At 47.9% G+C, this 143,030-nt stretch overlaps 1 protein-coding gene across 1 annotated transcript; it reads left to right on the top strand.

Moving 5' to 3' along the window:
• The first annotated feature begins 44,872 nt into the window (after window positions 1-44,872).
• On the top strand, window positions 44,873-137,995 carry COL6A3 (collagen type VI alpha 3 chain). The gene is made up of 46 exons (XM_068965725.1): window positions 44,873-44,971; window positions 62,170-62,287; window positions 63,778-64,395; window positions 69,339-69,941; window positions 73,855-74,439; window positions 76,498-77,097; window positions 78,421-78,993; window positions 81,070-81,678; window positions 84,194-84,799; window positions 87,041-87,655; window positions 89,918-90,517; window positions 91,151-91,488; window positions 92,518-92,596; window positions 94,031-94,176; window positions 95,491-95,583; window positions 98,642-98,695; window positions 99,702-99,773; window positions 100,533-100,559; window positions 100,650-100,694; window positions 100,815-100,868; window positions 101,317-101,379; window positions 102,013-102,078; window positions 102,509-102,562; window positions 104,865-104,900; window positions 105,504-105,566; window positions 106,290-106,352; window positions 107,628-107,690; window positions 108,544-108,606; window positions 110,500-110,550; window positions 110,746-110,781; window positions 111,481-111,543; window positions 112,565-112,627; window positions 113,856-113,888; window positions 113,972-114,008; window positions 114,105-114,116; window positions 114,219-114,712; window positions 116,500-116,596; window positions 117,354-118,052; window positions 119,266-119,368; window positions 122,364-122,497; window positions 122,618-122,673; window positions 122,851-123,013; window positions 124,722-124,985; window positions 126,043-126,141; window positions 135,552-135,716; window positions 137,278-137,995. The coding sequence occupies exons 2-46, from the start codon at window positions 62,200-62,202 to the stop codon at window positions 137,319-137,321; spliced, it is 9,489 nt and encodes a 3,162-aa protein (XP_068821826.1). The 5' UTR covers window positions 44,873-44,971; window positions 62,170-62,199; the 3' UTR covers window positions 137,322-137,995.
• The last annotated feature ends 5,035 nt before the right edge of the window (window positions 137,996-143,030 follow it).

Here is a 143,030-nt window from a genome sequence, read left to right as displayed (position 1 = left end):
TCACTGGCCTATTGTGCGGTGAGCAGAGTGAGCCTGGACTCGATAACAGTTCTTGACAAAAGAGTCAGAGCAGTCCAGCAGAGTACAGACTCTCTCCAGGCGGCCGCGGCGCAGCTGGATGTCATGGACAGAGACCTAAGTGGACACGTCCTCAGACCTCATGCAAGATTCAGCTCAAAATAGGCTGTGATCACGCTTCCCTGGTGGCTTAGTGGAGGCCTGATCAGAACCTGCAGGGCGGGCTTCTAGGTGGTGCTACTGGCAAAGAACTCGCCTGCCCATGCAGAAGACGTAAGAGATACAGGTTCACTCCCTGGGTCGTGAAGCTCCCCTGGAGGAGGGCATGACAACCCCCTCCAGTGTCCTTGCCTGGAAGATCCCACGGACTGAGGAGCCTGGCGGGCTACGGCCCATAGGGTCACAAACAGTCAGACCTGACTGAGCGACTTAGCACGCATGTCAGTGTCAGGGACAAAAGTTCAATCCTCGGTCCAGGAATGTTCTACAAGCTGTGGAGCAGCTAAGCCCGTGAACCACGGCTACTGAACGTGTGCTCGACAGCGTGGGAGCCGCGACTGCTGAAACCCGAGTGCCCCAGAGCTCACGCTCAGCCAAGAGTGCCTGCACAGCGCAGCTAGGGAGTGGCCCCTGCTCGCCACAACTAGAGAGAAGACTGCCACAACAGAGCCTCAGCGCAGCCGAGAATAAGGAACTCAGAATTAAAAGAGCAGGCTGCAATCTTCCAGGTAAAAGCACAGACCCACAGCGCTGTTAGAAAGCCCAGGGGAGGAGCTCTTTGGGACTCCTCAGACTTGGTGGCAAGTTATTAGACTTGGCATCAGAAAGTATGATCCAGGAAAAAAAAATGGATAACTTGGACCTCATCAGAATTAAAACCTTCGGCTCTGCGCAAGACCCTGTTAGGATGAAAAGACCAACTACGGAGAGGGAGAAAGCATCTGCAGGGGTCAGACCTGACACAGGACTAGCGGCAGGACTGGGGAAGAACTCTGCCTGAAGGTCAGCAGAGGGAAAGCCCCAGAGACGGGTCTGTGGGCCCTGCTCTGTCCATAGAACAGTCTTCTGTCCCGCCCGGGAGCCACAGTCACAGGGACCTCCCTGCCCATTGGTCTGAGGGTGGGGTCCTAGCCCGGGGTTTTGACCTGAGACGAGAGCCTGCTGGCTGAGGGGCCTTTGGACGGGAGCTGAGCAAGGTGCCCTGTGATCGTAGGACTGTGCGAGCTGGAAGCCGGGGCACCCTGACTTTACAGTGGGCGGGGTCAGGGGGCAACCCTCGAGGAGAGGTGGGGGCTCAGCCTCGGCCCACCAGAGCAGCCGCATGAGCCTGTCGGAGCAGAGGCGAGCTGGCGGGGGGCCTGCTCTGTGCCGCTACCATCTCTGTGCAGTCGAAGTGGACAGAGGTCTGGCTTAGGAAGGGGAGGGGTCTGATGGGCGCTGGGGAGACTTAGTCCTGCTTTGCCGCAGCTCACCAGTCTCTGATGTCAGTCTCATCAGCCTCGCTCAGAGATGGGGAACAGGGCTCCCCAGCTGGTCAGCCCTTGGCCATTCTGAAGCACCTCCTTGCACCTGTTTGGTGGTCAACCTTATGGTTTCCCCAGGGCTGCGATGCCAGCTTCAAGGAACATTTTTAGGAGGAAAGCATCAACTATTCACGTGGTATGAGAATGGCCTGAGTTTCTCTCACTCTGGGATTTAAAAGGTTACAAGTTGATGGTGCCCCGGAGCCCAGGGCTCAGATGGTGACCGTCCCTCCTCGTGCGCCTGGTCCAGGAAGGTCCTACTCCCCGACTCTGGCCTGGTCCTGGCCGTTTCCCTTCCCGGCAGCCAATGTGATCCCCCAGGGCGGAGCTGGACCCCAAGCTTTCTCTGTCATGAGTCTCGAGGCCTCTCCCCTCACTGAGTCACGGCTGGGCCTCCAAGAGTCTCAGGGCTGTGCTCCTTCCTGCCTCCCCCTTCTGGAACTTTCCACGTCATTACTTCAGCCAGGCCCCGGACCCTCACAGTCCTCACGCCCGGCTCCTCCTGGATGGAACCTCCTCGAGGGCGGGAGTCCCAGGCTGGCCTCGTCGTCGTCCGGGGAGGGGTTATAGAGCAGCACTTGATGCTGGGAAGGGCCTGGGCTCAGGGAACACGTGGGTGAGGGCCTGGTGAGCAGACCCGGGGCCAAGCTTGGGACATGACATGCCATTTCTGTCACAAGGGGAGCCCACCCGACGGCCTCGGATGGAGGCAGGCGGCCTGGGCCCCTGGCAGGAGCTCAGGGAACCATCTGGGGTCATAACCTGTGATCTTTCAGGCCAGCCGGGGCCGGGGTCACTTTTGGAGAAAGCAGCCGCGGTCAAAGAACAGAGGGGATCGCGGCCATGCCAACCGACTTGAGCCTCCCCAGGGCTGCGCCTCCTCCCAAGGCGACTTCCAGGAACGCGAGCCTCCATCCCGCCGGGCTCCTCTCCCAGGGGACGTTTCAGCACAGCCCGCGCCAAACAGGAAACACTCGGGTTTCCTGAGAAAGTTTCTTAGTCTTTGGCCAAAGCGCTAAACTGGAGGATCTTGACGTGGATGTTGGAAAACGGGGGTGAGAAGTCCCCGGGACTCCACAGGGGGCGGGGGGTGGGCCGCAGGCACACACAGTGTTTCTCCGGGATCACGTGTGTCACGTATGACATGTTCCTTAGCTGAGATCTGGGCTGCGGGATGCAGCCAGCATGCCAGGGCTCTCCTGGAGGCAGAGACGGACAGACAGACGGAGAGACAGAGGGCGCGAGGGAGGGCACGGGGAGAGGAGGAGAGAAGGGACGGAGGCTTCCAGAGGCACTGCTGAGACCAGGGCCAGGACCCCACCCTTCTCTCCAGCCCAGAAGCCCGCGACTCTGAGGGCCCCACAGTCAGACTGGCCCCCACCCCGCCAGGGCAGGAAGACAACAAGGGTCAGTAGAAGAAATACAGCTTCCCAGTTGAAAATGGGCCTCAGACATTTGTTATTCCCATTTTTTTAAGTACAAAGATAATTCTCCCCATCTTGGCATTCTGAAGGGGACTTTTGTTTTCCCTCTCTTCTGAGTGTTCTTTTCCAAGCCTGGTAAATGTCTGCTCAGATGACGGATAAGACGGACCATGTGACTGAGGAAACTTCCCGACTCGGGGGTGGCGCCTGGCGGCCTCCTCCTCCCCCCACCTCAACCGGGCGAGGCCTGGCCCAGCCTCCCTGTCTCGTTCCAGCCTCCCTGCCTTGGGCCCAGCCGGGGTCTGGGGGTGGGTGGGGGCCCAGGGATGCTGCCGCAGCCCCGTCAATCCGAGCCTCTCCACTGTGCCTGCCCTCGGGCTTACGATGGGGCATGATCACCACAGCCCTGTGTCTAGGTCTCCACTGCGACTCTGACGTCCTGGGAAACTGGGGGTCGCAGGTCATCTGCGCCCTGAGCATGCTGCACCCCCCTCAAGTTCCTCAAGCAGCCCCTCCCGATTCAGTCGAGTCCGACTTGACTGCCGCCCGCCAGGCTCCTCTGTCCATGGGATTTTCCAGGCAAGAATACTGGCGTGGGTTGCCATTTCCTCTTCCAGGGGATCTTCCCGGCTCAGGGATCGAACCTGCATCCCTTGTGCCTCTTGTGTTGGCAGGCAGGTTCTTTACGGCTGAGCCACCTGGGAAGCCCAGCCCCTCCCATGGGCAGGCCTAAAATAAAACCCTGTACTGAGATGGCGTGCTCGCCAGCCCAGAGAAGCCCCTGCCCACATCCAGGCTTGGGAGGGTGATGGGAGGGCCATGAGGGTCTGAGTCCCATGGTCTGCCCCTCCCTGAGGGCTGGACACTCTGAAGGTCACAGTCATGTGGTCCCTGTCCCCCTGAAGTACTGGGACGAGTGTGGCCAGGAGCAGTTGGGGACCGTCCCTCCTGAGAGCAGCCTGCCTGCTCATCCGGAGGGACCTGCCCCGTCCAGCGGCAGGAGTCGCCCCATTCAGCGTTGTCACCGGCTCGGGCAGATGGCCGCAGGACAGGGCGGCTCAGTCATGCAGGCAAAACCAGACCACCGGTGACCGCGAGCTGGGGGAGAGTCACCTCTTGAGAAGCCGGGGTGCAGGGGAGGGCCCCTGCCTGGCTCCCTGGTGGGATGCTGTTTGCTGGTGGGGTGGGGCAGGGAACTTAACTGCATTTTGTTCTCCTCTGTGTCCTCAGGACCCAGAACAGTTCAAGACTCATGGGCTGGACATGCGAACAGTGTCCCAGCACCCCCACTTCAAAGCTAGTCTAGACTGACAGCAAGGTGCGGGTTAAAAGGTGGATTGAAGGAAAATCCCCTGGAGCCTCCAGGCCCAAGCTGGAGTCTGGCACTGCCTCCCACTGGTCACTGTCTCAGGCCTCCTGCTTGACCTTTCTGGGCCTCAGTTTCCCTGTTGGGAGACGTGGGAGCAACAGTTGGTGGTGCTAACTTTGTTGGAAGGCGTGGGTGCAGGGGCCGTGGGGAAGCAGCCACTAGGCCTGATTATCACGGTGATTTGTTGTTCACCAGGGAAGCGGTGACTCAGACGGTAAAGGATCTGCCTGCAATGTGGGAGACGTGCGTTCGATCCCCAGGTTGGGAAGAAGATCCCCTGGAGGAGGGCATGACCACCCGCTCCAGTACACTTGCCTGAAGAATCTCCATGGACGGGGGAGGCTGGCGGGCTATAGTCCACGGGGTCGCAAAGAGTCGGATGTGCTGAGCAACTGAGCATAGTGAAGCAGGAGCTGGGCTGGGTCTCGTCACATCTCATTGTCCAGTCAGTCACCCAGGGCTGCCGGCGGTTCGCCAGGCTGATGGAGCTGGGACACGGTCTCCCAGGACGCACCCGGGAGGCGCAGGCAGAGCCCACCTGAAGCCAGAGAAAGGAGCGGAGGTGCAGGGCTCCTGGAGGAGGCGGGTCGTCAGGGGGACCAGGCGGCTCTGCCAGGGGTTTTCAAATTACCAGCCACGTCAGCGTCGGGAAGAGCAAGTCTGACTCCACATCGGATTCGTCCTTTTACTCACCTTTCTGTTCTGCTGCTTTGGCTGGAGTTAAAAATGTTGCCTGGAGCCAGTTTTGATGGCTAAATCAAAGGTCTCTCTTGGTGAATGTCACATTGCCCTTGAAAATATGTGGGTTATTTTCGAGTATCTTTTGATACTGAATTCTGACGAACATAATCCCACAGTGATCCGAGAACAGACCCCGAAAATTTGCACCTTGTTTTATGCCCCGGATACGTTCCACTGGCCCCTGGTTTACAGTCTGTGGGAACTTGAATTTGTACCCTGCTCTTGTGTGGAAATTGTATTAATCTTAATTATGTTGAATTGGTTCACGGTGCTTTTCAGATCTGCTGAATCCTTCTATTCTTCTGTCTACACATTCTATTAATTTTTGAGAGTTTGAAACTCTAACTAAAAATCTTAATTTATCTGCTTAAAAAATAGTTGTAATATATAGTAGAACCGTATGTAACTTTGTTTTGTATTTTCCAAGTCTCCTGTAAATGTGTTATCATACTTTCATAATTTAGAAATTAAAAATTTAAAGTTTAATTTTTTGAAACAAAAAATTTTACGTTATGAGGAGTTCTGATTCTTTGAGTGCCAGCTGCCTGTTTTCATTGTTTTGTAACTGCAATAAACGCTGTATCTTCCTTTACCACACAGACACAGACACAGACACAGACACACACACACACACACACACACACACACACACGGGGATGTTGCCTATAGCCTGAAATATACAGGACACCCCAATCTCAAGGCTCTGACCTTTAAGAGTATAACACTCTTCCATTCGCATAAAAATAATAAAAAGTTGTGGGACAGAGAATAACAGTGGTCCTGTTAGAGGTTTACAGGAACACTGTGATCTGATCTACCATGGCCCTCCCTCACCTGGCCTTTAAAAATGCTCTGCTGAAACCTTTGGGGAGTTTAGGGTTTGGGGCATGAGCCACCATTCTCCTTGCCTGGCCCTGCACTAAACCTTTTTCTGCTCCAAACTTCAACATTCCGGTATTGTTTAGACTCTCCGTGTATCAGGTACACAAACTTGCGTTTGATAACACAAATAATCAAAGTCATTTACTTCCAAGCATAATCAACTGTCTGCTCAGTAATATGGATTTTTCCCAGGTTGTTTGCATTTCCAGAACTCTATGTCCCCTTTGGAATAATTAATATAATGAGATGTCATGAAAACGTCTCTGAACTTTGATAGAATGAGTAACACACATATTTGGATATTTTTTTTCTTAGTTGAAAAAATAAAACTTATTAGGAAAATCCATAATGTAACGCTGTCGGAAAATTAAGCACTTCCTGGCGCTGTTTCTGATTGCAATGATTTCAGCTTTTCCTAATTATTCTGCCCCAAACGTTCATCTTTGTCTTTTGTTCTGGTGTGAAGACGCTCTGTTCATAAAACATCACGAGGCAAAATGGCTTTATGTGTAGGTTCATCACTCCTTGGTAACTGAGGCAATTAACACACACTGATATTAAAGTTTTACGTGTATGAATTCTATATCATTAGCGAAACATTAGCCCGCTTGGCTTGACATAAAATCTCTTTTTCCTCCTCCCTGATGAAGGAATTTTTTATTTGGAAAGCCTAACAGAGGCCTGAAAACAAAACCACATGCAGTTTTGTGTATCACAAACTCTCTGCTGAAAGCAACAAAGTTGAGAACATCCCTGGTGCTAGGGGTTACGAAGGCTGCACGCATCACGAGTGCAGAGGGGCATTTATTTTTTGAACAAACAAATGACTTTTTGTACTCTCAATCAAGAAAAAAATCTGAATATTTACTTACGCTAATCTGGTGAGTTAATCCTCCACAGCTTCAAAATCCCCATTTGAATCAATAATTTGTCAAGCCCAGAGCTCCCCCCACACACTCTTTTGCTCCACAAATACTTGAATACCTACTAAGTGTGTGTGTTGGGGCTACCCTGGTGGCTCAGAAGTGAAGGATTTGCTTGCTGACACAGGTTGGATCCCTGGGTCGGGAAGATCCCCTGGAGGAGGAAATGGCAACCCACTCCAGTACTCCTGCCTGGAGAATCCTGTGGACAGAGGAGCCTGGCGGGCTACTGTCTAAGGGGTAGCAAAGAGCCGGACAAAACTTAGCAGCTAAATAACAGCCACAGTATGTGTGTCTGGAGGTATACACAACAGAGGAAGTCCCTGCAGTGGGCGGGAGAGCTGATATTCTGGTGGAGGAGAAAGAAGAACCGAGAAGCTAACTGCATTGTTACTGAATCCAGACAACAGGCTAATAAATTGGGGAATGAGTTGGGCAAGGAATAATGACTTTATTAGCAAAGCCAGGAGACTGAGAAGACGGCAGTATAGTGTCTCAAAGAACCATCTTACCACAGTCAGAACTCAGGCTTCCTTTATACTAAAAAGAGGAGGTGAGGTGTGTGTGTGTGTGTGTGTGTGTGTGTGTGTGTGTGTGTGTGGCGGGGGGAGGCGGGCGGGGGGTTGTGGTGGAGGTGGTGATTTTGGAGCAGAAATCCTTCCTTTTGCAGCTGCCCACAGAGGTCAGCTTGCAGATGCTCCTGTAAACCTCCAAGAAGACAGGTGTTCTGGATTCTGCAACTTACTATCTCCATATGAATGGGAGAGCCTTACACTCTTAAAGGCCAGAGCCTTGAGAACAGGCTATCCTGTGTAATTCAGGCTGTAGCAACATTCTTCTACAAAAGAGCCAGCCTGACTACCTGCTGGCAACAGAGCTTAGGGTTAAAGTAAAAGGAACAGATGTGACACAGTCAGGTTGGTTCTTCCTTATCACAGCATCAGGAAGACAATTTCTGATAGTGGGAGCTCCTCCAAGGTTAACATGCTGGCAGTTGGGATGGGGGCTCCCTCCTACGGGGGGATGATCTCACTCACTACGGTCACACCGTGGGCTACTCCCAGGCAGCGGCCGAGCATGGGGAGTCCTGACCCAGGCCCCTTCCAGGAGCGGAGGGGCGCTCTCCAGTGGAGACTGCCTCTCGGATGTCTCGATGGCCTGGGTGAAACTTTCCTGAAGCTGCGGTGGACTCGGAGACTCTTGCATCCTCTTCTCCTTTCGCAGGTGTCAGACCAGCATCCTGCCTGCAGGCTGGCCCCGCCCCCACTGCCCCTCCCCGTCCTCCTGCACAGGGTCCCCACACCACGCCGTGACTCCTGCACATCCAATCTCTTCTTGGCCCCAACTTCTTAGTAGGACTGAACCCATGGAACCTATTGGAATAAAATATGAGTATTGAAAACGTGTGTTGTGGCAGGAACATAAGGACGACGCTTGGCTGGAAACATCTGACCCCATCCATGTCCAAGGTTGCTCAAGGCCGCTTGCGTGTTGCATCTTATTACCAAGCTGCCGCCGTGACAGCATTTCTTTCCCTCCTTCCCTCCGTCCTTCCTTTCTCCCTCCCTCTCTCTTCCCGCAGAGAACAGGGTCCTGGCCACGCTTGCCTCTCTGTGATTTGTATCGCGCTTTCTCAGAGGGTCCCCAGGCTCTGCCAACCCCTGAATAGCTTCCTTCCATTTCAGTGGCCTCTGCAACATTGTAACAACCCAGCCTGAAGGAACATGTGTGGAAATCTTAGCTGGAGAATCAGAACTGGGTGTTGCTCAGGATGTGGAAAAAATGCAGGGTGTTTCCTCTGCTAGGCACTTGATCCACGCCGCGGTCTGTCCCGCAGCAGCGCTGAGGCCCTGGCCAGGGAAGCTGCTGGAAGACCCACCCGGATCTGCCCACCCTGCCCCCTGACCTCAGCTGTGGGTCACCCCACGCTTCCCTGGGGATGACACCAATGCCCCAAACCAGAGCACCCCCTCCTGGGGGGCTGCTGTGTCCCATGGCGGGTAATGGAGCCAAAAAGTCCTCCCCTCCTTGGGGTCCACAGCTTCTCCTACCAACAGCACAAACTTTTCTCGGAGAAGGAAGGGAAGCCCCGGCAGCCGGTGCTAAGTGTGATGCGCTGGGTCTGTGGGAGGGTGAACGTGATGGGCCACAGCCGAGCCACCAGTGGTGCTAGGAAACACTTCCCTCCTCATCATGGATCTGGTGGTGCTCCCCAAATGGCAGCTGAAGTCTCACCTCCTGTGATGGAATGAACTCTATGCTGTATAACTGTGTGCATAATTTAATGCAAATTTCAGAGTTTAGAAAGGTGTCAGGGTGAAACACTTTCAAGCCTGGCATAAAAAGTCTGATGGGTTGAACTTTTAATGTGTGTGCATCTTACCTCTGCCCAGACTGACCGTGGGCCCTGTCGGGGGGGACGTCATGTGGGATGGAAGACGGTGCCAAGGGTGGGTGTCTCTGACCCCTTTGGTCTGTTCTCCCAGGCTCTGCGTCCAAGTGGGTTTTGAGGCGTCTCCTGGACACTGTTCCCTCCTCCAGTGGCACAGCCCTCTCTTCTGGACGCTGGTCACTTGTCTTCACTGCATGCCTCTGGCTTGAGACCCGTAGAGGTCAGAACAGTTCTACTGTGTCTGGTGTCCCCGAGGTGCCCCACCCAAGGGCTGCCTTCTGGGGACAAGTGCAATGATGCTGGCTTTTGTGTCTACACGTGGTCAGTGGGTGACCAGCTGCTGAGCCACGGGGTGTGGTGACCTGGCTAGAGGCCAGCCCTGAGGTGGGGGTCTAGAGGGAACCTGCAAGGACAGGGTGTCCAGGAGACCCCAGGATGGCCCTGCAGAGGGGTCCGGCTGAGCCACTGCTGCAGGGAGTTTCGTGGAGATGTGACTTCTTCGCTGAGCAGTTCGGAGAGACACGGAGGGGACTGTCGCTGCTGAGGAGTCTCTTTGGATGGGACTGTGTGTGGAATGGGATGCATGGCCTCCCTTCCCACCAGCCTCTGCAGCTGACCTTTCCACTCCCCAAATGAGCTCACGTCCTCACTGGGCAAGGGGGCCAGACAGACCCCTTCCAAGGGCAGCTCCCTTTATTGATTTCCTGTGGCTGCTGCAAGTCATCACAAACTTGGTGGCTTCAAACAATAGAAACTGATTTCCTTGCAGTTCTAGAGGCCAGAATCCACCTGCAATGCAGGAGACCTGGGATCGATCCCAGGGTTGGGAAGTCCCCTGAAGAAGGGAATGGCAATCCACTCCAGTATTCTGGCCTGGAGAATTCCATGGACAGAGGAGCCTGGTGGGCTACAGTCTATGGGGTCTCAAAGAGTTGGACATGACTGAGCGACTTCTGCTTTCACTTTCCGCTTTCTAGAGGCCAGAAGACCAAAATCCAGGGGTTGGCAGGGCTGTGCTCCTTCCAGAGGCTCTCGGCGGGGAGATGTCCTCATTTCTTGGAGCTTCTGGGGATCCCAGGTGATGCTTTGCTTGTGGTCACGTCACCTGTCCTCTGCACCATTCTCTCCTCCTCTCCTCTATCTCTCTCTAGCCTCTTATAAGGGCACTGCTCATGGCATTTAGGGCCCATGCAGGAAATCCAGGATGTTATCCTTGTGAAACCCTTAATTACATCTGCAAAGACCTTTTCCCGAATAAGTTCAAATTCTGAGGTCCACGGGGGTTAGGACAGATCTTCTGGGGGAGCGGCCAGTCAATCTGGGCTTCTTGGGTGGCTCAGTGGTAAACAATCCTCCTGTGAATCAGGAGACATAGGAGAATGTGGGTTTGCTCCCTGAGTCAGAGAGATCCCCTGAAGGAGGAAATGGCAACCCACTCCAGTATTCTCGCCTGGAGAATCCCATGGACAGAAGAGCCTGGTGGGCTACAATCCATGGGGTTACAAAGAGTTGGACATGACTGAGTAACTGAACATGCACACACACACGCTGTTCAAAACACAGTAACTAAGCATCCGACACATCCCCTTTTCCAGGCTTGATCCCTGTAAGACTCTGCAGAGGCTTACAAAGGAAGACACGGGACACAGCTACGTGTTGATCTCCAGGGGCCTCTCTGCCACGTGACAATAAACGGTGAGAAGGAGAGACGTCTTTTAATTTCTATTTGTTTAGCGCGGGTTTGCATTCTGTGGGCACAGAGCAGGTAGAGGGGCAGACCAGCTTCTCCCGGATATACAGCTACTGCCTCTTCGTGTCATGCTGGTGCCCGACTCCTTCTCCAGGCTTGCAGACCCTGTCAAGGTTACACCTTAACACTGGCCTTGCTCCCTCCTGGGTTGGCCTTCCTCTGGGGTTGACCAGTTGTTTGGCCACCAACCAATGCCTTGATATCCCCCATGGGTCACTCCTCGAACACCCAGACCCCAGTGAGGGAGCATGGGTTCACTGCGGCTCCAAGGGGGCATTTCAAGAGCAGAGCCTTCCTCCAGAGAAGGGGCTCCGTTCATTCCAGCTCAGTTCAGTCACTCAGTCGTGTCTGACTCTTTGTGACCCCATGGACTGCAGCACGCCAGGCTTCTCTGTCCATCACCAACTCCTGGAGTTTACTCAAACTCATGTCCATTGAGTCAGTGATGCCATCCAAACATCTCATCCTCTGAGAAGGGGCTGGCATGATAATTTTAGGCTGGGTAGTATGTCAGAAAGAGTCCGTTTAAGGAGGTAGTGAAGTTGCTCAGTCATGTCTGACTCTTTGTGACCCCATGGACACCAGGCTCCTCCGTCCATGGGATTTTCTAGGCAAGAGTACTGGAGTGGGTTGCCATTTCCTTCTCCATTTAAGGAGGTAAGTACTCCTCAAATTATAGTAATAAAAACATACGTGAACATTTAAAAGCAATGGTAGAAATAAAAGAGCAGAAACAGGATAAAGAGAAGGAGTGGGTGAGAGTGGGCCAGGAACACTGCATTATTCCTCAGAAGTGCTGACACTTTCTGTTTGGGGCCTGTTGCTTAGTGAAATTCCACAACTGGGGCGTCATTCCTACTGGATTCAGGCTTGTTCAGAAACCTCATGAGACCAACGGTTTCTACTATTTTAATATATGGGTCAGTGGAAAACGGTTGGAAATCTGGTAGCTGGTTAAAATTTCACAGGCCAGACCCTGTTTGAATAGACACATTTATACTTGAGTTGATGCTCAAATAAATCACACTGAGAAGGGTAGAAAGTTTGTCAGAAAAAAGTTTTGGAGGCTGGGAGGAGTGGGACTCTCAGAGACAGGTTGCTGCGTGGGCGGGCCACTGGAAGACCACCGCCCCGCGCTCCCTCCCCTGCCAGACGCAGCCTCAGGTCTCAGGACCCCAGCTGTCTCCCTGCTGTGACAGAGGTCACGACCTAAGCCCTGCAGCGAGTGTTTTGTTTCCAAGAAAACTTGCCCCAAGCTTGAAAACTCCAGATGGACACAGGGTGAGATCCCCAGCTTGTCCCGAAGGGCCAGGAGTCCTGGCCACTAGGGGCTGGCATGCCTGCAGGGCAGAGGCCCCTTTGGCCCCTGGGTCCCACCTCGCCTAAACCACACGGGACTGTAGAAATGGGTGGTGAGAGAGCATTTTGGAGGGCAGTGCCAGAAGGGGGGCGGCATCTAGGAACCCCAGACTGGTCTCTGGGAGGTTTGTGCATGGAGGTGGACATTCATATGGACACACAAGCATACGTGCACACACACACACGTATGTGTGTTCATGTTTACGTGTGTGTGTGTCATTCTATCACTGGTCTATCTATCTGTCCATCTATCCCACAGGTATAACTGATAAACCTGGAGCCAGCCTGGGAGCCTGGGCTCTGGTGTGTGGCCCCCTTCGGGGGAGCAGAGCAGAGACTGATATCCTTTACCTGCTGGTGGGCCAGAAGGAACCTCTGGGGAAGGGAGGATAGGGCCAGTTCCCAGCAGCTGGGCCTTGGCCCGAAATCCTTCAGGGCTCCAGAGAGCCATGGATTCCTTCATCAGCACCTCCAGAGGGGAAACAGCCCAGTAAAGATTCTATAGAACTGGCTTCTGAGAACTATGCACTATGTTTAATTAAACAGTAAGTTGATTAACATAATATATAACATATTTAAATATATTCAGCTGTATAGTATAATTAGGTTATATATATTCTGTTGTGTGTTAATGTGTATAATACATAGCATAATATAATCACCAATCACTTATATTCTGATTTTACCCAAAAGATATTGAAAGGGTATTCCTTACTATGCACACACACATACCCTCTTATAGAAAGTATATAAAATAAGAGAAAAGGCCAAATCAGCTGGAAAAAAGGGTTCTAAGATAAAGATTGGGAGAGGGAAATTTCTTTTCAAAATTAGTGATAGAAGGAAGTGAGCGCATAGCTTCTGAGACAAAATTCTTGAAATGTAGGATCTCTGGAGAAGGCAACTGCACCCCACTCCAGTACTCTTGCCTGGAAAATCCCATGGATGGAGGAGCCTGGAAGGCTGCAGTCCATGGGATCGCTAAGAGTCGGACACGACTGAGCGACTTCACTTTCACTTTTCACTTTCATGCATTGGAGAAGGAAATGGCAACCCACTCCAGTGTTCTTGCCTGGAGAATCCCAGGAATAGGGGAGCCTGGTGGGCTGCTGTCTCTGGGGTTGCACAGAGTCGGACACGACTGAAGCGACTTAGCAGCAGCAGCAGAGGATCTCAGTGATGCCTTTCTGCAGCTGGGCTCTGAAGATGCTGAGAACGCGGTAAAGAAGGCTTTCGGTGGGGTCAGGCTGATGGAGTCCAGGAAGCTGGCTTCTGCCCCTTGGATCTGAGATGATGGTGGGCTTCAGACTGGAGAAGGAACCACATTTCTGTCACCCCTCAGAGAAAGTGAAACCAAAAGTGTTAGTTGTTCAGTCCTGTCTGACTCTTTGCGACCCCGTGGACTGTAGCCCACCAGGCTCCTCTGTCCGTGGGAGTCTCCAGGCAAGAATACTGGAGTGGGTAGTCATGCCCTTCTCCAGGGGTTGAACATGAGTCTTCTGCATTGCAGGCGGATTCTTTATCGTCTGAGTCACCAAAGAAGCCCACCCCTCAGAGGGGACCTCTGAAATCACCTAATCTCAGGTAGCTTGCAAAATCAGAAAGGAAATAGCTTATTACAACGCTGTAAATTCCTTTTATCAATTGGATACTGAAAATGAGTTTTAAAGACTTGTATACATTTCATTGCATTTTGCCATAACTCGTAGCAGAATTAATGGAATAACATAGGTTAAGGTTTCACCGTTGACCTTGTTTGGTTTGGATCCAATAATTCTTCACCTTAGTGGACATGAGTTTGAACAAACTCTGGGAAGAGTGAAGGACAGGGAAGACTGGTGTGCTGCAGTCCCTGGGGTTGCAGAGAGTCAGACACGACTTAGCAGCTGAACAGCAACAGCATACTTCTTTCTGATGCATTTTGGCAAAACAACTTATATAAAAAAATTTCTCTTCCTAGTAGAACTGACAGGAAGATGGATCATTTCATAAAGGAAGAGCTGTGAGCTTTTGAGGAGGTGAGCTCTTTGTACCACGGGGACTGTAATGAGGAGGAGGTCCTCAATCAGCAGAATAGCTGATGCCGAAAGTGATTCTTGAAGTTTCAAAGTTCTTTCTTCTGCTGGACTTCCGGCTCCTCTCTGACCAAGGGCGAGGGCCCCCCCAGGCAGGGTCGCAGAAGAGCTCTGCCTGGATGAGGGCTTCCCACCTTCTCTCTTCTTTCCTCTTTTCTGCCCTCCCTTTTCTAAGGCTGCTGTGGTATTTTTATTTAAATATCACCATTACAGGCCCAAAGCGTTTCATCATGCAGATCAATTCTAATCACTTTAGACATCTCTAACCTAAAGCAGAAATGTGTGACAGAAATAACCCAACTTATAGATTCATTCTGGGGGCCTTTTCCTGTGTTTTACTGTATATTAAGTTCTGCCAGGGCTGGGGCCGTCATCAGCTCCTAGCATCTGCTGTCAGATAGGAAATGCTTGGCAAATCCTTAAGGATCAACAATATAGCATTCAGATGCTCTCGCCTGAAATTCCTGCTTTCTGGGATTCCTTCTGTGGATGATCTCAGTGGCTCTGGTGTCTGGAGGAGGTTCCAGCTCTCCTCACTCCTTCTGAGGGTCTGGGGAGGGCAGGACACACCCACCTTGGGATGCGAATCCAGCCTTCTTGGGAGGGAAGCAGCGCCCACCTTGGTCCAGCAGATATCAGGGTCCTAACAGGATGAGGGAGGGTGGTGAGGGAGGCCTCTAGAAGACACTCTGAGGTCATTGGAAAAGACCCTGATGCTGGGAAAGCCTGACAGGAGGGGAAGAGGGCAGCAGAGGATGAGAGGGTTGGATGGCATCACTGACATAATGGACATGAGTTTGAGCAAACTCCAGGAGACAGTGAAGGACAGGGTGGCCAGGCGTGCTGCAGTCCACGGGGTCACAGGGAGTCAGACTGAACCCCAACAAGCACCGAGGTCTTTGGAGTCACTGTTAGGTTCTAGTGGCCTGATGGAGATGACTGTTCAAGCTTGGTCCCCCTACAGGGCTTCATTCATTACTTCCTGGGTGATGTGGGGACAGAATGCGTGAGGACAGACAGACAGGGGGCTGGGAACATCCACAGGGGCCATGAGAGTCTTCAAGTGCCTCTGTTGCAGAGACTAGTACTCGAGAACGCAAGCACCACTCTCAGAGAGCTGGAGAACTCAGGCTTATGACGCCGGCAGGCCCGGAGGAGTTACCACTCCAAGCTCTGAGCCCCCAACAAAGGGGCTACAGAGCTGCTATACACAGACAGGCATGATTAAGCGGGTTTGCGGGTTTGCAGGGGCTGGGCGATTGCAAAGAGCAGGACAAGGGTGAGTGAGATAAGCTCCAGTTCCCAGTATTGTGAGTCCCCGCTTTCTGAGACTGATGTGATCCAGTCTTTTCAAGGAGCAAGCAGAGTCACAGAGGAAGAAGGAGCAGGAGGTTATGTAAAAGTTTAACTTCTCCTCTTCACAGCCAGGACAGCAGCACGGCTGTCCTGGGCACCGAGTCACTCACCCCAGGTCCAGCTCATCCCAAGACCTGCCCCTCCCTCACGTTCCTGCCTCGCAGGAACGCTCGTAGTTCTGGGCACGCAGCTCTGGGCTTCCCCTCTGCTGTCACTGTCCCTTTTCCCTGGGATGCCTTCTCCCCGCCGCCTCCACACTCAGAAAACTCCTATACATCCTTCCAGACGGGTTTGGGCATCCTCTCCAGGAAAGCTTTCCTGACCCTGCCACCTGGGGTGCTCAAGGAGGCAGGTCCCAGAAATGACTGAAGTAGGGGTGGCGAGGGGCATTGGTGGGGAGCTCGGCTTTGTAAATAAGTTCTGGATGATTCTGAGAGGCAGCCTGGCTTATAATCGCTGCTCTGCTCCAAGTGTTGAAAGCGAAACTCGCTCTGCTGTGTCCGACTCTTCACGATCCCATGGACTACAGCCCACCAGGTTCCTCTGTCTACGGAATTTTCCAGGCAAGAATACTGGAGTGGGTTGCCATGCCCTTCTCCAGGGGATCTTCCAGACTCAGGGTTTGAACCTGGATCTTGTGCATTGCAGGCCAGTTCTTTACTGTCTGAGCCACCTGGGAAGCCCAGTTGCTCGCAAAGCCCATGCTATTTATATGCTTATTTTGGGGGTAAGCTTCATCAGTTCTTCAAACTTTCTTCCTGGAAATGAACTTTCAACCTCAGATGCTGGATAAGACACCGCCAAATGAAAATGCCAGGCATGAAAAATCGGTGCCTGGCTGGTTTGACTATGATGTTCTCGGGGAGGTGAATGGATGGGTGTCAGGTGCCTGCCTCGTGGCTCAGAGCAGCTGCTATACGCAGAGTGAGCAATGGACACCACAGGGGTTTTCTACAGGCAGGGAGTGTCCCACCCGTGGGCATGTTAATGTACACACACAGTCTGCATGACACCCCTGTGGGCAAGTATTCCCCACCCCTACCTTACAGAGGCAGACCTGAGACTTGGGAAGAGCAGGGCCTGGCTCTAGGTGACTTGGTCCAGCTGGGATTTGGTGCAGACATTCTGGAGCACAGCTGGCTCAGGTCTGACTTCCGGAAGCAGAGGCTGAGATGGATTCTCCCCTGAGCGACGGACTGAGGGATGCCCCCGGGGACACAGGCAGGTCTGGAGGATGGGAGCAGGGGATGGGGGGAAAGGGAAGCCATGTGCAGCCATGCGGGCTCTCACCGCGGCTCTGGGGCACACGTGGAGTCTGTCCCGCACCATTTGCACCCCCGCCTATGCCAGTCTTGTGCTTTGGGCCTCGCTCAGGAGCGGGGGCGGTGGGGGCACAACTTCCTGGCACTTCTGGAGAGGTGGCTCCCATTAATCAAGGACGATCCTGCAGAGAAGGCTGCCGGGGAACGAGCCTTTCTCAGCCACACCTGCAGCTGTTTGGGGCTGGGCTCCCCTGACACGACAAGGGGCCCCAGGGGCTGGACAGGGAGCCCCAGGTGTGGCAGTAAGGGCCCTACCCCTAAACAGGGTGCAGAAGTGTCATCCTCCCCACCAGGCCCAAGCCTGGTCAGTGCTGTTCTTGAGAGTGGCCTGTTTCTGGGGTCTTCCCTGGGCTCACGCATCGTGAGCTTGGCAGCCATCAGTAGGTCTGATCCCTCGGCATCTCTTTACTGCTGCCGGGGCACATCCGTCCCTGGAGGGAATAAGGAGGTGACAAAGGGATGTCCTGAGGTTGTTCAAGTCCTTCCTCTGTGTGTGCTGAGGCCCACTTGGTCTGTGTTTTGTGTTTGTAGCCCTTGGCAGGTCCTGGCATGAGCAAGCCCTTGGTAACAGCTTGCTTGTATGAGTGAATGAATGAATGACTGGCTGAGTGAGTGAATGAATGAGTGAATGAGTGAATAAGTCGGTAGTGAGTGAATGAGTGAATGAATGATGAGTGAATGAATGAGTGAGTGAATGAGTGAATAAGACAGTAGTGAGTGAGTGAATGAGTCGGTGAATGAATGATAAGTGAATAAATGAGTGAATGAATGAGTGAGTGAGTGAATGATAAGTGAATGAATGAATGAGTGAGTGAGTGAGTGAATGATAGTGAATGGATGACTAGAACTAATGATAAGTGAATGAATGAGAGTGAGTGAGCAAATGAATGAGTGAGAGAGCGAATGATAGTGAATGAATGAGTGAATGAATGCCTAGAGCGAATGATAAGCAAATGAATGAGTGAGTGAGTGAATGAATGAGTGAGTGAGTGAATGAATGAGTGAATGAATGAGTGAGTGAGTGAATGGATAAGTGAGCAAATGATTGTGAATGAATGAGTGAATGAATGACTAGAGTGAATGAAAAGTGATTGAATGAGTGAGTGAGTGAATGAATGAGAGTGAATGGATGAGTGAATGAATGAGTGAATGAGTGAGTGAGTGAATGATAGTGAATGAATGACTAGAGTGAATGATAAGTGAATGAATGAGTGAGTGAATGAATGAGTGAGTAAGTGAGTGAATGAATGAGTGAGTGAGTGAGCGAATGAAGCAATGAGCCTCCAGCCTCATTGCTATCAAGTTCCAGCCAGGAGGCTGCGGGGGAGACAAGGTCTTGCTTTCCGCCCCTTCTCAGTCTCTGGGGAGGACTGCAGCCCGCCCCCCACCCCCCTGCCCGCCCCCCGCCACTCTCAGAACTTGGGTGGCAGAGTTCACGTGTGTCTGTCTTTTCAAGTGTTCCCTGTGCTTCCTCAGGATGCTCGGCTGCTGGGGGTGAGGAGTGATGGGGAGCTTTGGCATGCCCAGGGCTCAGGGCTGGAGGGGTGAGGCGAGGCGAGGGCGGGGTGGAGACCCGCGGGCACGGCCATGGTTACCGTTTACAGCGGCCAGGCTGCAGCAGCCAGTGGAAAAAGGACTTCACCGGTGCCTGTAAACCGTGAATCAGGGGCCGCCCTTGCTCGCGGCTTCCTCGGTGAGTGTCCCATTCATTCTGCCTCTGCAGGGAGGGCTGAGGGGCACCGAGAAGGGTGTGCTCCTGCCACCCTTCCTACGACCGGCTGCCGGGCAGTCTGTCTGCTCCGCCCGAGATGCCTCATCGAGCCTAGCCCGCCGGCCCCTCCCGGTCCGTGGCTGCGGCGGGCGGGCCGGAGGGGAGCTGGCCCTCCTTTGCCGGCCTCCACCCTTATTCACTGCCAGGTCATCTTCCGCTGTCTGCACCCACCTGCCGATCGCCTCCCGGTCCTGGGCGGGGCCAGGGAGCCCACCCTCCTCCCTGCGGTCCTCCCATCTCCACCCACCCTCCTCTCAAAGGGTGCCTGGCTTTCCCCTCTCTCACTGCTGGCAGCAAGGTGCTGGGTGTGGAGGGTGAACCGCCTGGGTCCAGGACACAGAAGTGACCCCCCACAGCCCCGGGTCTGAAACGGCAAAGCTTCTTACTTGTTAGATGTAAGAAGCTACTTGTTAGATGCTAGAACATCCTGCAGCCTTTGAAACACTTTCACTTAACTCCTCTCAACCACGCTCCACTACAACCCTGTTGGACCAGAAAGATGGGAGAATCCTCCTGATTTTACCAGAGAGAAAACTGGAGCTCGGCTGGAGTAACTGGTTCAAGGTCCTACAGCCAGTCGGTGCAGAGCTGTGTCCGCACTGCAAGCCCCTGGGCAAGCCAGACGTGCCCCCACCCTGCGCTCTGCCCCTGCTTGTCCGTGCGCAGGATGTGTTAGTCTGTTCTGTTCCACTCTCCCCCGCCTCCCCGCAGCCTGCAGCTCTAAGCAAACACCAATATTCTTGTTTCTGTTGATTCTCCTATTTGGACAACACGTATAAATGGAATTATGCAGTGTGTGGCCTTGTGTGACTGGCTTCTTTCCCTTAGTGTAATGGTTTCAGGCTTAATACAGACCGTAGCATTTCTCAGTACTCCATCTTTTTTAATGCTGAATAACACTCCAGTGTATCAATATGGCACATTTTATCCATCCACTCAGCCGCAGGTGGACAGTTGTGTTCTTTCCACTACTGGATATTCTGAATAACGCTGCCTGTAACATTTTGTGCACGTTGTGGGTGTGGGTATGTATGTTTTTCCTTCTCTGGTATATACTTAGGAGTGGAATTGCTGGCTTCTGTGGTGACTCTATGTTTACCCTTTTGAGGAACTGCCAGGCTATTTGCCCAGGTGTTCACCAAACTGGTGGACTTTCACAACCCCACAAGTAGTGTGTGAGGATCCCACTTTCCTCATATTCCCACCAGTACTTACATCTACGCTGCCCCGGCAGATGTGAAGTGGTATCTGGTTGTGGTTTTGATTTGCATTTCCCTGAAGGCTGTGATGTTGGGTGTCTTTTTATATTCTTATTGGCCCTTTGTATACCTTCTTTGGAGAAATGCCTGTGAAGATAGCTTACCCATTTGAAAATACTGGATTGTCTTTTTATTAATGAATTGTAAGAGCTCATTATACATTCTAGGTACAAATTCCTTACCAGACAAATTACTTGCAAATATTTTCTCCCATTCTGTCTTTTGACTTTCTTGAAGACAGATTTTGAAGCACAATAATTAAAAATTTTGATGAATTCAGCTTATCTATTTTTTCCCTTTGAATCCTTGTTCTTTTGGTTATATCTAAGGAACAACTACCTAATCCAAAGTCATGAAAATTTAGCCCTAGTTTTTTTTTTTTTTAATCATTATAGCTTTTAGATTCATTTTGAGTTAATTTGTATATATGATGTATATGATGTAAGATAGGGATCAAGTTTAATTCTTTTGAATTAAATATTCAGTTGTCCTAATGCCAATGATTGAAAAGACTATTCTTTCTCTTTGGAGTTATTTTGGCGCCTTTGTTGAAAATCAATTGAACATGAATGTGAGGGTTGATTTTGGACCCCATTCTATCCCGTTTATCTTTATGTCTATCCTTATGCAAGGCTCACGCCGTCTTGATTACTGTTGCTTTGTATCAATAATAAGCTTTAAAATCGGAAAGAGTGAATCCTCCAGCTTTATCCTCCCTTTTCAAGCTGGTTTTGGCTACTCTGGGTCCCTTGAAAATTTATATGAATTTTAGAAGCAGCTTGTCAATTTCTACAAAGAAGTCAGCTGGAATTCTGATAAGAATTGCACTAGATTGGTTTGGAGAGCAGTACCACGTCAGTATATCAACTCTTCGAATCCACGAATGCAACATGTCTTTCCATTTATTTAATTTTCCTTAATTTCTCTCAATAATGTATTGAAGTTTCCAGAGTATAACTTTTGCACTCCTTTTGTTCATTTTTTCTAGGTAATTTGTTCTTTCCAATGCTGCTGTTAGGTTGTTTGGTATTTTCTGCTTAGATGGTCATGTCATCCGTGAACCACGGCAGTTTCGTTTCTTCCATCTCAATCCGTGCATTTATTTCCTTTTCTTGTCTTATTAGACTATGACTTCCAGTGTGATGTTATTAGGAATGGCGAGAGAAGACATCTTGATTTTAGGGGCAAATTGTCCAGTTTTTCATCACTAATTATGACAGCAATACACTTTCTGTAGCTTCCTTCTATTTCAGATTCGCCAAGAGTTTTTCCTTCATGAATGGGTGCTGGATTTTACTGAATACTTTTTCTGCATCAGTTGATATGATCATATGATATTTCTTCTTCAGCCTATGGATTTTCAAATGTTGAACAGACTTGCATTCCTAAAATAAATCTCACTTGATTATAGTGTATAATTCTTTCTATAAATTGTTAGATTCAATTTGCTAATGTTTTATTGGTGACTTTTGCCTGTATATTCATGAGAGATATTGGTCTCCAGTTTCCCTTTCTTGTAGTGTCTTTATCTAGTTTTGGTAATAGGGTCAAGCTGGCTTAATGGAATTAGTTCTGAAGTGTTTTCTCTGCCTCTATTTTCTGGAAGAGACTGTGCAGAATTGGTATCATTTCTCCTTAAATATTTGATAGAATTGATCAGTAAAGCCATCTGGAACTTTTGTTTTCCTTTCTTTTTTTGTGAAGTTGTCAGCTATTGATTCTATTTCCTTATTAGATATTCGGATGATATCTTATTCAGATGATCTGTTTCTCCTTGTGTAAACTTTTGTTCTTTGTTTTTCAAGGTTGGTGCATTTTATCTAAGTTATCAAATTTGTGGGTAGTGGGAAAGAAGTTGTTCAAAGTATCTTTCGTTACTCTTTTAATGTTAATGGGATCAGTACTGATGACATCTCTTTCACTTCTGAGAGTGGCAATTTGTGTATTCTCCCCTTTTTCCCGATTTCCAGCTTCTAACTGGCTAGAAGTTTATTAATTGAATTTATCCTTTTTAAGAAACAGGTTTCTGTTTTGACTTGCTCTATTATTTTCCTATTTTCAATTTCCTCAAATTCTGCTAATTTTTATTCTTTCTTTTCAACTTAAGAAGAAAATTAAATTGCTTTTCTTTCTACAGTTTTTCAAGGTGGAAATTTAGATTACTGATTTTAGATCTTTTTTTCTTTTCTAATATATGCATTTAACGATACAAATCTTCCTCTAAGCATTGCTTTTCACTGCATTGCACAACTTTTTAAGAATTATATTTGAATTTTCATTGAGTTTGAAATGTTTTTAATTTCCTTTGATGCTTCTTTGACCCACCTGTTATTTACAACAGAAATGTGTGCTGTCTCTAAATATTTGGAGGTTTCCCAGCTAGTTTTCTGTCACTTTAACTTCTGGTAAAGTTCACTTGTATACTTTACTTGATATGATCTCTGTTCTTTTAAATTTGCTAGGCTGTGCTTTAAGGCCCAAAGCGTGGTCTATCTTTGTGAATATTCCAGGTGAATACAGACATTGAGAAAAATGTCTCTTCTGTTGTTTTTTGATAGTTCAGTTCAGTTCAGTCGCTCAGGCATGTCTGACTCTTTGCGACCCCATGAATCGCAGCACGCCAGGCCTCCCTGTCCATCACCATCTCCCGGAGTTCACTCAGACTCACGTCCATCGAGTCCGTGATGCCATTCAGCCATTTCATCCTGGGTCGTCCCCTTCTCCTCCTGCCCCCAATCCCTCCCAGCATCAGAGTCTTTTCCAATGAGTCAACTCTTCACATGAGGTGGCCAAAGTACTGGAGTTTCAGCTATAGCATCAGTCCTTCCAAAGAAATCCCAGGGCTGATCTCCTTCAGAATGGACTGGTTGGATCGCCTTGCAGTCCAAGGGACTCTCAAGAGTCTTCTCCAACACCACAGTTCAAACGCATCAATTCTTCGGCGCTCAGCCTTCTTCACAGCCCAACTCTCACATCCATACATGACCACAGGAAAAACCATAGCCTTGACTCCTACTACTACTACTACTACTGCTAAGTCGCTGCAGTCGTGTCTGACTCTGTGTGACCCCATAGACGGCAGCCCACCAGGCTCCCCCGTCCCTGGGATTCTCCAGGCAAGAACACTGGAGTGGGTTGCCATTTCCTTCTCCAATGCATGAAAGTGAAAGTGAAGTCGCTCAGTTCTGTTTGACTCTTAGCGACCCCATGGACTGCAGCCTACCAGGCTCCTCCACCCATGGGATATTCCAGGCAAGAGTACTGGAGTGGGGTGCCATTGCCTTCTCCATAGCCTTGACTAGACGGACCTTAGTCGACAAAGTAATGTCTCTGCTTTTGAATATGCTATCTAGGTTGCTCATAACTTTTCTTCTAAGGAGTAAGCGTCTTTTAATTTCATGGCTGCAGTCACCATCTGCAGTGATTTTGGAGCCCCAAAAAATAAAGTCTGCCACTGTTTCCACTGTTTCCCCATCTATTTCCCATGATGTGATGGGACCAGATGCCATGATCTTCGTTTTCTGAATGTTGAGCTTTAAGACAACTTTTTCACTCTCCTCTTTCACTTTCATCAAGAGGCTTTTGAGTTCCTCTTCACTTTCTGCCATAAGGGTGGTGTCATCTGCATATCTGAGGTTCTTGATATCTCTCCCGGCAATCTTGATTCCAGCTTGTGTTTCTTCCAGTCCAGCGTTTCTCACGATGTACTCTGCATAGAAGTTAAATAAGCAGGGTGACAATATACAGCCTTGACGTACTCTTTTCCTATTTGGAATCAGTCTGTTGTTCCATGTCCATATTGTAAATGTTAATTAGATCACAGTTATTGATAGTGACATTCAGGTTCCCTATATCTTTATCACTTTGACTGATGTAATAATCCCTGACAGAGGCAATTGAAGCCTCCGAGTAGACTTGTCCGCTCCCCCCTGCAGTGCCGTCAGGTTTGCCTAGCGTGTTCTGATGCTCTGTTGTCAGTGCGTACATGTTAAGGACTGTTAACTCTTCCTGGAGAAATGACTCCTTATCATTATGTAGGAGACAGGGATCAAGACCATCCCCATGGACAAGAAATGCAAAAAAGCAAAATGGCTGTCTGGGGAGGCCTTACAAATAGCTGTGAAAAGAAGAGAGGTGAAAAGCAAAGGACAAAAGGAAAGATATAGGCGTCTCAACGCAGAGTTCCAAAGAATAGCAAGGAGAGATAAGAAAGCCTTCTTTAATGATCAGTGCAAAGAAAGAGAGGAAAACAGCAGAATGGGGAAGACTAGAGATCTCTTCAAGAAAATTAGAGATACCAAGGGAACATTTCATGCAAAGATCGGCTCAATAAAGGACAGAAATGGTATGGACCTAACAGAAGCAGAAGATATTAGGAAGAGGTGGCAAGAATACATGGAAGAACTATACAAAAAAGATCTTCACGACCCAGATAATCATGATGATGTGATCACTAATCTAGAGCCAGACATCTTGGAAAGTGAAGTCAAGTGGGCCTTAGAAAGCATCACTATGAACAAAGCTAGTGGAGGTGATGGAATTCCAGTTGAGCTATTTCAAATCCTGAAAGATGATGCTGTGAAAGTGCTGCACTCAATATGCCAGCAAATTTGGAAAACTCAGCAGTGGCCACAGGACTGGAAAAGTTCAGTTTTCATTCCACTTCCAAAGAAAGGCAATGCCAAAGAATGCTCAAACTACTGCACAATTGCACTCATCTCACATGCTAGTAAAGTAATGCTTAAAATTCTCCAAGCCAGGCTTCAGCAATACGTGAACCGTGAACTTCCTGATGTTCAAGCTGGATTTAGAAAAGGCAGAGGAACCAGGGACCAAACTGCCAACATCTGCTGGATCACGGAAAAAGCAAGAGAATTCCAGAAAAACATCTAATTCTGCTTTATTGACTATGCCAAAGCCTTTGACTGTGTGGATCACAATAAACTGTGGAAAATTCCTCAAGAGATGGGAATACCAGACCACCTGACCTGCCCCTTGAGAAATCTGTATGCAGGTCAGGAAGCAACAGTTAGAACTGGACATGGAACAACAGACTGGTTCCAAATAGGAAAAGGAGTACGTCAAGGCTGTATATTGTCACCCTGCTTATTTAACTTCTATGCAGAGTACATCGTGAGAAATGCTGGACTGGAAGAAACACAAGCTGGAATCAAGATTGCCGGGAGAGATATCAAGAACCTCAGATATGCAGATGACACCACCCTTATGGCAGAAAGTGAAGAGGAACTCAAAAGCCTCTTGATGAAAGTGAAAGAGGAGAGTGAAAAAGTTGTCTTAAAGCTCAACATTCAGAAAACGAAGATCATGGCATCTGGTCCCATCACTTCATGGGAAATAGATGGGGAAACAGTGGAAGCAGTGTCAGACTTTATTTTTTTGGGCTCCAAAATCACTGCAGATGGTGATTGCAACCATGAAATTAAAAGATGCTTACTCCTTGGAAGAAAAGTGATGACCAACCTAGATAGCATATTCAAAAGCAGAGACATTACTTTGTCGACTAAGGTCCGTCTAGTCAAGGGTATGGTTTTTCCTGTGGTCATGTATGGATGTGAGAGTTGGACTGTGAAGAAGGCTGAGTGCCGAAGAATTGATGCTTTTGAACTGTGGTGTTGGAAAAGACTCTTGAGAGTCCCTTGGACTGTAAGGAGATCCAACCAGTCCATTCTGAAGGAGATCAACCCTGGGATTTCTTTGGAAGGAATGATGCTGAAGCTGAAACTCCAGTACTTTGGCCACCTCATGTGAAGAGTTGACTCATTGGAGAAGACTCTGATGCTGGGAGGGGTTGGGGGCAGGAGGAGAAGGGGACGACAGAGGGTGAGATGGCTGGATGGCATCACGGACTCAATGGACGTGAGTCTGAGTGAACTCCCGGAGATGGTAATGGACAGGGAGGCCTGGCGTGCTGCGATTCATGGGGTCACAAAGAGTCTGACACGACTGAGCAGCTGAACTGAACTGAATGCCCCTCTTTATTTCTGATCATTTTACTTGCTCTAAAGTCTGCTTTGCCTGAAGTTAATATAGCTACTCCAACTTTCTCTTGATAAATGTTAGCATGGTGTGTCTTTCTCCTGTTACAGTCTATTTATCTCAGTCTTTAAATGTAAACTGAGGTTCTTATAGAAAATATGCAGTTGGGTCTTTTTAAACGATGCCCTCTGACAATCTCCGTCTTTACTTGGCATGTTAAGACTATCACCATCTTAAGTGACCACTCCCGTGGCTGGATCAGCATCTCCCATGTTTGTGACTGCTTCCTACTTACTGCACTTGGTCTTTATTTCTTCCCCCCCCGCCCACCCTTTAATTCATTCTCTGGTTTTCGTTGAGAATTTTATATGATTGAATTTACTTTCCTCCCTTGAAGCAAAGTTGCTCAGTCGTGCCCGACTCTTTGCGACCCCATGGACTGTAGCCTACCAGGCTCCTCGGTCCATGGGATTTTCCAGGCAAGGGTACTGGAGTGGGGTGGCATTGCCTTCTTCAGGGGATCTTCCCGACCCAGGGATTGAACCCAGGTCTCCCACACTGCAGGCAGAGGCTTTACTGTCTGAGCCACCAGGGATATCATTATACATTTTAAAAAGTACTTACTGGCTTTTCTGGAGCTCACTGTACACATTTACAAATAATCGGAGTCCGCTTTCAAGCAACACTCTCTTGTTTCACAGACAGTGAAGATATCTTACAACGGAGTATTCCCAATTTCTCTCCTCCATCCCTTATAACATTGCTGTTACTTAATTTATATCCATAAGCTATAATCACCTAATATGTTGCTTTTACTATTACTTTGAGCACTTAACTATTATATCAATTAAGAGGGAGAAGAATTGTTTTGTTTTGCTTATACATTTACTGTTTCTCTGATGATCTTCCCTTCTTTATGAATATATATGTTTTTTATCCCTGCCTTCTTAAACCCAAGGGATAATCACTGGCTGGTACTGGAAGAGCACTTAAGAAAGTCACAGTACCTTACCATATGTGAAACAGTCAGTCAGCGGAAGCTGCTGTGTTTAACACGGGGAGCTCAACCTGGTGCCCTGTGATGACCTGGAGGGGTAGGGTGAGGTGGGGGTGAGAGGGAGGTTCGAAAGGGAGGGGACATACGTCCGCTTATGGCTGAGGTTCGAAAGGGAGGGGACATACGTCCGCTTATGGCTGAGGTTCAAAAGGGAGGGGACATACGTCCGCTTACGGCTGAGGTTCGAAAGGGAGGGGACATACGTCCGCTTACGGCTGGTTCCTGGTGTCGCAGAGCAGAAGCCAATACAACACTGTAAACAATTATCCTCCAATTGAAAAAAAAAGCCCGGTACCATGGAGACCGGAAGGGGGAGCGCAGCCAGAGCGGACGCAGCAGAGCTTATGAGCTTCAGCGGGGCCATGGGGCCAGGCTTGCCTTGTTGGGTGCATCTGTCCTGGGACACGGGTGAACTAAGGGTTCTGACAACCCCCAGAGTCCAATGGAGCTATTCAGCAGTTTATGCTGAAAGTTCTTGCCAAGTTTGGGACAAACTCAGTTATTTTGGGTTAATGGAAGAAGAGAATTTTGCCCCCATCCCTGTACTTATTCCACTTTTAATTTGTGTACATTAAACTTGGGCTACCTACACGCTCATTATCTTGAATAATTGTGACCCCAAGTAATTTTTCTTAAAAGCTGTATCAAAACTTCAAATGCCTTAATTTTGGGTAGGAACGCAGGGCTAGAAAGCTAGGAAGGAACGCAGAGGAAATTCTTCTTTCCCTTTGAGGGTTGTGACTCAGAGTCACTGAGGTGTTTGGATGACTCAACACCTAAGTTGGGAAAAACCAGGGTTGAGTTTCGTGAAAGAAAAATCTCATCACAGTGTATCTTCTGACAAAGATTTAAACAGGGAAAAGCTGTCTCCATTTGGAGGCTAAAGATAGGCAGAATAGAGAAAAAACTCAGTGTTCTTTGCACGAAGCTCGTGGTGAAGGGTGAGAGAACGTAGCAGCCCACAGGGAGGCCTGCAGGAAAACGAGAAGGCCATCAAGACGGACCCTGTGACTTGCAGGGCTGGGGAACTGGGACGCCGAGTCCCCGATCCAGCTCTGTGGCCAGGTCTTCCAGTGGCCTGACAAGGCTTTTCCTGGCTCAGTTTCCTCATCAGTAAAATAATTTTTATTAGATGCTCCTTCAGGGGACCTTCCATTCTCAGCTCCCCTATTTCTATGGACTGACGCATTTTACAAAAGAATTTATTTCTTTAGGTTTGGCTGTGCTGGGTCTTCGTGGCTGCGGGGCTTTCCTCTAGCTGGGCTGAGGGGGCTCCTCTTGCTTGTGCTGCTCAGGCCTCTCACGGCGGTGGCTCCTCTTTTTGCAGAGCTCGGGCTCCAGGGCTTCAGTAGTTATGGCGCCCTGGCTTTAGTTGTCCGTAGCTTGTGGGGCCTTCCCAGGCCAGGGATCAAACCTGTGTCTCCTGCATTGGCAGGCAGATTCTTTGCCGCTGAGCCCCCAGGGAAGCCTTGGGACTGACCCGTTTTGACATGAGGTGAGGTTTTTTTCCTTTTTCTGTTGAACAGACTCTTGGGATTAGACTGAAGAGCGAGTTGAGAGCAAGGATTTGTCTCCTTTGCTGACCGACAACATTCAATTAAATTGTGAGAAGTGGTTTTGCTTGGCAGTGCATTTGTTTGCATGCTAGGAATTGAGGAAGCTTGATTTTCTGCCAGCTCCATTGCAGAACTAATCTCAGCAGACATCAAGATGTTTTAAGAGGACGGAGAAGTAAGAAGTTTTGAGAAAAAGCTATGAACGGAGGAAGAAGCAAAATGAGGGGCTGGGGTTGTGGGACTCTGTCTGAGCCTGTCTGACCCCCATGCATCTTTAGAACTAAACTCTGAGTCCAGCTGATGTCTTTCTTCCTCTCCCTCCTTGGAAGAATGTGCAGGGACCAACTGCTTGGGTTCAAATTTCTGCCCTGCCATTGATTAAGAAGGGTGAACTTGGGCAAATGTCTTAATGGTTCCAAGCTTCAGCTTTCTCATCTGTAGATGACAATTATGACAGCAACATCTTATGGGGTCTTGGTGAGGTTAGGGTGGCAGAGCACGTGATGCCCTTGGCATTGGCTCTGCTTGATCCTGGCCATTATCACCCGAGGGTGCAGACCTCCCTGCAAGTCACTCAGACCGTACGGCAGATGAGGTTTCCCGACCTTGGCCTCCACTGTTCAGAGCCTGGGCCTCCCAACAGAAACCCAAGAGCTAAGCATATGGTGATGAACCAGGCCAAGGACATAAAACTGGACATATTTAAGACAAAGAGAAGGCACAGACTGTCTTCCACCATCTTTGCAGTACGTAGTGGTTGCAATCAGACTTCTATGCTGGTCTATTAGTCAGCTTTGCTGTAATAACAGTCCCTAAATCTTAGGGCTTCTAACACTGAATGCTTATCTTTTCATCACGTTGCACAAAGTGGCTATGGGTTGGCTCTAAAAGTTCTAGTCCCTGCGTCCTCTAGCTTGGAGAAGCAGCTCCTGTCTTGGACACACTGGTTTTGCAGCAGATGGAGACAGAGTCACAGGACTGTAGAAATTGGGAGGCATGTCTTCCATATCGTGTTCTCACACACCCCACTGCCCTGAGCAAGTCACTCGGTCTAGCTTGACAGTGGGGTGAGAATTAGAATCTGCACGGCCTTTTGCTTCTCCAGGGGATCATCCCAACCCAGGGATCGAACCCAGGTCTCCCGTGCTGCAGGCGGATTCTTTACCAGCTGAGCCACCAGGGAAGCCCGTGCACACAGTTGGATGCTGTAAATCAATAACCACTGGACGGAATGCATAATTTTCCGGGGGAAGAGGATGGATATTAGGGGAACAATAATATACTCTACCACACCCAGCACACTTTCCTCTTTTTCTTGTAAATAAGGGAAAAGCAGAGAGTCCTGGGAATTTCAGATAGACTTTGCATGGTGGAGCAGGTTATTCATTAGATGGAATCCTTACATCAATGCAATGCCTACTGCTTGCTAAGTGTTTGCTGAATTAAAGAATGACACAATACAGGCATAGCTGAGAGGATCACGTCCTGTTCTTTAACAGCCGTTTTATGTGTGTTGTTTCAAATATTTTGAAACACAGAAGCTACAGTGAATTTCACTGACCAAACAAGGTACATTTGGGGAACATCTTTAAAAATTATCTTTTGACCTTCTTTTCTAAGCAGGAAAAATTCCTTGGAACACAGAAATGGCAGTTCATTTAGAATTAATGGAAACCAGATATTTATAGCAATGTTTAGAAGGATTCGGAACCCTTCCCTAAATAAGCCTTTTGTCTTAGAAGAAAGATTAAAAGCACTTTTTGAAGGCAAAATGGTATGGCACAGCTAAAACGTCTCAGTCCATGTAAATCTCAGACACGACTTGTAAACAGCACTGTTCTTTTTGGCGTGCAACCATGCTCCATACGGAGTGTTCCATGCCACGGCATAAACCTCCCCTTCGGATCACCAAGGAGGAGGTTTACTACTGGTTTGTGGAGAGATTGGACTCTGCTTGACAAAACAGAATCTGCTTTAATCATGACAGAGACTCAGTTGTAGAAAAATAGATGAGAGAAAGCTTTAGATGAATGTTCCCCTTGCTCCTGCCTCCTATAGTGTGAATCCTTAATGCTGAGACATCAAGACTCAGTGAAATGTCCTTTGGTTAAGTTCCGGTTAATACAATAACCTGCTGAGGCTGTGTTGAAGGGTGTTGAGATTTGGATTTTAAGAAAACATGTCAACACTTCTTTTCTTCAATGATGCAAGTATGTGTATACATTTATGCCTCAAAATTTTAAACTTTGAGCCAAAAAATCCACTTCTCCACATCAAAAAGTAGCACCTGGGGACACAGAAACTTGATGCTGTTGGGAACACCTCTCGAAGTTTTCTGTCCTTTAATCATCTTCAGAAACTTTGGAAACCAAGTATTAAGCCCACAGCTGAGTTACTTGATTTTCTTCCTGATTTTGTTTTTCTTTCTTTTTTTAAAAGGGACAATTAAAAAAATAAACTAAACCCAGAAACTCTCTGTCCTACCCTTTTTGAAATCATCTGAACTGTCTTCCTTTTTTTGGATATCTGTCTCCGTCTACGTGAAATGCTTATACCGTTATTCTCAGCTTTCTCAGCCACAAAGATCTTTTGACTTCCTTCTATGAAAATGAGTACTCTGCTTTCTTGTATCCACCATTTCCCTCGTCCTATTGATAACTTCATTATGTGTTTGGCTTAAACAGTTCTTCCGTGCTTACATTTTTAGCAGAAGTGCTAATGACCCCTTCTCTGCGCTAGTCTCTGCACCTAGGCATATGTCTTCCCCAAGCCTCTTTCGACAGTCACCAAGCACAACGTGAATCTATTATCAGTTTCCTAAGCTCCTGAGAACCCCCCTTTTGGACTCCTACCCCTCTTGTTCTGGTCCTGGCTCGCTGATTACCAGGCTGGCCGCACAGGTGGTTGTTGCATATCATCTACTTGCTTCCCAAGTGGCACTAGTGGTAAAGAACCTGCCTGCAAAGCAGGAGACTAAGAGACACGGGATTGATCCCTGGGTCAGGAAGATCCCCTGGAGGAAGGCATGGCAGCCCTCTCCAGTACTCTTGCCCGGGGAATCCCATGCCCAGAGGAGCCTGGCGGGCTATGGTCCATGGGGTCACAAAGAGTCAGAGATGAAATGCCCTTTTCATGCGTCTTCTGTTAGGGTCCTGTCTCTCAGAGCCCTTGTTTTCCACTTTCTGGTTTTCCTTGTCATTTTGGTGGAGCGCATTCTTTAGTAGTCTCCTGAGAAAAGGTACTGGAAAATAATTTTCTGGAATCTCGCCTAGTGGTGTCCTTACTCTGCCCTTTGTTATCGTTCAGCCTCTCAGTCTGACTCTTTGCGACCTCATGGACTGCAGCACGCCAGGCTTTCCTGTCCTTCACTGTCTCCTGGAGTTTGTTCAAACTCTTGTCCATTGAGTTGATAATGCCATCCGACCACTTCATCCTCTGTGGCCCCTGTGATTAATAGGTGGTTGGATGTGGCATTTTAGGATGGAAATATCTATTTTTAACAGACTTTTGAAGGCATGGCTCCATGGTCTCCTTGTTTCCAGTACTACTTCTGAGAACGTGTAATAGTTCTTCCGGTTCCTAATTCTTTGTTTAAAACTTCAATCCCCTTTTTCCCTTTTTGATGTTTTGTGAGCTTTCAGACTCTTCTCTTTGTTTGCAGTGCTTTGTGAAATGTGACAGAGATGCGCCTTGGCAGAGATCCCTCTTCATTCTTTGTTTCATTTATGGTCCAGAAACTCAGACCCTCCAATTCTGGGATTTATTTATTTTTGTATTCTTTGCTAATTTCATCCCTATTGTTTTCTGTTCCTTCACTCTGCACTTCTCTTTCTCAGACTTTGGACCTCTTGGGTGAGCCTGTAATTTTCTTGTCTTTCCTGTTTTATTTTTTTCTGTCTTTTTGATTTTTGTCATACTGGCTGAGGGATTTCCTCGAGTTAATTGTCCAAAAATTTCTATCAAATTTTTTAGGTTTCCTAAAATATATTTTTTTTTTTTTGCACATTACCACGATCAAGCTAATTAACACATCCATGACCTCACACAGTTCCTTTTGTGTGTGTGTGTGTCTGTGTGTGTGTGTGTGTGTGGTGAGGACACTTAAGATCTGTTCTCTCAGCAAATTTCAAGTGTCCAAAACAGGTTTATTAACTATTATTACCAGGTTGTGCATTAGAGCCCCCAGAACACATTTCTCTTATAACTGAATTCATGCCAGCATCTCCCCGTCTCTCCCAACACTCACTCTCTGGGCTTCCTTAGAATCCACATAGGAGTTGCATTTGCTATCTTATTTTTACCTACTACTGATAAATGCTTTCTTATCCACTAAATATTCTCATTTAAGAAGCAGCATCTTTTTCTTGTTCCTTGGTTTCTCTCTCCGTGAACTGATATGAATATCCATCCTTACTCTGCAGAAGAGTTTTCTCTGCTTCCTTCAGTGTCTCTCTCTCCTGTAAGTTGAATTTAATTTATCTGTGTTCAGGATGGGGCTCACTGAATGATGCTTTCCACAGTGGGGTGAAGATCTGCCTATTTTTCTGCAGGGCCTCCTATGTATCAGCATCTTCTCAGCTTTTTCTCTTTGTTCAGTGAGTTTTTCTTTGTGGAGGGAATTTCTGGTTTTCTGTGGGGAGAGTGTAATGGGTTGAACTGTCTTTCCCAAAAATGGTTCGTCCAAGTCCTAACCCCCTGGGCTTCAGAGGTGACCTTATTAGGAAACAGGGCTCAGTTCACTTCAGTTGCTCAGTCGTGTCCGACTCTTTGTGACCCCACAGACTGCAGCATGCCAGGCCTCCCTGTCCATCACCAACTCCCGGAGCTTGCTCAAACTCATGTCCATCGAGTCAGAGATGCCATCCAACCATCTCATCCTCTGTCATCCCCTTCTGCCTTCAATCTTCCCCAGCAGCAGGGTCTTTTCTAATGAGTCAGCTCTTCCCGTCAGATAGCCAAAGTATTGGAGTTTCAGCTTCAGCATCAGTCCTTCTAAAGAATATTTAGGACTGATCACCTTTAGGATGGCCTGATTGGATCCCCTTGCAGTCCAAGGGACTCTCAAACACCACAGCCCCAAAGCATCAATTCTTCGGTGCTCAGCTTTGACCTCATTAGGCAACAGGCCTGTTGCAGATGTAATTGGTGAAGATGAGGTCACAGAAGAGTATGGGGACGCTGATCTGGTCTGACGAGTTTCCTGGTAAGAAGACAGAGGCACGCGGGGAGAAGCCCTGTGACGCAGAGGCAGAGGTTGGGTGAGGAGTGCCGGGGGCACCATCAGCTGAAGGAAGAAAGGGGGTCCCTCTCCCAGGGGTCTCAGAGGGTGCACGGCCCTGCTGACACCTCGATTTTGCACTTTCAGCCTCTAGAACTGAGACACGAGACATCTCTGTTGTTTAAGCCTCCTGCTTGTGGCACTCTGTCACAGCAGTTCTAGGAAAGTATTCCAGAGGGCATGTGCCAGCTGCTGCTTGCTGTGGGGGCCGAGGGGGCAGGAGAGGGACAGGATGGGACAGTGAGCTGGGGAGGGGGAAGGGGGGCTGGTGGGGGCAGGGGACTGGGAGAGGGGAGGAGGTGGGAGGGGGCAGGGGTCCAGGAGAGGACCCATCCTCTACAAAGTGGGTTCAGGAGGCAGGCTTTATTTAGCCCCACATCCTTTCGGGCTAGTTGAGGGTCTCAGGCGTGCGTTGTGTGCCCAGTTGCTCAGTCTTGCCTGATCTTCGAGGCCCCGTGGACTGTAGCCTGCCAGGCTCCTCTGTCCATGGAATTCTCCAGACAAGAATACTGGAGTGGGGTAGCCATTCCCTTCTCCAGGGGATCTTCCCGCACCTGGGAAACGAACCTGGATCTGCACTGATAGGTGGATTCTTTACTACTGTACCACTTGGGAAGCCCAGCTGAGGGTCTGGCCCTTGCCCTGTGCTGTGTCCGCGGGTCCCTGGGCCTGGAGTTCATCGCTCTGGGAGTGAACCTCCTGGTACCTCTGGGGGTAAGAAAGGCGTGGCCCTCATGGGGCATGGCTGTGGAGCCTGTGTCCTCGTCACTCGGACTCCCAACGAATCCTCGTGCTTTCAGCCTCAGTTCACTCTTGAAAAGCAACGGGAATCTCCCAGTCCTGAAAGACCTGCCTCTGCACACCGGTGTCCAGTTCTCAAGGCCCGCAGCCAGAGGTCATGGCTTCCAGAAATCCCTGAGCCCTCGCGGAAGGAGGCGAGGGCGCCCTCTCCTGGCCTCGCCAGGAATTTGCGCCAGGCTTCCTGTACGTCCCTCCTGGCCTGGAAGGATGCGTTTCTATCTGATGCATCCCCCCCGCACAGCACTTTTCCACACAACAGTCCTCAGTGTGTGTTTGCTGGATAAGTGAATGGATTGAGAAGACATTGAAGCTAAAATGAGAAGACATTTGACTTTATGCCTAAGGCTAAGATTGTTAAAAAAAATCCCAACCCACCCATTCTTTACGGACGGAAATTTATATCTCAAAGCTTAAAAAAAAAAAAAGAGTCAAAATTGGGACTCTGGGAGTCTGATAATTATAAAACCAAACATCCATCTCCTTGCTGGAATTTTTGAATTCCAATCAACTGCAAAAAGTTTCTTGGCCACTCTCATAGTTGGGTTTGCCATCCTTAAAATGAATCGGCAGAGCATGGTTTATAGCTCACAAAATTCTAGGAAGAATGTTATAATTTTGACTGGGCTATTTACACAGATTTTCCTAGAGTCAGCTCAGTGCTGGCAGGCTACCTCTGCTCCATGCATCTTCTCATTCCCCCAAACGCAAGGCGCTCACATGTTCCCCCAAAGTTATTTAAGCAAGATAAATAGGAAATTCCTCTCGTTAGGCAATTCTTTGCAAGAGCGTGTACTGTCACGAGGTGTTTTCTGAACCCTTACAGTTGAAGACTTTCCTTAGGAAGCAAAGCCCTCCCCCATGCCTCGCTGGGTGGACGCTTTGGAGAGATCACTGGATGTCTAATTTCCATGGCAGGCGTTTGAGGCCATGTGACACCCTGTGACAATGCCTTCCTGTCTGTTTGATTAGAAAAAGTGGCTCTAAGAAAAGTCAAAGAATTAATGGAAAAGGATTTGAAAAAATATATATAAATTTATTCAGTGTATATCTGAATTGCTTTGCAGTAAACCCAAAACTCACAGAACATTTAAATCAACGATAATTTAAAAGAGAAATCAAGGAAAATCAAGACAGGGTCCATCTGTACTATAGCAGAAGTGATCATGGAATTGCCGTCGTCGTTATTGTGATGGCCTGACTGATGTGCTACCCTTGGACTTAAATTAGCAGGTTGCTATGTGAAGAGTTTTTATTAATGGATCAGGCAAGACTACTTTGATCACTGATCTTGAGATCCTAATGAGTAAGTTTCGGCTCACAAGATCAAAGGGAGACTGCCGGTAGGTAGGATGAGACCAGCCCCAGGACAGGCTCGGGGTCTGCACGTCGGGAACCAGAAAGCTGACGGTATTCTTTCTTCTCTCCTAGCGGCTTCCTTCTCTCTCCCAGCCTTCCTCCCCACGGCGGCAAACATGGCCGCTCCTGGGGTCTGGAGACGGCTCCAGGCCTGACCTGGAAACCCGGGGCCCGGCAGGGCGGACCCCTGTGTCCCGCAGCATCCCTGGGTCGACCAGCGGAGGCGGTGCCTGACGGTTCTGCGGGGAGATGGCGGCCCCTTTGAAGCACGTGGTGAGTAGGAAGGGCCTTTCCAGTACCCCATCTGGACGAATGGCAAAGCGGATGTCTGTCCACTCTCTGCGTATGTTTTCCTTCAGAGCTTGCTGTGCTTAATTTTTCTGATTTTATTTTTGTATGATTCTTATGAGAGTATAGTTGATTTACAATACTGTGTTAGTTTCAGGTGTACAGCGAAGTGAGTCACTCATGCATATATATACACTCTTTCTCAGATTCTTTTCCCATAGAGGTCATTAGAGAGTAATGAGTACAGTGCCCTGTGCTAACAGTAGGTCCTTATTAGTTCTCTGTTTTATGTATGCACATGTGTGGGAGTGCTGCGTCGCTTCAGTCCTGCCTGACTCTTTGTGACCCCATGGACTGTGGCCCTCCAGGCTCCTCTGCCCATGGGATTCTCCAGGCAAGAATACTGGAGTGGGTTGCCACGCCCTTCTCCAGGGGATCTTCCAGACCCAGGGATTTGAACCTGGGTCTCCTGCTTTGCAGGCAGATCCTTTACCACTAAGCCGCCAGGGTATCAGTCAGTTCAGTTCAGTCGCTCAGTCGTGTCCAACTCTGCGACCCCATGAATGGCGGCACACCAGGCCTCCCTGTCCATCACCAACTCCCGGAGTTCACTCAGACTCACGTCCATCGAGTCCGTGATGCCATCCAGCCATCTCATCCTCTGTCGTCCCCTTCTCCTCCTGCCCCCAATCCCTCCCAGCATCAGAGTCTTTTCAAATGAGTCAACTCTTCGCATGAGGTGCCCAAAGTACTGGAGTTTCAACTTCAGCATCAGTCCCTCCAAAGAAATCCCAGGGCTGATCTCCTTTAGAATGGAATGGTTGGATCGCCTTGCAGTCCAAGGGACTCTCAAGAGTCTTCTCCAACACCACAGTTCAAAAGCATAAATTCTTCGGCGCTCAGCTTTCTTTACAGTCCAACTCTCGCATCCATACATGACTACTGGAGAAACCGTAGCCTTGACTAGATGGACCTTTGTTGGCAAACTAATGTCTCTGCTTTTCAATATGATATCTAGGTTGGTCATAACTTTTCTTCCAAGCAGTAAGAGTCTTTTAATTTCATGGCTGCAGTCACCATCTGCAGTGATTTTGGAGCCCCAAAAAGTAAAGTCTGATACTGTTTCCCCATCTATTTCCCATGAAGTGATGGGACTGGATGCCATGATCTTCGTTTTCTGAATGTTGAGCTTTAAGCCAACTTTTTCACTCTCCTCTTTCACTTTCATCAAGAGGCTTTTTAGTTCCTCTTCACTTTCTGCCATAAGGGTGGTGTCATCTGCATATCTGAGGTTATTGATATTTCTCCTGGCAATCATGACTCCAGCTTGTGCTTCTTCCAGTCCAGCATTTCTCATGATGTACTCTGCATAGGAGTTAAATAAGCAGGGTGGCTATATACAGCCTTGACATACTCCTTTTCCTATTTGGAACCAGTCTGTTGTTCCATGTCCAGTTCTAACTGTTGCTTCTTGACCTGCGTATACGTTTCTCAAGAGGCAGGTCAGGTGTCTGGAATGCCCATCTCATTCAGAATTTTCCACAGTTTATTGTGATCCACACAGTCAAAGGCTTTGGCATAGTCAATAAAGCCACCAGGGTATAGCCGTGTGTATATCGCAGTCCCAGTCTTCCAATTCGTCCATCCCCCCACCCCCTGGTGACCATAAGTTTGGTTTTCACATCTGTGACTCTACTGTTCTATAAATAAGTTCATTTTTTTTTTTAAGATTCCACATGTAAGCGATATCCTGTGATAGTTGTCTTTCTGTGTCTGACTCACTTGACTCAGCGTGACTCTCCCTGGGTCGATCCGTGCTGCTGCGATGGCGTTGTTTTGTTCTTTTTTAATAGATGAATAATATCCTATTGTAGATATACCCCACATCTTCTTTAGGTAGCTTGCTCTGCTTTGGTAACTGAAGGTGAGACGTCATTTAGCTTTAGACCCCAAATTGCTACAACTGCGTTCTTTGAACAGCAGACTGAGTCGGCGTGAGGATTGTGCCAATATGCGCACGCCAAGTCCACACACAGGGAGCTGTGCAAAGGGGCAGCGAGCCCACTGGGTGTTTCTAACCTTGCTCCAGAGCCTGGGATTGGGTGGGGCTGACTGGGGGTGGAGAGTCTGCATTTGCAGCCTGGGGCAAGGGAGGAGGAAGTAAAGGCTGGAAACCAGGCTGAAGCAAGTGTGGCTGCTCCATCCCCAAGTGCCCGGCATTGATGCTGGGCCGTGCTGGACACCCCAGGCACGGCTGCACTTGGTCCGCAGAGGAGAAAGTGGAGCCTTACTGCCCCAGACCTGTGGCTCGTTACTAGCAGGGAAAGACTAGGGCCTCGTTCCTAGCCGGGCAGCTCACTTTCCACTAGGCTGCTCATGGAGGCCAAAAACCTGCACAGGGATGGAATGAGGACTCCCATGCACCCTCCAGCCACGGGGTCAGAGGAAACCTCAAGTCCTCCCCCTTGGTTGGACTAAAAATCCTTCTTCTCTTGAAATAGTTGAGTTACCTCCTGGGTTCTTTCTTTAAGCGGACTTTGGAATCTCGCATCTCCCCTGGGATGAAACTCCAACCTCACAACAAGCAAATCTATGAAGACAATCGCACAGGCAGATGCTTGCTGTGGGCTCTGAATGCGGGAACTCTGCAGGTGAGCAGAGAGCCCTCTAGAGTCTCTCCTCCCCTCCCTACCCCGGACTCTGGCTCTTCTAGGAATTTGATTTTTATCTTAAAGGCAGAAATGCCGGGTAACTTTTCTTCCCTGCTCAGTGCTTCCTACGCATCAGCAAGCGCAGGATTTAATGCCCAGGTTTGTCTGCACACATCCAGACAAATGAAGGGCCCCTCCAGGCTGCTGTGATGGGACAGCCTCCTTGACTGTGTGCCCTGACCTGAGACCCTACCCCTCCCCACTCTCACCCACGGAATATGGGACTATTCGTCTCTTTGGTGAATGCCTCAACTGGCGACAATGTGCTTTTCCTTTTATTTTAGGGTTATTACACTCTTTTAAGGTCAGGACGTAACTATGCAGAATTGAGATTCTTCCTTTCCCACAATGCTGTCTTCTCGATGTCTGCCGGTCATCTCCCAAGTCTATGGATTCCTGTTGAGACGAGGTCTTCGGTCTTGAGCAGTGTCCTGGGGCTGAAGTGTCGGGGTGCTGGCTCCAGTGTGGAGGCCAGCGAGGTGCCCCTTGACTTGTCAAGAGGCCCTGAGCTCAGAGGGTGAAGCCCTGGAGCACACAGCTCTGAACAGGAGGCTCTGGCCACCGTGGCAGGGGCTTCTGGCTCCCTTACACTCTGTTAGTGCTATCAGTGCCTGTTATGGGATGCTGGTTGCTATGGCAACCAACAGGGGATGGGCGTGGTAGTAGAGAACTGATCCAAGGGGATTACTGAGGACACCAAATGGAAAAGGGCTTAACTCACATGCACTTACAGAAGCTCATTCCTGTGAGCTGGTTGTGAATCATTCGACCCCTTGCTCCCAAGGCGTCTGTCAGGGTTATTTCTTAAGATTCTCATGAGCTCCCTGGGGCTCCATGTCAACTGTGATGCCAGTTACAGTTTCAGGGTCACGCGACTGGTGTTAGGTACATTCTCCTCCCCCTCAGCATGGACTTAAATGAAAAGGAAGAGACGGCATTGGAGGAGAAGACATTTCACATTTCTTCTAAAAATGAAATTGAAATCAATTTAAGTGTAGACTTCCACATGTATGGCTGAGACAGAGCAATTCATTGGAAGAGCTTGTGTCCCTGTGGGCCGACTCTGTGTGTTTGCTAGTGCAATGAAGTCTGCAAAGGGCAGAGAGACTTTATCAGAAAGAAGCGCCAAGAGAGAAGTGCAAGACGAACAACAGAGTCCGCATTCAAGGGAAGAGACTCACAGGCTGAGAGGCCACTGGATACAGGAAACTCTGTGCGTCACTGAGCCAGAGGCTGACGGCACACGTATTACATCTACAGTCCCGTTTGGGCACAGCGCTATTCCCTTTTTGTTCAGTCATATAAAATACATAAGCACAGGCTGCTGGAACTGCAGGAAGCTTCAGAGCTGATGTAATAATCTGTACCAGTCGGGGTTTCAGGCAGGAAACAGAAACCTCTCTCCTTGCTGTGAGCAGAAAGGGATCCATCGTGGGGAATGATCAGGAGGGGTCAGCGGCATGAGCCGGGGCGGGGCCTCCGGGAGTAATTCCCAGGGCCGCCCAGCATCGCCTTCCGCTCCATTCTGGGAGGTGGGAAAGTAGGGTGCTGCACTTTGGAGCCCGGGTTTAGGATCATGGCTTCGATCCAGGGTTACAGGAAGGAAGACGGGGCAGGGCAGTCCACAGCCTACTCCACGCCATGCTGGACTTTGGGGTCTGGCTGTCGCTACTGCCTTCACAGTATGGGGGCCTGTGTCCCTCACTTGTGTCTGACTCTGTGACCACAGGGACTAAAGACAGCCCTCCAGGCCCCTCTGTCCATGGGATTTTCCTGGCAAGAATACTGGAGTGGGTTGCCGTCCCCTTCTCCAGGGGACCGTTCTGCCCCAGGGATCGAACCTGGGTCTCCTGCACTGCAGGCAGAGTCTTTACCACTGAGCTGTCAGGGAGCCTGCTGCCTTCACCACCTCCCTGTAACTCCCCCTCGGCACCCAGGAAGCTGGGGTCTCCCTTAGACCCACCACACCCGCCCCAACACCTCCCGAAGAGGCAGCTTCCAGCAGCTGGGGGTAATCCTCCAAGGAGGGAGCTGCAGCTAGGGCAGCTGTCCTGGCCTGGGAAGGGGTCTGGGAGGGGCTAGAGCCCCGTTCTGTACTGGCTGCCAGGGAAAAGACCAGCCTAAGGAGCAGAGAAATCACCACCACCTCCCAACCCACCCCCACACCCCGCCCCCCGTGTCACTCCAGTGCGTCCTCACCCGGAGCTCTAGCTACAGTGGAGGCTGGGAAAGAGGGGTCGCAAGTTTCTAACTTGTGCAGAAGGGGAAGGGAGGAGGTACCAGTGTGGGTTCAACACAGCAGTTACGGGGAAACCAGACTGTAAGATTCAGTGACTTCTGAGTTCTCTTGGGGGGCTGCCAGGCCCAGACCCAGGACCGTCGATGTTGCGGTCAGAGCTGACTTCTGGGATGGTTTTGTCTTGGAACCAGGTGGCGGGAGGAACTGGTCATTTCACCGAGAATCCCGGATCCCAGTGATTCAGTGAGAAAACCATGGGAGCCACAGTGCTTTCTCTGCTGAGTGCCTGGGAGGATGTGGGAGGGTTTCCACCAAAGGCTGCCAGCTTCCAGAAGTTTCTGTGACCACGGGCTCTGTTGGCGAGAGTCTAGATTGTCAGTGATTAGTTACAGTTAAATATTACGGAGACCTGGTTCTGATTAAGCAAGGGTTTTAGTTTCTTTACCCTGGAGAAGGAAATGGCAACCCGCTCCAGTACTCTTGCCTTGAAAATCCCATGGACGGAGGAGCATGGTGCAGGCTACTATCCATGGGGTCGCAAAGAGTCAGGCACGACTGAGCGACTTCACTTCACTTCAGTTTCTTTAATGCTTGTTCTAAATGATGCATTGCCATTGCTGTTTAAATAATGTTGATAGTCATTCTTAATACCAAGGAATGTATATTCTCTGTGATTTTGAAAAGAAATAGCTGTATTGGTATTTGAAAAAAGGAACCGCTGAATAGAGATACAGAGGCCACACCTGTTCTGTGAACCTTTCTGGGTGGTGCTGCTTGGGACAGAAAGTGGTGAGCGAATGTTCCCTCATCTGCAGCCTGTGATGTGCCTCGTAGAGGTGGCTCCCGCAGACCCCCAGTGAAGTGGCAGGGTGTGTCCGGGCCCGTGGGTCCGAGTCCATGCCAGCCCCTCGGAGTGGGGACGCTGCTGGGACATGTGCTTTCCTGTGTGGGAACCCTGACTGCCCACACGTGACGCGGGCCGTGCTGCTCCTGCTCAGAGCCCCCGTTCATTTCTTCTTCCCCTGCAGGAGACGGGCGGGGAGGTACCTCAGTCCAGCTCTTCGTCCCCATCCTGACATTCTTCCAGCCGAGCCCCCGGGGTGTAGAGAAGGGGTGAGCCTTCCGGTGGGTGAGTAAGGGGGGCCCCTGAGCTGCAGGGGGACCGTGGGCACCGTCTCTCCTGTACCATTTTCCCTTCCTCCCTAAATGCAGGAAATCGTCTGGAAAGGAGTTAATGATACCTTGACTCCCCAGACTTGCTCTGGAAGGACCTCCAAGTGAAAAGTATCCTTCAGATGTCTCGCTTTCTCTTTTTAAAAGATTTTTTATTGAGGTGTGATTTAAAAAGCTGCGTTAGTCTCAAGTGTAGAGCAAAGTGGATCTGATATATATACATACACAGATAGCCACTCCTCTTTTTTTTTTAAGGAAAAGAGTTCTTTAAAAATTTTTAAAATTTTATTTTCAATTGGAGGACAATTGCTTTACAATATTGTGTTGGTTTCTGCCGTGCACCAACATGAATCAGCCTTAGTTATACATATGTCCCCTTGCTCTTGAAGCTGCCTCCCCATCCCGCCCCTCTAGGTTTGAGCTCCCCAAGTCAGACAGCGAATTCCCTTTGGCTATCTATTTTACATATGGAATATGTCTGTTTCCAAGCTACTCTCTCACATATCCCACCCTCTCCCTCCCCCACAGGGTCCAAAAGTCTGTTCTTCATGTCTTGTCTCCTTCGCTGCCCTGCGAGTACCATCCTTAGCGCCGTCTTTCTAGATTCCACACATATGAATTAATGGACAGTATTTGCTTTTCTCTTCCTGATTTCCTTCACTGTGAGTAAAAGCCTGTAGGTTCATCCACCGCATTAGAACTGACTCAAGTGCGTTCCTTCATACAGTCAGGTAACACTCCGCTGTGTGTGTGCACCACATCTTTCTCCTCTGTTGATGGGCATCGAGGTGGCTTCCATGTTCTAGCTATAAATAGTGCTGCGACGAACACTGGGGTGGAGGTGTCCTTTTCAATTATGCGTTTCTCAAGCGTTATGCCCGGTAGTGGGATTGCTGGGTCGCATGGTAGTCTTATTCTTAGTTTTTTAAAGGAATCTCCATACTGTTCTCCAGAGTCGCTGTATCAATTTGCATTCCCACCAACTGTGCAAGAGGGCTCTCTTCACTCTTTTTTTTAGATTCTTTTCCCATATAGATCATTACCGAGTACTGGGAAGAGTTCTCTCTGCGATACAGTAGGTCCTTATTCTCTGTTTTGTATATAATCACGTGTGTATGTCAGTCCCGGTCTCCCAACTTATCGCCTCCACCTCCACTCCCTGGTAACAATAAACTTGTTTCTGCAGATGTCTCTTGATATCTCACATGACTTTTCAGCAGGGTCACGTGATGGGTGGGCAGTGAGAAGTTTAAGGCGTCCACAGCCAGGATTCTGATCTGAGCTCTGCTACAAAGCCAGGTTCTTCCCATCTGTCAAATGGGACCATAATCTCACTTGAGAAAACATGACCTATATCTATTTCAAAGGTGGGGAGAGAGAGAACGCATATCAAAGCACTGTGAACTGTACCAGCTTTGCATAAACACAAGTTCTTTCTCAAGGGTCTTCCTGTAAATCTGAGCATGATAACCCTTCTTGTTCCCCTTGTGTGTGTCCTGGAGTTGGGACCTTTCGCTTCACAATCGGAATCATTATACACAGAATGACCAAAGGAAAAAAAAAAAAAAGGATGTAGCCTTTTTTTCTTGCCTTTTCACTGGCAAACAGAGCTTTGGTTAGCCGAACGCCAAGGCGATTTTAATGGCTGGTTTTTTAATATCTGAAAGGGGAGGTTATTAGGAGAAGTCTCAATTCAGAAACTTCAAGAAGTGGGAGGGTGTGGTAAGGGTGGGCGGGGGAGACTGCATTTCCTGTTTTCCTTTCAGATGGTGTTGGGAAACACTGCTGGAAAACCATGGAGACCCACGAAAAAAATTCCAGAATTCATTCTCCTTGTGGCCGCCGGGGGCCCAGCCCCAAAGGTGATGAGTAGAAGGGGTGGATTTTTTTTTTTTTTCAAGAGTTGGGGTTTGCAGGCGTCCAGCTCTGGGCTCGTGGGGTGAAGACAGCCTTCCGAGGTGACATCAGCTCGTGGTCCAGGCCAGAAGCGACAGAGCAGGAGTCTGGTTTTCATTTACAGTTGTGGGGCAGGCCCGCTGGGGAGGGGGAGAGGAGGGGGCAGAGGAGGGAGGAGGAGGAGCTGGAGGGAGCCTTGACTGTATCCCTGGACCCCGTCCAGTTTGCAGCTCAGTCCTCCACCAAAGGCCGCTCAGTTCTCCCGCGCGCCAGCCTCCTGCAAAGACCCCGAGAGCAGCTTTCCGCCCGCCCAGGGTCCCCTCTCCCCGCCCGGGGTCCCCCCTCTCCTGCAGAAGGGAAAGGAGACGCAGCCCGTGGGGGAAAACCATGCGTCAGAATCGCACATAATTGAATATCGAAGCCCAGGGACGCAGGCTTCTCCAGGTTTGCTCAGGGTAAGTGCCCCTTCGCCCCTGTTCCCCCAGTTTCGGGTTTGTGGCCAGAGGGAAGGGCTTCAAACCCCGCTGACCGCGTCTCGATGGCTCTCAGGTTCGTGCCCTGAGAGTCCCTTTTCAGTAGGAGCTGCGGTCTCTGGAAGCTCCAGCTGATTTTTTCTTTCTCCGTGTGTGCCACCTGGGTCTCCCCTGGTGGGGCTGAGGGCGGGAGCTCCCGAGTCCTGCAGTGCGGTCTGTCCTGTCCATCCTTCCCTGCTTTTTGGGCTCACGGTTTATTTTATTTGACGTTGCCTCCTCCTTCGAAAGCTCAGCTGGAATCTGAGAATCGGCTTTGTTTGCAGAAGTGCAGAAGTGCAGGGATCCCAGAGCCACTTTGGAGAGACTCTCTCCGAGGTGGCCGGTGTGGGGGGGCTGGCTGAGCACCTCTGTCGCCCACCGGGAGACGGGGGTGACTTTGCTGTCCGGGCAAGGGGCAGGTGGAGGCTCCTCAGCTCTCACCATCAGGGCTCCATCTTTTCAGGAATCTGAAGTCACTGCTGGTGCCTTGGTCCCCTCTGGGGTTGCCTAAAGGAGCTGCCAGGGTCAGAGGAGGAGAAGGAATTTGGTGTTTGGGCAGCAGGCCTGGTGTATAAGGCAGGGCCCCTGGGGCCACGAGTGGGCCTGCATTGCCCAGATGTGTGGCGCGTGCCAAGCCTGGAGTCCCTGGGGCTTGTTCCCTGGCTGGGAGGGTGGGGCCCCGGTCCTCTCGCCCAGGATGGAAAGTGTTCCCTGATAGTCACGAGTCTGCTCTGGGGACCTGTGTCAGGGGCTACTGTGTGCGGTGGGCTCCCTGGGAGGGCCCAGCGGAGCCCTGGGGGCTGTAAACAGAGATTGGCATTTCACAGCCAGCCCAAGGAGTGAGTTGAGAGGCTGGTCTGGACCCCAAGAACAAACTGCCCTAGACGCAGGGGAGTGTCCTCCACCCAGTGGGGACTCGGAGGAGCTGGCCCTTGCCAGCCGCTTCTCTTGCTGAACAGTTAACTCTGCACGAGAACCACTGGGTCCCATAGCTACAAGGGTGCTCGGACCCCAAAGGGAGAGACAGTTCTCACTCAGGGATCCCCCATCTCTGTGACTTCAAAAAACTGAACAGAAATGACTTTAAAATCAGGTTGTGGGTTTTTTTTTTTTTTGGTTCCTAAGCAAAATGTTATTGAAAACCAGCTGGTTGTTGGATGCTATTGGAACTCCTGAGCTCTTTGGCTGGGCTAAAGAGAAAGGAAGAGACTCTTGGTGGGAGCGCTGAGGTGCAGCTCCCTGGCTTTAAAGATGCTCCTGGGCTCTGAGACGCTCAGTTACTTGCAGAAGCCGTGGCACCAGTAGGCGGCTCAGAAAGCAATCCAGTCTTTACCATTTCAGGGAGGCAGACGGCCCAACCGTGGAGGCCCCCGAACTAGCTTGCATCGCGATTTGAAATGTGCCATTTGATTCTGTTCTCCCAGGAGAGAATGCCCTCCTGTCATATTCTATGAAAAGTGACGGGGGAACTGGTGTATGCTCCCCAGGGTTCTCCCAGCTAACAGGGAGAGGAGTGCCAGGCGAGAGAGCTGGTCCCCAGAAAAGACCTGGGTTTGCAACCAGAGCAGCTGAGCTGGCTTCCCGCATTCAGGCCACCTCTGGGGATGGGGCCCAGAGGGATGGGACCTGCATTCTGCCCCATTCCTGCATGGACTTTGCTGAGGGTGAAGGCAGAGGGGTGGGAAGGTGAGGGGTGTTTGTAGGAATTCAAGATCTAGGAATGATCACATGGTCTCGAGCTCTTCTTTGTTGAGGCAAAGGTTTTCCATTACCAGAAGGTGTATTATTATTATTATTTTTCTTTCTCCACTCAGGGCAGTGAGAAAATCATTAAGAAGATCCTGGGTGGAGAGGAGGCTTGGGGAAGAGTCTCATCACAGGGTGGTGAGGGTGGCTCTTCTTTTTCCAGTGGGGGAAATGGAGGGTGTGGCCACCCCCACCTTCCTGGGAGGTGGCTGGGGAAGCCTCTAGAATGTTAGCCCTTGGCCCCCGGCTCTTCCAGCACTTGGGAGGGTGTGTGCCCCACCCCACCATGCTTGTGCCCTTAGTGGGTGAGATATATGGTGAATATCCAAACTGGGGGTCTTAAGGATGCTTTTGATGCCAGATAAGCATCTTTCTGAATAGGAATTGTTCTTATTTCTGCACCTCCCTTCGTTTTCAAAGTGTTGAGGATTCACTGCTTCTCATTCGCTCATCGTAAGTGCCATCTGTGATTTTGTACCTTAGAACCTAATACATCACTGATGATAAAGTAGAAAGAAACTCCTCTATTCAACGGACAATTGATGGTGGGTTTGTGGCTCCAAGGAGGCTCCCCATCTGACTTTGATTTTAAAGCCAGCTTGAAATCAGACCTCCTGCCTTTTGAAAGTTAGCAGAGTTTCGCCCGGGAGGCTTCATCCATGCCCTCGCTCAACTGGTTAAAGTGATCTTTGTCATTATCCAGTTTTATGTGAAATTCTACATTTAGGATTTAAAATCCACTGGGAGGTCCTGAATTCGCAGGAGGCTGTCTTGCCCACATGCTAATCACTTTAGGCAAATGTTTCACTTGAAAAGTAGTGTCAGTTTCCTTTTTGGAAGAACCCAGGGATCGGTTATCTCTTGGGGAAGAATCTTGGGCGGGTTCCCATCTGAAGGGGACTTTCTGTCCCAGCAGCCTTTCCACCAAAACCTACAGGAGCGAAATTTTCACGGTGTCTTTGCTGTGGACAGCAGGCTGTAACACCACACCACTGCTATGTAAATAGCTGAAGACCCGAGGAGCTGGCATTTAAAAAAATCCCATTAGCAGCTCTCACTAAGGAAAGGAACGCTCAAAAATGATGCAGGTTTTCAAGCAGGGAAGCTTAAAAATGTTCCTGCTTCTTCAGACAGTCTTGGGCTGTCTTCATCCACTTTTCTAGATATGGATTCTCTCTTTCCAAACATCAGGGAGATGATCCTACCCTTTTAAGAAAAAAACCACTGTTTGTCCCCTCTGAACCAGGGGTGATGACCATCTGAAATTCAGGGAGCACCCGCCGCACCCCGATTTGCAAAGAGGAGTTCTTCTGGGGAATTCATTAATTTTTGAGAATGTAATTTGAATACCTTCTGGCCTCATTGGTCTGTTTCGGGAAGGACGGGAAAAGGTGAATTAAGTGTCTTCCTCCTGGGACAGCTTTTCCTGAACGTGCATTCTGCTTTCTGTCCTCTAGAGGGCGACGCATCCCTCTGAGCCCTGCGCGGTGCAGGGAGTCTGGGGGCTCACAGGCAATCTGTTGAGTTACGTCTCAGCAGAGCTCGTTGGGTCACGTTGGGACCCACCTAGAGACTGCTTCAATACCTAGTTTTTAAAAAAAATGTGACTAATATCTGAAGTAAATGTACCGTTAGGATTTCACTATTTTCTTTTGAGGTGAACGGCTGCTTGCGGTGAAGCAGGCTGTATTCTAAAGTACCTTCATGCAAGGGCGTTAACCAAGTAAGAACTTTTAGAGGAAGCATGTTACTGGTATCTACTGAGAAAGAGTTTAAATGAACACGACGCTTTTTCAGAACCCAGTCTGCTGTATCCGGGTAGGATTTCTGAATTTTAGAAATAGAAGGGATGTTAAGACGGGACTAACCCAGTAACTCCCAAACTTTGGCCCATGTGTCTCCTATTCCTTTAAGCTTAATAAACCTCATTGTGCTCCAGGGCGGGGAACTCTGGGGTGGGAGGAGGGGACAAAAATGACTAAGACTCCGGCCCTGCCCTCGCCTTAGGGCAAATTATTGACTTTGGCAGGCTATTGACTTCCGTTTGGCTACTTGAAATATCCCCAAATTACTACCTTGGTGGATGTTCTGCCCACACCCTTGACACCTCAGATGAAGAAATGGAACCCAGAGGGGTGAACTGCTTGTCTGAGGTCCCCAGAGTATTAGTTGCTCAGTCGTGTTCGACTCTTTGCGACCCCATGGGTTGCAGCCCGCCAGGCTCCTCTGTCTGTGGGATTCTCCAGGCCAGGATACTGAAGTGGGTTGCCATTCACTTCTCTAGGGCATCTTCCCGATCTGGGTCCCAAAGCAGAATCGGCATCTCCTGGACATGCCAGTGTGCTCTCACAGGTGGGTGTTGAGGACCAGGGTTATAACACGAGAACACATCTTCAGGAGTACATTTTGGAGCATCACGAGAAGAAAGGTGCTTTTTCTGGCCATCGACCAGTCTTTTATAGAGTATCATATTTTATTTAGCAGAGAGGTAATTGTTGCTTCAAAAAAAAAAAATCTGGAAAGAAAAGAAAAAAGCAGAAAAATAGGACAAGTATGAAAAGTTCTGCCAAGCCCTCTCCCGAAGGCTGTTAGTCTTTCGTTGGGGCCTGGCTGCATTTCACATAGTGTGATCCTGGTGTTCTCCTGAATTTTAAGATGTTTCATGAAGTACAGAGAAACATCTGCAAGGTAGGTGTGGCTAGGGGAAGGTCTGAAAGAAGTGCTTCTGTCCAGCCCCCCTGGTTCAGCCCATACCTTCGGTTTTCACGGACCCTGGGCATTGAGCATTGGCCACTGGAAGGGAGAGCTTGTGAACTGATTTAATTTCAAATGCAGAACTGAACAGCAGCTGGAGATGACTCAGGTCTCAAGAGAAGCCATTCCAGGAAACGGGCTTTCTCTTCTGCAATCCTCATCAGTTGATTCAGCAGCCCAGAGCCAGCTCAGCTAAGCCCAGAGACACCCCCCCCCAACCAGCACTTGGTGGGCTCTCTGTTTCTCATGGGCGCAGAAGGAAACCCACCAGCAGTCAGAGCCTAGGGCGACAGATGGAAAAGCAGCCGCAGGACCACTGCTGGTTAGAGCATCGGGAGTCAGCCTCATTCTACACGTAAAGCTGGGGCGGCTGGGAGAGATGGACTGACCTTTACTGACTGAGACGGGAATGCAGTAGATTTTTTTCCAAGCTATTATACTAAATCCATGGTGATATTTTATCAGCTACTTAAATTTAATTAAAATGAACTATTTAAAATAATTATCTGGACTTGAACATGAATCAAATTAGAAAGCAAACAAAAATGGTTAAGATTCCCTTACCATCTGAGGACATTTTAGCCGCTTTGTTTGAACAGTCCTACAGTGGAACCCCATGGTTTGGAGAGGCCAGTGGCCCCTAGTTCCTGGCTGGGGCAGGCAGGGAGGACATACTGGCATCTGCCCTGGAGCCGACAGCACCGTGTGTCACGTGGCAGGGATGGAACGGGACGTTCCTGCAATTCCTTTTGAAGCATCTTCTAAGGCATTCTCTTCCCTTACATTAAATCTGAACTAGTCTCTGCCTAATGCTTGTCACTAGCAAGAAAAACCTCACATTTAAAAGGGTAGAAAATTATTTACATGTGCATCGTGCTATCTAGTTTTTCCAACCACAGCAAACGTGGAACTTTCTGCTTCGTGTTTATGATCTTGGACCCTAGCAATATGTCTTTAAATAAATTTCCGAATATCTGGGTGGTTAATCTGGAGGTTCTTCAAGGTGCCTTTACGGGGAAAAGGAAGGTGGCCCCAGACGGTGCTTGGCAGAGCCTCATGGGCCCTCATTCTGGAATGAGGTTACCTGTGAGGGCACAGTCCCATCTTTCCTTTCTGGATTGCTCTATTCCAGTGTACGAGCTGCTGAACAGACTTTTTTTTTCTTTTTTTCTAACAGGCACTTAAAAATTGAAGTATACTGTTGATTTACATGTTGTGTTTCAGGTATACAGCAAAGTGATTCAGTTATACATGCATGTTCTTTTTCAGATTCTTTTCCATTATGTTACTACAAAATATTGAGTACAGTTCCCTGTGCATGCATGCGCAGACAGTCCTGTCTGACTCTTAGAGCAACCCGGTAGACTGTGGCCCACCTGGCTCCCCTGTCCAAAGGATCTTCCAGGCAGGAATACTGGAGTGGGTTTCCATTTCCTACTAAAATAGTTCCCCGTGCTATGCAGTGAGTCCTTCCTGGGTATCTATGTTATATGCAGTGGTGTGTATCTGTTCATCTTAAAGCTCCTAATTTACGCTTCTCTCCCTTGGTAACCATGTTTGTTTTCTATGTCTGTGAGCCTGTTTCTGTTTTGTAAATAAGTCCATTTGTATCATTTTTTAAGATTCCACATGTAAGTGATATCATGTTATTCCTCTTTCTCTGCCTGACTTACTTCACTTAATATGATAATCTGCAGGTCTGCAGATGACACGATTTCATTCTCTTTTATGACCAAGTAATATTCCACTGGGCATATATACCACATCTTTATCCATTTATCTGTCGATGGACACTAAAAGTCTACAGATAATAAACGCTGGAGAGGGTGTGGAGAAAGGGGAAGCCTCCTACACTGTTGGGAATATAAATTGGTGCAGCCACTATGGAGAACAGCATGGAATTTCCTTAAAAAACTAAAAATAGGTCGACTGTATGATCCAGCAATTCCATTCCTGGTGTATATCTGGAAAAGACAAAAACTCTAAATTGAAAAGATACATGTACCCCAGTGTTCATAGCAGCACTGTTTACAGTGGCTAAGACATGAACAGACATTGTTTTACATGACATTACCAGGAAGATCCAGAGGTCTTGAATCTGATACTCAGTGTCTGACAAGGACACCAGTAAGTGGCAGTGAGCCCAGGCTGACACTTAAGATCAGAAGAATTAAGTTTTGCTGTCATAGGACACACCTTCAGAGCCTGGGAGATGATTGCTTACAGATGTGAATGTGTGGCTAATATTTTCTTCTGTAGCATAATTTCATGGAATGGAAATGTGAGATTCAAATTGTAAAATAAATGGTACAAAAGAAGCTTCTGATGCATTTCTTTGGAGGGGGTCTTCTTACAGTTGTTCCAAATTGCTTGCTTTCGAAGTTTCCCCCAAAGCTCTTTCAGTAGCAGTAATACGTTAAATTCCCATGTCCTCCCTCCCTAACTGAAGGATCTAATAAACCCTCTTTTAGCTTCCTCTCTGGGACAAGAATTTTCCCCAAGATTCAGAAAATAAAGAGAAGAAGAAAGAGGAGAAGGACAAGAGAAAGAGAGAGAGAATAGGGTGCTGCAAGCTGGAAGCCCCTGGGGTTGAGAGAAATGTGACTTTTCATCTCACAGCAGATGGCAGGGCTCTCTGGCTGCGGTCTTCCACTATTTCTGCAGCTCCCACATAAAACAGGACAGTCAGGAGTTAACAGAGTGCTAGAACTTGATAGGAGGACCAGCCTGGTTTTAAAAAGCAGTGCTTGGAGAAGGCTAAATAAATGACTTCAAAATGGGAGCTCTGGATACATTTAAGTCTTTGTTGGAAAATGATTTCCTTGTGTGCATGTGTGTCTCTTTCTTAAAAAAGATTTCCAGACATGGAAAATGAAAAAGCTTTTGAGTAGACTTAATGAAAATTAATCTCATGAAATTGCAGAATAGCTTGGGAATGTCACTGGACTCTGAATGCAATTTTGAGTTGAAGGGCCATGGAGAGTAATCTTCATAATGAGAGGTGTCTTTTTAAGTTTCAAGTGGACAGCTATGAAAAGGAAAAAGGCATCTCAAATTCTTTTTAGAATGAGACCAGTTTAAAAAAAAAAAAAAAAGACTTACTAATGCTCAATAGAAAGATAAGAATTGAATGAAGTCCTATGACTGGATCATAGGACTGGATCATAGGACTGGATCATAGGACTGGATCTATGACACAAAGCTGCATAACACCCCATCCAACCCAAGGGTCTTAGGCAGCCAATTCTGACTTTTTTCATATTTGAAAGGACAGCAGCAGACAAATGAATTCTGTTGATACAGAATCTGTGGTTTGTCACCACCAAAGAAATTAAGTCTGTTCCCACCCCCGCACCCCCCACCCCCGCCAAAGAAAAGACATGGGGAGTTTCCTTGAGACTGGGGCCAAGTCTGGCACAGCCTCTTAGCATTTCCTGCCTTTGGGCTTTGGAAACGCAAACTTTCCTTAGGTTTCTGGTTCAATCTTGTTTTTAAATGGCAGTGGACAAAACACTTAGTCTCACCTGGGTTCAGTTTCCCAGCTATAAAATGAAGGAAAACACAGCCATGGGGCTGTGGGTGGAGGGCATGGGATCCCACCGCTGAGACAGGGGCTTAGCAAATATGACTTGTGCCCTCTTGTCTCTGTTTCTTGGGCGTGGGAGGGAGAGTTAGAGGAGGACAATGAAGGGCAGGGAGTGGCTGCCTTGTTCCTCCTTATCAAACCGGACAAGCTGGGTGCTCATTTGGGGAGATGATGTTTGACATCTTTTAATAATCTAAATGAAAGAAAAAAGTCTCCAAGATTGGTTGCCAAGAACTTCAGTTGTAAAAAGTGGGATGCCAAGACATGATAAACAATAGGAGAGATTTAGCTGCAAACAAAACCATGCACAGATCTTCAGCAGCTGGGCTGGGCATGCTTGAGCCACATGACCGGCTCCCAAGCACTGCAGCAGGATGACTGTGGGGGAGCTGAAGGCATTCTTCCCACCTGGGAATTCAGCTCAGCCCAACATGTGAGCTCATCAATCATCCGTGGAGCCTGGAATCCTCACCGTCCGGCATTCAGGTCTTCTGTCTTGCTGCCAGAGCTGGGAGAGCCTCTCCCCCCTGCCCTCTCCTTGCCTCCCCCTCCTGTCTTCGCCTCTCTTTCCCTTTCTTCAACATCTGGGTAGATGTTAGGGGAGGCAATCGCACCACACCGTATATACTTTTCATTTCTTTGTGTCCCAATGAGAAGCACTTCATTTAGAAGTCTCCTCTACGAGAGATTAAGATCTCTGAAACAAAAATCTTTACATATATTTTTCAATCAATTTAAAGCGCATTTTCCCTAGAGAATAAGTAGTAATTAATGCCTCAGAAGATTCCCTGGTGGCTCAGTGGTAATAATCTGCCTGCCAGTGCAGGAGACGTGGGTTCAATCCCTGGGAAGATTCCCTGGGGAAGAAAATGGCAACCCACTCCGGCATTCTTGCTGGGATAATCCCGTGGGCAGAGGAGCCTTGCAGGCTACATACAGTCCAAGGGGTCTCAGAGAGTTGCACATGACTTAGCAACTAAACAACAAATCAGACTGGACAATTATTTTAGAATTTGTCAATAGAGCCCCACCCAGTGTTTAAGATATGGCAGAATACACGGGTTCCATGACGTTGGATCTGATCCTGCTGTAAGATATAGGTCTATGGAATTCTCCAGGCCAGAATACCAGAGTGGGTGGCCTTTCCCTTCTCCAGGGGACCTCCCCAACCCAGGGATCAAACCCAGGTCTCCTGTATTGCAGATGGATTCTTTACCAGCTGAGCCACAAGGGGAGCCCAAGATATAGGTAGGGATGCTAAAAACAAGCAAAACCAGCAAAAACCACTCAACGCCCAATTCACCCATGCTCTCTGTCAAGACCGTCTACAGAGTTGCCTGAAGCTGGCCCCATGCCACACGCAGTGGCTGAACAGGTCTCGTCTCATACCCTATTTTTTCTTCGTGGATTACATTGTCCCGTGCTTTGCAATGAGGTCCTATACTATTTTCATGCCCTCATTCCAAAACTACTACTTAAAATCCTGCATCTTGAACCGGACCTCCCAGAAGAGGTGCATCAGATCTTTTTCTTGAAGCAGTAGTGCTTAAACTTCAGGGGGCAGTTAGAAGAGATGTGGCTAGAATCACAGGTGAACATGGACCCCGTCCCCAGAGACCCCCATAGACACAGGTATGTTGTATACATTTGTGGGAGGTTGACAAATCCTTTGAAATCTGTGGATCCATATTAAAAAGAAAAGATTCTTGACCTATTAGAATATTACAAGTTGTCTTCAAAAGCACAGGCTATATTTCTAGAAAGAATCCAGTAAAATGTAAATAATGTAGGTGGACAATTTTCCCATAAAAGAGTTTTCTAGTAGGATGATTATTACTGATAAAGAAACCTGCTGTTCACTTTTAAGGGAAGGAATCAGGAGTAGCATATGTACGATGTACTTTTACACTGCTCTAAAGTGTATATCCTCAACTGAGAAAACCTACAAAGACTACAATACTGTATGTGCTTTTTTTTTTTTTTTCTAAAGATAAACTCAGGAATAGGTTGAGCAGAATTTGAGAAAGAAAGGTATGGCTGGATGGAAAGGTCTGGAAGATTCCCAGGGTAGAGAACACTGGGGCAGTGCTGGGACAGAGGCTTGGTGGGTCATCCATAGTGAAGAAAGCAGCCAGCCATGCGTGGGTTTCTACATGTGCCTGTGGGGATTGCCCTGAGCACCGAGCAGGACTTGATTACAGTTTGGGGACCCTGTGGAACAAAAGCTCTGGATGCTGGGGAAATCCCTTCCTATATCATACAGATCCCTGTCTAACACGTGTCAACTATTTCAAGCCAAGAGGACTGGGCTGTGTTGCTGGAATGTTACCACTGGCTGTCACTTCACTGTGGAAAGAAATATGTTCTCTTGATGACTGGCCTTTTGATCATCTTCAGAACAACCTTTTCTTCTCACTGTTAATACATTTCCAAAAAAACAGTTGTATTGACGGGAGGTTTTGTATTAGCCACTAGTGGTGTGTCTTCAAGCTCCTGGAATCTGAATCACAGGGTAAAGGTGTCTTATCACAGGTGATACTTTTGGTCAACTTCCCCGGGACATCCAAAGCAACTGCAGGACTTGGAATCCATGCTCTTGTTTACAGTTTTGTCTTTTTCCATTCCACCAGTTTGGCAGGCTGGACTGGCCCGGGGCCCACACTCGGCTCTTGCTATTCCTCACAGCTGGCCCCCAGCTCTTCCCTCTGGGCCTGACCTCAGACAGGAAAAACCACGAGGCTGAGCCCACTTCATCCACAACCTTGGGTGACCGCCTCAGCAAGGGGCTCTTTGCTCTCCTTCGCCCTCTGTGCTGTCTTGCTACGAGGTGCATCTAGACACCAGTGCCCTGCCAAGGCCACGTCTCTACCAGACAGACTTGCCTCTGCTGTCATTAGTTCCACTGCTCTAGAATGAAACAGGAGAACCTGAGACCATCCTTAACATGCCTTCATCAGCAGTAAGGGACAATGGGATTCCTGAATTACGTCTACAATGGACAACCACGAACGGAACCACCCAGCCCATGGCATGTCCATGGCAAGAGGAAAGTCAAGGTAGGAAGATCAAGCAGGTGCAGAAGCCTAGGCCTTAGGTGGAGCGGATTTCACAGCTCTGATGACACTATTAACAGTTGGGACAGAAATAACTTTTGTTCCAGGTCTCAGTGTTTGTATCAGATTCTTTTTCACTTTTCTGAGATTCAAGTCCTCTTCCCCAAACCTTAACATTTTGCTGGCAAACACTGTTTTTTCTTCCTTTCTGGTTGTTTTCTAGTGCCAAGGAAATGTTACGTTATTTAATTATAGGGGCACATACATATGCTTTAAAAAGATGTGTAGTTGTATTGTTTTCTTATTTTAGAGAAGACTTAGGTCTTAAAGATTGGTGGTGGTGGTTTGGTTGCTAAGTTGTGTCTGACTCTTGTGATCCCGTGGACTGTAGCCCACCAGATTCCTCTGTCCGTGGGATTTCCCAGGTAAGAATCCTGGAGTGGGCTGCCATTTCCTTCTCTAGGGGATCCTCCCAGTCCAGGGACTGCACTCCCACCTCCTGCATTGGCAGGTGCACTGTCTATCACTGAACCACCAGGGAGGCCCATCTTAAAGACTGTCATGTCTCAAAAAGGAGATGCCACATTTTTACCATTCCTGTTAAATTGACGGCTACATTACAGGTGTACAATTCTGTTCAGTCACTCAGTCCTGTCCAACTCTTTGTGACCCCATGGACTGCAGCATGCCAGGCTTCCCTGTCCGTCACCAACTCCCGGAGTTTACTCAAACTCATGTCCATCGAGTCGGTGATGCCATCCAACCATCTCATCCTCTGTCGTCCCCTCCTCCTCCCGTCTTCAATCTTTTCCAGCATCAGGGTCTTTTCAAATGAATTGGTTCTTTGCATCAGGTGGCCAAAGTATTGGAGTCTCAGTTTCAGCATCAGTTCTTCCAATGAATATTCAGGACTGATCTCCTTTAGGATTGACTGGTTGGATCTCCTTGCAGTCCAAGGGACTCTCAAGAGTCTTCTCCAACACCACAGTTCAAAAGCATCAATTCTTCGGCACTCAGCCTTCTTTATGGTCCAACTCTCACATCCATACATGACTACTGGAAAAACCATACCTTTGACTAGACAGACCTTTGTTGGCAAAGTAATGTCTTTGCTTTTTAATATGTTGTCGAAGTTGGTCATAGCTTTTCTTCCAAGGAGCAAGTGTCTTTAAATTTCATGGCTGAAGTCACCATCTGCAGTGATTTTGGATTCCCCCAAATAAAGTCTCTCACTGCTTCCATTATTTCCCCATCTATTTGCCATGAAATGATGGGACCGGATACCATGATCTTAGTTTTCTGAATGTTGAGTTTTAAGCCAGCTTTTTCACTCTCCTCTTTCACTTTCATAAGGAGGCTCTTTAGTTCCTCTTCACTTTCTGCCATAAGGGTGGTGTCATCTGCATATGTTTATTGCAGCCCAGCGTTTCTCATGATGTACTCTGCATATAAGTTAAATAAGCAGGGTGACAATATACAGCCTTGACGTACTCCTTTCCCTATTTGGAACCAGTCTGTTGTTCCATGTCCAGTTCTGTTGCTTCTTGACCTGCATACAGATTTCTCAGGATACAGGTCAGGTGGTCTGGTATTCCCATCTCTAAGAATTTTCCAAAGTTTGTTGTAATCCACACACAGGCTTTGGCGTAGTCGATAAAGCAGATGTTTTTCTGGAACTCTCTTGCTTTTTCGATGATCTAACAGATGTTGGCAATTTGATCTCTGGTTCCTCTGCCTTTTCTAAATCCAGCTTGAACATCTGGAAGTTCATGGTTCACTTACTGTTGAAGCCTGTCTTGGAGAATTTTGAGCATTACTTTGCTAGCATGTGGGATAAGGGCAATTGTGTGGCAGTTTGAATAGTCTTTGGCATTGCCTTTCTTTGGGATTGGAATGAAAACTGACCTTTTCCAGTCCTATGGCCACTGCTGAGTTTTCCAAATTTGCTGGCATATTGAGTGCAGCACAATCCTCTTTTTCACAGCATCCTCTTTTAGGATTTGAAATAGTTCACCTGGAATTCCATCACCTCCACTAACTTTGTTTACAGTGATGCTTCCTAAGGCCCACTTGACTTCTCATTCCAGGATGTTTGGCTCTAGGTGAGTGATCACATCATCATGATTATCTGGGTCACGAAGATCTTTTTTGTATAGTTCTTCTGTGTATTCTTGCCACCTCTTCTTAATATCTTCTGCTTTTGTTAGGTCCATACCATTTCTGCCCTTTATTGAGCCCATCTTTGCATGCAGTGTTCCCTTGGTATCTCTAATTTTCTTGAAGAGATCTTTAGTCTTTCCCATTCTGTTATTTTCCTGTATTTCTTTGCACTGATCACTGAGGAAGGCTTTCTTATCTCTCCTTGCTATTCTTTGGAACTCAGCATTCAAATGTGTGTATCTTTCCTTTTCTCTTTTGCCTTTAGCTTCTCTTCTTTTCTCAAACTATTTGTAAGGCCTCCTCAGACAATCAACCATTTTGCCTTTTTGCATTTCTGTTCTTGGGGATGGTCTTGATCACCGCCTCCTGTACAATGTCATGAACTTCCATCCATAGTTCTTCAGGCACTCTTTCTATCAATCTAATCCCTTGAATCTGTTTGTCACTTCCACTGTTAAATCATAAGGGGTTTGATTTAGGTCATACCTGAATAGTCTAGTGGTTTTCCCTACTTTCTTCAATTTAAGTCTGAATTTGGCATTAAGGCGTTCATGATCTGAGCCACAGTCAGCTCCCAGTCTTGTTTTTTCTGACTGTATAGAGCTTCTTCATCTTCTCCTACAAAGAATATAATCAGCCTGATTTCACTATTGGCCATCTGGTGATGTCCATGTGTAGAGTCTTCTCTTGTGTTGTTGGAAGAGGTTGTTTGCTATGACCAGTGCGTTCTCTTGGCAAAACTCTGTTAGGTGTACAGAATTACCCATAGTTTTTAAAAACCACAGGTAACTTCTTTTTTTTTTTTAGGAATTGTAGTAAAACACTCATGATGTGAATTTTGCAATCTTAATTCTTTTTAAGTGAACAGGATATTCATATTATCTATATGTACCTTGTTTACAACTGATGTCTAGAACTTTTTCATCTTGCCAAACTGAAACTCTTTACCCACTGGACAATGATTCCCCATTCCCCTCTCCCACCCTCTAGTAACCACCATTCCATTCTCTATTTCTCATAGCTTGACTATTTCAGATACCCCACGTCAGTGGAATCTCTTGGTGATTGACTCGTTTCAGTCGGCATAATGTCCTCAAAGTTCACTCATGTTGTAGCCTGTGACAAAACTTCCTTTTATTTAAGGCTGAATAATATTTCTTTATATATACACACCATATTTTCTCCATTCATCTACTGATGGGCATTTATTTGATGTTATTTCTACCCTGTGACTAGGTGGCATAGTGGTAAAGAATCCACCTGCCAGTGCAGGAGATGCAAGAGGTGTGGGTTCGATTCCTGGGTTGGGAAGATCCCCTGGAGGAGGAAATGGCAACCATTTCCAGTATTCTTGCCTGGGAAATTCCATGGACAAAGGAGCCTGGCGGGCTACAGACCAGGGGATCTCAAGGAGTGAAATATGACTGAGTATGCATGCATGGCTGTTTCCATCTGCTGGCTATTGTAAATAACGCTGCATTAAACTTGGGTGTGAACATATCGCTTCAAAATCTTATTTTCAGTTATTTTGGATACATACCCAGAAGTAGGACTGATGGGTTATATGGTAACTGCACTTTTAACTTTTTGAGGAAACTCCATATAATTTTCTGTAGTGGTTGCAACATTTTACATTCACACTAATGGTGCCTATGATTTCCAGTATTTTTACACTCTCATCAACACTTGTTTACTATCTTTTTGATAGTGGCCATCTCAGTGGGTGTGAGATAATATCTCACTGTGGTTTTGATTTTCATTTCTCTGATGCTGAGTATTCTTTCATATTCTTATTGGCCATTTGTATGCCTTCTCCGGAGAAATGTCTATTCAAGTCCTTTATTTTTAAATCAGAGTTTGTTGTTATCATTATAAAGTTGTGGGTGCTTTTTATATATTCTTGATGTGAAGCCCTTATCAGTTATATGGTTTGCAAACATTTTCTCCCATTCTGTAGGTTGCCTATTCTCTCTGTTGATTGTTTCCTTTGCTGTGAAAAGTTTGATAAAGTACCATTTGGTCTTCTCTCATTTGGGCTTTCCTGGAGGCTCAGTGGTTAAGAATCACGTGCAGTGTAGGAAATGTGGGTTTGATCCCTGGGTCACGAAGATCCCCTGGAGAAGGAAATGGCAACCCACTCCAGTAGTCTTGCCTGGGAAATCCCATGGACAGAGGAGCCTGGTGGGCTACAGTCCAGGGGCTGCAAAGAGCCAGACATGATTTGGTGACTAGACAACAATAATACAGTACCATTTGTCTGTCCTTGCTCTTGTTGTCTGTGCTTGTGGTATCATATGGAAAAAATCATTACCAAATCCAATGGTATGAAGACTTTTCTCCTATATTTTCTTCTAAAAGTTTAATAGTCTCAGGTCTTACATTTAGATTTTTAATCCACTTTGAGTTCTTTATAAGTGCTGTGAGGTAAGGATCCAGGTTCCTTTTTCTTTTCGCATGTGGGCATGCAGGCTTCCCAGCATCATTTGTTGAAGGGACTATCCTAGGCTCCCTCCCCCCCAGGCTGCTGCATGGCATTGGGCAGGGTTCCCTGTGCTGTGCAGCGGGTCCTTATTGATTGGTCGTTCATTTTGAGTATAGCCATGCATGCCTGTCTATCTCAAACTTTTTTATAGGTGCTGTTGGTTTGGTTGGTTTTTGTTTGCGGTTTGAATATATCTACTTGAATGAATGAAAAAAATAACCAATAATTTTAATTGGCACACTCCTCCTCTCTAATGCTGCTATGCAAGCCTCTGACCAGGGAACCCCTGACAAGTCTGGGTAGGGGTAAGAAGAGTCATTGACTCACATGCACAGATGCAGCAAGGACCAGCTCCAGAATCTGTGGGCTCGGTGCAAAGTGAACACCAAGGGTCTTTGCCCTGAAGTTATTAAGACTTTTAAGCAACACCAAACCATTATACCAAGCATGGGGTTGGGGTCCTGTGAGACTGCACAGGTCAGATATCCATAACCTAAGAAAGAGTCAGGGGAAACCAGAGCCTTGGATCAAGGGGAAGAGAAAAGAGGTGATGTCTTGCAAGGGGACCTAAGTGGAGAAGACCTAGGCCTGTTCTCTGGAGGGTCATTAGGAAAAGCCGAGACCCTCGAGCTGAGCTCACTGGAGACTGGAGGGTGATGAAGGTGTGTTGTGGGTGGGGATGCTGTGAGGTGTGGGGTGGGAAGAAGGTGGTGTTTGCTTGAAGGGAAAAGGGAGCGTGCCACCAGCTCCTGGGCCCATCCAGACATGACCCTGGCTGGCTGGATGTCAAGTTTGCAGGGAGACCACGCTATGAGGCTGTCAGCCCTCAGGACTGGCTTCAGTCTTGCTAATTCAGTTATCTCTGGACATGCTCCACTCTGCGACTGGAACTGGGCACACAGCAGGTTTTTGTTGGAGGAAAAGTGGTGAATAGTAACGGAGAATAAAGGCAAGATTCAAAACGGTCCCAGCTGCTGTGGGGTTTTTGCGCACAATGGGATGCAAACGAAGCCCAATCTCTCCATGAGGTGGAGGTTCCCGTGGGATTCCTGTAGACGCGTCTGACAGGCTGGGCATCAGCAGCCTCCCCTTTGGCCTCTGGGTGCCCTTCCTCCTCACCCTTTGCCATTTTGCCATATGCTTCATGATATGCTAGTTACCTGCCTTAACAAGAGAAAAAAAGGTTGAACTGCCCAGTTTCTTAGCTATGGCCAAAGTCCTACAGACACTAGATTCAGAGACTCCGTGTCTCTGTTTAGCTGAAACTATTTTTCATCCAAGGGATAAATCCTTGATTCACTCGTTAGTAACCGGAGAGTCAAAACCTGATGGCTCTCATCTCCCCTGTTTTCTCTCGTAGGTTCTCACGTGGTGCTTAGACACAATCAAAATGAGGAAACATCGGCATTTGCCCTTAGTGGCCATTCTTTGCCTCTTTTTCTCAGGCTTCTCCTTTACTCATGGTCAACAACAGCCAGGTAAGATCCAGAATCACCTCTTTATTTTATTAAGAGGGACAGTGTTCTGTTTTAGATCTCAGACATCATGAGCTGGAGAGAGAGCTTAGATAGGCTTTGAAGAGAGAGCCAAGACATTGATTCAGGGTGTTCTTTTATTTTACAGACTTTCTCAGCTCCTCTTTATCCAGGTGTGAGAGAGAGACATTTTTTAAACGGAAACTTGGGTTTGCTGTCTTGGTGGTGGGTTGCAAGTGGTTTGTTTTTACATTGGGTGTGAGCAGAAAGTTTGTATCGAAAATATTTTGCCATTGGAAGAGCTTTTCCACATTTCTGGCACTGGTTAGTGTCTCAGCACATAAATCCCAGAGAAGACAATGATTAAGAGTAAAAATTATATTTTCTGAAAAAAAATACAAAAAAAATACCAGTCTTTCTCACTCTGGACACAGAAAGACATTTTTTATTTAGAATCATCAAATCTTTAAAAAAGTCAGTTTCCTGAAACTGTGTAAAAATAGATCCTACCTAATCTTATTAAGAACTTGCAGAGTTCTGGAAAAATGAGAAATGGTGTATGCGTTACAAGCTTGGAAGGTTTGACTTGGGTCCCTCTCCTTGTCTTGATGGGGTTCTTTCTCCAGATCTGATAGTTCTTAGCAGGGAGGTGAGGACCACCCCAATGCCAGGGGAACATGGGTTGGGGCATCAGGTCAGCCCCAGGTAAGTAGAGTCCAGGAGTCTGCTGTGCCCCGCCAGCCTGGCCCAGGACAGGAGGGCATTCCCTAGCCACTCACAGCCTGGAACCTGGATCCTCCTGCTCCTACTTTTTGAGAGACCTGGATTCATCTTTGAAAGGGGTGAATACTGTTCAACGTCTCAGAGGGCTTAGATGGCTCTGAAATGTCGTATTGAGTTAAGGTACCTTTCTTCCTGCTAGGGAATCTCAGCAAAGAAACAAACAAACAAAAAACAAACCTTTGCCCTTTGCTACAGTTATACAAGTCTTCTTCACTTAAGATGTATTCATGACATTTACTTTTCTTGCAAATTTCCCAAAGCATGGGAGACTAGTTCAGGTAAAACAGTAGTATGTTTCAGTACTCCATTTTGCCAAGGCCCCAGACTGAAGAATGAGCTTCTAAGGTGATGTTTGGTTATCTGGAGTAGGATATCCTTCCTGTCTGATCAGGTGGGTCTTGGGGTTCAAACTGCCACAAGGAATCATCTAGAGGTAAAGGGCACCCCAGGGAACGTTTGTCCCCATTCTGGAACCTGCTACTGGTTCATGTGTGGCAGTCATCGTATATGGAACTTGGGCCAGTGACTGGGCACCAGCAGCTGCTGAGTCCACGTGTCCAGGTCCCCGTGTCTCAGGTAAGTCAGTGTCCCCACCTGCCTCACATGTGATGTGTAAATTATTCAGTCACAGCAACGTAGAAACTGAGTGAGCTGATGGGAGGTCATTTCTTGAACAGGAGAAACATCTAAACCAATGTCTTCTTTTAAAGATGTCAAAAATGGTGCCGCTGCCGATATAATATTTCTAGTGGATTCCTCTTGGAGCATTGGCAAGGAACATTTCCAACTTGTTCGAGAGTTTCTATATGATGTTATAGAATCTTTAGCAGTGGGAGACAATGATTTCCGTTTTGCTCTGGTCCAGTTCAACGGCAACCCACATACCGAGTTCCTGTTCAATACGTATCGTTCTAAACAAGAAGTCCTCTCCCATGTTTCCAACATGTCTTATATTGGGGGCAGCAATCAGACTGGAAAAGGATTAGCATACGTAATGCAGAACCACCTCACTGAGGCTGCCGGAAGCCGGGCCAGTGACGGAGTCCCTCAGGTTATCGTAGTGTTAACCCATGGACACTCGGAGGACGGCTTTGCTCTACCCTCAGCGGAACTTAAGTCTGCTGATGTTAACGTGTTTGCAATTGGAGTTGAGGATGCAGATGAAGGAGCCTTAAAAGAAATAGCAAGTGAACCGCTCAATATGCATGTTTTCAACCTAGAGAATTTTACCTCACTTCATGACATAGTAGGAAACTTAGTGGCCTGTGTGCATTCATCCATGACTCCAGAAAGGGCTGGAGGCACAGAGACCCCTAAAGACATCACAGGTAATGGCAACGTCACCAACCTGCTGCCTGCCTCGCTCTTCTTCTGGAGATAAGCTTGGCAACCGCTGGCATTAAGGCAATCCTCTCGCTAAAAGGCGGTGGGGTGGATTAGGGAAGAGATGCCTGTTCACAGGCCTAAAAACAAAGGTTTGAATATTCTTTGTCATCCCCTTCCAAAATAGAGCATTCACTCCCTCCAAAAGGAGTTCTGCCTTTGAAACAATTAATATTCCAACTCCAAAAAACACACATGCTGATATTATGAACCCACAAGCAGTGCTTCTTGGACAAAAAGCCTCAGTGTGGCTGGGCAGGACTTTGACAAAAGTCCCTCCATTTGTTCCTGGAAAGAGTCTATTTCCTTTAAAGAAAGCTCAGGGTCTGAAAGAGCTCAAGTGAGAGGGGAAGCGGGCATCCACTTTTGGGTCCAGTGAAGCAACACACAGAGCTCCTCTCTTTGACGCTACGGAATTTATTTCAAAGACTTGATAAGACTCAGAATTGTGAGAAGCCTTAGAGATTTGTTGTTCAGTCACTCAGTTGTGTCCGACTCTTTGCGACCCCCTGGACTGCAGCATGCCAGGCTTTCCTGTCCTTCCCTAAGTCCATCTACTGGAGTTTGCTCAAACTCATGTCCATTGAGTCGGTGATGCCATCCAACCATCTCATCCTCTCTTGTCCCCTTCGCCTCCTGCCCTCAATCTTTCCCAGCATCAGGGTCTTTTCCAGTGAGTCGGCTCTTGGAAGCCTTAGAGATGATCCAGTCCCAGTCTATTTTGTAGGAATTGAGTCCAGGAGCTGAAGTCACTTATGTGTTGGTTCTGGATGGGGTTTTTCTCTCTTCTCTTCCACACTGTCACCATCGTTGTACCCACAGAGATGCTTCTGATTCCAGTGGTTCTCGTCAGTGTCCTGATGATGCAAGGACTTTGGATGTGTGTTCATGTCCAGTGACATGCAGAAAACTAATTGTCTGGCAAGTTACTTAACCAGTCACCCCCATTAGCTTTCTTGCCAGTGCAAAGTGACTCATAGGGAAGGAATTCCATGTAAATTTACATGTGTTGCACCACTGCGATTTTAACCAATACCCAGGACTAGGTTTCCTCATCAGCAACAGGCAGGGTGGAGGGAATTCTAGAATGGGCAGAAAGTTAAGGTGGAACCAGGGGCCTCTTACTGAGATGAGTTCCAGAAGGAGAGATGTGCATCCCCCAGGATGAAGGGAAAGGAGAAGAAAGAGATCAGAAGGAAAAGGAGAAGAAAGGGGTCATGTAGCTAAGATATTGAAGTAGAAAGGGAAGAAGCTGGGAGAGCTCAGCTTGAGCTGGCATCAGTCATTTCAATAAGAGATGACAAGGCAGGAGACACAGTGGTGTTTGGGCGTGTAGAGTAAGCTGAGCTAATTTTGTTCCAGAAGTTGTGCCTAAGATGGTTTCCCCAGTGGTTACCTGTGGTGTCAGCTTTGATAGGGGTGGAAGGACTCATGGCGCTACCAGTGGGTCTGCTTCTAAGAGAGTAGTGAGGGACAGTCTGGATGATTTGCATTAGACCTGAAGGTCATTCCCTGCTTCAAATGGTGTGTCTCACCTCTGCCTTGTGACACTAGTGTCAATTCTGCCAGATTATAGGGAAAGAAGGTGGCACTCCGAGAGCACCCCAAACCAAACACTGCAGGTTACAAGGAGATTACAAGATGGCAAGCCTAATGACCTTCTGCGTTCGCTACAATGTCCACTAATCATTGCATTTCTGAATACAACTCATCCATGTCAAAAATCAATGAAGAGGATTAGGAGCGAAATGGAACATCTTCTCTTTATTGATGTTTTGGCCAATTCAAGAAAATGGCTGGATGAGTTTGCCTTTATGTTTAACCATTATATAAATGGATAAACAATTAGATTACCACATTAATGCAAAATAAGCCTATCAACATAGTCTCTTTCTACACAGATGACAAAACCTTTGTTTTTATGCCAAGAAAGCATCTCTGTCTTCTAGTGCCCAAGCCACTAGCAGCTCCAGGGTGGAATATTAATCCATTTATATTGTCTTTTCTAATTAACTTTACTCTGCAATTTCTCTTGTATCATGTTCCACTGTGTGTTCCACAGCAGAAAAAAAAAAATTCTTTCTTAAAGTTTTTGGAAAAGGTAGTCAGGAGGCCATTATGGAGATAGCTAATAAGTTAGGGCCATTTCTTTCCATTACCTCTCCACTAGGTAACTTCCCCCCCCCAACATACATATGATCATCACTGTTCTTAATGAACTCTACTCAAGCAATCCCTGAAAGTTGTGCTTTTGAAAATCCCTTTTATAAATGGACATAAGATACAAAAGCTTTACTATAACAAAAGCTAAAAAGGTGACCTACATTCAGTGAGGACGAGTTTTCTTTTCTTTACAAAACAAAGATTTAGAAAACTAGCAAAACCTATCTGCGATTTTGTGTTTGCATAAGAAATACAAATATGATCTTTTATATTTTTCTTGAAAAAAGGAGCATCCCACTAGCTAAAGAAGGCACTGTGCTCACACCAGTGTGCTCAGGAAAAGTGTTTCCAACAATGTTGAAAGCCCCTTCAATTTTTCCATGGATGTTTCAAAACTTTTCCATAGAAAATACCACTGAGGGTGTGATACCAATACATGAGCCATAAAAGTAGAAAACCAGACAGTTTCATATGTTAAATGTTAGAAAGATCTGATTCCTCTTAGAGTTAATATTGGTCCCTGGTGTGCCTTGCTGTACACAAGAACCCGTGAACGCGTGTCTGTTTGAGGCTTCAGCTCTCCTGGATAACAGCATGCCCTTGTGTGTGTCCCATCGTGTGCATAAGAGAACAATGTTGTTTTTTCAGTGATGACAAATTATCCAACATTTTTCTATGACCTGCTGCTGTTCAGCTTTTTAGAAGACAACACTCAAGGGTTTTCCCTCAGTGTTTGTTTATCTTATTTATTCTATTGTGAACTGCAATCAAAAAGAAAGTAACAAATTAATATGGAATGAGTCATCCTGAGATTTAGGGGTCATTTTCCTTTTACTGATCTTAGGCTCAGAGTTAGTCTTTCCTGAAAAGGTCTTGGTTTGGTAAGTAAGGGGGAAATCTTCCTTTGTCCCTCAGGGTCATTGGCTTAGGTCTGGGCAGTGTTGAGGAATTTTGTGGTATGGTTTGCGGGGCCTGGAACTCCTGGGAGAAAGTGAGCCATTGCTATAGCCTGCCGTGTAATTCACACTGCTGGAGCCACATCCTCCCAAAGGTCCCTCGGGAACCTTGTGGTTCCACCGAAGAGTAAAATGCTCTGGAATTCTTAGCAAAGGCTAAGTTAATATCTTAGATGCTCTTACAAGATATTTCCACACTAGTATCTTTCCCTATGCAAGGAATTCCTCTGCAAAATTGTTGTTAGGGGTTTCTTGCCTGTAAGCAGAGAAGAAGACCAGTTCTGATTCCAGTAATCCTAATTCCAGCCATTCCTGGTTCAGTTTACCCAAGCAGAAAGCTTGGAGAAGAACATCCCACGCGACAAGATTTGTATTCTGTTTCTATTTGGAAATAAAAGGAATTTTGTTAGTACCAGGAAGAATTAATTTTACATATAAAATGTTCACTGTCATTACAAATATCAGAATGAATGAGTTTACATATAATACAATTATACCCCAAATATAGCTTCCTAAAATCCAAACTATAAATACTGTCTATGCTTACATAAAATCTCTGCCTATTCCTAACACACACTTAAGTTATTAAAAAAACACTTACTACAATAATTTTGCTCTTCCTATGGTTTAAATCAGGCTGATTTAAACGTTCTAGCTGAGGCTTTGAAATATTCCACCCAGGTTGGTAGTTTATTGATTGCCAATTTCTTGCTCAGTGCTTCTGTGAAACCCCCATTCTCAGTCACAGAATGGACGTTTCATGTTTGCCATTGTGAGGAGAAAAGAGGTCTTGGTCAGCCTTTTTATGTCCATTTGTCCAAGCCCAGAACTAATTCTGATTCTGGGTCGCCTAGATACCCACGGTCCTGTCAGGCACTTGGTCTAGGATGTCATAAAAATAAGGTTGGATAATTATGTCATGACTGGTTTCATATCACTCTGCTTAACATTGTTCTGCATTTTGTGATTGAATATAGAGGCAAAGGTAAAATTAAATGAAGAAAACATTCATCCCAACCCCAGGTCTGCATTTGAGTTTTACACAATGAAAACAACATTTGAGAAAAGAAAATTAACCCAAAATGTAGCAAGTATTTTTGGATAAAAACTTAGGATGTAGTTTGAGTTCTTCTTTTCATATTTCCCAAATGGAAGGTTCATAGCCATTTTGGTTTCTAAAGAAAAGCAAAGCATAAACAATGGTTGCTCGAGGAATCACGTATTTAACATACTGGGACAATGAGTCACCAAAGTCTAAATCTGAGATTCCGTTTTCTGCTGTGGATCTGGACTAAGAAAATTCTTGCGATCACTTGAGGATTATAACAGAAATGTCCTGAAATTCAAAATCACCTTTAGACCTTTGTTATTGTGGTCTTTAATTTTCTCCTGTAGGTCAGGTAAGACACAGTTCTGTGTATCTATGGTTCCCTCCAAATTCAGTAGAAAATTTCAGAATATACCCAAGACTTCTCCCAGAAAAGTAAACATGATCTTTTGAAATTTAACTACAAAGATGGTGCAGAGGAAACTTTGCTATTAAATAAATGCCCCTACTGAACACCATCATTTCTGTTAAGAAGTTGCCTCTTATCCATTCAGAATGCAGAACTAAAAGAGAATTTCACGTTCCTTAATCAACATGTGTTTTGTTTGTCCATATTTCGTGTTTCTTATTGGTTTCTCAAGAAACATGTCAGAACACCGAACGATGCATGTGATCACTTGTTCTAATGCTTTCACATTTTTTGCATTTCTCTCTTTTAAAGCACAAGACTCTGCTGACATTATTTTCCTTATTGATGGATCAAACAACACCGGAAGTGTCAATTTCGCAGTCATTCTCGACTTCCTTGTAAATCTCCTTGAGAGACTGTCAATTGGAACTCAGCAGATCCGAGTGGGGGTGGTGCAGTATAGTGATGAGCCCAAAACCATGTTCTCCTTGAACAGCTACTCCACCAAGGCTCAGGTTCTGGATGCAGTGAAGGCCCTGGGGTTCATTGGTGGAGAGCTGGCCAATGTTGGCCTTGCCCTGGATTTTGTGGTGGAGAATCACTTCACCCGGGCGGGAGGCAGCCGAGCGGAGGAAGGGGTTCCCCAGGTGCTGGTCCTCATAAGTGCTGGGCCTTCTAGTGATGAGATCCGAGACGGGGTCGTAGCACTGAAGCAGGCTAGCGTTTTCTCGTTTGGCCTCGGAGCCCAGGCCGCCTCCAAGGCAGAGCTTCAGCACATAGCTACCAATGACAACCTGGTGTTTACTGTCCCGGAATTCCGTAGCCTTGGGGACGTCCAGGAACAATTACTGCCGTACATTGTTGGCGTGGCCCAAAGGCACATTGTCTTGCAACCGCCAACCATTGTCACCCAAGGTACGTATGCTTTTCTCACCATCTGTGTGGTAGTGGGTGTTCTGTGTGTGGTTCTGTAGGAGTCAGGCGGGCGCCTTGCAGAATGACTCGCCTTGGAAGAACCTGTAAGTACCTACGGTCCAGTCCTTCCTAGATGAGCTAGTTCTTGGATGTGGTGTCTGGGATGGTTGCGGTGTTCCAAAACACCCCCAAAGATCTGTGAGTGCGTGGAAAGCTCTTGGTGGAACACGAATTGTCAAGAAAGTGTGCTTTCATGGCTAATTCAACAAACCTGTTACTTTGAGGTTATTCAACACCATCATTCATTCATTCATTTCAGTCGCTCAGTTGTGTCCAACTCTTTGCGACCCCGTGGCAACATCATTATACCGTTTACTTATCATGGGCTCCCCAGTGGCTCAGTGGTAAAGAATCCACCTATTCAGTGCAGGAGACAGAGGAGACAGGTTCAATCCCTGGGTGGGAAAGATCCCCAGGAGGAGGAAACGATAACCCTCTCCAGTAGTCTTATTTATTTCAATGAAACAAGAATTCCATGGACAATTCCATGGAGAATTCCATGGACAGAGGAACCTGGCGGGCTACAGTCCCTGAGGTTGCAAAGTGTCAGATATGACTGAACGACTGAGCACACATACGCAGGTATGATCTACTCTATTGCACTCGTCTGAAAAATGGATCTCAGTGGATCATTGCGATTATGAGAAAATTACTGCAGGACAACAGGGTTGAGCTCTGAAAGTCAGCCTGTTAGACTGTGCTGGCTTCTGAGAACTGTCTCCCCAGACTCACTTTAGTGACGGGTAACAGCAGCGGCACTTCTGGAAGTAAGAAGTAACAAAGCTCTCACTTGGGGGTATTTATGGGACTTTTCCCCCCTCCTCTTGTTGAACTGAAGAGGAATTCTGTTGATGGAGGGATTCTACATTCAGATGGTGGGCCTTTGGCAAAAATGTCCGATTGGAGTCATGTAAAGAAACATGAAACTTGTCAAGTCGTATAACAAAATACATTTCACCAATGTGGGAGGGGGGAGGTATATTCCAAAATTTAAGTAAGAACCCAGTGGCTCTTGATGTAGTGGCAGGTAAAAGTCTGACGGACTCAGGTGCACCAACTACCACCACTGGTAACCTCACCTGTCTGTCAGAGACTGTATTGCCAGTGGTACTAGGCATATTGTTGGGTGGGGTAAATTAAGATTTGGTGCAAAATTACATCCTGAAAATTCTCTTGATATTTCCAGACACCTGTCTGACTGAAATACAATATCGTAAGGTTTTTCCCTGGGCTGGCATGCTTTTGGAAACAAATGAACAACTTCCATAGGTTTTGTAACTACTCAGGAAGTGCCGCTGCAGCAGACTGGACCTTTGGTACTGGGTCTTACGTTACCCAGCTGTGTGATCCTGGGCAGGCCACACAGCCTCTCTGGGTTCCAGTTTTTTCAACTGATGACAAAGGATGAAAGGATATTTCTATTCCAGGAGAAGTTTCAGGTTTGTTCTTATCCATGGCAATCCAGGCCCTCATGTCAGCTTTCCTTAGCTAACTCTCACTCCTCACTTACAAAAACATCTTTGGTCTCTGCGATTCATTTGTAAACATTCTACAAATACTCTTGGCGATCAGGTATGTGCCGGACACCATGCCAAGCGTTGGAGACCCCAGCGCTGGTGGACCAGACTGATGTGGCCGCTGGTTCATTACAGTGGGAGACAGATCACAAAAGTGGAAAAAACTACTCCCAGAGTATGCCAGAGGAGGACATGAAAGGGGGCTGTCTTGGAAAGAAGGAGGGAAAGAGCTGTAGGAGAGTGCCCAGGGAAGACTGATCAGAGAAACTGCCGGACAGAAGCAGAAGGGCAGCAGAGGGAACAGGTGCCAGGGGAGGTGGTCAGTCCTGCAACGAGAGGGAGCCTGGCCCCACCCAGAACTGGGGAGAGGAGGTGGCCTGGAGTTCCCTGATGCCTGGGCCCCTGGAGAAACCTTTGGTTTAGGGGGTGAGCATCACCAGCTTGGCTGAGTCTTCCAGGGGCTTCTGTTTTCTCAGTGAAGCTCAGGGTACAGGGGCACCTGCCTTATTGGAGGCTGGGGTCCCTGAGTCACTGAAAAGCGTTGCCCAAGAGTAGCCTTGAGTCACCCTAGGTGGTTGCAGAGGAAGACAGCAGCAAGGAAGGGCCGTGGGGACTGGACCTTTGAGGTGACTTTGCTTAGGAGCAAGAGAGAGATGACCACTTCCAGTCCTGGCTTGTGAAGGCAGAAGGGGACTCGACGACCTGCTGGATGTCAATCAACAGGGAGCTGAGGGCTACAGCCGACTGGTTACAGGACCTTCAGGGTCACCTCGTCAAGGGGGTTGTGCACCAGCCCCAGCAGAACCCTGTGAAAGAGGGGAGACAGAGCTGCTGCCCACCCCCCACCACCGACTCTCACAGCAGGAAGAGGAAGTCCCTTCCTGGAGCGGGGTTGGGGGGGGCAGTGGAGGAGATGGGATGAGTCAGCCCGGTGACTGGCAGATGAAGGGATCCGCCTTTCTCTGCATCTGTTCACATGTTCATACATCTTAGTGAGGACAGGAAGCTCTGCAGTTGTGGTTTTAGCACCTGCACCTACAGTATAGACGGGGCATGTGTGACAGTGCGTGTGTTCAGGTGTGCTTAATGTCCATGTGTGTCTAGAGGCACACACGTGGTTACCTGCACAGCTGTAATGTGGCTTTTATGTACCTGTGGAGAGAGGGAGAGGAAGGAGGCAGGGGATGTGGCTTCACGTGTCTGCAGCCTTCACGGAGAGTTGGAGGACTAGGGATACACTGTTCACACCACAACTTAATGCCAAAGCAGTGGTCCTCACGTGCCTATCCCTGGATGCTTTGTGTATACGCTACCTTACATGTTTCTCTTAAAGAAGAGACTCTGGACCAACAATATCAATGTAGTCAACATTAAGTAAACTAAGATGTTACACACCATCCATCTGACTGCATGGAGCAATGAGGGCTCCCCATATTCAGATAATCATTCAGTAAGCTGCAGACACACCTGCCTCTGCTTGCACCATTTACCATCTTACAAGTCTCAGAAGCCTTCTCTGGTTTCTGGATCAGGTGCTGAGGTCTGATACGTGCCTTGGTTCCCGAGATTCAGGCGAGTTGCCTGAGAGTTGATACAACAGGTGGACACAAGTTCATAGTCACTTTGAGGCAGTGATCTTGTTGAGGCATTTCTGCTTTGTGATTTGTCTTTGAGTTATCATAACCTTAACATGTAATGTGGGAACTTCACAACACAGGTCTCTTAAATAAAAATACTTCTGGGCCACTGGCTAGTTTTGACACTGATTTCCTTTTGACATTGATTATGATGCCAAATAATTAGTGTTTTTCTCCTTGACTGCAAACATCAAGGCATAGACCAGAGAAATGAAGGGAATAGGGTGTTTGTGCTCTTTCAAGTTTTGTACTTGGTGAGAGGTGTTTATGAAATCAAGGTTGTGAAACACAACACCCTCTGAGCAAGCACGGATCAATTCTTTAATTACTTGAGCCATGGCTTCATTCTAGCATCTAAAGCCCCAACAATGGATTTATGGCAGAAAAGAGCTTTCTGACTTTTTTAGTGTCAATATAGTAAATAAGTGGTGAATAAAACTACACTGATTTTTGAACAACTGTTTTGTAAAACATTCTAAGAGAAGGTAGGGGGGTTGGGGAGCCCCACCTGCCAGCAGTAGGGAAGGACACGGCTGATACTAATGCATGAGTTAGGATAAATCCCTCAGGGGGTCCCACCAACTTGACACTGGCAAGAGCAACTGGAGCTCCCCTTGGGTGGAATTAGCTATGTAGAGGGTCATATTGAATATGATGGGTCAGGCCATTCCACTTACCTTGTCACGTTGCTACCTACAGTCATTGAAGTCAACAAGAGGGACATAGTTTTCCTGGTGGATGGCTCTTCCAAACTGGGACTGACCAACTTCAATGCAATCCGCGACTTCATTGCCAAGGTCATCCAGAGGCTGGAGATCAGACAGGATCTTATCCAGGTGGCAGTGGCTCAGTATGCAGACACAGTGAGGCCAGAGTTTTATTTCAATACCTACCCCAGCAAGAGGGAGGTCATAAACGCCGTGCGGAAAATGAAGCCCTTGGATGGCTCGGCCTTGTACACGGGCTCCGCTCTGGACTTTGTTCGGAACAACCTGTTCACGGAGGCGGCCGGCTACCGGGCTGCCGAGGGGGTCCCTAAGCTTCTGGTGCTGGTTACAGGCGGTAAGTCCCTAGATGCGGTCAGCCAGCCCGCCCAGGAGCTGAAGAGGAGCGGCATCCTGGCCTTCGCCGTCGGAAACAAGGTGGCTGACCAGGCTGAACTGGAAGAGATCGCTTTCGATTCCTCCCTGGTGTTCACTGCCACCGAGTTCCGACCCGCCCCTTTGCAGGGCGTGCTGCCCGGCTTGCTCGGGCCTCTCAGGACCCTCACTGGAACCACTGAAGGTACGAGGCGGGGGAACCAGACACACACATGATAGGGCGGTCTGCAGGGTGGGGGTGGGCAGTCAGACACGTGATAGGGTGGAGACAGACACGTGATAGGGTAGAGACAGGCACGTGATAGGGCGGAGACACAGACGTGATACGGTGGTCTGCAGGGGGTGGGGGTGGGGAGTCAGACACGTGTTAGGGCTGTCACCAGGCAGAGCCTTTGGGGCATAAGCAAATTTATTTTGTGTTAGACTAAGATCAGACTCTTAAATGATGGAACTGAAGCCACCAACTAGAGCTACTTTGAATTTCATCATACCCTGACTTGACAAAGACAGGACTTAAAATGCCGTGTGCATTTTATGACTGTGGGTCATAAACTGTCATAAAGTAAGAACATGTCACTTAAACTGTAGGACCAGGGGCCATCTGTCTTTGGCCAAAGCTTCTGGCCGAGGTGCTCACTTCTCAGTCCTGACCTCTCACTTGTTCCCAGTGTTCTGTCTGCACTGGTGACTCCGGTCCAGCCCAGCCTCCTCCAACCACCAAGCGTAGCCTGGCTCCTCCCTTCCCAAGCAGATGGTCCACTTCTAAATGGTCCGAAGCTGACCAGTGTAGAACATTCACCCTTTCCTCTCTTGAAGAAATTCCTTCGATGGGGAAGCACAGTAAGGGGATGAGTGTGCAGATAAAAAGCAAGTGGTTCTCCAAACCCCTCCTTTATTATGGTTATCAGTGAACAGTTATTTTTAAAGACACAATAGTGATCTATGAGCTTACAAATTGAATGAGTGCAATTCACCGTCCTTAATGAAGATGGATATCACGGAAACAAGCTTCCCTGCCTCACAACCTAAACCACTGGAAGAATGTTCGATGCATGACCCACGGTGCATGAATGCATGCTCACTCATCAAGCACTCTGGTCTTCCAAAAGCCTCCCTCCCTCCCTCTCTCTCTCTCATTTCCTTAAAACTTCTAATCTACACTTTCATAGCTGAAGTTCAATTTGATGCAACAAAGAGGCTAAAAGTAGTTGTTAGGTTCCAATTGTAGGGAAACATCAGGGAATAGATGGGAAAGAATTTTTTTTCCCCCTAGTGGCTTGTGTTGGGGAAAACACTCTGATTTGAGAAATACTTTTGATTCTTCAGGCTTCCCTGATCAGTTGGTAAGGAATCTGCCTGCAATGTGGGAGACCTGGGTTTGATTCCTGGGTTGGGAAGATCCCCCAGAGAAGGGAAAGGCTCCCCACTCCAGTATCAGGAGAATTCCCTGGACTGTATAATCCATGGGGTTGCAAAGAGTCAGACACGACTGAGCGACTTTCACTTTTATCCTTCATGAGGATGAGGGCCTCCTTGGCCAAGCATAGCAAAGAGTTTCTTTGCATTTTAATGTGTTTCAGTCATTCCATGATCTCACTCAGGAGGAATCCTCATGGGCACTTGCTGGATTATTGCCTGGCAAGGCCATGACTCCCCGTAGAGGAGTCTCAGTAGAGAATGAAAAATGGACCTTCCTAGGAAAGTTTCAAGATGAGAGCAACCTAATTTTATTTATTTATTTTTTTTAGCCTTAGGGAACTTGTGTTCTCAGGTTAACGTGGGCTAACACTTCTGTCTGTAAGTGAAAATCTCTGTGTAGATGTGTAGAAGGAATCCCTGGGGGACCCAGTCTCACCCAGGTAAACCTGTCTCTGTTCGTGGCTATAAACTGACTGATGCTGAAAGACACAGCACCCTTGTAGCTTTCATTTCCACAGAAGGAATGCTCCGTTTCAAGGATTCTGATCACTATGGTTGGTTGCAAACATTCTAGCTTTGGCACTGTATCACTCTGTGACCCAGCTGGGTTTCATAACCTCGGCTATCAGTACACCTCACAATCACCAGCCCCCACTGGAGGAAAATATGCAGCCTTCTGCCATATTTTATGAGATGGACGTGCTTGGCCTCACTGGTGTTCTCTGTATTCTACGTGTTGGCATGTGTGCCCACGTACGGGCACACATGAGGAAGCCCTTTGCGGTTGTGTGTGTCTCACTGTGTTTTCTGTGCTCCACTGCAGTTCACGTAAACAAAAGGGATATCATCTTTCTTTTGGATGGATCGTCCAACGTCGGAAAGACCAATTTCCCTTATGTGCGGGACTTTGTCATGAACCTAGTTAACAGCCTTGATGTTGGAAGCGACCACATTCGGGTCGGTCTAGTGCAATTTAGTGACACTCCGGTGACGGAGTTCTCCCTAAACACCTACCCGACCAAGTCAGAGTTGCTAGCTCACCTGAGGCAGATGCAGCTCCAGGGGGGGTCGGTCCTGAACACGGGCGCGGCCCTGAGCTATGTGCATGCCAACCACTTCACCGAAGCTGGCGGCAGCAGGATCCAGGACCACGTGCCGCAGCTGCTACTCCTGCTCACGGCCGGGCAGTCTGAGGACTCCTATTTGCAAGCCGCCAATGCCCTGGCGCGCGCAGGCATCCTGACCTTTTGTGTGGGCACTAGCCAGGCCGATAGGGCGGAGCTTGAGCAGATTGCTTTTAACCCGGGCCTGGTGTATCTCATGGATGATTTCAGCTCCTTGCCAGCTTTGCCTCAACAGCTGATTCAGCCCCTAACCACTTATGTTAGCGGAGGTGTGGAGGAGGTGCCTCTCGCCCAGCCAGGTAAAGCTCTGTGACTGCTCGGGGCTCCCTCTCCCCTCCCCCCCAGACACCTCTTTGGTGGGCAGGTGGCCTGGGCTGAACTCCAGAGGCTGGCGACGAGCTGTGCAAAGATGATGGGGTCCCTTTGGTTCATGGATTTTTGAAGGGAGGCTCAAGACACTGTACCAGCAAGCTTAGGTCCTCTGTCTAAAGGGTGTTTGTCCTTGAAAGTCTAGGAAATCCAGCTTATGTTCTACCCAGGTTATCCCACCCTGGATTCAGAAGCTTTTACTCATTTATTTATTTATTTTTGTCCCAATGTCTCTGAAGATTCTGGCGTGCAAATCTGGATGGAAATGGGAGAAAAACAGAGAGACAGAAAGCTGGATCCCCTTTCATACATGAGTATACATTGGGAACATCTAAAAGTGAAATTGATTTTCTTGATAGGATGTTTTTATGTTCCAAATCTGCTGTATCTAGAAAAATATTTGTCATAAGCCTAACAAAGGCTGTATCTTTTTGTGATGGTAAAGTGGTTTCCAAAGGCAGTCTAGGTGATGATGACTATGGTGGCAAATTAATAAGATGATGAATTACAGACCCTTACTTCCACCAGTTGCTGACATCACGCAGATGGGTAGCTAGATGGAGCCCACTGAAGCCTAATCAAAATAGTTCTAAGAGTGGTTTGAACAGAAAATAACATGCATGTGACACATTGTAGCCTCCAATTGGCTGCTGCTGTGTTTTCTGTAGTCTGACCACAGCAGACTGGAAGTCACTGACAGAGATCCTTACCCACAGAGTGGTGATAGACACTATCTTGGATTCTAACCCATAACCTCAAATTTAATGGAAAGAGAATCCAAATAGAGCATTGATGACACCTGATTATGTGTCAATTACACTTGGGTGGATAACCCATAGCAGCCTTTGTCACTAAAGACAGATCAATTTTTAAGCACAAGGAGGATAAATACCATGTTTTCAGAAGTTGATAACAATTTGGAAACACCATCTGTTCTCCTAGAATGATTGGCACCTGATGCTAGAACAGACCCCCCCCTAGGCTTTTCTTTGGCTTGCAGCCTTGAGGAAGCAGGGCACTAGATTGGGCAGATGGGTCCAGTTGTCCTAGCCCTGTGCACAGATGCACTGCTTTGAAAGGGGGCATTTGAATGGCAGCTGGTGTGGGTTTTCTCCTCCCTTGCTGGTACAGTGGTCCTCAGGTGAATTGCCTGAATCCCCATGACCGAAAGCTGGCAGTGCTGGGCTGAGGTCGGTTTGGTGCCTATTGTGTTTTTGTCCCTCACTGTGCCCCACGACCCACTTTTGTTGCAGAGAGCAAGCGAGACATCCTGTTCCTTTTCGACGGCTCAGCCAACCTCATGGGCCAGTTCACTGCCGCCCGCGACTTTCTCTACAAGGTCATCGACGAGCTGGACGTGAAACCTGACGGGACCCGGATCGCGGTGGCTCAGTACAGTGACGACGTCAAGGTGGAGTCCCGTTTTGACCAGCACCAGAATAAGCCTGAGATCCTGAATCTCGTGAAGAGGATGAAGCTCAAGACGGGCAAAACCCTCAACCTGGGCTACGCCCTGGACTACGCACAGAGGTACATCTTTGTGAAGTCTGCTGGAAGCCGGATCGAGGATGGAGTGCTTCAGTTCCTGGTGCTGCTGGTGGCGGGAAAGTCATCGGACCGGGTGGATACGCCCGCACTCAACCTGAAGCAGAGCGGGGTGGTGCCCTTCATCCTCCAGGCGAAGAACGCGGACCCTGCTGAGTTGGAGCTGATCGTACCATCCCCAGCCTTTATTCTGGCTGCGGAGTCTCTTCCTAAGATTGGAGACCTGCAGCCACAGATCGTGAACCTCTTAAAATCAGTGCAAAATGGGGCACCGGCTCCAGGTAAGGCACAAGACATCTGGTTGCTTCTGCAGTCCAGCTCTCCCCAGTGTGAGCTGCCTCTAGGCTGCTGGCTCCAGGTCCTCAGGTAGAAGCCCTCCTTGGTTTCCAAGAAAGATAGGTAATTTCTTCAGTTGTTCGTTGTTCAGTCCCTAAGTCATGCCCAACTCTTTGTGATCCCATGGGACTGCAGCATGCCAGGCTTCTCTGTCCTTCACTATCTCCTGGTATTTGCTCAGATTCATGTCCATTGGGTCAGTGAAGCCATCCAACCATCCCATCCTCTTTCACTCCCTTCTCTTTCTGCCTTCAGTCTTTCCCAGAACCAGGGTCTTTACCAATGAGTCATCTTTTCACATCAGGTGGCCAGAGTATTGGAGCTTCAGCTTCAGCATCAGTCCTTCCAATGGATATTCAGGGTTGATTTCCTTTAGCATTGACTGGTTTGATTTCCTTGCAATGAAATATGACTTTTTGTTCCCAGGTTGGCTCTCTGACTTCTCTCTAGGGAAAAACAGAAGAATCAGGGTGATCACTTTTCAGGACATTAGACTGTTTCATCATAAGATGCATTATAAAGATTTAGACATATCAATGATGAAAAATAATTATTTTTCTAAAACCAATACTTTTATTATGTGCATAATAAAAGGCACATAACATGGTTCCATTAGAACTAAGAGAGTCTTCTTCACATATTTCCCAAATATCTTATTTTAAGTGACTGTCACTGTGTTATAATTCATTCTCTATTTTCATTAGAAATACAAAGCATGAGTTGAGACAGGCACATTCCCATTATAAATGCTATATTAAAGTTTCTGAGTAATAATCTTTGTTACCATGACTTCATGTTTAACCACTTTCCACTGGGTGATAAAAATGCAGGAACAAGAGTAATTAATTTCACGTATAATCCCTTTGATTGAAAATACAGAACCTAGAACTTCTCTTCAGTGACGATTGGGCATATCTACTGTTGGTTTTGGGTGGTTAACTGGACATCTGGGTTACATTTCCCTCCATTGACCCGCTGTGACTTGCAGCAACTCATTTGAAATCTCTCATCTATAAGGTGTGATGGTTATGCAGGGTCTACCAACCCATATCTCTTCCCCATCCTCAACATTTCTTCTTGAGTACAGCTTTGAATGTTAACGATACTGTTCAAACATACAAAAATTCTAAAATAATTTTTGTTATTTTAACTATCAATAATTTCCTATGGCTGCTTTAAAAAATTATTGTGATTTTTGTTGTTGTTGTTAAGTTGCTCAGTCATGTCTGACTCTTTGTCACTCCATGAACGGCAGCATGCCAGGCTCCCCTGTCCTTCACCATCTCCTGGAGCTTACTCAAACTCATGTTCATTGAGTCGGTGATGCCATCCAACCATCTCATCCTCTGTCACCCCCTTCTCCTCCTGCTTTCAATCTTTCCCAGCTTCATGGTCTTTTCTAAAGAGTTGGCTCTTCACATCAGTTGGCCAGAGTATTGAAGGTTCAGCTTCAGCATCAGTCCTTCCAATGTTTATTGAGTTGATTTCCTTTAGAATTTAAAGCCACCAAATTTGACTTAAATGACAAATTCAATGGCTTGAAACAGAATGATTTTACTATCTTAAGTTTTAGAGGTCAGAAATCCAAAGCCCGTTTTATTGGGCTAAAATCAAGATGTCACCCTTCCTTTTGGAGGTCCTGGCTGATAACTCTTCTTCTGGGGTCTAGAAGCCACCTGCATTCTGTGACCCACGGCCTCTTCCCCTCCATCTGCAGAGCCAGCAGGGTAGCCTCCTCTCTTGTCTCTGACCTCTGCTTCCTTCCTTCCATCTCTCTCTGACTCTAGCCTTCTTCTCTGCCTTTTAGAGGACACGCGATTGGTTACAGTGGGTCCACCCGTATAATCCAGCACACATCCCCATGCCCCTGGTCCTTAATTTAATCGCCCCTGAACATTTCCTACCGTACAAATGCCAGGGATTCAGAGTGGATATCTTTGGGGGCTGTTACTCAGCGTACCACGGTTGGTATGAAATTGTCCCTTTCCTGCCTTGAGTCACAGAGGCGGTCTTCCTTGCAGTTTCAGTTGAAAAGGATGTGGTGTTCCTGATTGACGGCTCCGAGGGGGTCAGGAGTGGCTTCCCGCTGCTGAAGGAGTTCGTCCAGAGAGTGGTGGAGAGCCTGGACGTGGGACCAGACCGGGTGCGCGTGGCCGTGGTGCAGTACAGCGACCGGACCAGGCCCGAGTTCTACCTGAATTCCTACATGGACCAGCAGAGCGTGGTTGGAGCCATCCGCGGGCTGGCCCTGCTGGGCGGGCCGGCCCCCAACACGGGGGCCGCCCTGGAGTTCGTCCTGAGGAACATCCTGGTGGGCTCCGCCGGGAGCCGCATAGCGGAAGGCGTCCCCCAGCTCCTGATTGTCCTCACAGCCGACAGGTCTGGGGATGATGTGAGAGGCCCCTCTGTCGTCCTGAGGAGGGGAGGGGCCGTGCCCATTGGCATTGGCATTGGAAATGCTGACATCACTGAGATGCAGACCATCTCCTTCATCCCGGACTTTGCTGTGGCCATCCCCACCTTCCGGCAGCTGGGGACCATCCAACAGGTCATCTCGGAGAGAGTGACCCAGCTCAGCCGCGAGGAGCTGAGCAGGCTGCAGGCATCTGTCATCCCCGTGACGCCTCCGGGTAAGGAGCCAATTCTCTGGCACTTCCTTCCTTAAAATATCTGGGGCTACTGGGACTGTGGGTTACAAAGGCTTCTCAGTTTTGTTTCCTCGGCCATGGGGAGTTAAAACTAGGGTTACATGAAGAATTAGGAGCCGCGTGGCCTCGGTGGCCAGAAACGACTTGGAGAGAGGCTGAGAGTCGTGTTTTTAGCCAAATTTAAGTCTCAAAAGAGAAGTGGGCTTGGTTTACAGTTCAGACCCCTAACTCTGCATGAAAGCTTCTGTGTTGATAACTGAAGAGAAGGGCCATCTAGTTGATAAAACTCCCGTTCGATGCCGGGCCCTCGTTACCCTTGTGGGTTCAGCTGGCAGCCTCCAATGGTCAGGGAGGGTGTTCGTCCCAGGTGCCTCTGTCAACCTTGGGCACCATTTCTGAAATGTTGGTATTCTCAGCCCAAGTGTGAAGATGGAGTTTGAATTTGCTTGGCGCAGAGAAGGGAGTGTCTGAACTGGCAGGAAGGCCTCCTGGCTCTCCTGACCTCGGCTTATTCTTCTTCCTGTTCTGCTTCCCCAGGCTTGATGCAGAAGAAAGGGGGCTCAGATAGGCCCACCCCTCCAAGAATGCCCACGGAGGACCTCCTCTCCCTGGGCCCTCGGGTGGGGAGGGCACAGTGGAGAACAGGCATGTACAATGTCACCCCTGCGTGGTTCACGTGCTACAGAACAGCGTCTGCATCCAGGGATGGGGAGGCTGGGGTCGGCGGGGTGGGGAGGGAAGCGTGAAAGCAATTGAGAGAAAAGTAGATACAGGAAACCATTAGGGCGGGTGAGAGAGGGGGGCAGCGTCCCTTCGGTGTTGTCCACGCAGAACAGAGCACTCCCTGTAAGCCTTCCTTGGAATGTTCTACAGGAATGTTCTACCTCCAATAAATTGGGGGTAACTGTGGGATAAATGCAGTGAAGGTTTTGTTGGCTGTTCCCTAGTTGATGCGTTTTGTGTGACTTGCTTGGCTGCAGGAATCTCTCTCTCTCTCTTTTATTTTTTATTTTATATTGGAATACCATTGATTTACAATGTTGTGTTCATTTCAGATGTACTGTGGAGTGATTCAGTTATACATATACATATATCTGTTCTTTTTAAAAATCCCTTTTCCCAATTAGGTTATCAGAGCCTACTGAGTAGAGTTCCGTGTACTATACAGTAGGCCCTTGTTGGTTATCTTTTTAAATATAGCGGTGCGTATATGTCAACTCCAAACTCTGACTTTATCCCCCACCCCACCCACCACCTTTTTTATGGTGCATTTGAGGCACTGGCGCTCCCAGGAAGGCTCTTTGGAAATGCTGGCATCATGTGTGGCAGCTTCTTTAAACACAAGCACATGTTTCTACAGCAGTGTGACTCCTGGTCCATCTGCTTGCCCCCTCTCCAGGATGACTATTTTCTACCTTTTCCTCATCCTGCTTCATCTACACCTCTCCTTCTTCAGTTTACTCTGAGCTGGTGATCTTGATTTCCATTTCACTGAGAAAGTATAATAAAATCAAAGAAGAACATCTCTGCTTCCCCTGACAGTCTGCCTCCTCCCTATTCAAGAGTGCCTCCCGCAACTCTCCTGTCTCCTGCATCACTGATTCTCCAATGCACTGGATGGATCCTTTCATGATATGTACGCAGTGCCTTTCCTTCTCTCGTAAAAACCCCCTGGATGCCCTGCTCACTCTTCCAGGAGGGTCCCAGTCTCCTTTAGAAAAATTTTTTTTAAAAAATTAATTTACTTCTTTTAATTGGGGGCTAATTACTATACAATACTGTGTGGTTTTTGCCATACACTGACACGAATCGGCCACGGGTGTGCATGAGCCCCCTGTCCTGAAGCCCCTCCCGCCCCATCCCATCCCTCTGGGTTGTCCCGGTGCCCCGGCTTTAAGTGCCCTGTTTCATGCATCGAACTTGGACTGGTGATCTAGCTCACTATATGATAATATACATGTTTCAGCATTATCCTCTCAAATCATCCCACCCCGGTCTCCTCTATAAGCATCATCTTCACTGCCTACAGTTCTCTCTGAACTCACCCTAACCTGTTGTTAGCGCTCCCCGCTCCACAGAAAGTGTGCTGGGCAAAGTCCCTCCATCAGGCAAATCCTAGTGGTGACTGTTGGGCGCTGTTCCGCTTGACCCGTGAGTGTCATCAGGGTGACCTGGGGTGACCCGGGTGAGGGTCAGTTGCGACCCCCTCCCTCCTGGAACGCCATGCTCCCTCGGTCTAGGTTCGGCTCCTGCGTGTCTAGGCTCTTCCTCCTGCAGCCATTCTCCCTGACCCTCTGCTGGTTCTTCCTCTCTCTGCTGTGTCAGCACTGGATTCCCCAGGATCCTCTCCCGGGGCTGGTACTTTAACTTGAATAGTCTGAATTAGGACGCCTCGCCTGCCCGGTGTCAATTCTGTGTCACACTGGGAGGCGGTTCATCATCACAAAGGCTCTGGTGCCAGTGGAGTTGAAGCCCTATGATAACATTTGATTCACAGTGGTCAGCGGCAAGAGGGACGTGGTTTTTCTCATCGATGGGTCCCAGAGTGCTGGCCCCGAGTTCCAGTACATCCGAACGCTCATCGAGAGGCTGGTTGACTACCTGGATGTGGGCTTCGACACGACCCGGGTGGCGGTCATCCAGTTCAGCGATGACCCCAGGGTGGAGTTCCTGCTGAACGTCCACTCCAGCAAGGACGAGGTGCAGAACGCGGTGCGGCGGCTGCGGCCCAAAGGCGGGAGGCAGGTCAACGTCGGGGGTGCCCTGGAGTACGTGGCAAGGAACATCTTCAAGAGGCCCCTGGGGAGCCGGATTGAGGAGGGTGTCCCTCAGTTCCTGGTCCTCATTTCCTCCGGGAAGTCGGATGACGAGGTGGACGACTCGGCCGTAGAGCTCAAGCAGTTTGGCGTGGCGCCAATCACGATTGCCCGGAACGTGGACCAGGAAGAGCTGGTGAAGATCTCGCTGAGCCCCGAGTACGTGTTCTCGGTGAACACCTTCCGAGAGCTCCCCAGCCTGGAGCAGAAATTGCTGACACCCATCACCACCCTGACTGCCGGACAGATACAGCAGCTCCTGGCCAGCACACGCTACCCACCTCCAGGTGAGACTGGGTGTTGGCTCTTGCTCTTCTGTTGTGTCTTCTCAAAAAAATTACACACACACACACACACACACAGACACACACACACACACACATATATATATAAATGGGCTCAAAGGCCATGATGCTCACAAGTAAAGCTAAGATAACAGACACCTGTGATGGAACCGGTTGGGACTGTGGCTCGTTGCAGGGAAGAAGGGCGTCAGGAAGGGCTGACGGCAGGATTTGAATTTGCCAAAGACGGTTTTGTGGAAGGCTTGAGGAAGTGGGACTTTGCCCTGGATTGGATGTTGTTGAGAAGGGGGAGTAGTTCTTTGACTGGGTATTTTTCTAACTCTCATGGCTAAAGTTGTAATTGGTAAAGAAACAGTGGTCACACCTGTGATCCTAGATGGGGGTGGGTATTTGGTTACTTTTGTCTTCTTTTTGTCAGTGTTCAGACACAAAAAGAGCATGGCTTTCCCTGATGTTGGTGTTCTGTGAAATCTTTGGTGTTCCGCTGGAGAGTCCAGGGCCTGGCTGTGTGTGCTGGGCCAGCTTTTCTGTTTTCAGCATAAAATGGTTCCATTCCACGACCTGCTCAGCTTTTGCTGTGCTATTTTTTCCACTAGAAGTGGCCAGTGTGTTATGAGGCAAAAGGTTGAATTCGTTGAGAGGCAAGATGTGAGCTATTTAATAAATGACATCCAGGAAGTACCTAGAAATCTAATTAATAGGAAGGTATGGTTTATCTTTCCTGAAAAGTGAAAGTCTTAGTGGCTGAGTCATGTGACTCCATGGACTGTAGCCCACCAGGCTCCTCTGTCCATGGAATTCTCCAGGCAAGAATACTAGAATGGGTTGCCATTTCCTTCTTCAGGGGTTCTTCCCAACCCAGGGATCAAACCTAGATCTCCTTGGGTCTTCTTTACTATCTGAGCCACCAGGGTCCCTTATCTTTCCTAGGACTTTTGATTAATTGTATAGTGAAAAAACTGATTCATGTAAAGAAGACACGGAAATAATAGTGAAAATGAAAATTTTGTATAAATGCTAGAGATATGTGAGGAAAAAGAAATACTGTGAATCAAACACCGTGGGAGAGAGTTGGGATTCTCCTGGCTGTCACTGGCTAAGTGTTGGCCTTTGTCCTCAGGTGTAATAATAAGAGCTGTCTCTCTTTTCTTGCGTAACAATAAGAGCTGTCTCTCTTTTCTTGCATAATAATAAGAGCTGTCTCTCTTTTCTTGCGTAATAATAAGAGCTGTCTCTTTTCTTGCATAATAATAAGAGCTGTCTCTCTTTTCTTGCGTAATAATAAGAGCTGTCTCTCTTTTCTTGGGTGATAATAGGAGCTATCTCTCTTGCGTCATAATAAGAGCTGTCTCTCTTGCATCATAATAAGAGCTGTCTCTCTTTTTTTTGGGAAATAATAAGAGCTGTCTCTCTTTTCTTGTGTCACAATAAGAGATGTCTTTCTTTTCTTGTGTCATAATAAGAGCTGTCTCTCTTTTCTTGCATCATAATAAGAGCTGTCTCTCTTTTCTTGCATCATAAGAGCTGTCTCTCTTTTCTTGGGTAATAATAAGAGCTGCCTCTCTTTTCTTGCGTCATAATAAGAGATGTCTGTCTTTTCTTGCGTCATAAGAGCTGTCTCTCTTTTCTTGTGTAATAATAAGAGCTGTCTCTCTTTTCTTGCATAATAATAAGAGCTGTCTGTCTTTTCTTGCATAATAAGAGCTGTCTCTCTTTTCTTGGGTAATAATAGGAGCTGTCTCTCTTGCGTCATAATAAGAGCTGTCTCTCTTTTCTTGTGTCATAATAAGAGATGCCTCTCTTTTCTTGTGTCATAGTAAGAGGGGTCTCTCTTTTCTTGTGTAATAATAAGAGATGCTGGTCTGTGTGATCTCAGTCTCTGCTGGTAGTAACAGTCATGATTCATAGATTATGGTCATCCAGGATTTGTTTCTAAGTGCTGTTGCTTTTGAAAGAAGTTGTAACCCAGACTGCAAAGCCACCATTAAACTCAGAAAGGGGAAGTTTTGGAGAACTAACAATACTTCAAGGAGCAGAAATTGTTTTGATGCAAAAGGCCCGATTTGTAATGACTGATTAGAAAACGTGGGAGGCAAGCCTATGCACATTGGCTGGTAGTTTTCGCATTAATTAGCGTGATGGTGTCATGGAGTTTAAGTTCAGAAACGAAACCAGATGCACGCCAGTCCTGTGCTGAGTTTTCCTTTTCCTCCTCACCCGCAGCTGTGGAGGCCGATGCTGCGGACATTGTCTTCCTCATCGACAGCTCTGATGGCGTGAAGCCGGATGGCATCGCACACATCCGGGACTTTGTTATCAGGATCGTGCAGAGACTCAACGTTGGTCCCAACAAAGTGAGAATTGGGGTCCTGCAGTTCAGCAACGATGTCTTCCCAGAATTTCAACTAAAGACCTACAAATCCCAGGCCAGCGTGCTGGACGCCATACGTCGCCTGAGGTTCAAAGGGGGGTCTCCTCTCAACACTGGCAAAGCTCTGGAATTCGTGGCAAGGAATTACTTTGTCAAGTCTGCCGGGAGCCGGATAGAAGATGGGGTGCCCCAACACCTGGTTCTATTTCTGGGTGGAAGATCCCAGGATGATATTTCCAGGTATTCCCAGGTGATAAAATCTGCAGGAATTGCGAGCTTAGGGGTTGGAGACCGAAACATTGACAGAACAGAGCTGCAGACCATCACCAGCGACCCCAGGCTGGTCTTCACGGTGCGGGAGTTCAGAGACCTCCCCAACATAGAAGAAAGGGTCATGAATTCCTTTGGGTCCTCCAGGGCCACCCCTGCACCTTCGGGAGTGGACACACCCTCTCCCTCAAGGCCAGGTATGTGCTGGGGGCCCTGGGACTACAAAGTGGTTATTATTTTATTTTTATTTAGTTTTAGTTGAAGGATAATTGCTTCACAATTTTGTGTTGGTTTTTGCCATACATCAACATGAATCAGCCATGGGTATACGTACGGTCCCTCCTTCTTGAACCTCCCTCCCACCTCCTACCCCGTCCCACCCCTCTGGGGTGTCACAGAGCTCCAGTTTGAGCTCCCTGCATCATACAGCAAATTCCCATCGGCCATGCATTTTACATATGGTAATGTACATGTTTCCATGCAACTCTCTCCATTTGTCCCATCCTCTTCTTCCCCTGCTCTGCCCCGTGTCCATCTGTTCTCTATGTCTGTGTCTCCATCGCTGCCCTGCAAATAGGTTCATCAGTACCACCTTTCTAGATTCCACGTATATGCATTAGTATATGATATTTATTTTTTTTTACTTTCTGGCTTGCTTCACTGTGTATAATAGACTGTAGGTTCATCCATCTCATTAGAACTGGCTCAAATGTGTTCCTTTTTATGGCTGCATAATATTCCATTGTATATACATACCACAGCTTCTTTATCCATTCATCTGTCAATGAACATCTGGGTTGCTTCCATGTCCTAGCTATTGTAAATAGTGCTGTGATGAACATTGGGGTTGCGTATGTCCTTTTCAATTATGGTTTTCTCAGGGTATATGCCCAGTAGTGGGATTACTGGGTCGTATGGTAGTTTTATCCCTAGTTTTGTAAGGAATCTCCATACTCTTCTCCATAGTGGGTGCATTAATTTACATTCCCACCAACCATGCAAGAGGGTTCCTTTTTCTCCACACTCTCTCTAGCATTTATTCTTTGTAGATTTTTTGATGATGGCCATTCTGAGGGAACACCAACTATTTTTTAATTGAAAAAAAGCAGTCAACATTCATTTTAATGGTTTTCTTCTCTCAGATTTGTGGCTGTGATACTGTTACAAATTAAATGTTTTTTTAATTGCTAAGTGATGCTTGAGTCTTTGTGACCCCCATGGACTGTAGCCCGCCAGGGTCCTCTGTCCATGGGATTTCCCAGGCAAGAGTACTGGAGTATGTTGCCATTTCCTTCTTCTGGGGATCCCCACTCAGGGATTGAACCCAAGTCTCCTGCATTGGCAAGTTTATTCTTTATCACTGAGCCACCTGGGAAGTCCCCAGAAATTAAATACAAGAAGAATAACTCAGTTGAAATTGTAGGAGGAATGGAAGGAACCATTTCAGAAAGCAAAAGGTCCTTGCTTCTTCCATGAGTTTCCATGAGACTAACTGCAGCCCTATTGAGATGTTCTGTAATAGTGCATCGAGGGTTAGCCACAGACTCATTGGCTCTCAGAATAAAATGGCACCGTTGAAGTTGTTCAGTCCATGCCCCTCCAAACATGACTGAAAGGCAGCCTCTGTCCTAGGTGGTACAGAGGCAACCCTCCTTCCTTGGACTGAATGCACCTCCCTGGGGGAACTGAGAGCTGTCCACCTATAGCTTTGACCTCATGCTCCTGGATCTGACCTTGGGTGCTGCCAAGAGCAAGTTGAGTTCCTCCACCAACCCATGTCTTTCTCAGCTGCTCCACAGGTGATGGCCATGCAGACATCTGGAGCAAACGATTAGGGTTGCTTTTCCATGAGGCATGGCATACCACTTAGCTCTTTCATGTCCTCTTTCTGTGCTGGTGGTGGAACATCCCACACTGCCCTGGATCTCCCTTCTCTCAACTCTATTCTCAACTCCTTGGTTAGAATTGGGAAATTCTCTCCAACAAAGCTTCTGGCATGCTGTCCAGCAGTCCTCCAAAGGTGCATGCAGTCTGCTTCCTGTTTTCTAGTCTTTCTCCAGCCTTCCCTTGCCTTGCCTCTAGGACACATCCCCCCTTCTGCCAGACACTATCATTTGCTTTTGACCAGGAAGAAAGAGTTCAGTGGCATTTCCTAAAACACTTGACACCATGGACTGATGAATCCATGGCAAAACCCCATTTTGCATGGGATAACTGGGGATCTGCTGAGTTCCCACATCTCCTTTCCTTTCATTTAGATGATTTATCATTTATCTTCCAGTTTTGGGCATGATGGTTTGAGGGCTGTGAATCTGGTAACTATAGAGTCGTGGACTAGAGCCAAGGTGTTCACTGTGAATGAATGACAGGAAGGCCTTATTTTAATCACTTTCTGCTTGGTGATTTTGTTCTGGGTATGGAAACTGAATTTCCCCTTTTCTCATCGTCATCATCTTTAGAGAAGAAGAAAGCTGATATCGTGTTCCTGCTGGATGGTTCCATCAATTTCCGGAGAGACAGTTTCCAGGAAGTGCTCCGTTTTGTGTCAGAAATTGTGGACACAGTTTATGAAGGGGGTGACTCCATCCAGGTGGGGCTAGTCCAGTACAACTCTGACCCCACCGACGAGTTCTTCCTGAAGGACTTCCCCACCAAGCAGCAGATTATTGATGCCATAAACAAGGTGGTCTACAAAGGGGGGAGGCACGCAAACACCAAGGTGGGCCTGGAGCACTTGCGGCTGAACCACTTCGTGCCCGAGGCAGGCAGCCGCCTGGACCAGAGGGTCCCGCAGATCGCCTTTGTGATCACGGGGGGCAAGTCGGTGGAGGACGCTCAGGAGGCGAGTATGGCGCTCACGCAGAGAGGCGTCAAGGTGTTCGCAGTGGGTGTAAGGAACATCGACTCGGAGGAGGTTGGGAAGATAGCGTCCAACAGCGCCACGGCCTTCCGGGTGGGGAACGTCCAGGAGCTGTCAGAACTGAGCGAACAGGTTTTGGAAACTCTGCACGATGCGATGCATGAGACCTTATGTCCAGGCATGACTGACGTTTCCAAAGGTAATGTCCTTTAGGTGCATATATTCAATCCTGTCTTTTCAATGCTGGCAAGTTATCTGGTTGCCCAGGTGCCCAGAGCTGGCCTTGGGTCTCCTGCAGCACCTGCTGCTTCTGGGACCGACTTACATCCACGTGGTTGGGTCCTGGTTGTCACCTGCCTCTGTGATAGGATGTGTTTCCTGGATAGGAGTGGACGTCTGTCTTTTCTTGCTCTTGCCAGATTTACCCCTCCTGTCGAATCCCCTAAATAATTCACCTAAATAATTCAGACTGACTGATGTCTATTTCAATTTGTAGGTTCCTTAGATTATTTGAGACCAGAGTGAATTCTCAAGTGTGTTTAATCTAAAACAGACACTTGGGATGCATCTAGACACTGGCTGTATTCCGTGCTAGAGCTGATTAAGTCCCCAAAGCCAACATACTAAAATGCAACAGTTTTGGTTCCTAAGAGTCAGTTTGCATTTTCCCGGTGAGAGAGGCGATTCAGTTGCTTCTCAGAGCTCGTACACAGATGATCTCATCTTGCCCTTGAGTGAGCGTATTCCCGGTCCACGTCCCCAGCTGTGCCTGTACGTTGAGAGTGTCTCAGCAGCTTGACTTTGAGCTCATGGCCTGCTTCTCCCTTTATAGCCTGTAACTTGGATGTGATTCTGGGCTTCGATGGTTCAAGAGATCAGAATGTCTTTGTGGCTCAGAAGGGCCTCGAGTCCAAGATGGACGCCATCCTGAGGAGAATCAGTCAGATGCAGAAAATCAGCTGCAGCGGCAGCCAGCTGCCCACGGTGCGGGTGTCCGTGGTGGCCCTCACACCCTCGGGTCCTGTTGAGGCCTTCGACTTTGCTGAGTACCAGCCAGAGCTGTTTGAGAAGTTCCAGAACATGCGTGCCCAGCACCCCTACGTCCTCACTGCGGATACACTGAAGCTCTACCAGAACAAGTTCCAGCAGGCCTCGTCGGACAACGTGAAGGTCAGGGCGGCCACTGTGTTTCTGCTTCCTGTGTCACCTCTGGGTTTTACTGGGCAAGGGTCATACCCTGACGCCCCAAAAGCCCCATCCCCAAACTGTTCTTCTGTGGATGTTCTTCATGTTTGGTGGGGTTGGTGGTGCCTGTGTATAAGAGTCCTTTGTCATCAACTGAGCTGAAATGAAATATCTTTGTTTTACTAAAGCTCTTAAAAAACAAAACTTGAAAATCAGTAGTTACGCTTGAATGAGTTGAATTTGTGACTAATGCATGTTTAACCATAGTCCTGCCCTTTAAATACATTATGTTCTCTATTTGTATATAATTTTCTCTTTCCTTCTATGTTTGCACACACACACATCAGTTCTCCAGGGCCGCCATAGCAGAGCTCCGCAGGCGGGGTGGCTTAAGCAACAGTAATTTGTTCTCTTGCAGCCCGGGAGGCTGGAGGTTTTTTGGGAGGTCTCTCAGCTGGGCTTGGAGACGGCATTGTCTCTTCTGTCTCCGAGTGGTTTTCCCTCTCTGTGTCTGTGTCCCATCGCCTCATCTTGGACACCAGCCATGTTGGATGGGAGCCCACTCTGATGACCTCATTGACTTCATTGCCTCTTTAAAAGCCCCGTTGCCAAATACAGTCACACTCTGAAGCACTGAGGCTTAGGACGTCAAACTGTCAATTTCAGAGGGACACAGTCTAGCCCATGACACACACGCACATCCCTCCCCAACACGCACACCCCTCCCCCACATGCACGTGTGACACTACATCCCCTGAATAAGAGAAAGAGACAAAATTCTTATTTCCATTGTTGCTTGTGCTTTTTAACATATCAAGCCCTGCAACATACCCATTTATTTTATACCCCATCTAGTATCAGGGAACTATGAATAGGGGGTGATTGGTTTTCAACCTTGGCCCCCTGTTTCCTCCACCATGAGGTGAAGGATTTGAACTGGGTAATGTTCCTTGCAAAGGTCTGTGATGTTTATTTTTAATCTCAGCTGGGTTTTCACACATCTTTTATCTTCAGGTGGTCATTCATTTTACGGATGGAGTGGATGGGGATCTGGCTGATGTACAAAGAGCATCAGAGGAACTCCGACAAGACGGTGGGTTCTGGGGAGTTTCTAAATGGGGGGCAGGTGCACTGCTGGGCTGGAGGGAAGCAAGTTCGCTAACAGACCCTCTGGGGCAGCGCCTTGTCCTGCGGGCACCTCTGTCCAGCATCTTGGTCCTCTTTCTCCTGCCTGAGGGCATGGGATGAACCAGCAAGTACCCCTCACTTACAAAGACCAAGTCCTGACACAGACTCCATGGTGTCCTAGGCCCATTCATGTGGTACAGTGTCTAGAAAGCTTGATGTTTTTGAAAAATAACATTAAGTTTTGATTCATTTGTACATTTGATTCATTTATATATTTATCATATAAATTAGGAATTACTGTGTTTTTGGTTTGCAGTTATCACAGCTCAAAAATAGTATAATGTTAAACAAAGTTAACATAGAATAATGAAAGCATATTTCCCAAATTTACTGTGACTGGTTTGCAGTGATACCTGTTACCAGATGTACTATTTGATCATTTGCTTTGGAATTTGATAGCACTGACGATAGAAAAAGTAAGTACTAACATCAGAGGTTTAAGAAGAATTTGTGGAAGCATGACTTAGCTTAGGAATGTTCAGTTTATTAGCTTGCTTCTCCAGAGCAATGGAGAAGAAGCTCCTGTCATCTGATTTTGGAGGGGTGGGATTTCAGTTCTTCTCACAGCACATCTGTGTTAGGTAGGACCAGAACTTGAGAATTTAAGTATGTCATAAATGACAGTGTCATTTCCTGTAGTTGCATCCATCAGTGTACTTTTTTGACATCTTGGGAACAATTGCTCAGAGGAGTTCAGAGTTCTAGCATTGCAACTCTGCAGAATAGCTAATAGTGTGATTACATGTGTTTCAGTTAAAGGTCAACTTTTATTTATTTGTGTTATTATTTTTAACTGGAGGATAATTGTTTTACAGTGTTGTATAGGTTTCTGCTGTACAACACCACGAGATCAGTCATAGTTATATATATATTCCCTCCCTCTTGAACCTCCCTTTCCCTTCCCATCCACCACTTTAGGTCATCACAGAGCTCCAGGCGGGGCTTCCTGTGTTATACAGCAGCTTCCCACTAGCTATTAACATCTATTTCACACGTGAGAGTGTGCATGTCTCAGTGCCACTTTCTCAATTTGCCACACCCTCTCCTTCCCTGGCTGTGTTTGTAAGTCCACTCTCTATGTCTGTATGTCTCCATTCCTTCTCTGCAAATAGGTTCACCAGGGCCATTTTTCTAGATTCCATATATGTGTGTTAATATATGATATCTGTTTTACTCTTTGTGACTTACTTTCCTCTGTGTAACAGGCTCTAGGTTCATCCACCTCACTATAAAGCCAAATTTTTATACTGAAGTTTTCTTTAAAAAATAGAGGTGGGAGGAAAGCGCTATGTTTCTTGAATGCCCATGTGAGCAGTCTTAAGTGGACCTGTCCCTGCAGGTGTCCGAGCTCTGATCTTGGTGGGCCTCGAACGCGTCGCCAACTTGGAGCAGCTCATGCAGCTGGAGTTCGGGCGAGGATTCATGTACAACCGTCCCCTGAGGCTGAACTTGCTGGACCTAGATTACGAACTAGCCGAGCAGCTTGTGAGTGTTTTATGTATCTGTATACATGTTGGTCTAGATGCCGCAAGTTGGGGCATCTCAGGATAATACAGTCCGTCATCACCAGGCAAATGGAGGAGAGACTCCTGGGTGGGCAGCTTAACTCCTCTGATTCACTAGGGACCTGCTTTGTTGCCATCACACGAGTCCTGGGAAGGGAGATCTCTGAGGACTGGAAAGACAGCCACCTGGGAAACGGGGTCCTGGCGGCTGTTGCCTCAGAGTGGCCTCTACTCTGTTAATGAGACGTTTTTCCCTTTATAAGATGGCTGAGAAGTCATAGCATTGAGATCAACCCTCTCCAAGCCAGAAACAGGAAAAACAAGAGTAGGCAGGAAAAGAAAGATCATCTCTAGGTGGAAAGGGGCTTCTATTGCCTTCTCTTCTAGTTTCCTTTGCTGCAAATGAGGACAGACCATGAGGCTTCCTAATCCCCCTGAGTTCAGCTTCTCAGCTGGTGGGTTAGAGGTGAGCCTGGGGACTTTGGGATGTGGGCCTGAGCATTCAACTCAGAGACTATTTGGTGGAGGCAGCAGTGAACTGCAGAATTCAATGACTCTGCCCATTCTTTCCCTCCTGCCTTCTTCCTAGGACTGGGGTTAGGATTTTTTTTTTTTTTTTTTTTGAGTGGAAGGAGGTTAGTAGACAAATTTGGGACTTGGGAGAGCGTGAAAATTCTAGGAAATTCACTGCAAGCAAATGCATTGACCCTCATGAGTTCAGCAGGTGGGAATGTATCTTGGGTGTGCCCTTTCCCACATGAGGCCAGGGGCTGGGCTGGGAGGTCATGTCCAGGGTATCTGATGGATGTTGGAGGCCTTGGTGACCAGAGGTGGGGTGCTCGTGGCTCAGGCAGGGACCCCACCCCATGGCCACTCCCAGGCCTTCTCTCTAGGAAGGTATCCTGTTCTGTGACTCTGCCCAGGGCTCAGGGAAAGACATATGGTCTGCTCTAAAACCCCCTTCCATCCTGGCCATCTGCAAGGGTTTGTTAGGCTTTGCTTTTTGCAACTTAAAGATATCTATGTTATACTTAGCAACTGAAGCTTGAATATCTATGCTGGAAACTTTAGAAGTAAGGCCCAGCCTTAGGTGAATATTTTATGCATAGGATGTATTATCTTTGGCAGCTCTTCAGACTCTGTTTGTGACATCCCATAGCCTGCTGATGGCTAAGCCTTCAAGGAAATGTCACGGGGAGTATGCAGTTTCTTGCTATGAATGCCACATTCCTCAGACTTATGCTTTTTTCCTAGGCATTTACTGAGGGGTGAACTTTGCCTTTTGTCTCGGTAGGACAACATCGCTGAGAAAGCCTGCTGTGGGATTCCCTGCAAATGCTCTGGACAAAGAGGAGACCGAGGGCCCATAGGCAGCATCGGGCCAAAGGTAGGTGGCTTTACCCTCTTTTCCAGCTGAGACTAGCTTCAGAGCTGGCGCTGCGCTGGCTGAGAGATTTCTCCTCTTTCACGGTGGGGAGATGGAGAGGGAGGAGCAGGAATAGCTGTGCTGTAGGACAGGGGTCTGAGGGGCAGACCCTTCCCCGTGTCTGCTCCTGCCTCCTTTCCATTGGGTTCAGTTCTGCATTGTTTCTTTAACTTATAAAACCATGTTGAGAGCAGTGGCATCATTGACTGGCAGCCTCACTACGACGGTTAGCAACGATTCTTTGCATTTGCTTCTTTTTTTTTTTTAATTTTTATTTTTACTTTATTTTACTTTACAATACTGTATTGGTTTTGCCATACACTGACATGAATCCACCACAGGTGTACATGCGATCCCAAACATAAACCCCCCTCCCACCTCCCTCCCCGCAACATCCCTCTGGGTCCTCCCCATGCACCAGCCCCAAGCATGCTGTATCCTGCATCGGACATAGACTGGTGATTCGATTCTTACATGATAGTATACATGTTTCAATGCCATTCTCCCAAATCATCCCACCCTCTCCCTCTCCCTCTGAGTCCAAAAGTCCGCTATACACATCTGTGTCTTTTTTGCTGTCTTGCATACAGGGTCATCATTGCCATCTTTCTAAATTCCATATATATGTGTTAGTATACTGTATTGATGTTTTTCTTTCTGGCTTACTTCACTCTGTATAATCGGCTCCAGTTTCATCCATCTCAACAGAATTGATTCAAATGTATTCTTTTTAATGGCTGAGTAATACTCCATTGTGTATATGTACCACAGCTTTCTTATCCATTCATCTGCTGAGGGACATCTAGGTTGTTTCCATGTCCTGGCTATTATAAACAGTGCTGCGATGCACATTGGGGTACATGTGTTTCTTTCAATTCTGGTTTCCTCAGTGTGTATGCCCAGCAGTGGGATTGCTGGGTCATTTGGCAGTTCTATTTGCAATTTTTAAAGGAATCTCCACACTGTTTTCCATAGTGGTTGTACTAGTTTGCATTCCCACCAACAGTGTAGGAGGGTTCCTTTTTCTCCACACCCTCTCCAGCATTTATTGCTTGCAGATTTTTGGATCGCAGACATTCTGACTGGTGTGAAGTGGTACCTCATTGTGGTTTTGATTTGCATTTCTCTAATAATGAGTGATGTTGAGCATCTTTTCATGTGTTTGTTAGCCATCCGTATGTCTTCTTTGGAGAAATGTCTATTTAGTTCTTTGGCCCATTTTTTGATTGGGTTGTTTATTTTTCTGGAATTGAGTTGCATAAGTTGCTTGTATATTTTTGAGATTAGTTGTTTATCAGTTGTTTCATTTGCTATTATTTTCTCCCATTCAGAAGGCTGTCTTTTCACCTTACTTATATTTTCCTTTGTTGCACAGAAGCTTTTAATTTTAATTAGATCCCATTTGTTTATTTTTGCTTTTATTTCCAGAATTCTGGGAGGTGGGTCATAGAGGATCCTGCGGTGATTTATGTCGGAAAGTGTTTTGCCTATGTTCTCCTCTAGGAGTTTTATAGTTTCTGGTCTTACATTTAGATCTTTAATCCATTTTGAGTTTATTTTCTTGTGCGGTGTTAGAAAGTGATCTAGTTTCATTCTTTTACAAGTGGTTGACCAGTTTTCCCAGCACCACTTGTTAAAGAGATTGTCTTTACTCCATTGTATATTCTTGCCTCCTTTGTCAAAGATAAGGTGTCCATATGTGTGTGGATTTATCTCTGGGCTTTCTATTTTGTTCCATTGATCTATATTTCTGTCTTTGTGCCAGTACCATACTGTCTTGATGACTGTGGCTTTGTAGTAGAGCCTGAAGTCAGGCAAATTGATTCCTCAAGTTCCATTCTTCTTTCTCAAGATTGCTTTGGCTATTCGAGGTTTTTTGTATTTCCATACAAATCTTGAAATGATTTGTTCTAGTTCTGTGAAAAATATGGCTGGTAGCTTGATAGGGATTGCATTGAATTTGTAAATTGCTTTGGGTAGTATACTCATTTTCACTATATTGATTCTTCCAATCCATGAACATGGTATATTTCTCCACATATTAGTGTCCTCTTTGATTTCTTTCATCAGTGTTTTATAGTTTTCTATATATAGGTCTTTAGTTTCTTTAGGTAGATATATTCCTAAGTATTTTATTCTTCTCGTTGCAATGGCAATCAGAATCCAACAACACATTAAAAAGATCATACACCATGACCAAGTGGGCTTTATCCCAGGGATGCAAGGATTCTTCAATATCCGCAAATCAACCAGTGTAATTCACCACATTAACAAATTGAAAAATAAAAGCCATATGATTATCTCAATAGATGCAGAGAAGGCCTTTGACAAAATTCAACATCCATTTATGATAAAAACTCTCCAGAAAGCAGGAATAGAAGGAACATACCTCAACATAGTTAAAGCTATATATGACAAACACACAGCAAACATTATCCTCAATGGTGAAAAATTGAAAGCATTTCCCCCTAAAGTCAGGAACAAGACAAGGGTGCCCACTTTCACCGCTACTATTCAACATAGTTCTGGAAGTTTTGGCCACAGCAATCAGAGCAGAAAAAGAAATAAAAGGAATCCAAATTGGAAAAAAAGCAGTAAAACTCTCACTGTTTGCAGATGACATGATCCTCTACATAGAAAACCCTAAAGACTCCACCAGAAAATTACTAGAGCTAATCAATGAATATAGTAAAGTTGCAGGATATAAAATCAACACACAGAAATCCCTTGCATTCCTATACACTAATAATGAGAAAGTAGAAAAAGAAATTAAGGAAACAATTCCATTCACCATTGCATTTGCTTCTAAGTTACAGGAAACACACAGTATTTCTTGGTAGATCAAGAGCCTTAAAGATCCTGATAGAATAATTGCACTGAAATAATGTGTGGAAAGCTGTCACCTTCAAGGGATACCTAATACACGGCTCTGCTGCGTGAAGGAGGATCAGGGAGATGCTTAAATAGGAAACAAAGAAAACCACAGCTCTTAACCAAGCAACTGATGACTTTGTTCTAGGGCATTCCTGGAGAAGATGGCTACCGAGGTTATCCTGGTGATGAAGGTGGACCTGTAAGTCAACGTTGCTTTATTCCCTAAGTCTTTATTCCCTCCTTGTTCCTTACATGTTGGGACCAAATTGTGGAGTTCATCTGTTTCATTTCCAATCTTTCCCCTTGGGAAAACCATGAATTCCTATCTGTCTTAACAACTCAACTCAGAGCTCTGTGCTACAGGAACTGGCCTGAAGCATGTGGGTATGAAGTGCAGGTCTTCACTTATTCCATCTCAGAAGGGGAACAGAGTGGCTTTGGAGACAGAGGGTCACCGGGGATACCAAACCCAGTATCTGCCAAATTCAGATACCCAGGCGAGAGGCGAGCGGGCTGGATTGGGGTGCAGGGGAAACCTCGGCAGGATTTTAGGGGTGACACCCTTTGAGAGGAGCCTCCCTGAGGGCGGTTGGGTTATCAGGAGCCAAGGCGTCCAGTGGGGGTGGGTGGAATCTGCAGCAGGGCCTTTGGGAAGCAGAACCTGACCCAGAGGTGACTTGAGAGGTTTTTGAGAACCGACAAGGCCCAGCCTTGGGATGGGGATAGAGAGCTCCTGGTGGGGATAGAGAGCTCCTGGTGGGGACAGAGAGCCCCAGTGGGAGGACTGGAAGGTCCTCCCAGGAAGGACAAAGGTCTGGAAGTACTGGAAGCCACAAAGGTCCCATCAGCAGAGCTGGGTGTCAGCGCTGGGCCTGGACCTCATTGGAGAACTGAAACCAGGGACCACACTGAGGAGCAGCCAGCCTGAGGGTCCTCCAGGGGCCCAGTCCTCACCAGACGCAGTCCCCCAGGGCCTGCTCGTCCTCTGCCCACCAGGAGGCACCCTGTGCTGCTGACCGCCCCAGCCCGTCTCCCTCCGGGGCAGGGATCTGCAGGTTCCAGGCCCAGTGCAGGGAGCCCGGAGGCCCGCCTGGCACATCACCCATCAGCCCCGCCTAATGCAAGCCCTCCTCAACGAAGCCCGCTCGGTGGACACACTCGACAAGAAGGTCCAACCTGCAGAACCCCTTTGTGTCTCCCCACAGGGTGAGCGCGGTCCTCCTGGCGTGAACGGCACTCAAGGTTTCCAGGGCTGCCCCGGGCAGAGAGGAGTCAAGGTGGAGTGTGGGTGCCCCTCAGTGTGGGGAGGGGACCCCTGCAGCCCCGCACGTGTGCAGAAGGAGGCAGCTCCTCCCAGCACCTCCTGGGGGAGGGGGATGCCCTCCCGGCTTCTCCGCTCAGTGCTGGGCAGCCGGCTGCCTCGCATGGAGGTGGCCCCAGGCCTGGCGGGTTCAGGAGCACAGGCCATGTTGGGAAGGGAACCTGAGGTTGGAGAGACAAGTTGCCTATGGCAATGTGAAGTGACCAGCAGGTACTGACAGGACAGAGAGAACCTGGGCTGGGCCGAGAGAGGACCGGTGCCCATAGTCTTTAGAGCCATGGACCTGGGGGGAGTGAGGGAAGTGGGGGGCGGAGATTGGGAGAGGACTCCCGTGCTGGAAGTTTCTGCGTGTGAAACACTCGGATCGAGGGGGGAGGACTCTTCTGCATCTGCTGGAGCTTGGGAGCCCATGTCAAGGGACCAGCCCCCACACTGCAGTCCTGCAAAGGGGCCTCCTTGGAGCTCCTGCCCCTGGCCTGCAGCCCCTCAACCCCAGGGGGGCCGACAACACCCATGTGCTCAGGTCCAGGCAGGTTAGCCTATGATCCCTTTTTGATGGAGAGAAAGCTATCCCAACAAGTGAATCTCTAAAACTGAATTTTTCGACCCCGCCCTTCGTGTTGGGGATGGGGAGGGGTCAGCCCGTAGCCTACTCTGGCTTACCCTCTCCAGCCTCCAGGAAGGAGGTCACATTCCTTCTTCCCTTCCCTTCCAGGGCTCCCGTGGATTCCCAGGAGAGAAGGTACTTCAGCCTGGTTTTCTTTGTATGTTTAAAACTTTCCCAGTATTCTGCCAGATTTTGCACTCACTCATGCATCTTGTCCCCTGACAGGGTGAATTAGGAGAAATTGGACTGGACGGTCTTAATGGTGAAGATGTAAGTGAGTTTCCACTCTTGAGTGCACACTGCGCTTGGGCCTGAAGATGCTGGTGACTGGTCCGTCAGTCTCCGGCAGACATTGCGCCAGGACTGACGCTTTATTGTTGCCTTTGGCAGGGCGACAAAGGGCTGCCCGGCACTTCCGGAGAGAAAGGGAGTCTAGGAAGGAGGGTAAGCATACGTCCATAGTGTGGCTGTCCTGGAGAAGCGACGAATGCTTCACTCAACGATGATTACTTTTACTTGTATATAAGACCGCTTCCTCTGGGCAGCCTTCCCTGACCTCCTCTTGGGGTGCGTTCTTGGCATCTCCTAGCTCCCCTGTCAGTCATGACAGATTTACGTTGTCTTTTCTTGTTTGGAGAGTATGTCCCATGGGGCAAGACCCGAGTGTGTTTTGTTGAAATAAATCCCCAGTGCCCGATACAGTGCAGGTCTCCATAAGTACTTGGGGATTACCTGAAATGCTTGGAGATAGTTTTACCTTTGTGGCAAATGAGTAAATGGTAACTGCTGGAACACTGTTCAGTTTAAGATTTGTGATGGGACGAATGCAATTTTGAGGGCGAGATGAAAATGTGAGACTAATTCTCAGGCTCTGCTTGTGGTTTTTATTTAGGGCGACAAAGGACCCAAAGGCGACAAAGGGGAGAGAGGTGATGTCGGGATCAGAGGCGACCCGGTAAGAGGAGCTGACTCTTCGTCACTAATACGAGACTTGAGCCTGGGGAACAGGGGTGTGGGGAGAGGTGGATTGAAAGGAAGGATTTCACCATTGAAATTGCTTTAAAGCATGCTAGTGAAATATGTGGTTTGTCCTTTTCTTAGAATTTTGGGGAGGCTAGAGATGTCTTTGCTGTCTAACCGCAAGATAATTCTTTGCAAAGCCTCTCCTATTAGGACCCAAGAAGCTTCCCTAAAGTGTGGTCTCGGGATGCTTTAAGTTTGGGTTAGAGAAAGAGAAGCGTTTACAGCTTTTCCTGTTTTATGGGGCTATAAAACCTGTCAGCAACTGACCACCACTGGGCCAGCCTCTTGGGGTCCAGACAGGATGAGGCAAGCGTGAGCCTGGCCGCCGTTCTCCCCAGGAGAAGGAACAGAGAGGAAGAGCCATCACCGCCACCCCATCTGGGGCTTGGAGTGATGGCTGACCCCACAGCAAGCTCTGTCGGGCGGGATGGGTGTTACCGGAACAGGATGTGGCTGAAGCACTGAGCTGCAGACGTCACTGCAATTTTCTTGGTCCCTGGCCCCCCGCGGCAGTGGCTTTCTGTATACGCATGTGTGACTTACTCCCCACCTGTGCTCTTTTCAGGGCAATTCAGGACAGGACAGCCAGCAGAGAGGAGCCAAAGGAGAAACCGGAGACATCGGCCCCGTGGTACAGTGCTCTGCGCTGTAGACCCTCCCTGCGGTGCAGGCCCGGGGGGCTAGCCTTGCGCTGGGTCATCGCCAGCCCTGGGGGCCGTGGACGGGGGCCTTGAGGCTGTGGGTGCACAAGGTCGAGGTTGGGAGCAGAGAGCCTGGAACCCAGCGTGCATGCTTGAGAAGGGGTCTCCGAGGGGAACTCAAACAACCCCTTCCAAGAGGGGTTTCTTCTGGGTGGAATTTGTGCCCCCTAGATGTTTCCAGAGAGTGTGTGTCAAGCCAAAGCCTCGTGGGGGGCAGAGAGCACCTGTGTCTGAGGCATCCCTGGCATGGGTGACTGGCCCTCTCTGTATGCACCCCTGTCCCCCGGCGTCTTGGGCAGAATTTGAGTTACACAGTCTTCTTTGCGGAGAATCTTACATCAGTTTTCTTTCCCACGCCAGGGTCTCCCTGGGAGAGACGGGGTGTCTGGAGGGCCTGGAGAACCTGGGAAGAGCGTGAGTGTCTCTTGGGGCTTGCGGGGGTAGGCTTTGAACAATTTGCCTAACTCTGCCAGACTTCCTACTCAGAGCTACTGAGCAACTTTTTATTGGGGGAATTAAGGGATTTAGAAGCCACCTGTTGCTGCTTCTTCATACCCTTTGTCATTATCATTTACTCTTGACCCACCCCCAATCTGCTTCCTTCCCCTCCCGAAACAGACCAAAGTGTTGAGTCACTCAGTCCTGTCCGTCTTTTGGGGACCCCTTGGACTGTAGCCTGCCAGGGCCCCCTGTCCATGGGATTCTCCAGGCAAGAGAGAATCTCCCACTGGAGTGGGTTGCCATGCCCTTCTCCAAAACAGATCAGACAGACACTTTAAAAAGTAATATCTTTGCTGCTTTTGACTATTCGGCCAGGCTTTATCCCACTGAATAATTAAAAAATCCAACAGAAATACAGAAAGAGTGAGGGGATTAGGGGCAGGGAGGCCGACGGGGTGCATGTTTATTTTGTTTGACAATTGTTTGTTGTTCTTCCGCTGCTGTAAGTCAAGCAGTGAAACCAGAGCCAGTTTTCCAGTGAAATGCTTCTCACAGTTGCTTCTCCAAGGCATTTCAGAAATGCCTGTTGCAGACCACTCACTGCCTCGTCTTTGTCTTTGTCTTGTTGAAGAATTGCTGAGGTCAGAGGGGGATGGATGATCATTGGGAAGCCATTTGAATGCTTCCAGGGCCCAGGGGGTACCTGGAGCTCGGCCCTCCTAGCTGGAAGAAGATGGTCCAGAAGCTTGTGAATCCTTAGTCAGTTCAGGGTGCTGGTGGGTGCCTGAGACAGGTGTTTGCTCAGCATCTTGCTGGGGACGGTGGTGGGGAGGGTTGAGACCAGGGCCCCCTCCTCTGTGTCACCCAGGGAAGTCACACGCTGCGGGATCCATAGCTGGATCACTCAAGGGTGTCTGCTGGCAGCAGCTTTTAAAAGAAATGAGCAGATTCATGCTGACGGGAGCTTTCAAAAGAAATGACTCTTACCTGTAAGCAGATGATATACTATGGGCATCACCTTACTTTTAACATTCAGAAGAAAACTTAAATTTTGAAAACTACTCTCTTGAAAGTCTTGAGTATAAATTTTGAGTAATACTATTGATCTATACAATGGAAAGCAGTGATGAAACACTCCACTATTGTGCTGTCCAGCTTTGTGAACAGAGCCAAAACTTGTTTCCATGATGAGCACAGAATTCAGTTGTATTTCTAAGCATGGGTAGGAGCTTGGGGTTTGAGTTCAGTGTGGTCAAGTTGGGACTTCTGTTAGGAGCTCCCCAGGTGAGGCTCACGCTGAGATGAAAGCCGTCCTCTCCTGGGCTGCCTCCTGTCCCACGTGGCCTGAGCACAGATGACCTCCGGTCGTACTCAGGGATGACTCTGTGAGGAGTGAGCAGATTGCTGCCCTGTGGAGGCGTGGCCTGGCGGCACCTCTCCCACCTGTCCACAGTTCATCCCTAGACGGAGGCCCAGGTCTTCACTGGACGAGCTGCCATTGCAGTGAGTCACGGCAGAGCGGCGGCCCCAGAATATCGCTGGGTGGGCCATGGCGGGCCGTGGACGTGCTTCTTGGGTTGAGGAAGCAGACGGGCCATGCCTGTCACAGGCTGGCTGATGACAGGCTCTGGAATTCCACCTCCTGACCTCGCAAAGATGTATCCAGGATGGGGGCCCACCCCCAAACCTTTCCACCAAAGAGGAAGGAATCACAAGGTGGGACTTACTGGAGTACTCACAAGCACGCCCACGTTTATTTGAACTAAGGTTCGCTTCTGGAGCATCGGGGAAGATGCTGCCGAGTCTTGAGCCCAAACCGAGACAGCCGGGCTTTTAGGTTGACGCACATGCACTCTGGACACGTTACTTAACCGAGTGTGTGTTATAGTTGGCCGGGGCAGTGTGGAGAGTCTGGGGCTTCCTTCCATTATAATTGCCGTCTTACCTCCCTCCAGTTAGGAAAATGTAAGAAAAATAGCCAGGTCGGCATTCCTGTTTTCTTGAAACTGGCTGGGGCCACGTAGCCCGAGGACTCCTTGTTTTGCTTGGCAGGTCTGAAGTCATTCTCAAATCTTCCATTTAGGTGATTGACAAGGGCAGCGTGGAAGCACACCCTTCCCTCAGTGGGGTGGAGGGGGAGGAGGGGAAAGGTGTCACTCATGAGAGTTTCCTGTGGGCCGGTAGGCACAGCGTCTGGCTCCCAGCAGGTGTGGCGAAGGTGCCCACTCCTCCAGCCTCCCTGCCTCCCCTTCACAGTTGTGTGGTTTCTCCCCAGGGTGGCTTTGGCCGAAGGGGACCAGCAGGAGCTAAGGTAAAGCCTCTCCGTCGCCATCTCCTTGATGTCATGACTGTATAACTCACCACGGGCTCCCAGGGGCTGGCCCTCCCGTCCCACCCAGAAATTAAGAGGGACTCTCTCTTTCGCCATCAAGGCTTGTGGCTCCAACAGCAGCTTTCCTACCATCTCCTTGAATTTAGCCTTTTCTGCAAAGGCTTGGGAAAATCTTGATGATGCAGTGAGAATGGTTATCAGAATGAAAGTGGCCGTGGGAACAGGGGATGGCGGAGAGGGAACAGGAAAGAGGCAGGAGGCCGTGTCCTGGACATCTCCTGCTGGGGCTGTGCCCACTTACTGGTCTCGGCGGCTCTGCCTCTCAGTTGTCTCTGTGAGACAGGTGTGGGCCGAAATAGCTTCATGTCATGAAGTCATCTTGAGGAAAAGGTGAGATGAGTGGGGCAATCGATTCTAAGGGTGTTGAGTGACAACTGGCTCTGCATGTCCAATGCCTCTTCCTGGAGCTGTGGTGTTACTTCTGACCCCCCAGAACAGCTGGGACAGTTCCCTGCGCCCTCCTCCAGATGTGACCGGAGCACAGATGGCTGACCTTTCCCTGCCTCTTCTCTCCTCTCAAAGGGCAACCAGGGCGGCCCCGGCCCGCAGGGCCCTGTGGGAGAGCAGGGGACCAGAGGCGCGCAGGTCAGTACCCCGGCATGCCCGCATGCCCTGTGATACGTTCCCAGATGTCTTGCTGTTGTTGTTTAGTAGCTAAGTCATGTCCAGTTCTTTGCGACCCCATGGACTGTGGCCAACCAGGCTCCTCTGTCCATGGGATTCTCCAGGCAAGAATACCGGAGTGGATTGCTATTTCCTCCTCCAGGGGATCTTCCCAACCCAGAGATCAAACCTATGTCTCTTGCATTTCCTGCGTTGGCAGGTGGATTCTTCACCACCGAGCCACGTCTTACCTTATATATATTTTTTAATTGAGGTGACAGTCAGTTTTGCAAAATTGAACACAAAATTTAGTCTTTTGAAGGGGCACTGAGAGCATTCCCAGCATTGCCCAAGCAGCATCTCTATCAGGTTTCAAAGCACGATTATTGTCCCTCAAGGAGACACTGTGCCCGTTACGCAGTCATGCTGCACCTCCCCCCCAGCTCCTGGCAACCACTGATTCCCTTTCTGCCTTGGTGGACTGGCATCTTCTGAACCTTTTATACGAACAGAAGCATTTACCAGGTGGCCTTTTGTATCTGGCTTCCTTCACTCAACATCACATGTTTGAGGTTTATCCATGCTGTGCCCTGTGCCAGGGAGCCGTTCCTTCCCGTGCAGAGTAACCTTCCGTTGTGTGGGTCCTGTGGTGGTCGTGGCGGTTCGCCTCCACGCAGCACTTACGTGGGCATCTTACTTCTTCAGGGTCCGCCTGGTCCCACCGGTCCTCCAGGCCTGATTGGTGAACAGGGCATTCCCGGACCTCGGGTAAGTCTGTCTTGACCCCTCTTTCGCTAAACAGCCAGCATGGATAGCCTGTGTTTCGTGGATGGTGGGACCCCTCAGCCCGACACTTTCACAACACAGACCTCAGTTCTCCTAGTAACTGGCTCATCTGCCCTGAGGAAGTTAGAGACCGTTTTTCTTGGGACTCCTTGGGCTAAGTTCCAGTGGACATAGGCCGGGTGGGTGGTGAGCAAAGGAAGGATGGACCTCGCTGCAGAAGTCTTAGGGTGGACTCAGGAGGTCAGATGAATCTACTAAGATGCTCAGATTACACCGTACTGCTGGAAATTATTTCTGTGCTTTGATATTCTGTGTAAAGAAATTCCCCCACCCTTAAGTGTGATGTGGAAGATGGTCCTTAAACTTGCCACCACTGCAGACGTCAGCATGTCTCAGCTGTTAGCGATGATGAGCAGAAGCAAGTTGGTGTAGCTGAGACGGGCCTGGGTGCCCTCACACTCCACACTTTGGTGTCCCTGGGGTCTGCTGTGATCCTGAGGGAGCCATCCTACTGTTTGTTACAGAAAATAGTCATGACTAATAAACCAGCGAAGAACTGACCTGAGGCTAGGTAAACGCCCAGAAGTGTCTTACAGGGCCAGTAGGAACTTTGTGAAAATGGCTATTTGCTTGGGAAGTCTTTCCTCAATTTGAACTCTGATAGATACCTATTTTTAAAGCTTGTGTGTTTTCCCCCTAACATATATTTAATCTCTGATTAGTCAAGACTTTTTTGATGGTGCAGAGGTGAGGTGAAACTCTTCAAATAGCAAGCAATACAAACAGCCATCACCATCTGGATTTGCTGGGCCCGGCGGGGTCATTTCTGGGCTCTGTGGGCTGTCCTGTATTTTAAGAGCCGTGTCCCTTTGTTGATCTATTCTCTCACTCGACGTTTGCGTGTGTATAGGTTTCCACACCTGTCAAATCAGGTGCTTGTGGGGAGGTGTGGAAAGCGAGAGGAGGGAATGCTGTATACAGCTGCGTGGTTGTCCCTAGTCAGTAACTCAGGAGGTGAACGTTAATTCCTGGGATGTGTGCACATATGTGAAAAGAGGTCACGCTCATATTTTAGGTTGGCATAGGCCCTCTCCATGCATGTTTGCAGGGGGGGCCTCCAGGGCTGGAAGTGGCAGAGAGCTGCAGGTTCTGACCTCCATGCAGAGGCAGGGTGGGGGCTGCAGGAAGTGGGATTCGGACACTTTGACTTTGGAGGGGTGGATGTCTTACTGCCTCTCTCTCCTCCTCCTGCTCCAGGGAAGCGGGGGAACTGCAGGTGCTCCTGGAGAACGCGGCAGAACCGGGCCCCTGGGAAGAAAGGTTTGTCTGGACAAGGGCAACGCGTGTTTCTGGAGGCCAAGCCGCCCCTCCCCCAAATACCCCATCCTGGCTCCCTCATCTGTCAGTCTGTCCAGCTGCTTGGTGTGCACATCCTTCTCCCCTCTGGTCTCTTCCACCCGCTGCCCCTGCTGACAGCGGCTAGGCCGGGGGATCACCGTCCCCGCCTCGAGGGTGTGCATGGGCTGTGAGCAGTGGATTGGTGTGTATTCGCGTAGCTAGGACACCAGCCACTACTGGCCTGCCGCATCTAAGTCCGGGCTTGTGAGGACGGCTCAAGGAGCCCAGGGCACATAGGCAGCCCCCAGGACTGCCTCCGGATGCTTCGTGTGTTCTCCAGATGGTCCAGCAGTCTCACTGGCCACATGCAGCTGGTCCAAGGGCCCCAGAGCCCAGCGGCTTTGGGTAACAGCAGCTTGCTGGTTTCAGGCTGACAGTCTACAAGCCCCGGGAAGAGCTGCTGTCCTTCGTCTGAGACGCAGCATTTCTCAGGGAGAGCAGTGAGTTCGGGCCACTCAGCCTTGCCTCTCTGCCCTGAGTGAGGCGTCGGGGTTTCACTGCTGACTCCACGCAGCCCTCTTTCCTGTGCCTGCCTCTCTCTCCTCCCCGGCAGCCTGTCCCCTTGCTGTAATGATGGAAAAAACAAGCATAGAAGCCTGCCTGGATTCTCTTCCAGGAGTTCACGCATGAGCCCTGCAATGTAAAAAACTCACTAACCTCAAAATCTAAAAGGTGAAGCTAGCAGCTTATGGGAGCCTGCCAGTGACATCATGCAGAGCAAGCGCAGTCCTGAAACCACAGTTTGAGTCGTCTCAGCCCCATTTCTCATGTCTAGGGTGAGCCCGGAGATCCAGGACCTAAGGGGAGCATCGGGAACCGGGGTCCTCGTGGGGAGACGGTAAGGTCGCCACGTGCATGGGCCCCCGGCTTCTGTCGACTCTGCTGAGATGCTCGGGGAGCAGGCAGTTGGGTCTTGGGCTGGGCTGGGCTTTGTCATTGCTGCTTGGGTTGGTTCCATGCAGTGACAAGCTGCTTCTTATGTTACTGGGGATATGATTGAAAATAGTGAAACTTGGTGCATATGAGTTTTGAAATACTTCTTATTTCATTGGAGAGGTAGTGAATAAAGGCAGGTTCTCTAGATTGTTTTTTCTGAGGAGTGAATGTGGCAGTGTCTTGACCCTCGAACCACCTTCATTTCAGGTCTTGCAAATGCTTTTCAAGTCCGACTTAGATGGAGCTTTTCTGTAAAGAAATAAATGTCCTTGGTTTAAAATGGAGTGAGCTTTGATAAGATCTCAGTTCAGATTGAAACAGTTTGTTTTGAATGAGATATGAAAGTGAAAGTGTTAGTTGCTCACTCCTGTCTGACTCTTTGCGACCCCATGGACTGTAGCCTGCCAGGCTCCTCTTGCCATAGAATTCTCCAGGCAAGAAGACTGGAGTGGGTTGCCATGCCCTCCTGCAGGGGACCTTCCTAACCCAGGGATCAAACCCAGGCCTGCCACATTGGCAGCCATGTTCTTTACCATCTGAGCCACCTGGGAAGGAATGAGATATCCCAGAATGGAAATTCTTACTTTGGGAATTCATTTTAAAAATTTTTAAAAATCCTCTAACTGCTCACTTACAATAATGTTGTAACATATATCTAGGAAAAAAATATCTCCAGCACATTGGGGAGTTTCCTAAGATGAGTTATGACACCTAAATACTCCATACATGGGCCAGGTTGATCTGACCCATGATCCCAAAGCTTGAAAATATTACTCTTGTGTTTGTAATTTCTCTGCAGTGAATGGCAGCTTAAAAATCCATTGCTATTGCTTAGTCTCAGAAGCAGAGGGGAAAAGTAAAATCAAACTTTAAAAACTACTCAAATCATTGAAAAAAAAATCTCTTCTTGATTCTGTCTCTATTAATTTGGGGCAACAGCTCTTTAGTTGTTTAAAACTGTAAATTAACTAAGGAGCATGTTCTGCATGTGTTTTAGAGGTATTATTGTATATTTCAAGTACATTCTTCTGATTCTTTTGGAATAATGAACAGTGTCCAGTTCGGAGAGCCCCCCAGGAGAGAGTGATAGGGACGAGTCTCCGAGTACAGGGAGACAGGTTTTAGGAAAAAAGGAGATCTAGAGCTGGGACCTGGAAGGAAGGGAAGGGGCGCCCAGGAGAGGGGAGCAGGGGCTGAGCAGAGAAGACGCAGGAAGGTATAGACTGAGTCCCATGTTCTTTGTTTGAAGTAGAATCAAAGACTCATGGGGCTTCCCTGGTGGCTCAGTGGTGAAGAATTTGCTTGTCAATGCAGGAGATGTGAGTTCAGCCCCTGGGTTGGGAAGATCCCCTGGGAAGGAAATGGCAACCCACTCCAGTATTCTTGCCTGGGAAGTCCCATGGACAGAGAAGCTTGGTGGGCTACAGTCCATGGGGATGAAAAAGAGTCAGACATGACTTAGCAACTAAACCAACAACAACAAAGACTCATAGATCCATAGGTCAAGGTGACCTTCAAGAGTCCTATGAACTCTAAGATTCCCTGGTTCCATGACTCTTTAACTCTACATCCAAACAGCATCATTACCAATAGCTTGTAGCAGTTTTTTACATTGTAGTCCATGAAGCTTACCCACCTATAGACACGGTCTGGTTCACACTGAAGGGTGGGTGGGTGTAGGAACTTTCCCCTGAACTATACCTTGATCTGACGCACTGCTCAAGGCTTTGGACAAAGAAGGTTGCGGAGCGCCTGACATGGATCCCTGCAGCAATGCATCTTTCCATTCTTTCAGGGAGATGATGGGCGAGATGGAGTTGGCAGTGAAGGACGCAGAGGCAAGAAAGTATGTATCTGCCGAGGAGTCTTGAACTCTGACATGTTGTAGTTTTAAAGATTTATCTCACAGAATTTAATCGTAACATGGTGAACTTCTTCTCTTGGTGACACTAGATCGATTTCTTTTCTGCTTGAGAATAATTTATGTTAGATGATTTTACGTTGGGACCCAAATATTGAGTCATTTATTTATCTTCTATAGGGAGAAAGAGGATTCCCTGGATACCCAGGTCCAAAGGTAAGCATTCCCCTAGTGGGTAGACATCTTCATTGTTTTGAATGAGTCTGATGGGAGCACGGCTGAAGGTCACCGTATCTTGGGTCTAGTCGCGGGTTAGACATGAACTGAGTGACCCTGGGAAAGACCCAACTTCTCTAAGACCTTCCTTCATCAGTCAGATGAAGATGACGATAAGCACTTGGCGTGGCCTTTGTGAGGATTAAAAGAAATGACACTGCAATAAAATATAATCTGTAAACATGCATGCATGCATGCTAAGTTGCTCAGTCGTGTCTGACTCTGTGTGACCCCATGGATAGCAGCCCACTAGGCTCCTCCGTCCACAGGATTCTCTAGGCAAGAACACTGGAGTACGTTGCCGTTTAAGGAAATGGCAACCCACTCCAGTGTTCTTGCCTGGAAAATCCCATGGACTGAGGAGCCTGGTAGGCTACAGCCCATGAGGTCACAAAGAGTCAGACACGACTGAGCGACTTCACTTTCACTTTCTCCAGTAATCTATATAATGCTGTCATTAATGTGAATTCTAAGTTCAATAACCTTAGACTAAATCTGATAACTCAGTGGAAAAGTCCATCAATGTCCAGCCACATCCATTTGGCTGCCCTGGGAAGTGTGATTCGGAGGTCCCCAGGGACCCTCAGTTGGACTTGCCATTCCAGAGCTTAATGTGCTTCTTCCTGGCTGTCTTCCCAGGGCAATCCTGGTGAGCCAGGGACAGATGGACCACTGGGACCCAAAGGCGTCAGAGGCCGAAGGGTAAGTTTGCCTGCCCCTCGGCTGAAGGTGGAGAATCAGAACCTTCGTGGCAGCAGGCCTGAACCCTGAAGACTCCACTGCTTCTTTCAGAGTTACCTTTCTTCACTGTGACCCGGCTGGAGTTGTGGGGGTGGGAGCAGAGGAGCCCTCACCCTGGACGGACGTCCCCCTGACCCCCTGCAGCGGTGCCAGTGCTGTCTCCCTTTGGTTATGCTTCCCTGCAGGGAGGCCTGGAGGGCCCCCTCCTCCGATGCATCTCGAGGGTCACTAGTCCACGGTCCACTCCATGCATGGCACCAGGGGACTCAGAATGAGTGACGTTGAAAGTCTGTGTGGACACAGTCGGTCATGCCCACTGGATGTTGCAGACAGGATTCCATGAGATGCACAAAGTGCTCACCAGGGTTCCAGGCTCGGGTCGAGCAAGGCTGAGACCACGTATTCCCTTGCCTCCCCATTGTGCTAAGACTCCTCTTTCTTAAGCTACTTTCCGTTGTGTGTTTTTCTCCCTAGAGGATATTTACTCATCCTCTAAAATTGCACTGAGTCTTGAATTAGCAATTCATGACCTAGAAACAGGGAAAGGTGTCTCACAGGTATTTTTAGCTTAAAATACAGTTAAATGCATCATCATTATCCTGTTAATTTGCTCAGTGAGGACTTTCAAACTAGATCATTTACTACTCATGATGAAGTTTGAAAACACTGGCCTGGTTCTCTACATTCGAAGAATAAGCTCATGATTTGTCAGTTACTGATTTCTTGCACGTCCATCGTGGTCTTATTAAAGGTTCTCAGGCCAGCATCTTCTCCCCTTGACCTGCCAGAGAACAGAGTTTGGGGAGATGCACTCTCTTTTGTTAGGGCCACTTGTCCCTACACTGAAGGTCTCTTGAAATGAGAGATTCCTCTTGGTGATGAGGGACGTTGGACAAGATCACATCTACTATCCCGTCCAACTGTAGGAACTGAGAATTCTCCACTTTCTGTCACAACTGAGACATGTTTATTCTGCTTCCAGGGAAACTCGGGACCTCCAGGGATAGCTGGACAGAAGGGAGACCCCGGTTACCCAGGGCCATCTGTAAGTACCTACCCATTCCCAGTCAAGCTGCCTGAGGGCTGGGAGCCTTCCACATGGTCCTTGAAGACTTTCCACTATCTCCTTTCCTTATGAAAGGGTTGTCTGCATTTTTGTTGTTTATTTGCTTTTTAACCAGTTCGCTTATTGATATCACAATGAAGAAAAGACTTTTTGAATTTTAGAGTACCAAGACAACGGTAAAGCAAACTTCATGCAAAATTCTGTAATCCAGGGTGTATTGTAAGTTGCCTTTAAAATTTCCTAGTGTAGGTTTTGAGGTTTGTGTAGAGGGCAAAGAAAAGTAAACACATCTAAATACCTCTTGATTGCATCTTGAGGAAGGTTAGTAGAGATCTCGGTTCGGAGGAGACTCCCTTTGGGCTATAAAGTCCCCGAGGGATTCGTAGTCGGAACCCCACTAGTGACCTGCCACCTGGAACCATGGGGGCGCCCTTCTCCAGCCCGTACACATTCTTCATTACAAATGTCTTTGTTTCCTTGCTTGAATTCCTCCCGGTACTGTCTCCTGACATTGAAATTGATGAAGTTCAAAGAAGAGTGGGGAAGATAACGCAGGAAGGAAAATAATCCCTGAAAGAACATGTTAAAGGGTTGAGCTGGTTGAACCCAGGAGAAGAAGGCAGAGGCAGGGGTCTAACTGAGGGGAACCTTTAATGGGCGATGGTTAGTCCAGTGGCAGTGGGAGGTGCGCAGGCACAGCTGGACGGAAGGATGCTGGCTAGCCCACGAGACGATGGCCTGACCCTCGGCAGCCACAGGCTGGGATGAGATGTCGAGGGCAGCTCTGGGTGTATCCTGGGGGTGGAATCCAGCCAGAATCCGACCCGGAGCCTCAAGGTAGCTCTGTTGACTCCCGGGTGTCCCTCCTGCGACAGGACGTGGGAAGCCTAGGGGCAGAGTGGGGGGAAAGGCAGATCTGTTCTGGGGGAAGTGGCTTTTAGACCCAAGCTCGAATGTGTGGTTTACCCTGATTGGTGGTGAGCATCCTGGTTTCCAGGGTGCAGGGCTGTTAACCTCAACTGGAGATACTTCTGTCTCCCTTTTGCTCCTGGAGCAGTTGAGTCAAATTTAGAGGGAGAGCCTGTGAACAATCAAGGCCAGCCAGGGACCCCCTCACTTCCTCTGGTGTGCGTCCGTGGGCCCGGGCTCTTCCTCTGCAGGATGCTCCACGTGTGCGAGGTCTCAGCCGGCCGTCCTTGTTTTGCAGGGTTACAAAGGCAGCAGAGGCGACTCGATGGACGTAAGTTGCATGCGTGCTGCTCTCGCCCTCGCCCTGTGAGCCTCCTGTCTGCCTTCTTACGTCTTCTCTCCTCCCTTTTGCAGCAATGTGCGCTGGTCCAGAGCATCAAAGATAAATGCCGTAAGTACGCTGTTTTCTGCTGTCTGCACCGCGGTTTTATTCTTGCGTGTGGAAGCCCGGTGGACGTGGCTTTCATGCTCCTCTGTTCTTTTCCAGCTTGCTGTTACGGTAAGTTATCTCGGTGACTGGACTTCCTTCTGAGGGAAGCAGAAGTCCCCTTTTCCGGTAAGTAGTGTGTCTGTGAACCCCTCCCCCACCCACTTCCCACAGGGCCCCTGGAGTGCCCCGTCTTCCCAACGGAGCTGGCTTTCGCCTTGGACACCTCCGAGGGGGTCACCCAGGACATGTTCAGCCGGATGAGGGAGGTGGTCCTCAAGATTCTGGACGACCTGACCATCGCCGAGAGCAACTGCCCACGGGGGGCCCGCGTGGCTGTGGTCACCTACAACAACGAGGTCACCACGGAGATCCGCTTTGCCGACTCCAAGAAGAAGTCCATCCTCCTGGACAAGATCAAGAACCTCCAGGTGTCGCTGACCTCCAAGCAGCAGAGCCTGGAAACCGCCATGTCCTTTGTGGCCAGAAACACGTTTAAGCGGGTGCGGAGCGGGTTCCTGATGAGGAAGGTGGCGGTGTTCTTCAGCAGTAGGCCCACGAGGGCATCCCCGCAGCTCCGGGAGGCTGTGCTTAAGCTCTCAGATGCCGGGATAACACCCTTGTTCCTCACGAGCCAGGAGGATCGGCAGCTGATCAACGCCCTACAGGTCTGTGTTCCGGGCCTCCTGGGCTCTGAGCAGGCACTCGGGCACATCCATGCCCAAATCTGGGACCAGTTTGCACCCTATAGCTTCTCAAAGCATCCAGATGAGGCTGGTATCCAAGCTGAGATTTCTAGAACAGCCTGATGGCTCTGGCACTAGTGCGACTTACTGTGCCTGTGGCTTATTCCCACCAGGTCCCTCCTCGAATCTTGGGAGAGATGCTCCCAGGCTGACCCTGGGAGCCCTCCCTCCCTTAGGGACATCAGCAAGCCAGCCTCCAGACTGCATCCCTATTCAAGCATTTCTCAGCCAGGCTGCCATCTAACAATTAAACAAGTCATTTAAACAAAGAACAAGGAAGCTTTAGCTTCTGCCTGTGAAGCAGCTAAGTACTCCATTGTCATTTGCTTAAATAACTTGTGTAATTGTTATAATGATATATATGTATATAAAATAATTGACTAATCAGTCAATCAGTCTTTGCCCAATGCCGATCCTGGTTGTGCTGTCCAAGATGGGTGGATGATGGTCAAGAAGGAAAACAGCGAGACCAGGATCTTGGCTCACTTTTAGTTCAGTCACCTTCTGGCTTCAAGTCACTGAAAGTAACATGGCCCTCCCCCTTACCTCTCTGTGGCTCAGCTGCAACAGATGCAGAAGGGCGAGCTGGTCTCTAACATCTTCCTTTCCAAACCAAGTAGGCTATGGTTTTATCAGTGCCATGTCAGCCAGGGAGAGTTGGGTCACTGGTACCATCTCTCAGGGTTTGTTCTGCCAAACTTCAGGCCAGTTTGAGCACCAAGTATTGGGTTGGGTCTCTGCCTTGGGTTCACCAGCTGTTTGTTCCTAGCAGGGTCTCATGTGTGTACATCTCCCCTTGTGAGGGCCAGGTGATCCAGAACCTTGTGTGTTCCTTTTTATCTGCTTATTTACTGGCTTCACTGGGTCTTTGCTGCTGCGCATGGGCTCTCTCTAGTTGGAGTAGTCGGGCTTCTCACTGCAGTGGCTGCTTTTGCAAAGCACGGGCTGCAGGTGCACAGGCTCAGTAGTTGTGGCACACAGGTTTCATTGCCCTGAGGCATGTGGGATCTTCCTGGACCAGGGATTGAACCTGAGTCCCCCTGCACTGGCAAGCGGATTCTTAACCATTGGACCACTAGGGAAGTGCCACCATGCGTGTTTCTCAAAAGGATAGTTTCAGGCAGTCAATTATTCATTCATTCAATTATTCACAAAATAAATCATTACTGATGGTGTGTCAGAAGCTGTGATTGGCAGGACTTATTAAATCTTCTGGAAGTGATTGCTTGTTTTGTTGTAAAATCCCTTTCTGGACCTTGGCACATGAAAGAAGGATGGAGCCAACATTGGCTAGTTGCTATTATTGTTGCTAGAAATAACAGTTAACATTGAGGTCCCTGCTGCTTACTGGAGACTATACCAGGCACTTTAGCTTCATTACCTAATTTAATCTTCCAAATAACTTCATGGGAATCTACCATTAATCCCAGATTGCAGCAGAGGAAACTGAATTCCAGAGAAGTTAAATAACTTTGCTTCAGGTCCAGCAGAGAGTGCAGGAGAGGGGTTTGAACTCCAGCTCATCTCACTGGAAGGAAACCTATGCTTTTCTATTATAATCAGTGCCTTCCTTCCTAACCCTACTTCCTAAGAAAGAGGAGCTATTGGGGGGTTATTTGATTGATGTGACTCTAATGTTTTCTTCAGCTGTATTTATGGTAACATCCAGTATATTCCAGTATATGAACATTTCTTTTTGTTTAAACCAGATCAATAACACAGCGGTGGGACATGCCCTTGTCCTTCCTGCTGGCGGAGACCTCACGGACTTCTTGAAGAATGTCCTGACTTGTCACGTCTGCTTGGGTAAGCTGCTTCTCCAAGAGGAAAGCCTGTCCAGCTGCAATTGTGAAACACACCGTCCACAGGGAGACACTGAGTGAATAATCACCATCTGTACAAAAAGCCTGAGTTAAACGAAGACTCACATGGCCCTGTATTTACCAGTGTAAATGGTGCACATGTAGCTTCCATGCTTGAAGCTGACTCCCCCCAAATAGAGCCTGTCTCTGCTAGGAGAGCATGGGGTTCCATAGGTAATAAAGGAGCAAGAGGGCTCTGCTTACGTTTTGACCTTGGAGCCCAGAATTTAATAATCTGGCTTTGTGACTTCCTGGAAAACATTCTTCAAGGAGTGGCAAAGAAGTAAGGTGTTTTTCTTTCCTTCCCCCTTTTTTTACTCTTTCATTATGCCAGAAGTGTTCATTGCTCAATCATGTCTGACTCTTTGTGAGCCCATGGACTATAGCCTGCCAAGCTCCTCTGTCCATGGGATTCTCCAGGCAAGAATACTGGAGTAGGTTGCTATGCCCTCCTCCAGGGGATCTTTCTGACCCGGGGATCGAACCCAAAGCCATATTAAAAAGGATTTTAGCTTGCTGATTAGTTTCCCCTGGTAAGTGTTAGGTGATAAAAAACTGAAATCTGGCCACAATAATGTCAGCAAGGTATACAGTTTATACAATATGTGACAATTTTAATGACCCCAGACCCCCTGCAGACTGACGTGTGGTTTCTCACTCTGAGAGTGACAGAATAAACAGGCTGCCACGCTTCTTTCTAGACATCTGCAACATCGACCCATCCTGTGGATTCGGCAGCTGGAGGCCTTCCTTCAGGGACCGGAGGGCAGCAGGCAGTGACGTGGACATCGACATGGCTTTCATCTTAGATAGCTCCGAGTCCACCACCCCGTTTCAGTTCAACGAGATGAGGAAGTACATCGAGTACCTGGTCCGACAGCTGGACGTGAGCCTGGACCCCAAGGCCTCCCAGCACTTCGCCCGCGTGGCTGTGGTGCAGCATGCGCCCTACGAGGCGGTGGACAATGCCAGCGTGCCGCCCGTGAAGGTGGAGTTCTCCCTGACTGACTATGGCTCCAAGGAGAAGCTGCTGGCCTTCCTCGGCAGCAGGATGACCCAGCTGCAGGGGACCAGGGCCTTGGGCCGCGCCATCGACTACACCATCCAGAACATCTTTGAAAGTGCGCCCAACCCCCGGGACCTGAAGATCGTGGTGCTGATGCTGACGGGCGAGGTGCAGAAGCAGCAGCTGGAGGAGGCCCAGAGAGCCATCCTGCAGGCCAAGTGCAAAGGCTACTTCTTCGTGATCCTGGGCATTGGCAGGAAGGTGAACGTCAAGGAGCTGTACAGCTCTGCCAGCGAGCCCAACGACGTCTTCTTCAAGCTGGTGGACAAGTCGACGGAGCTCAACGAGGAGCCCCTAATGCGCTTCGGGAGGCTGCTGCCATCGTTCGTCAGCAGTGAGTCCTGCGTGCCCTTGGCTCCAGGGGCGGGCCCGTGGGTTTGGGAATGATAGCTGGTGTCCCCACATCGACCTGTCCATTCATTCAACCGGTGTCTATTGGCATCTCCCACGTCCCAGACACACTGGTAGGAGCCGGGGTTGCAGTGGACATAGATGGGAATCCTGCCTTCTTTCACTTGTTTGTTCAACCAGACTTGACCAGGCTTCTCCCAGCCACAGGCTGTGCTCCTGGGGGTTAATGGTCGAGGCGGGCACAGGGGTCAAGTGCACATTTATTAAGCCCGACACTAAGTATGCTGGTAAGTCACACTGAAGTGTGTCCTGAGGGGGACCAGGGAAGCTTCTAGATGGAGCAGAGTTGATCTGATCTTACCCCCTAACCCCACACTTGGCTGCTTCGAGCCTTTGCTGTTGCGGCTCTCCCTCCTTGAAATGCTCTCCACCCTGCTTCAGCAGCGAATCCATGTTCATCTTCAAAAATTCCCTCCATGTGCCCCTTCTCACCGGGATGCTCCCCACGCCCAGGGCTTGAGCATCACTGATCTGGATGCTGTACTTCCTGCATTTGTTACATGGCCTCTCGTCATTCATTTCTGGATCTGTGGTCCCCGTAGACCACACGTCCTGGAGGAGCTGTGTCATTCACCACTGCCTTGTCCAGAGTCAGCAAAGGAAAGTCTTACAAACAAGGGAGCTTTATAAAGTATACACTGCCCCCTCCACTCCATAAAATTTTAGGGGAAAAAAAAAGGTAAAGCAAAGCTAGGCCAGCAAGTTCATGCAGGGGTCACTATTCCTGTCTTCAGAAGTTTAAAAACAGAAGCCTCCTTAAATAGCATTGAGAAAATGTTGACAGTAATGTCAACATTGTCAATGTTGATTCTCATTTGACGTTCAAGAGCTTGGAGCTTACTTACCTCTGCACTTGATTTCTCCTCTATTCCTGTCTTCCTGCACACTGAGTAAATGTTACCTTTAACCTGATCACCCAAATATTGCCAAATAGAAGATACTGATTTAAGATGTTTTATGGACTGAGAACTATTACACTTCATGTTTCAAATCACTGGATTTAGGTCATCTGGAAGAATGAATTACTTCAACAAGTATTTATGGACTACTTACTGTGTGATCCACTTAACTCCTTAGCAGAGTAATTTTAATTTGCATGTGGTTCACATGCACTTAATTTTTTTTTTTCTCTCTAGGTAAAGATGCTTTCTACCTGTCCCCAGATATCAGGAAACAGTGTGATTGGTTCCAAGCAGACCAACCGGCAAAGAATCTTGTGCAGTTTGGTTACAAACAAATGTAAGTGATTATAAGTGTCTCAGAAGCTAGAGTGCTAGAGGGCATGCACAGGTCCTTTAGCCAACAGATAACTTTATGGGGTGAGGATGTTGAAATCCAGAAAATGGGACTTCCCAAAGGTCACATGGAGCATTTCAGGAGAAGAATCTGTTGTCTCCATTGGTTTTTGCTGTGTAACAAACTACCTGAAACTTAGTGGCTGACAATAACAACTGTTTAATTTGCAATTCTGTGGGCTGGTGGGTTTTGTTTGGGCTCAGCTGGGCAGTTCTTCTGGCCTCTAAGGGGCTCATTTACATGCTTGTGATCAGCTGCTGGTCAGCTATGGACTGATGGTCTGGGGTGGTCTGACACTTGTCTCTGCTCTATGTGGCAAGCCTGGATTTGTGCCCAAGGAGACTGGACAGGGTTCCAAGAGTGAAGATGAAAGTGGGCAAGCCCCCCTGAGGTCCAGGCTGAAGCTGGCACACTTGTTCCCTATGCTCAGCTCCACTGGCCAAAGCCTGTCCAAAGCCAGCCTTGCTAGATTCAAGAGTAGGGAGCTGGACCTGTTGGGGAGACCTGCCACATCACACTGTTAAGAGCACGGGTACAGAGAAAGGTGGGCCATTGGGCCATATGTCCCAGATATCTAACTGGTGTGCAAGGATTTCCTATAGAAGGGTTAGACACATGAAGCAAAAAATGGACTCCAGTCTTCTTCTTAAAAGGATTAATGCTGTACTAGCATAGGTGATGGTGGCGACTGAAGGAGGCGACATGCATGATCTCCTGGAAAGAGCCATGAGGGGGCTGAGAGATGGGTAGGGCTGCGGTGCTCACAGTGATGCTGGCCACTTGGCACATGCTCTGTGGTCTTATGCTCAGCACTATTGTTGATGCCAAATCTAGGAGCAGAGAGGAGGGCAGGGTGGCTGTGTGATGGGGGTGCTGCACGAGGGGGACATGGTGACAGGAACCGGGGCCAAGCGCTGTGCCAGCAATCCATGCCCTCCGGGAGAGGATGGAGTGTCACACTCTGGGGAAAAGGCAGGTTTTGGCTGTTGAGTCCAAATGAGATGCAGATTCGAGTTAGCCTTGCAAAGTGACTTCCTGGCTTCTCCTGGCTGACCCCCAGGTGGCTTCTTCCTACCACCCTTATGTACTTCTCTCTGCACCCCTTAACTCCTTCAGCTCTTGCCTCTGTTCTCAGAGGGAGCGCTTTATGTCAGCCTCAGTTCAGTACAATCGCTCAGTCGTGTCTGACTCTGCAACCCCATGGACTGCAACATGCCAGGCTTCGCTGTCCATCACCAACTCCCAGATCTTGCTCAAACTCATGTCCATTGAGTCGGTGATGCCATCCAACCATCTCATCCTCTGTCGTCCCCTTCTCTTCCTGCCTTCAATCTTTCCCAGCATTGGGGTCTTTTCTAATGAGTCAGCTCTTCACATCAGGTGGCCAAAGTATTGGGAGTTTCAGTTTCAGCATCAGTTCTTCCAGTGAATATTCAAGACTGATCTCCTTAGGATGGACTGGTTGGATCTCCTTGAAGTCCAAGGGACTCTCAAGAGTCTTCTCCAACACCACATTTCAAAAGCATCAGTTCTTCGGTGCTCAGCTTTCTTTGTGATCCAACTCTCAAGTCCATACATGACCACTGGAAAAACCATAGCTTTGACTAGACAGACCTTTGTCAGCAAAGTAATGTCTCTGCTTTTTAACATGCTGACTAGGTTTGTCATAGCTTTTGTTCCAAGGAGAAAGTGTCTGCAGTGATTTTGGAGCCCCCAAAATAAAGTCTGTCACTGTTTCCATTGTTTCCACATCTATTTGCCATGAAGTGATGGGACCAGATGCCATGATCTTGGTTTTCTGAATGTTGAGTTTTAAGCCAACATTTTCTCTCTCCTCTTTAACTTTCATCAAGAGTCTCTTTAGTTCCTCTTCATTTTCTGCCATAAGGGTAAAAGCATGGTGAGCCTGGCAGGTTGGAAATCATTCCTAATCCAACAGTGCCCCTCCTCTGGTGCTGGTCCACAGGCTCTATTTTCCTAGCCTTTTAATATGATCTGTCTAATTTCCCTCGAATATTCCATCACGTCGGCTCAACTTTATCTTTAGGAAAACAGAATGAACAAAGCAACCTAGTGTCTGAAGTTTTATGATAGCATCTTGGACAAAATATACTGTATATTCCATATAGCATGACACTCCTATAAGACAATAATGATCGTCTCAGCATAAGAGACAAACAAAATTGGGTCTGTGCTGTCGTGTCTGCTGGTTATGTTGTTATTCTTTTTAAGGATTCAGAATAAATAAATAAATTGTGAGAGAAACAAGCACACACACAGAAATTAGTACAAACAAAATTGCGCAGTGAATACTGGGACTGAACTTATATGTCAACTTCGTGTTTTCCAGCTCAACACAGCACCTTGTTGAGTGGATACCTGCTTACAATGAAAGTAGCTGTTAAATGATCTTAGTTTTTGGGGTGTGTTTTTCAGTTGGTCAGTTTTTATAATTAGTTTGTTGTTGTTCAGTTGCTAAGTCATGCCTAACTCTTTCTGACCCTGTGGATTGTAACCTGCCAGGCTTCTCGGTGCTCCACTATCTCCTGGAATTTAGAGTATTATTTAAATATTATTTCATTTTTTATTATTCACTATTCATAAGTATTATTATAATGACAATATTTATTTTTGTTTCTTTACTCTCTCCCTGGTTTTACTTTATAAATTGAAAATAAGATGACAAGTATATTTATAGTACAATTGAAGTTTCACTTTTAATAATTCTGTTTTTTATATGCTGTTAAATGTCTTTTCTGTGGCACAGATCCTAAAAGGACACATTTAGTATATGTAATATTATATGTAATATATATAAACTACTACATGTGTTTTGCTGCGAGAGCAAATTTTACATGGCACATGGAATTGTGTCTTTGTTTTAAATGGCAGGAGAAAATATGTATGAGTCAAAATAACATTTAATATATTTTAACAGAAATGTTCCAAATAATGTCACTTCAAGTCCTACATCGAAACTGGTGACCACAACAAAGCCAGTGATCACCACCACCAAACCAGTAACAGTGGTGAACCTGCCAGCCTCAAAGCCAGCTGCCATGAGACCTGCGGGTGAGAGACCCACGGCTGGGAGATCCGAGGCCTCCAAGACTGAGGCCACCAAGGCTGAGGCCACCAAACCTGTGGCCACCAAACCTGTGGCCAGCAAGCCCGAGGCCTCCAAGACGGAAGCCACCAAACCTGTGGCCACCAAGACTGAGGCCACCAAGACTGACACTGCCAAGCCTGTGGCCGCCAAGACTGAGGCCACCAAGACTGAAGCTGCCAAATCTGTGGTCACCAAGGCTGAGGCTGCAAAACCCATGGCCACCAAGACTGAAGCCACCAAGACCGAGGCTGCAAAGCTCATGGCCACCAAGACTGAGGCCACCAAACCTGTGGCTGCCAGGCCCGAGGCTGCAAAGACAGACACAGCCAGACCTGCAGCAGCTGCGAAGGCTGCAGCAGCCAAACCTGCCCCTGCCAGACCCCCCGCTGCTGCCAGATCCACGGCCACGAGGTCCGAGGCCCCCAGGCCCCAGGCAGCCAGACTGGCTGCCAGCAGGCCCGCCACTGCTAAGCCCGTGGGTAAGAAAGCCACCAGCTCGCGCTGTTCCCATTTATTGTGTCCAGGGCTTGTCCCCGGAGCCTGTTACAAAGCAAAGCAGACACAGTCCTTGATCTGGGATCTGACATCTAGATGCAGTATCTTGAACGGTGCTGATCTGAGCATGGAATTACCAGAACATCGCTTATTTTCTGTATTCAAAAGCAATCTTTCTCTCCCCTGCCGCACACCCTGCGAGGCTGATGAGTTCCATGCAAAGAGCAAATGAAATAAATCCCCCTGCCTTTGCTGCCTGTTCTCCCACGCTCCCCACCCCAACCCCAAGCCTGCACCAGGTGAGCTCGGTAGTGACCCATTCTCTCCGGGATTTAGCATGTGGCCAGCCCCCGCCCCAGCTGGAGATGTGGTTGTCTTAGGCTAAAGGGAGAAGTTCTAAGCCAATGTAGAGTTTTAGACCCCGCTGAGGGACTGAGAGAAGGATAAAGCCTGTTGTCAGCTCTTAGGCAGTGAAAAAGATGTTTCTAGGCTTTAGTTCTGGAGCTAGACCTCCCTCTCTCAGACTATGACCCCCAAAGTTCTGGATGGAGCTTTGCAGTTACAAGCCTTGTCCCCACTGTGAAGCTCATACCCACAGAAAGGAAGCCCAGGCTTTGTGCTGTGGTTACCTTGGGGCATTTTGTTTAGCAAAGAGGAAAGTTAGAGCCAGACCATCCGTCTGTCCCTGCAGGCTGGACTGTGTGCTGGTACTGCCCTGGGGAAGAGTACATTCCAGGCTGGACTGGATTACCAGGGGCAGGCGGGCTTCACGGGACTCAGACTGTGTTGTTTTATTTTTCCCTCAAAGAAGACACTTAGAAGTTCCTTTGGAGTCACAAACTGAGTTGAAAAGTGAAGGCAGGATGTATGTGCTCCTGAAAAAGTGGACATTGTCTTCATTTTATGAACAGAGAGAGAGCAGGGATTCCTTCCAAGAATTTCAGGTCATGCCCTGACGTTCCATGATGTGTATTTAATAGACTGTTAATGATGGGGCTTATTCTGTCTTGAAGATTTCAGATTAAGCACGCTGGACTGTGCATTTTCAAAGTATCTTCTTAATTAGATTTTCGACAGAAAAAAAAAAAAGGTAGTGTTATACCTGGTGGATGAATGATGAGATTTTTGATTACTGTGATTTTCACATTTCGCATATGCTGGTAGTTACAGCATCAGTCTTCTCAGGAGCTTAAATGAGAAATTATTCCTCTGCCTCCCCTAAGCTTCAGATCAACTGTCTACTGGTACATGTCTTTCAGATTTCAGATTTCATCTCTGGCCTATGTGTTACAGTCATTTAGGGTTTTACTTTTTATCAATTAATTTTTTAAAGATTTTTTTTTATGAAGATCATTTTAAAAATTGTGTATCTGTTTGATTTTGTCTGTGCCAGGTCTGCCTTGATGCCAGGGCTATTCTCTAGGCGCAATGAGCAGGGCCCCCCTTGGGTTATGGGTCACGGTTCTTAGTGCTGCGGCTTCTGTTGAGCAGAGCGTGGGCTCTAGGTGCATGGCCTCCAGAAACTGCGACACACCAGTTTAGCAGCCCCTCGGCGTGTGGGATCTTCCTGGACCAGGGCTCGAACTTGTGTCCCTTGCACTGACAGGCAGATTCTTATCCACTGCACTACCAGGGAAGCCCCCAGGGTAGCATATTGTACCTCATGCTCCCTACACTCTCTCTATTCCGCAGTGAAGGCACCTCGCGAGGTCCACGTGTCCGAGGTCACAGAGAACAGTGCCAGGCTGCACTGGGAGAGGCCCGAGCCGCCCAGCCCTTACTTGTACAACCTCACCGTCACCTCGGCCCAAGATCAGGCTGTGGTCCTGAGGCAGAACCTCACTGGCACGGACCGCGTCATCGGGGGCCTGGTCCCTGGGCAGACTTATCACGTCACGGTGACCTGCTCCCTGAGGTCTCAGGTCAGAGCCGTCTACCAAGGCAGCTTCAGCACGAGTAAGTACTAGGTCGCCTGAAGGACAGTCGGTACCCCTCTCTGCACAAGACATCAAACGGGGCGGTCAGGGGAACAATTCCCATGCACTGGACCTTGTCCTGAAAAACAGCAACAAGGTTACAGTGAGATCCTGCACTTCCTGCTTGTACCGAACTCGATAAATTAACAAAAGGGAAACCGGGGTTCCTTGTGAACTATTACCCTGCCTTTGGGGTCCTGGGCTACTTGATGGAGGAGCCCTGACCCACGGGGCCCGAGTGTAGCCACTTCCTAGGGAGGAGGAAATATGCCCGTGGAACCTGGCTGGGTCTCAGCCACCCGCCGTGCCTGAGTGTCAGAAGCATGTTTTCGTGTTCAGTGAACGGAAAACACCCCGAGTCGCGCTCCGTAGGGAGTAACCAGGGAGCCCTTGGAGCTGCACCGTCCCAGCACTGCGGGACGTCCACAGCCCTGCAGAAAGGGCACCGGCGTGCCCCTCCCCCGGGCCCAGGGTGTCCTGCTCTGCCCTCTGCTGTGTGGGCCCCGTGGTGCCCGTGCTGCCCCGGGGTTTGCCCTTGCGTGCTTTCCTGGTCTCTGTTCAGGACAATGCCCCACCCCCAAGTTCTCCTGGACACCCCTCCCTTAGCCCCGGCTCTTCTCCACCCCTGCCGCTCCTGGGACGTGGAGGGGGAGGCTCCCACTCTTTTCCCCTGGGCCAGTGTCATTCACATCAAGGAACTATGAATGAGGATGGGCAGTTCCCATCTGTTACCATGCAATGCAGAAAGATATGAGTCCAAAGACCATTCAGCCCCAGGGCTCTGTTTCCTAGGATGGAAACAGCAGAAGTTACGTGGAAACTGTGAGGACCTGTCCCAAGTTCAGAGGCTCTCTGTTTGCTTGATGAGATGAATCAGACGTGCAGACACCAGACAGGAGTCGTGTGTGTAGAGACTTCTTGGGGCTCTGTGTCTCAGTGGCCCATCCTTACCTAAGACATAATCCAGAAAAGCAAGCCTGCCTCAGTCTCTTACTTTTCCAAATTACTTACTAGGGGTGAATCTTTTTCTTTTTCAGAGAAAATTCAGCTTCCACCTCCGCAAGCAGAGCGGTCAGCTTCTAGTGCAACCGTCAACCTAGTGGTGAGCACAGACCGGTTGGCTGGGAGTAAAGCAGGTGAGACATTGAAAATCTTAGGTGCATTGCAGCGCTAAGAAAGCATTCTTAGGGCTATGCTGGTGGGTCCAGTGGTTAAGACTCCGTCTTTCCACAGCAGGGGGCATGAGTTTGATTCCTGGTCGGGAAGCTAAGATCCCACGTGCTGTGTGGTGAGGCCAAACATTGAAAACAAAAGCGGAGATAAAAGCAGAACTCCATACTTCATACTTAAAAGGAGAAAGTTCAGTAAATTATACTACTTTTAAAAAAAGAGAATTCTTCTGAACAGTTTAATCTGCTGGGGTTCTAATTCTCAGACCAGGAGTGACTTGTATGGAGAATGTTCCAAAGTGGCTCTGTGTGGTCCATCCTGGTCTTAACTTCCATATTCCAAGTTCCAAATGGTGGCTTACCTTGCCTGTGCCGAGGTTCTTAGAAAAAGCTGACCAAGGGCAGCTTTGGGGGACTGTAGCCAGGAACTCATGAGTCCCTTAGTCATTTCCCCAGTGCCTCATCTTGGGACTTGAGTTTATTTGTGATCTGTGATGCAGCACGGCATAGGGTTTCATCTGCGCAGTGATTTAATTTAATAAGAAACTACTCAGAAGAACACGAGACAGCTCAGTTTGGAATCCATGAAATTCGCTGGTTTGGAAGTGACCCACGGGATCGCTGCTCTGGTCCCAGTTCCCTCCGCATATACCCTGGCTTAATCGAGCCTGCCCTTCTCTTGGGCCTGAGCCAAGCATGTGCATGTTCTATGTGAAATCTGTGACAAGTTAGACGTGTTTCTGGAAGTGACAGCTGTTTCTTGTTTTTGTTCCTGGGCAGTGGAACTCTGGGTGACCCATAACCTCTCCAGGGGAACGTGAGCTGTGATTGTTCATCTGTGGGAAACGGTTATTGAAATGGCCAATATGCTTTGCTTAAGAGTATTCGGCCAAAGATATTGGTATTAATTCCACAGTCAAATTCCATGGGATTTAGATATCTTATTGGTTTACAGACCCCAAAGCAAAGGGTTTCCACTAATTATGGGGACAGTTTGTTAGTTTTGAAACTAATATGTTGGCTCCAGAGGATGAGCTAGTTAGATAGCATCACTGACTCAATGGACATGAATATGAGCAAACTCTGGGAGATGGTGAAGGACAGAGAAGCCTGGCGTGCTGCAGTCAATGGAGTCGCAAAGAGTTGGACAGGATTTAGCCACTGAACAACAACAAACTATTGGCCCCAGTCAGGAGGAGGAAGGTGTATTTCTTTACAGAGTTTGTTTCTCTTATGGATTAGGGTGAAAGGCATTTCTTGGGTGCTGAGCTGCTTTTGTAGGTCCTAGCTGTAAAAGCAGCTGTGCTTTCCCACTTTGTCCTGTATCATCAGAAGCAGCAGCACGCTCATTTTTTGAGCTGTGAGGATTCCCCATTTTACTCTTTCCATTGCAAGTTTTAAAATGATCCTTGTTTCTCCACCTCACCCTTCTTGTAGAGTCTGTATCCTAACTCACCTGCGTTTAAATGAAGCTGGGTGGTTTCCTCCTCCACACCTCCATCTCTTTGGGCCTGCTTGGAAATATAGGACTTGGTTCTTTTAGTTGTTTCTGGAGGAGTCTTGTCTTTTACTATGATAGTATTTTATTCCATTGAATATGGGACTTTCCCCCGTCCGTGTATACACGTGTATATATCTACATCTGTATTTTCACATTTATCTATCATCTCTTAATTCAGCCATAACCCATAATGACTTTTGACATAAGGAGTTATTAGAGAGAAGATAATGAAGTCAATACAGGAATTATGAAACTCTTACATACATAGATGTTTAATAAGGGTCAACAAACCAACTACTTATAAAGCTGCAAAATGTTTCAAAATAGTTTATATTTGGAAACAAGTTTAGGAATTGGTCTGTGATAGAGGTTGTTATTCAGCTGCTAAGTCGTGTCCAACTCTGCAACCCCATGAACAGAAGCACGCCAGGCCCCTCTGTCTCCACTGTCCCCCAGAGTTTGCGTAAACCTGTCCATCGAGTCGGTGATGCCAGCCAACTATCTCATCCTCTGTCGCCCCTTCTCCTGCCCCCAATCTTTCCCAGCATCAGAGAGCCAAGTATTTTTCAGGCTCCTCTGGGCTTTCCAAGTTCTTTCCTGATATAAATGTATGGGAATAATTCAGAGATTCATGTTACATTGGGTGATTCAGTTTCAACTTCTTAAGAATTGTGTGAAAAAACTATAAAAACTTTCAATGTTATGACGTTTAACTTAGACTGAAAAAATGGCAGTAAGGATGTGGCATGATGGTTTGAGATGTAGAAGGAAACTGAAGTCTCAGTGCCTCTGTTTCTTTTTTTCTTTCTCTTTTGAGAAATATTATTGAAGTCTATGTATTCGGAGCTACTAAAGTAGAGTTGAATTACAGTTTACAATGTTGTGTTAGTTTCTGATGTACAGCAAAATGACTCTGATATACATATATATTCTTTTCCATATGGGTTGTTATATGGTACTGAATATAGTTCCCTGTGCTGAACAGAAGGGTCTTACTTGTCTGCTTTATGAGTAGTGGTTTGGATCTGCTAACCTCACACTGCTCGTCCACCTCTCCTCCCTTGCCTGCTTTCCCCTGTGATGCCCCTCGGGTTCGTAGGCTTCTTTCTTATGTCTGTCTGTGAGGCTGTTTCTGTTTGGTAAGTTCCTTCGTGTCGTATTTTAGCTTCCATGTGTGATGATATCACACGGTGTTTCTATTTCTCTGGCTTCATTCACTCAGTAAGACCATCTCTGGGCCCATCCCTGCTGCTGCAATGGCCTTCTCTCGTTCTTTTTTTTTGTGGCTGCGTCACATTACATTGTGCGCATACGCCACATCTTTATCCGTTTCTCTGCTGATGGACGCTTAGGTTGCTTCCATGTCCTGGCTATTGTAAATAGTGCTGCTGTGAACATTGAGGTGCATGTATCTTTTCAAATCAGAGTTTTTTCAACCCCTTTGATTTCGGCTTATAATCAAGTGACCATGGATCAGCTTTTGTCTCTGCTCTGGGGATTCTCTGCAGCCCCTAGCCCACCCAGCATGGCGCTTGAGTTCAGAGAAGCCGTAAGGGATCCGCTAGGATCTCACCAAAGATAGGGGTCAGGACTGGTGACATTCTGACTTCAGAGTCCCTGAGATCTGCGCACATTGTTGCCACTCATCGGTAACTTCACCCCTCATAGAGTGTGGGGAAGGTGAAACTTCTAGCAAATGTGATGCTTCGGTAAGAGAAAATAATTGGGAATAAACTGCACAGTGAGATTTGGGGTTGTGTTTGGTCTTATGTGTGGTCCAGAAGGGATAAGAATATATAAACAGTGTTGAGTTAATATAAACAACACAGTCTTTTAACAGACATCTTGCTGGGCTGTCTTGTTTTTTAAGACTGAGTCACAGATTCAGGAGTAGGAAGGTATTCTCAATCCACACCTTCAACGCTTAGGTCTCGTCTCTTCACGTGACAGAGAGAAAAGAGATGTTAAAACCGGGGCTTGTGTGTCTTTCAAGGTGACGACTGGTAGTTAGATGTGTATGAACCCAAAACCTTTCTCCGTCCTTCTGACCTGTACAGAACCCTCAGCCCCAGGACCTGAATGCTGTTTCACGTGTGTGTGTGTGTGCGTGCGCACATATATGTCTATTTTCCTCCAGTGATTCAAGTCAGTCTGAAAGTATAAATTACTTGCTCTTCTTAACAAGCTTCTGCACAACTGATCTCTAGCCCACAAGTAACAAAACAGTGCTGTGCCTGGAGAAGTCACTTAGTAAACATTTGCACGTGAACATATGGAGTTACACGCACACACATATACACATACCCCATCTTGAAAGCTCTTCTCGAATTGAATTAATTGGGTATTTACTTTAGAATGTATAAATTTAAAATGCATAAACAGATCAGGAGATGGAAGCTTGCTTTCCTCCCTCCCAATGCCTCCCTTCACTCCCTCCCATACAGTTAAGGCATTTTAGAAATTTCCCCAGGGGGTAAAACATTTTAACAATATTCATGTTTTGGCAGAAAGGAAAAAGGAGTAACAACAAATCATTTATGAGAAACTTTACAAGTACAGTAACTGTATTCTCCCTCCCTAGCTGTATGTATATTTCACATCTAAACGTCAGTTGCCACAATATGCATTCTTTCTGCAAACCTGTATTTTCAAGACAGTTCAGGCAAGTATCATTTTTAAAGTTAGCATTTTTATGTGAACATGAATACAGTTTGATTCTTTTTGTTTTTTTGCAGCACCAGTTCACTAGAAACGTGGTTTGTGCTTGCAGAGATGTGGCCCTTTCTTGTATAGTAAATGCTAGACACTTTTTTATGTGTGTGTGCCTTTTTTACCTCATGAATAAAAGATTTACTAGGTTTTGATTCTGTCTTTGGGAACTGAATTTTGTCATAGTTAGCCACTCTGGGTTTGGGGAACATGGTGACCAGTGTTTGAATCTGTGCAGGAATCTGTGGACCCAAATCCTGTGAAATGAACAAGTCTCGGATCCACGGCATCCAGTGAGGGGGAGGAAGGCTGGACAGTGCTAATACCTGAGTTTTCGTTGGCATTTGTTACTGTTCGCCGCTTTGGAAATTCACATTTAATAGATACTTCTTTACCAGAAGTGTGACCCAGGCCCCGAACATGAGGACACCCTCACGAAAGGATTCTTTGTCTCCCCTGATGAGGCCTGGCCCTGTTTTGCATGGAGTGTGAGGTGTAGCATCAGTGTGAGGTGGAATGTGAGTAAGGCATCAGTTTGAGACGAAGGTTGACTACAGCAGCAGACCGATGGCATCATTACTAACGTCGAGGAGTCCAGGCTTTGCAGTACTACACAGTTCCGTTCTGTTGCATTTTATTTAAGACGTGTTTATTTATTTATTTTGGCTGTGCTGGGTCTTTGTTGCTGTCTGGGGGCTTTCTCTAGTTGCGGCACGTGGGGGTCTGTTCTTCCTTGTGGCGTGTGGGCTGCTCGTTGTGGTGGCTTCTTGTTGCGGAGCACAGGCTCTGGGTGTGTGGCCTCCAGGAGTCGGGGTGCACGGGTTTAGTTGCCCCATGGTATGTGCAGCTTTCACCGACTGGGGACTGAACCCAGGGCCTCTTGATTGGCAGGCAGATTCTTAACCACTGGACCACCAGGGAAGCCCCATGATTCCATTTTAAATGGTTGATACTTTTTTTTTTTCTCAACAAAATATAACAAGCCCTGTGAAAAGAAAAAAAAATCCCTGCCCACTTTTTGCTTTTCTCAGCATCTAAAAGAAAAACACCCACTTTTCTGGGATGCATTTGCTGCCTGAAAATAGCATTTAGTAGCAATTAAATGAATCTTTCAGTGATTGTCACAGTCTTAAAAAAAGCACAGACTATGCTAGGCATTTTTTGTAGCGTGATTTGTTCCTGCTAGTTTTGAGGACACTGTCATTTGTATTAGGTTTCTGTTAACCATCTCTCTCCTCCTTCTCTTATTTTTGGCTGCAGAAGCCTTGGAGAGATATTTTATATGCATATGGTTAGTAAAGCAAATACTCTGAGGGTTTCAGACAGCAAAAAAAAAAAAAAAAAAGACCTCAGAAAATTTGCTTTTTTAGTATTATAGAATGAATCCTAAATTATTGACCTGCCTATGCATGAAGAGATGTTTCAGTGCCAAAGGGAGTCAAATAACTAACAAAATCGGTAGCATTCATTGTAGTTACTCTAGAAATTAGCACTCTGTAGAAATGCCCATGTTTCGTCTGAGCAGGCATTGCTGGGCCAGTTACACAGCTGAGAAGGAAATAAGTTCACCGATGTTTTGCTTACTTTATTGATTCTAAGATGCACAAATTTTCCCACTGTAGTACTTCCAAAATGGAAATGTGACTTGGAGTTGATGACGTGTTGTGTCTTACTGGCAGCATTTTCTCTTACTTAGTGGAATATAAAACAATAATGCATCATAAAATTAAGGTATCTTGGATTTGATGAGATCCAGTATTTGTATGTTCCACCATGAATACATAGCATTGGCTGCCATAAAATGATGTGATGTGGAAAATATATGACTTTATGTTGATAATAATTTAAAGAACTAACTTAACCCCACAAGTTGAGGTACATTAAATAGCTACAAACACTTCCTCTCCTTGGTTGAAGAGACATAGCCATCTTCAAGGCAGTGTGTTTATTGCTGCACGAGAAGGTAGCTAAGTCAGCTACCATGTTTGAATTATGAGGGGTCCCAAGGGCATTTGGCTTTTTTTTTTTTTACTGTGAAGCATAAATGTCTTATGAAATGAAACTCTATTGGTCAAGACCTGAAACTACATTTAACATACAGCTACAACTACATTTAAAATAAAGTCAAAAATGCAGAAAATATTTCCTTGGTAATTCTGAGTCAGTACTCAAAATATAGACATGGGAAAGTTTTATTCATTCCCGCCAATTGTATCTGCTTCAGAGGTTTGGAAGCGCTTTACATCATGTCAACAATGTCTGGTCCGAAGGCAATTAAACCTTCCTGTTTTGAAGCCATTAAACTAACGAGGAACACAATTGCACATATTTATATCTGCACCATAAACACTTTCCACTCCTCTTAGCCCCCACAATTTTGTTTAAGAAAGTACTTAAATACTGATAAATTGCTGGCTTGGAAAATGTCGAAGATGAGGCCTTTAAAAATGCTGCTTTTAGACACTATAGAAATCTCAACTGAAAAAAGACAAGAATTTCCAGTTTAACTTGTTTTCAGTTTTCAGTTCAGTTCAGTTCAGTTAGTCGCTCAGTCGTGTCCAACTCTTTGCAACCCCAGGAGATACCTTTTTCTAGTAATAAAACAGTAGATACTCATTGTGAAGAATTCAGAACATACAGGAAAATGTTAGAACATAAACCCTCCCATTCTGATCCTTGAGAGCCTACTGTATGGCTCAGAACCTACTATGGGACTCCACTCAGCGCTCTGTGGTGACCTACATGGGAAGGGAATTTAAAAAAGAGGAGATACATGTAATCTGTGGCTTCCCTGGTGGCTCAGATGGTAAAGGATCCACCTGCAGTGCTGAAGACCCGGGTTCACTCCCTGTGTTGGGAAGATCCCCTGGAGAAGGGAAAGGCCACCCACTCCAGTATGCTGGCCTGGAGAATCCCACGGACTGTATATTCTATGGGGTCTCAAAGAGTCGGACACGGCTGAGTGACTTTCACTTTCATACTTTTCAGGGTTTGATCTCTGGGTGGGGAAGATCCCCTAGAGAAGGAAAGGGCTACCCACTCCAGTATACTTGCCCAGAAATCCCGTGGATAGAGCACCCTGGGAGGCAACATGTCCATGGGGTTGCAAAAGAGTCAGATGCAACAACTATGTATACTATAGTGAACTCACTTTGCTGTATAGTAGAAACTAGTGCAACATTGCAAAGCAACTGTACTCCAGTGCAATTTAATTAAAAAAAATGGAGAATCCCAAGATTTTGTCTTTGGATACTACTGAGGCCCATGTTAATTTATTTCTCTTGGTTCTTCAGTGTCTGTGTGTCCAGAGTGGTCATGTCCTGATATTTCATTAGTAAACCTTACCGGTCTTGGCAGCGAATCCTGCTGGAATAAAGGACGTAGAATGCTGTGGTTTAGTGCTGGAGAGCAAAGGTGAAGAGCAAAGGACACTGGAAAAGCCAGTGGGTCAGGGAACAGTGTCCTACTGCAGGGCTGCCTGCAGGCTGGGCATCCTCAGATCTGGGAAGACTTTTGTCTGCTTTAGAAGACCACAGTGGAGTAGGACCCAAAGGACTCAACAGGGTTGGCCAGGACGAGAATGCACTTTGAATAAACAATGTGGAACCAACCTGGGCCCCTGGGGGATGCTGTAGGGAAGAAAGGGGAGGGGATGAGGTGACCATTTGCCCAGGTTCCCACACTAATGGGGACCCATTGCTAAGCAAGGGATGTGTGTTTGTGGCTGAATGGTCTTACTTTGCTCAGTCCCCTCTTTCCTTAAAACCAGGCCTTCTCCCCCAGTGCTGGCACTTATAAGAGGAGGAACATTGGTTTTGTGAGTTATCGTCACTTTATCCTGGCCTCCTCAGGTCTTCGAAAAGCTCTGGGTAGCATTGCTAGCCTTCTGGGCCTCTGAAAAGTCTGCAACTCAGAGATGCTGTAATTGTGGGGCCACCTTCCTCCTGCAGGGGTGACAGCCTCCCCAGAGTCACCAGACAGTGTCTTAGACCAATTCTGAGCTTCAATCCTGTGCCCGTAAGCCTGGTCCATTTTGGCTGACCCAAGCTTTGGTTTTCTACCTGAAGACCCAGGTCTTTCCTTTAACTTCTTGGTATCAACCAGCATTTGCAGAAGCTCACCACCCCTGCCACCCCTGCAGCTGGGGAGAAGGCCCCCGGAGATGTGAGCCTGGTGTGTGTGTGTGTGGAGTGGGGAGCAGTGATTCACACATGTTAGTTACATAAACAAGTAGCGCTGTCCACTCCAGGGGCTTTGTTTTACATTTTTCAAATTTTCAGATAACAGTTGATATTAATATTAATGCGTTTTTCTCCCAGCCCGATCTAGAGTTAGCCAAAAAAACTTTGTAAACAGAAGTTTTACTGTGTGTGAACTGTAGACTTTTCTCTCCAGGCATGGTGGAAAATGTAGCTTTCACTCTGCAGCTGGGCTGTATCAGAAGCATGCATTTAAAATGCATTCAAAACATAAAAGACTTCCTTAACTGGCAAAAGAATGCTTCTCTGTCTTCAAAATAGCTTTACTAAGTGACATTTTCACTGTCGTGAGTTTTACATCAGTGTTAGCACTTCTTTTGGCTTGTTAACTTTGGCTGGCCACAGAGTTAGTAGCTACATACACACGCTTATATGCATATACGCACAGACTCATAAAGGATTTTCTTTTCCCACTTTGACTTTTGTTTTTCATCAACTTGGCTTGTAGTGAAACGGAGAGTCTTGTTTTTGAACAATGTTCTGACAGAATATAATTGCTATTTTGCCAAGGAGTAGAAAACTCCAAGGTTTTAAAATTTAGGTTGCTTCTCTGGGGGTTGAGCATTGAAAGAACCATAGACTGACTCAGTGATTGGAAAGGGGAAAACAAATTCATTTCATCTGAAATCATCCGATAATAGTTGCCAACATTTGAGATTCCAAGTGCAGTCTGTGAAGCCCTTTTATTGATAGGATTGTATTTATTGCTCTCGAAGCTGTAGGTGATTATTATGTCCCCCTGACAGTAAAGAGACTGAAACTCTGTGGGGTAAAGGAATTTTTCCTTCTGGAAACGCTTCTGCCTTCTGTCTCTGACAGCGCTGGGATTAGACCTTCAGTTCCTCGCGTGAGGAGCAGAGTCACTGACGCATCCGCATTAATCCTCTGTCCCCATCTTGTTCCTCAAGATATATGTAAGTTGCCAAAGGACGGTGGGACTTGCAGAGAGTTTGTGTTAAAGTGGTACTATGATTCCGTAACTGAAAACTGCGCCAGATTCTGGTATGGAGGCTGCGGTGGAAACGAAAACAGATTTAATTCGCAGGATGAATGTGAAAAGGTTTGCCCTCCTGGTAAGTGATTCTGATCTTGTATTTGTGGTTTTTGTAGATAAAGGATCCAGGCCAAGCATTCATCTTTTAAAGATGTTTAATGATGCTGATAGATTTGAAAAAGAAGGCGAATTGAATTTTCCAATGAGGAAGTTGTACAAATAAAATACATGGTATTCATTTTCTGAGTTATTATTATCTCCTAAAAGCATACTTGTAATTTTGCCAATGAGGAAACATATGGCTAACCACTCCTCACCCTTTAGAAATATTCCTAAGCTGCTGGGACTTCCCTGGCAGTCCCATAGTTGAGACTCCATGTTTCCACTGCAGAGGCTGTGGGTTCAACCCCTGGTTGGGGAACTAAGATCCCACATGCCACCCTGGTGGCTAAAAAAAAAAAAAAAGAAATATTACTAGGTTTCTGTTATTCATAAATATTGTAACAAAAATGATTATTGGGAAAATAATGTAATGAAAAATTAATAAGAACCTCTATATAGTCTGTGTGCTAAGTCGCTTCAGTCGTGTCTGACTCTCTGCGACCCTATGGACTGGAGCCCACCAGGCTCCTCTGTCCATGGCATTCTCCAGGCTAAAGTACTGGAGTGGGTTGCCGTGCCCTCCTCCGGGGGATCTTCCCGACCCAGGGATCGAACCCATGTCTCTTACATCTCCTGTATCGACAGGCAGGCTCTTTACCACTAGTGCCACGTGGGAGCACCTGTATATATGGTCTGTGCTAAGTCCCTTCAGTCATGTCTGACTCTCTGAGACCCTATGGACTGCAGCCCACCAGGCTCCTCTGTCCATGGGATTCTCCAGGCAAGAATACTGGAGTGGGTTGCCGTGCCCTCCTCCTGGGGGTCTTCCCGACCCAGGGAATGAAGCCTGGGTCTCTTGTCTCCCGCACTGGCAGGTGGGTTCTTTACCACCAGCGCCACCTGGGAAGCCTCTGTATAGTCTGTGTGTTAGTCACTCAGTCATGTCTGATCCTTTGCGACCCCGCAGACTGTAGCCCGCCAGGCTTCTCTGTCCATGGAATTCTCCAGGCAAGAACACTGGAGTGGATTGCCATTCCCTTCTCCAGAGGAGCTTCCCGACCCGGGGACTGAACCCTGGTCTCCTGCCTCCCAGGCAGATTCTTTACCATTCGAGCTGCAGGGAAGTCTCTGCATAGTCTACTCATCTTTAAATAGTCCTGCTTCCTCTAAATAACACAGTTGACAGCAAGGTCATTGGATAGCTCTGTCATGTTAGGCAACTTGATTGATAATAAAGTCACAACAGCTACACGGGGAGTCTGGGGCCAGTGCTGAATTTGCTTAATGGCCAGGTGGGTGATACCAGGAGATAGAGAGAAAGGGCTCAGAGGACACAGAGAACCCCGAAGTCCAGGCCAGGAAACTCCAGGGGAGCCGTTGAAGGAAACGAGCTGAAGAGTGAGACTGATGGTGAAAGCCAGAGGCCATGGACCGTTTTCCCGAGAAACACGGTATTCTTGCTGGTCAGTAATGTGACTTTCTCCTCCTCTTCTGCCCTTCCATCCTCATCCCCTCCCCTCCCCTCCATCCACGCCCAGTGCCCATCAAGCAGCCCGGGGTTATCGCCGCGATGGGGACCTAGGCGTGGCCGACCAGCGACACATACCTCTTGAAGAAGAAGGAGTCAGCCACCGCCGGTCGTCTTTGTAGGAGCTCCGGGTGTACATTCCCTCGCACTGTACCGTTTCATGCTTTGATTTACACCCGGACTTGGGAGGAAGTCTCTGCCGCATAACCAATCAATATGGTGCTACATGTGTCTGTGGACCTGACCCTCTTCGTCTCCGGGCGATTCCATCGTACACTCTGAACGTTGTGTAACCGTTACCCACTGCTGGCGTTTATGTGAACGTTCCTATAGACTCAACTTCCCTCTGGAGTTTCACGTTATGCCTCTTGCAGGCAAGTGTAAGATCTAGAAAATAACCCCCTGACTTCACAGCTATCCTATATACTTCTGCTTGGTTCGTTTTCTCGCCTCTTTATTAAGCATGACTTTAGATGGAAAGCCTGTGTATGGAGAAAAAACAAGAATCCAACTTTTTCATCCCCCCTGCCCCCAATCTCCTGAAATAGATTTTGAGCTGATTTTCTTTTTCTAAAGCTTCTAACTAGTTAGAAGGAAGCAAAATCCCTTAATCTTGGTGCACTGTTGTGGGACCAATGCCTTAATTAAAGAACAAAAAGAAAGTCACGATAGAGAAGATTTGTTGGCATTCCTCTAATGTTGTGTGTGTGTTAAAAAAAATTTTTTTTTGTGCGGGGGTGGGGTTTAATTTTAATTTTAAAATTTTTAGGAAATTTATACAAAGAAACTTTTTAATAAAGTATATTGAAAGTGTGGATTTGGCGTTCTTGGTTGTGTTGTTTCTATATAGCATCTGTCGTCAGAATCACCCCTAGGCAGGGGGCACTGGGCCCTATCCAGGTGCATAGTCTTGCATATCACCCTGTGATGTCCAGTGAAGGCGCAAAGGTGCTCTATCAGACAGTGTGCGGGAGACCCGGTGGGTCCAGCCCACTTGCCCTCCAGCGCTCCATGACCAGGTGGATCACAGTCTTCGCTTAGGGTCCCTGGAGTCTCCCTGGTCTTAAGTACCAGACTGGCCTTCATGCTCCCCTCTGACTTGTAGTTGTGTCCCAGAGACAGGGTCTCCTCCACTGCCTCTTTAAGATAACCGTTTTGTGGGGGTTCTGTTTGCTTCCATCCACAGTGGCTGAGAAGTGGGAGGTCGCTGGCCCAGGACTCCCCATCCCCTTTCTGGAGTCTCAGACAAACTATAAAGTGTCTTTTTCCTTTAAAGACCCTCTGTCTCTTTTCTTCAGAAATAACACAAGAAAAAAAGAAATACATATTTAGATGTTACCTTAATTCCACTTAGGAAAGAAAGTGAATTTCTATGATAAAGCACAAAGACACTGACAAGTGCTTTTGGCAGAGCTCCTTGGGTGGGGACAGAACTGCTTTATGTAAGAAGGGGGATGGTTTGTCAGTCTGTTGATGGAGGTGAGAGAGGAGGAGTCAGCATTTGTCACGAGGCATGGAGATGGATGGGGAGAGACTGGGTGGTCACAAAGACCCTTCACTACTTGTGATTTCCACCCAGATCTTTAGGTGCAATTTCTAAATTCACCAATGCACTCAAACCGAGCACATTCGCCTAGCACCTGGAGGAAGAACTGAGCTTTGTCCCTGAGTACATCTGCCAGAGCAGGTAGACAGTCAGGGATGGAGGGGAGGACCGCGTGGACAGAGGAGAGCCCTGCTGGAATCTGCAGGAATTCAGGCGAGGACTTGGCACTTCACAATCCATGACGCTGGGGATTTGAGTTTACCTGCAACTTGCTGGGGCAGAGAGAGCCCAGGTGACCGTCAAGGCAACTTTGGGGGCGATTGCAAAGCTTTGAGGACTCCCAAGAAGCTCTCATGGTTGGGGGGGCCCTGGACTACCCCTGCCCTCTAGGGCATGCTGCCTGCCTCCCCATCTTTGAAGGGCCCTCCTTTTAGCCCAAGGCCAAATCAATGGAATGACCAAGAGCCCCACGATGGCCATGATATCCAGAGGGATGTTCATCCAGGGTGGAAAGTGTGGGTTCTGCGCCTTTCTCAACCAGCCCGCCCAGAGACCTCCAGCCCCAGAGGGTCACCCCCCTCCATAGAAACTGGTCTGCCTGCCTCCCCTCAGGTGTATAGTCAGGCCAAGTTCATTACATCTCAATGAAGCAAAGAAACATTTGCAGTGGGGGTCAGGAAAGGGGGCCTCACTGGAGTAGTGGACTGGACAGTCTGTGTGCATTTCCTGGGGCTGCCATAACCAAGTACCACAAACCAGGTGGCTTCAAACAACAGAAATTCATCCTCTCACAGTTGTGGAGGCTGGAAATCCAAAATCAAGGTGTCGACAGGGCCATCCATACTGCCTCAGAAACCCATAGCAGAATCCTTCCTTGCTTTTCCCTACTTTCTGGTCACTCCTTGGCTTGTAGGCATGTGAGTCCCATCTCTGCCTCTGTCCTCACACGGCCATCTTCTTATAAAGACGCTGGTTACATGGAACTAGCACGTGTGTGTGCTAAGTTGCTTCCGTTGTGTCTGACTCTTTGCCACCCTGTGGACTCCAGCCTGCCAGGATCCTCTGTCCATGGGATTTTCCAGGCAAGAATACTAGAGTTGGTTGCCTTTTCCTTCTTAGATCTTCCCGACCCTGGAACTGAACGTCTCTTACGTCTTTTGCATTGGCAGGCGGGTTTTTACCACTAGTGCCACCTGGGACACCCACACAAGACCAGGGTGTATAGCCTCATCTCACTTAAGTATATCTGCAATGGCCCTATTTCCAGATAAGTTCAGATCCTGAGGTCCTGAGGGTTAGGACCTCAGCATATCTTTTTTTGGAAGGTGGAAAGAAAGAAAGTGAAGTCGCTCAGTCATGTCCGACTTTTTGCAACCCCATGGAATGTAACCCACAAGGCTTCTCCATCCATGGAATTTTCTAGGCAAGAATACTGGAGTGGGTTGCCATTTCCTTCTTCAGGGGATCTTCCCAACCCAGGGATTGAACCTGGGTCTCCCGCATTATGGGGGCAGATGCTTTACCTAGTCTGGTGGGTGGCTGGCGGGGGGACACAGTTAAGCCATCCCACAGCTTTAGGGGCTCCAATTCCAGCTCCCACCTCTGAGATGTAGAGGCCCTGCCAACAGGAGGGCAGAAGCTGCAGTGAAGAGTGAGTCCTGCTGGTTTCTTATCAGCCCTGGCTACTGAAACAGTGGCTGTGGGATCCTCAGGCCAGTCCTGTTCATTTCACACTCGCATCCCCGATGCTGCTCAGAGCCTTTCCCCTGAGGTCCAGCACCGGCTGGACGCTTGGCCTGGATGACTGGAGCAGAGAAGCCCTCGGCTTGTCCCCACCCCACTTCCTCTTTACTCTCCATGCCGGAGAGGTTTTCTGGGCTGGAGCTCCGTCCTGGGCTCCGGAGGTGAACTTCCTTGTTGGTCTCCATTGTTCTGTTTCACCATTCGCCCCCACCCTGGTCTCCCTTCTGCCACGGGGTTCCCTGCTGACTCTCTCTTGGGGTATAGGTCGTCGGTTCTCTGAAGGAAGCTGGGGGGCCCGCTCCTGGGCAGTCTGGCTTCTGTGAACCTCCTCTTCCTCCCCCACAACCCCCTCCTGGGGATCACCTTCCCCACAGACCCTCAGCGCTGGTGTCTTTGTGCAAGAATCCAGCCTCCTGACGAGCAGTGGCAGCCAGTCAGCTTGGGTCCAGCCAGCTTTTCAGGTCACTTAATCCTCAGGAGATTTGCGTGACCTTGCCACGCTGACTGCCACACCCTTCCTTTCATTCAGCCAGGGGTCAGGGTCCTAGGGCCCAGAGGTCAGGCCCATGGTCAGTTGAGAGCTGGTTTCTGGCCCCTGACTTGGTGGTGGTGGGAAGGAATGATCAGACCCTGGTCTCCCAGCCCTGGGTGTTTCTCTTAACGCTTTTGGATGGGAGCTGGTCTCCATCAGCAGACATGGCGCTGGTCCCCATGGACAGGTGGACGTCCCTTCCTGATGCCACTGAAGTGGGTCCCTTCCTTCCCCCCCAGGAGGTGAGGGAAGAGCACGGTGTCTTCATAAGCACATTGTTGCCCCCGAAAGGCCCCCAACCCCGTCCCTGGTCTTTGTCTACGTCATCAGTGACTGGGGCTACCCTGTAGTTACTCTGAGCGGGGGCCCCAGCCATCAACTCTGGGGAAACAGGGTCCACCGGGCACTTGACACCAGCCTCTTGCAGGAACCTGAGGAGTGGAACTCTCTGAGTCCCAGACCCCTAGCACAGACTGAACACTGCTCCTCCTACACCCCTTGAAGTCCTAGGAGTGAGCCTTGGCACCCCAAGTCGCCCCACGAGTGTGTGTGAGCCGGCGTCAGCACCTGTTAGTGGCAGTCTCCTTGAGGGGATGGGAGAAGGCTCATCACGTGTCCATGGTTTGACTTCACAGGCACACTCTTGAACAAGCCGCCTTAGCCCCAGAATTCTCCCCCCCTAGCCATCACTGCAAGTCTCCCCTCCCCTTCCCTCCTCCAGCTGCTTAGAATCCCCTCCACCCTCACAGTGGTTTTCAGATCTTCCCTCAGAAAACCAAAACCCGAGAGACGGCGGAAAGGTGGACCCCTTGTTTCCCGCACGGCGCACACGGGACCTGTTCACCCATCGCACTGAAAACAAGCAACTTTACATAAGGTAAAATGCATCCCCTTCTGTGTGTGGCTTGATGAGTTCTCACAAACGAGTACCTGCAGGTAACCCTCACCACGTGCACGATGGTCATCATTCCCATAATCCCACCCGGCAGCATGTATGTGTGAATGAACAGCATTTACAGTGTTCCTGACTTTCCCGCAGTAAATTTACAAGTAGAGATTTATCCCAAGGGAACCATCAGTTCAGTTCAGTTCAGTCACTCAGTCGTGTCCGACTCTGCAACCCCATGAATCACAGCACGCCAGGCCTCCCTGTCCATCACCAACTCCCGGAGTTCACTCAGACTCACATCCATCGAGTTGGTGATGCCATCCAACCATCTCATCCTCTGTCGTCCCCTTCTCCTCCTGCCCTCAGTCCCTCCCAGCATCAGAGTCTTTTCCAGTGAGTCAGCTCTTCTCATAAAGTGGCCAAAGTACTGGAGTTTCAGTTTTAGCATCATTCCTTCCAAAGAAATCCCATGGCTGATCTCCTTCAGAATGGACTGGTTGGATCTCCTTGCAGTCCAAGGGACTCTCAAGAGTCTTCTCCAACACCGCAGTTCAAAAGCATCAATTCTTCAGCACTCAGCCTTCTTCACAGTCCAACTGTCACATCCATACATGACCACAGGAAAAACCATAGCCTTGACTAGATGGACCTTAGTCAGCAAAGTAATGTCTCTGCTTTTGAATATGGTATCTAGGTTGGTCATAACTTTTCTTCCGAGGAGTAAGCGTCTTTTAATTTCATGGCTGCAATCACCATCTGCAGTGATTATGGAGCCCCCCAAAATAAAGTCTGACACTGTTTCCACTGTGTCCCCATCTATTTCCCATGAAGTGATGGGACCAGATCCCATGATCTTCATTTTCTGGAAACCATCAGAGATGCACAAAAATTTATGTTCAAGGATATGGCATTATGTGCAACGACAAATATGTATTAGAGATCATCTAAACGGCCAACAAGAAAAGGATGCTTAATCAACAAAAGAAAAAGACAGCCATTAAATATGTCATAATGCAGGTAAATGGTCCTTGCAATTAATCAATTTATGTATAT

Source organism: Capricornis sumatraensis, chromosome 2 (assembly GCF_032405125.1).
Source record: "Capricornis sumatraensis isolate serow.1 chromosome 2, serow.2, whole genome shotgun sequence".
Classification (NCBI taxonomy): domain Eukaryota; kingdom Metazoa; phylum Chordata; class Mammalia; order Artiodactyla; family Bovidae; genus Capricornis; species Capricornis sumatraensis.
The sequence above is the reverse complement of the archived record's forward strand: the minus strand, read 5'-3'. Positions and strand labels throughout refer to the sequence as shown.

What these genes read in the sequence shown, in the direction of transcription:
- COL6A3 (XM_068965725.1), top strand. Translation starts at nt 62,200, where the DNA reads ATGAGGAAACATCGGCATTTGCCCTTAGTGGCCATTCTTTGCCTCTTT. An exon ending in CCGGTTACCCAGGGCCATCT is followed by an intron (nt 112,628 to 113,855) that starts GTAAGTACCTAC and finishes CTTGTTTTGCAG; the next exon opens with GGTTACAAAGGCAGCAGAGG. An exon ending in CGCCACTGCTAAGCCCGTGG is followed by an intron (nt 123,014 to 124,721) that starts GTAAGAAAGCCA and finishes TCTATTCCGCAG; the next exon opens with TGAAGGCACCTCGCGAGGTC.